Raw genomic sequence first — 131792 nt, 5'->3', positions numbered from 1 at the left:
ATAACAAGATTAAGTTAAGAGTCAGTCATGCAAATGTCTGTGTAGATTAAGAACAGTTAGTAAACTTTTAGCGGTTCACTGTTGACCAGTCATGGGAGTGGAGTTCATTATGAGGCCAGTATTACCTTTAGATTAACTCTGGTCAAACACTACATCATTGTGATATTTCACTTTTGTAAATAAAATATTACCCTCGTACATATGTTGCAGTGTTATTGATTCACCAGCAGGACTGAATATATGGAGTCTATTTGCAACATGTTTGGGATTTTGAGGCCGACAGCTTTGGCTTCTGGGAACAATCACAGTCATCACATAACAATTCATTTGAGTCACACCTGTTCGAGGAAATACTGCTGTACTTGAAAGACGTGGTTGTGCATCTTATTTCCCTCACGAAGTTGACAAACCTGCTGCTGTCGCCGCTGCCAGTGAGGCTTTATCTGTTTCCAAGAAAAGAGACGTGGATCTCGACTGGAGAAACCTACAGGGAATAAACAGAATAGAAACTACCAACAGGAACTACTTTTACATTCTCTTTCAGTTAATTAACATGAAGAAGTCACAGCAATGATGACTTCTGTTTTGAAGAAATGTGCTCCACTTTATTGGAAGGGGTGTGCATAAGACTGGCATGACACCATCATAACCATGACATGATCATGAAGTAGTCTTTATGAATGATTGTGATTATCAGTAAATGTCATTTTGTCAATTATTTAATTTTTAATGCCTTGCTGAAATTGTTTGACATGTCTCTCTTATAACAACTTGACACAAGTCAAGACAACATAACCTGTTATAAACATGCCATAGGAGGCCTAAGACTGCATAAGAAAGACATGATACCTATCATGACCATAAAGGTGTCTTGTAACAACTTCACATAAATCAAGACAATGTCTTTGTGATGACAACTTTAAACATTAATCAAGACAACATAACCTGTCATTAACATGCCATAGCAGGCCTAATTGTCAAACTAAACATTCAATTATACTGTCATGTGTGGAAGTGTGTGTATAACATGTCATGGTTATGACATGTTATACACATAAATGGTCTTATGCACACCCCTTCCAGTAAAGTGTTATTGACCAGTCATGCAAACTGGACATGGAGCCTTCACTAACTTAACCCCAGGTGTATATTTTAGTACATGGATGTCTGTGTTATGCATTCAGTTTCTGTAGTTATAGAATTCAGCCGTGGTGTGAAGCTGCGCTTATTTTTGTGGCAGAAGAAGAAAAATGACATCTGAAACAGAGGAGGTATTAAGCGTGCCCTCTAAAGCTGGAATTGGCTGGCTGTTCAGGACATTTTGTTCAGACTGAAAGTCTTCAAGGGCCAACAAATCAAGAGACTGATTCTAACCTTTATTGCATTTCATTTTTGTGTTGATTCAAGCTTTGACTCAGATAAATTCAGATTTTTTTTTTTACCTTAATCCTACAGACTCGGGTACACACACATGCTTGAGGTATATTTTCTGTCATATCTTACAGGTGCTTTATTTTGCCGTTCCAATTTTTCATGACTGCGTTGATCAGTTTGTTAATATTGACTGTTTTCTGTTTCTGTTTTGATTGTTACTTTTTAAAAATATAAATGAATTGCTGTCTGAGTGAATACTGGCTACTGACGTGCTGTCGATTGTTACAAATTCAAGAGACACAAAATAGGATTTAATTTCAGTTTGAACCAACTTAAAACATATGTTTGAGTTAAGGATATGAATAAAAAAAGGTTGACAAGCGTGTATAAGTTGTTGTCCTCACATGCAAAACCAGTTGTAATGTCTTTCCCCTTAATGACGCCTGGTCCAGTTTTTTCTTCATTTCGCCTCCAGCTCCAGCTAACACCATGACGTAACCTGTAACTTTCCTAATAGAATAATAATCTGTTTTTTTTTATTTAATTTCAGTTTACCTTAATTACATAAGCCAATAAGGTTATAAGAAAAAAAAAAATTACTACTATTTTGCTATGACGGTGGTTTCTTACAGAAGTTTATTGTTAAATGTGTATTACACATAATAAATCATAATGATTATAATGCTTGAATCATTGTTAAATATCATAGCTTCAAGACAGACTCGGGACATTAGCAATGAATGACACTAACATTAGTAGAAGTGCACTGACGGCACACTTGTATTGGTTTGATGTGAGTAATCAGAGCCGACATGTCTGAGCAGCGTTCCTCGGCCTCTGTCTGACAGCATCATCCGGCCTGATGTCAGCTGCTGCCGCCTGAACCAGATGGAGTCCGAGCTCACCGAGGCTGACTGGTGAACGAGTTGGCCTGTTGGTATTGATTTCATGTTGAAGTGGGCTGTGGGGGTCATTGTCTTCAATTAAGACCAACCACACGAGTAAATCACACAAGATTGGACCTTTGACCTCCGGCTCTTCTCTGCAGCCTTTGTGCCTTTTTTGCCTTTTAACTGTCACTTGGCAGAAAACACACGACCAGAGCTTGAGCTGCTGCTTGATAAATAATGAATGTTTAAGTTTGATCTCTCATTTTAAAGCAGGAATGAGTCACAAAAATGTATTTATTATGGAGTGTTTCACTATAAATGTTTCTTTTACCTTTTAACACACTTGAACACGTCTTTCTCTGCACTGATTTCATATAAATAAAAATCTATTTTTGTCTTGTAAACACTGTATTTCAGAGTTTGTAGGACTGTGGTTCACCAGCAGTTGGGGTCGACTAATCAAACTTAAAAATTTAAGACAACTTGAACACTGATTTAAAATTAAAACAATATTTTCACAGTGTAACATGAAGATGCAATTATTTAAAAGCTAATTCTCTCTTTTTCTTCTTACCTTGTGAATATATTGGGTTTCATGATGGATAATGAGAGTTTCATGAAGTTATTTAACCGTGTGGCAGTTCAGTATTCATTAAATAATGTTGCTATCAGATGGTTTTCATAATAGTTTAATTTTGAAATTCAAATAAACAAAATCAGCACAAACTGTTCAAAAAGGGAACACATGAATAACTTCAGGTTACTCTCTTTTTTATTTATTAGTATTACCAACAGCATCATGCAGTTTTTATGTCATTTTTAATGTTTTTACAAAGTCCCCCACATACCAGTGTAACATTAAACAAGCCCGAGATAATTTCTTACAGTAACTTACAAAAGTAAACGTCTTTTTAGCTTCATTTTTACAGCCTGTTTTGACCCGCGTGATGCTCTTCTGTTGTGTGACCACAGATGACCTCTTCTGAATGTGAACATGCTTAAATGCCCATTCATTAAACTTTGTATTCAAAACTTTTATTACAACATGCAGCTCTGCACAGAAGCGTGTGTTTGTGTCAGTCAGACGTGGTGCGGCCCGAGGCGCAGGACAGAGAAAGCTCTGCGGTGTTTGCGCAGCAGCAGTCGGATCTTGTCGTCGTCAGAGTCGGGGTCCAGAGGCTTGTTGTACTCCTCGTCCTCCACCTCGTTCTCAGAGGCCTCCCCGCCCTGCCCCGCGTGGCTGGCCTGCGTGGAGCTCGGCTCTGAGGCGCTCTTCTTCCTCCACTTGGTGCGTCTGTTCTGAAACCACACCTGGACATAACAGAGGGTGGTGTTAGTCTGCTGCAGGGATACTTCACCTGACACTTAATTATAAGAGGCCAGGGGTCAAGTAAAGGATAAATCTGTAATATATTTACTGTAATAAATCATAAAATGACCATGATATGCTATCATAGATGAAGGAAACATTTTAAGTTGAAATATTCACCCACTTTATCCTAGATCATATAGATTTCAACATATTTCATGTAAAATGTTGTTCATGTTCTTTGATAAACAAACATAGGTCGGCCTTGAGAGGTCATAAAATTGTCATTTTAAAAAAGTAATCAATACTAGTAAAATAAAACCATGGAACGTGGTATTCTTTATTTTTCTGACCTAGTTTAACTGGCGTATTTGGTGACTCACACCTGAGACACCTGAGTGTCTTATATCTAGTCATTAGTCTAGGATTAGTCTTAGTGTTGATCAGAGCTGTGATTAAAGGTTTGGGTGGGCTGCAGAAGATTTTCAGATTTAAAGATTAAAGTTTTGTTGACTTTCGAAAGAGTTTCTGCAACATTAAACAGCTGAAACCTCTTCCATCATGCAATCGCTGAAATGTTGAAATGATTCATAAACAAACCATAAACCACTCCTACTTTAGGAGAGATGGGATGGATTGCATAAACAGTAAAATTTATGACCTACATAAAATAACAAAACTATCAGCGAGAAGACTGTCCAGGATTCTTCTTGAAATTAGATTAAACAAGCCTGTGTTTGCATTTTTCCATGCAGGTTTACAGTGAGTAGAATGTAAAGTTTGTAATTAATTAAGTTCACTTCTATCACACATTTCAAAACAAGTTACAACTGACTTCAGGTGCACGCAAAACCATAAAATAAAACAAAAAAGATGTTCAGTGTTTTTTGTACAGAATATAATGCAGATTCTTTTTATTTTATTTTATAGTTTTATAGGCTGCACTTTATGTATATTTCATATAGGGCTGCAAATTGTTGGTTAATATGTTGATTATTTACTTGATTAATCGATTAGTGGTTTGGCCCAAAAAATGGTGAGAAACATTGATCAGTCTTTCCCGAAGCCCGAGCTGACGTCGTCAAATGTAGATTTTCAGTTTACTGTCATAGAGCATTAAATAAACCAGAAAATGTCCACATTTGAGAGACTAAAATAAGACAACCTGGACATTTTTTAATCAAACAATACACATGACACTCTAAAATACAGCAAGAAAAGAGCAACAGAAAACCTTTGTAGAGTAGAGCCAGACTGATACAGCAGTCGGCTGGTATGATCAATTAATCCGTTAGTTGTTTGGTCCAGAAAATGCTGAAAAATGTTTGCATAACAACACAATAAAAGGAGGTACAAGTCACATATCATTCTGTATCTTCCAGTCTTTCCCCACCTTCATCCATCTGATAATGTCTAGAAATAATGGGTTACACAGTTAGTTTATATAAGATTAATGACTGTAGAATAAAATAATACTAAAACCAAAAGACAAGCAAAATTGAAAAAAAGGAAAGACTAAAAAACAAAAATCTAACAAAAAATGACCACTGCATCTTTGAGTTAAAGAAGGAATAATTTATAATAATTCGTTAAAAAAGAAAAAAGTTGCTAGCCACCTCACATTAAAGCATCATTTTGATGTAACCGTGCCTTTTTCTTTACCTTGACTTGTGACTCAGTCATGCCGAGAGAATAAGCCAGTCTCGCCCTCTCAGGCCCGGCCAGGTACTTTGTCTGCTCGAATGTTTTCTCCAGAGCGAATATCTGATGTCCGCTGAATGTTGGTCTGGTGTGTTTCTTCCTGCCTGACATCTCGCCCAGAGGACCACTACCTGAAAATATTTAGGAGAAAAAATAATCAACAGAAAGTAAAACACTGCAGAGGTTTTAGATCAACCCACTGAAATACTTCATGCAAATAGTTTGTACCATACGAGTGTTAAAAAAAACAATACTTGATACTTTTGATACCACATCAAAAACAAAAGAGTCCTAGATATATAAAATAGGATGATTTTTCTCTTTTTGTCCAACCTGCACACAGTGCTCATATAGAAAAATCACTCTACACTGTCTGGTTTTGCTGCAAACTAAATTTCAAGCAGGAAAATAAAGACTGAAGTCAACTGAGGATTTGAATGAGCACTTTGATCGTTTTTTTTTTAATGGCTTCAGTACTTTCGATGCTATAATTAATGGAAATTGTTTTGTTTTAATTATTGAAAAAGTACTGACATATCTATCCTTGTGACATAATCTACACTTTTGACAACCTTATTTGGGACTATTTGTCAATGATCTGTCAATAATCAGAAACTGTTTGTTACTCATTTTTTTGAGTAAAGATTGAATATTGTACCTAATTTAATGAGCAGTGTCATCCACATATTATGTAACTGGAACATTTAAAATGCCACATCTACTCATCGACACCTGTAATTATAGGTTAAAAATGTGTAGTTTGATCAGCAATAAGAAAACACTTAGCCACTTTTAAAAAGAAATAAAATGGCTAATTCGATCAGATATTCCACCTGATGGAGTCAACATGTCTGTTCAATTGCTCAATTTAAAAAATAATAAATAAAAATTAGTACTCAGTCTTAGATGATATACATTGACTTACACCACAAAATAACATAAAAATCCCCCAAAAAATCCCAATCCCTGGCATGCAGTGCTGTTTATCCATCTACATTGTTTTGGTGTGAGGTGTAGAGTTTTGGACATATCGGACGTAGAGATGTCTGCCTTCTCTCAAACACAATGAAACAAAATGGCACTTAGCTTATGCCAAAAAATACATTTGAAAAACTCAACAGCAATATCCAGAAATCATGACCCGTTTCAGTTTCATGTAGGAACTATTTTCTTTCTATGGCAGAAATAAAAACACCTATATAGATGGATAAATAACATTACAGGTAAGAGGAAATATATGTACTTTTAATTCTGGGGTGAACTGTCCCTTTAAACATTTAAGATATTATACCATTTTGAGTAATATTTTGGATAATTTAAGCAGGTTTCAGCACAATAAAAACTAAGGTTTTGCCACTTGTGCTTTTAAAGTTACTGTAAATATATTTCTGTATCTTTTTTGGTTGGACTGTATTTGTCTGTTTTAGTAAAGAGAAGAGGACATTCTGGATCATTAACTATCCAGTCCTCAAAGACAGACACAAAGTCTTAAAGGGACAATTCAACCCAAAATCAAAGATGACATATTTTTCCTGCCATTTAACCATCAAGATAGTTATAGAGTGTGTTGCAAAGTTTTAGAGTAATTGGCCGTAGAAATGTCTGCCTTCTCTCTGATATAATGGAACTACATGGCACTTGGCTTGTGGTTCTCAAAATGTCAATAAGTAAATAAATAAATTAATTAATTAATAAAATCAAAATGCATTTAACACCAACGTCTTTTTCCAGAAAACATGAGCTGATTGCTCAAAATAATTGACACACCTTGTTGTGAGCTGTTTCATGTATGAACTATTTTTCTTTAGAATTAAAACACCAAGATAAATAGCACTAAAGGTAAGAGAAAAAAATCTGTATTTTTATTTTGGGGTGGCCTGCCCCTTTAAATATTTAAAATATTACTTTTTCAGAACATTACAAACTAAAGGTCTTGGTCAAATCTGTATATTTCTATATTTTTCTTGTTATAGATTTTTTTGGTAAACACAAGAGGACATTCTGGTATCAGTAACTGTCTGCTCCTCGGAGAAAGACACAGGGAAGTCCTGATCTGTCCAGTCTGCAGTGTTTCAACTCACTGTTGGTGCACTGCTGCCTCCCTCCTCTCCAGTCACAGCCGCTCTCCGCCCAGCAGCTCACGCTGCGACCCTTCATGGGGCACTCAGCGGCACCGGGCTTGGAGAAGCCGCCCAGGTTGGAGTTGTAGTCTCGGTTATAGTACACGGACGTGCTGGTGACCGAGGGTCCGAACCCGCCCATGGTGGAGTATCCGGACAGCAGGGTGGTGGTGCCCGTGGAGCCCATCCCCACCATGGAGCGGCTCAGGATGTCGCTGATGCCGTGCGGCGTCCCCGCCTGCAGCTGGCTGTTGAGGCCCGGGTTGAGCTTGTAGAAGGAGTTGGGGACTGAGTACTGGCACACCGGGGCCTTGAGGTCCGAGGGGAACTGGTTCAGGCTGTTGTTGAACAGGAAAGACCCCTGGATGTTGGGATCCATGGGGAGGACTGTAACTCCAGGTCTCAGTGACACATCCAATAAGATCCAGGCAGGAAAAGACCTGAGGGCCCACGAGGAGGTCTCACACCCACCGTCCCCAGATAGTCAGATACTTAAGATCACTAATAGCTATTTTAACAAAGTCCCTGGTGTTTGCCAAAGTTGCTACCACATCAGAAAGATAAACCTTTCACTCTCGCCCTTCACCTCTTCTCAGCCACAGTGTGTTCTGTGATAATCCCATATCTGAAGCCCCCTGGACACAGATTTTCAGTGGTCTCCTAAAGACACAAGCCTCCTGCCGGCTCTCCCCTCAGATATCATAAATAAGCGGTATCTGTATCTGGAAATGGAGTGGCACCTTGATAAAGATAGGCCACATTAGAATGCAGCCAGGGATTGGCCTGGGTCTCACAGCTTTGATGCCGCGCTATTGGCTCCTCGCTGAAAGCCAAGCCTTTTATTGGAAGGCTGCAGATTAATAGTGTTTTGAACAGGTGGAGTGGGAACAAGTTGATTTTTTGATGGCCTGCCATGTCTGACCAAGTGTGGTGGAGCGGGGGCAGCTGAGCCTGGAGCACACAGAGGAGGAGGAGGAGGAGGAGAAGAAGAAAGGTTGATCTGTCTCCTGCTTTAATGCAATTTCCATGAAAAAAAAAAAAGTTGAATTGTCAAAAAAAGAAAATCTATATTTATGCATCAGTTCATGTGATTTAAGTCAGTCATGACAGTGTGATACTGCACATATATCTTATTACTTATTTTTAAATAATGTTTTTTACTCCAATGTGTTAGAAAACTATTCAGAAAACATAAAGAAGCTGTCAAAAAGATATCTAACTATAAAGCAAGGGATCTCAGTCTTTATATTCTTTGATTTCCTCGACAATCTTTAGTCTGATTGACTTCACACTTGGCAGATCTATTCCTGAGCACCCAAGGGAGCACAGTGTTGATTTTGATTTTTGCAATTTGACTGGATGGTGGTGCTATAATAATAAATATTTTTTTTTACCTGTAACTTTTGATCCATAAGGCTCAGAAACAAAATTCTGGACTTTGTGGCTTCAGACGAGTCCATCAGTATAAGCCATGCTTATTTACATCTTGATCGATTTTCTGCCATTTTGAATTTTGTCTAATGGGTTATTATATTTGTAGTGTTTAGGAAATGTGATTTGGCTCCTCCTCTCACAACTGATGCAAAGCAATCATTGCAAATAGCAACTCTGATATCTGTTGTGGACACTTGCACACCACAGACATACTTGCACCATGCATGCATAATTAAAGCGTCAAATACAAAACAAGCGTGTGTATTTGCACAGTTAAGTGTACATGGGAGTGGTCAGCTATTCAGTAACAAGAATACATGGTAATGTCGTTACAGTTTCCCATCATCTAAAGTCTTTTCTCTCTTGTTTGTGAGTCATTTTCCCTAATAAAGATAAGCATAAGGATAAGGATGCTTTATTGTCATCCCAGAACATGTTAAACAGAACGGAATGAAACAAGGTTCTCAGGTCCCAGCAAACAAGAACAAGTTTGCTGGAAAAACAACATATCTCTAACCCATTATAATGTGTAATTAGGAACGTTGCACTCATGTATGGCGTGTGTTGCCTGGACTTTAGTTTCGTTTTACTACACAACAGCCCTGTAACAATTATTAGTCCAGTTATACGACTGGTTAAACTTGGGTGTCATAGCTCCGGGAAAAGTTGTTTCATAAGTCTGTACGCATACTTGGCCACTTACAGAAAAAAAAAATAAAGTTACTAATAGATTAACTGCATGATCTATTAATGTAGATGTTTATATTAATGTCCTGGAATAAATGCTCATCTCAGGTTACAGACACATAATACTTCTCATATAGTAGTGATTCATATACATACACAACATGCATACATATACTATACATGCATATTTTTGCCCTTACAGATATATACTATTGCATAAGTATATGATACACATATGTAACAAACAAAATAAATAACTATTCACCAGACTATGCATAATAACATTTAATTTTTGAAAAAGGGTTTGTAGCCACATTTTCTTGTTTGTATTGCTAAAGGGATGGTTCGCCCAAAAATCAAAAATACACAGGCTATTTTTTGTCTTAGCTGTAGTGCTGTTTATCCATCTAGTTTCTGAGTTTTGGAGAGATCTACCACAGAGATTTTTGCCTTCTTTCAGTGGAACTAAATAGGTCCCAGCTTGAGGCGCCAAAAGCCCCAAAAAACATTTGAAAAATTCAAAACCATTGTCTCTTTCCAAAAACCATGACCCAATTACCAGCACCAAAACACCCAAACTATCCAGATAAATAAATAGCTAGAGGAAGATGTGTTCTCTTTTCATTTTGGGGTGAACTGTCCCTTTAATAAACCTCCAGTTAGAAGCTATGACTCCTTTAGCACTCATAAATCCGGCAGACAAAAACCTGCTCCATGTGAGGAGAGAAGCTAAGATTTTATTGAACTCATTTCATTGTATTTTCTACCATATTAGCCATAATACATTTGTTTTATGATGCCTTAGAATGAGTTTTTATCATTTTCAAATATACATATTTTAACTGCAGGATGTTAATAGAATATATCTTTCTAATGAAAACAGGAGAAATGCGTGCCTGAAGTCAAACATTTGATCTACAGGATATAATTTTCCATCAAATGGATATAAAAGACAAAGGATTCTTTATATAAGGTTGTAACATATGCTCTAGGGGACTTGCAGGATATAACAAGTCGATAGGATGGAGGTATTTCTCAGGAAAAGGTGTGATTTTTAGTCATAAGGAGAGAAAGACTAGTAACTTTCCAAGAGCGGTGATGTCATCTTGGATTTCCATTCATGGCTGCATCCTGTCACATGATCAGGACTGACAACAAACAGGACTGAGGAAAATGAGAAGGCCCTTTAGAGGGCGACAGAGCTCCTGTGAATAATTAACCAACAACAAATCAGGAAATTTTGAAAGTTGGACGTTTACATGGTGTCATCGCTCAAATATGTCTGAGGTTGTCCTTGAATCCACTGAGCCGTTCAGGGAAGATATCTGGTGTGTTGGTGGTATTTTTCCATAAAGTTTTGAATCAGGTGACTTTTCTGTAGTTTTTCTAAAAGGAAGCCATACTGCAGTTACTGTAACATGACAAGTATACTGCAACATTGTAATCAGGTCTTTATAAAATGCCAATATCAGAGTAAGGACTATAAATATTAGGTTTACTTAAGGTTTGAAGAACAAAATCTTGTCCCTGTAAACACAGAGGGAAAAACAAGTTGGTAGTAAGCATCACACTTTACAGTAAACACAAGCAAGTGCAGTTAAATGCACATTAAAAGGTAACACACAGGTAGAAACTACAACTTAATATCTTCAACATAAAATTTAAGCAACATCACATGATTTACACCTGGGCTTAAGACATAAGAAAGACCAGCAAACTCTTTATTATTCTCTCAAATATACTACAATTGCTATATGGCATTTTTTGGATTCCTTTTGTGCACAGAAATTTACATAAACGCATATTTGCATCAGTGATGTGTACAAACAGTTTGAGGACCACTCCACTCATAATTTATAGAAACAAATAATTAAATAAAGTTACATACATTCAAATCAATGCTCAAAAGGCACCTCTTCAATATTGCTTTTAACGCTGTATGTTTAACCAATGTAAAGTGTCTTTGAGAACCCTGAAATGTGCTTTATAAATAAAATCATCATTATTACATGCAGTAGCACATTTTTTACTCACTAGAAAATTCACTCTAGTGCACATGTTGGACATTAAAACAAGCTTTAAACTGAGAAACGATGACTGAGCCAAACTTAAAAAATAAAATATCAATTTAGAAAAAGAAATGAGAAAAAAATGTCTTGCAAAAAGGGCATTTATGTAGTTACAGGGGCCAAAAGGGCAGGTGCTTAAGCACAACATGGGGTCAATCTGTGCACGCACCTGTTTCACATGACCTTTTTGTGTCCTGTCAACATTAAGCTCAATAACAAAATGATGATAAATAATGAAAGTGAAACCATTCACACACAAAACCACAGCTAAAATCCAGAACCTCACTTTGTGGTTTTATTCTTTCTCTACAGGTGGCTGATTTAAAAGAAGCCACACAGACAATCAGGAATTGCACTAAAAGAAGAAAAAAAAAAAAAAGGTCAGCACGCTGTGCCTGTGCCAGAGGTTTGGGTAAATTTCCTATGTTTGGTTCCTCCCTCAGTCCCTCCCCCTTCACTTTCCCATGTGATGCAGGGAATGTTTTGAAACCACACGTGCTGCTCTACTCTACGTTTTAAAGGCTGGCAAACCCCCTGTTTCATCACAACTGAACCAAGATACAGACGTGAGCACATCTTCTCTCAAGACACGAAGAAAAGAAAATAACTGTCTGCCTCTTCGACATGGTGAAGGAGAACGAGAACAGGAACTCTGGTGAGATCTTTTTTCTTGTCTTCAGTCCTGAACTTGATTTTCAATTTAATATGATGCTTTAAATGTTAACAATAATGTCCTCTGTTCATCACAGTTTGTAAGTAAATAACTATTTTTTACATTTTAGTAGACACTTGATTCTTTAGCTGTCAATGTTGACAATTAAAGATAAGATTTTAAAACAAAGATAAACTTTTGTATAAAATAGTTATTATAATTCATTTTTTTAAAAATATTCAGACATGTAAATCATGAAAACATCTAAGGATATAACATTTTGGCACATTTGGGTGTACTTGCAATCAGACTCTTCATCCTTATACTACTAATTGTAGAAAAGCATGATTTGAAGTGTCTTTAGTGTGTCTAAAGTGGAACAACTTCAGGAACAGTTATAGTATATGACTGTATGTACTAATGGACATGTTTGATTAATGAAATCAAAGTTTACTTTGTATGTGCTACTTTTTCAAAGTACACCAAAGTACAGTTTTAAGTAAAGTTATATTAATTGCACTTTTTGTAAGCATACTCAAATACACTTCTAATGAAGTGAATTAAAGTACATTTTACTAATAATGAATTACTAAGAGAATAATTAGTAGTATTTGCAATTTAGTATATATTAGTAGTACAGTAAAGTACAGTAAAGTTAACACTTAAATACCATTTTAATTATTGCAGAATTAGTCATTTTTGTACATTGGAGTTGAACTTAATGACATTCATTTTGAAGTAAACTTTAAATATACTTTAAATTAAGCATAAAAAGTACAGTTATACTTGTAATAACTTTTTAAATTCTTAAATTATATTTCCAGTACACTAATATATGCCACTTTTTTTTTTTTTTTTTTTTTTACCTGGGTAGTTATTATCATCATTGTTAAAAATCTGAGTTTTGACAAAGATGATAATGATATGATGGTGATAATGAGAACAGTGATAGTTGAGATACTGTAGGAAACAGAAGCCAGTTGTTCGAGCCCAGGCCTGTTCTTATCACCTCTAACTGCTGTAAAACAAGTGACAGTAAACGAGGAGGAAGACTTGAAATGAATAAGAGGAATTACATATTTATGATCATGCAGTAAAATAAAGGACTGATAACATACAAATTATAGTGATGCTACAGTTTACAAAAAATTAACAACTTGTCAGTGACTCAATGAATCAGACTTTCTCTAAATAACACTTTTCATACAAACAAACTGCAACACAAACATCATTTACTGCAACTCGTCTGTTGACAGCTTAACAAAAGTCATGATTAGATTATGAGTGTTAATGTTAATTATTCATCTTGCATCTTGGGCCAAACCTGCACCTGATCCTCAAAAGTGAAAACACATGTGTCTGCTGCTTTCAGTATTACTTGTTTACAGTTTTATCTGCTGTTGGACTTGTAATCTGAATGATAATGAAATTTATTGTTGTAGTAAAGTAAAAGATTAACTTCACATCCACTTAAAATAAAGACTGTGGTCATAATGTAACCTTGAGAATCAAGATAAGGAGTTCTAAGAAATTAGGTTGTTTTGTGAAGTGATGCCGCTTATTCACAATAACTTAAGCTTTTTATTACATGTCATTTAAATTTTTTTTTTCAATGCATTGTCAAACTCATCACACATGCAATTTGGTGCAACAATTAAACAAATAATTGATTATTAAAAGATTATGAAACTACTCACCAACTATTTTGATAAATGAGTAATTGTTTTGAGTAATTAAAAAAAAAAAATCCAGTCCAAATTCTCTGATTCTAGCTTCTTACATGTGAATATTGTAGAGTCTCTTCCTGGTTTCTGAGGAAAAATAGGTCCAAGCACGTGGAGGACAAACCTGAGTGGACCTTTTTTTCAACCGACAAGATTGTGACAGGATTAATTAATTGATTATTTGAGAAAATAATTAACAGATTACTCAACAATGAAAATTTGTGTTAGTTGCAGATATATTTTGGTGGTGTTATTATTCACTTCTTATCATTCAAAATTTGGCCCGATATCTGCACATATTTGCAGAACAAGTTTTTGTTTACTACACTGCACTCACGTTGAAGAGGTTGTTGTTGTTGTTGTCTGTAACGTGAGCACATTACTGTGCAGATGTAATCTGCATGTTTGTACCAGAAAAGAATTAATTTTATGCACACATGCACATCAAGAATCATAACCATGTCATTGTTTCCTTGCAGTTGTTGAGTCAGAGGTGGCACACAGGTGCGGCCTGTCCTGCCTCGGCCCTCTGACCTTCCACCGTCAGGCTGTGGGAGACAAGGTCCGCCTGAGTGAGGAGTGTCGCCTCGCAGAGAGGAAGGGGGACACGTTCAAGAATGGCCTGGTGTTCAGCAGCCGCCCGGTGAAGATCCAGGAGATGATTCGTCTGAGGGTGGAGAAAGATTTGTCCAGATGGCACGGAGCTCTGCGCCTGGGCTTCACCAACGTGTCGCCCGAAGACAGACGTCTGCCTCTGCCCATCATGGCCATCCCCAACCTCACTGACACACCTGGACACTGGGCCGCTCCTGTGCATGAATCCTACTGCCAAGCAGGTTCAGAGCTGGAATTCTGGGTTTCTAAAAAAGGCAACATTTACGTCACATGCAACAACAGGAGGCACAAGCTGCTGGAGGGAGTAGATCTGAGCCGGCCGCTGTGGGCCATGATAGACGTCTACGGACAGACGTGCTCCATTTTCCTCCTGGGTCAGTTTACTTGTAAATAATGATGTGTTGTTTACTGTACTACCTGTTTTTCCTGTTGTTATTCATCATACTTAAAATGCTGTTTATCTGTCTAGATTGTTTTGATGTTGAGGTTTGGAGACATGAGCCACAGAGATGTTTGCCTTCTCTTCAATATAATGAATGATGATTGACCTCAGCTTGTGGTTTCTTCTTTCTACGGTAGAATCTACTACTCATGCAGGAACTACTTTCTTTCCAGTGAAAAGAAAGTAGTTTCTGGATGAAAATGCCCACAACAAGGTCTGTGGATTATCTTCACCTGGTCATGATTTCTGGAAAGAGATATTGCTGCTGAGCTTTTTTTCCCAGACATTTTGAGCACCACATTTGAGTGCCGTCTAGTCCCACTATATTCAGAGAGCTCTGTGGCTGATATCTCCAAAACTTTGCAATTCACATCAAAACAGTCTAGATGAATAAACAGCACTACAGGTAATAGGGAAAATGTTTTTTTGATCATGGGATGAACCGACCTTTAACTTTTTTCCACTCTTTGCTGCAGGCTCAGAGAAAAAAGAGCTTCTTTACACCAGACGCTCCTGTCCTGCACCTGAGCGCCTCACCTCACCTGCGGTTGACAACCGCTGCAGTTTGTTTCTTGACGGATACAGTGATGACTGCATCTCCTGTCTCGACCTGGACGTCTCAGCAGGTAAGACAGAATCCAGGACAAGTCCTGGCAGCCAAATACTATCAGTGAAATCAGGTGTAGGAGTGTTTGTGACGCTCTCTGATTGGAGTTCTCTCTTTGTTTCGATCACAGATGACAACAGTGTAGTGGACTGTGTGGTGTGCATGGGAAAACAGGCCAGCGTCACTCTGTCTTGCGGCCACAGGTGTCTGTGCAGACGCTGCGCCTCCAGAGTCATCCAGCAGTTTGACAGCTGCCCGCTGTGTCGACACAAGATCACAGCTTCATCGGCGGACGGGAAGGGGCGTGTCCTCAGGGTGCACTGAGACCAAAGACACCAGGCAGGAATCACCAAATCCAACCTGCTGAGTGACTTTACCAAAGAAAAAATGATGATGATGATCAGGAAACTTGACATGTGACATGTTCAACTGTCTCCTCCTTCATATGTAAATGTTGTACATCACATGTAAAGGTAACATGTACAGAGATGTTGATGTGAAAATACTGAGCGTGTTTGAAAAATGAAGAAACTGCACTGCTATTGACTACTGAATAAGACTGGAGGCAAGCATAAATTATTTTGATGAAGACATTTATATAAATATTTATCTCAAAATGATTATAAATGAACAGTATATTTTGACTCCTTGATGTTGTAAATCTTAAATAAATGTATATTTTTGTAAAGTTATTTAGATTCCTGAAAATTATGTTTTTTATATTGTTTGAGTGTGAAAATATAGCTGTTGAAATAAATGTTATTTTATCTATCATGAATTATCTTTTCTATCATTCTTATTCTGTGTGTGTGTGTGTGTGTGTGTGTGTGTGTGTGCGACAGATTCCTAAAACATCTGCGCCTATTAGCTTGTGCAGTTACTGTGAATTCAGTTCAGTTCATGCTCTTTATAAACCCAGTTGTTCCCACCAAGAGAAAGCACTGAGGCAACAGTGGCAAGGAAAAAGTTCCTTTGAAAAGGCAGAAACCTCAGTCGATCCAGGCTCTTTATTAATGAGGTTTTGTGCATTAAATAAGAGAATTTCTCAAAGAGGTCAAGAATGATCTGTTGTGTTATTCAGGGTATTTAGAAGTGGAAACTTGGTTGCAAAGCATGATGTTTAAGTTTGAAAATAAATATAATACCAGCACATGTCAGAAATCCTGAATCTTTGCAAACAGAAGCAAAGATCCATGTGCACACTACAGATGAAACTACTTCTGCTGTTACTAATCATGGTTCATGTTGCACCAGAAACCTTAATAAGGATTAAAATCAACAAACTACTGCCTCCTGGTTTAACATAAAGACAGTAGCTATTATTATTATTTTTGAATGTATTATGTAACAGATCCTCAGAGAATTATTCAAATATGAAAGTACAGCAAGCTGCTAGTTTCATTCTTACTTGTTTACATGTATAACTGTTGTTAAAGCTGTAAAAAATGGAAAACGTTTGACCAAGCTGTTATAAACCAAAAGACAGGCAAGGTGTTGAAGTTTGACACTGAGGATCAAATGTGACTGATGGTGGCTGATCAAATTTTCACTGGTGTTTTTTTTTTTTTTTTAAATCCAAAATGTGCTCCATTATATTAATAGTTAGTTTGTTGTCAGCTGATTTGCTTCTAAAGGACAAACACATTTCCAGATGGTGAAGCCTGATTCAAAGGGGGGAAATTCTGCAGAACATCCTGCAACTTGTGATAAATTTCCTCCTTTGCATACAACAGTATATATGTGGTGTTCTAGCCTCTCGTTCCTCTGTTGACATCACAGCTTCCTCTGAAGCAGTTTGAAATGTAAAGTGTACAATAGAGGTTTTGTTTATACATATCCCATTATACATTATGCCTGATGAGAGATGGAACATTGTGAGAATCCGAATGGTAAACCAGTAAACAGTAAACCAGATTCAGATCCCAGCTTTAGCGTTTCTCCACAGGTGAGCCTGTTGTGCATTTATAGCAGCAAAACAAGTAACCCTCTCTCTCTCTTTCTCTCTCACACAAGCAGACACAAATTCTTCACTTTTCACATCTTATCAATGAATTTCACCAGAATAGTAGCCTTCGTGTTTCAGCCTGCTGTTTGGCTGCTCTGTGTAGAAAAACTATTCTAGGATTTAACCTGTTTGGACTTGCTCCTGAGCGCACCCGCACAAACCCACAGTAGTTTCTAGTAAGTTGACCCACAGCTTGTGGGTCCGTCAACCTGTGCATCTCTACACACTATCATAACACATAAATAGACCAGAATCACTGTTCCACCAGGTGGTTCAGCGCAAATGTGAAAGTACAGCAACCAGCTAGTTTCATTATTACTTTTTTACAATTATAACTGCTGTTATAAATGTAAAATGACAATCAACTTTATTATTACACCAAAGCAAATGATTAACACTAAGAGGGTGTCTAAAGTTTAATATCAGATGTGGCTGTCGCCCACACAAAATACAACAACAGGGACCTCGGACTGCTGACCAGCTGAAGTCGTATATCAATCAAGAACACAACAGAATTTCTCTTTTAAAACTTCAACAATTAGTGTCTTTGGTTCCTAAATGCTTGTTGTTAAAACAAAAGGCTCCTGCACCAACTTCTTTTGACATGTGGTGCAGGTATGAAATTCAGAATTAGTGTTTTTAAGAGTACTTTGTTTTTTTTGTTTTTTTTAAACAAAAAAGCCATTTATCAGTTAAATGTCATATTTACATTGCATTAAATATCTGGTCTTTCTATGGTATTCAGTTGAATATAGACCAACAAGTTTTGCAAATCATTGCATCTGAAAATAAACTTTGATGTTGCAGCAAAGCAGATGATTAATAAAGCTGTTATAAACCAAAAGACAGACGTGGTGTTCTAAAGTGGACAGTGGACCCTATGAGGCATGAAGTTTCACAGGGAACCCGACTCCTTCTGTTGCCGTTCAAACTTGTGGGTTCAGTGGGAGGGGCTTAGTGGCATGCGTGAGGCATATATTGTGTCGCATGTCTTTAGGCCTCTTCAAATGTGAAAGCACAGCAACCAGTCAGTTTCATTATGACTTTTTTACACTTATAATTATTGTATTATAGTTATAGCTGTAAAGTGGCCATCAAAGTGAAAGCAAATGATTAACAAAGCTGTTATAAATGACCAGGAAAGTTTAACATTGAGGATGAAATGTGGCTGATGGTGTAAGACATTAGCATCATCAGCACCAAAGTTAATCAGTCAACAAAACTACTGTCCCCTGATTTAATGTGAATATTGTGGTTATATTTCTCATATTTGCAGAATTATGAAACAAGTCTTTAGAGGGTCCTTCAAATGTGAAAGTACAGCAACAAGCTAGTTTCATTATTACTTTTTTATTTTATCTGCTGTGATATTGTGATTGTAAAATGACCATCAAAATGATATTTATTATTGCAATTATATTTATTAGTGCATTTATTATTAAGCAAATGATTAACAAAGCTGGTTATAAACCAAAAGACAGGAGATGTGTTCTGAAGTTTGACAGTGAAGATCAAATGTGGTTGATGGTGTAAGACATTATCATCAGCAGCACCAAATGTGCTGTAGCAAGTCTTTCCATAATGTTATCAGACAGAATAAGAATCTGAGCCTGTCAGTGGCAAAAGGAAGCGCCTCTGTCGGTGGTGTTTTGTGATTTGTGTCGATTTAGAGACTTACAGCCTGTCATGCTGCTGCATTGCTCTGTGGAAGGTGATGCAGCTAAAAAACAAGAGCTGAAACTTGTTGACTGACAAAGGAAAAAAAACAACAAATGCTCAAATAAAAGAATCTCAGTCAACTTTAGGGTCTCCAACTAATGATTCAAATCTTCTTCAGGGGGCAGCCCTCGTCTACTGCAGCTTTAATGACAGCAGTCATAAACACTCATAAAGACTCCTTCATAGTCATTAAAGGTGTCATGTTAGTTTTATACACATCCCTTCAAATAAAGTGTTATCACAGATGGATTTGCAGATTAAGCTCTGAAAAAATAAATGTCAAACACAGGTTTTGTCTTTTATAATGTGACCCCTGCGAGCTGCATAATGAGAATAAACCTGTATATTCCAGTAACATGTATGACACACATGACAGCAGATCAAACAGTGTTTCATGACAGACAACGGTGTACAGACACGACCTGTTTACTGGAAAAGTAAGTACTTTTTCTTCGTCTCATTTTATTGGCCTGATAGTTCACATGTAATACTGAAACCCAATAAAAGTGATAAAATGATTACAGTCGGCAGCCGTTGGCAGCATTAAATATGAAGGAGAAAATAGTTGTGTTGTGCTCAGCAGGTAATACAAACAATATTTAGTGACCTACTGTAAGTGACTGTTGTTAGATTTTTTGCAGACTGCCCTGCAGATCTAATCTACATAATTCTCTCATCATATTTTCTATTATTCATATTTTGTGTCAGTGATACCCCCGTGCCTCATAGCTCGCGAAGTTATTATCCATTCCTTCACAACATTTATTAAATGAGACTTTTTGAATTAAAATAAAATATTAAACAAAATTATCTGACAAAACCATCCACATTCAAGCTCCACTTACTGTACCTCGTTGTCTGGAGTAAGTGGACCGTGAAAAGAGATTGTAACTTTTGTTTGCGAGGTCAAGAATCAGCTATCAACTGTCAGAATTGGAGCGTGATATTCACACGACAGAAATCTTGAATCTTTGCAAAACAGAGGCAAAGATGCATGTGCACACTGCAGATGAACCTACATGTTTAGTCATTAATCATTGCTCAGGTTGCACCAGGAGGCTTAATAAAGATTAAAATACTAGTTAATCAATCAACAATACTCCTGTCCTGATTTAACATGAATACTGGGTTTAGTATCATTATTGTTATCACGGCATATCCTGTGTAATATGTCTTCAGAAGGTTCAGAGTACAAAACCAACTACTTTCATTCTTACTTGTTTACATTTATAACTGTTGTATACTGTCATTATAAAAGGAATAAACTATCATTGCAGCAAAACAAATGATTAACAAGCTGGTTATAAAATAAAAGACAGGAGAGGTGTTCAAGTTTGACACTAAGGTGTGAATGTGGCTGATGATGCAAAAAAAAAAGAAGCATCAGCAGCACATTTTCACAACTTTTTTTTTTTTATCCTAAATTGAGGGTGCTTCATATTTTAACCTCTTCAACTCCACAGCCAACAGTGTGGTCTTTCAGAGGCTGTAACTGGCTCACTTTTAAAGCATGAGTGAACCACAGTGAATTTCTTATTTTCAGCTACTCTATCTCAATATTTCTGCGTACTGGGGTCTCTAAACAGTGCTGGAATTGCATCAAATGGGTATGACTGGAAAGCTGAGACTTGTTTTCATGTGTGATCGTGTTGTAGTGAGACCGTCTTTTGAAACTTGAACTCACTGTATAAAATGACCCACAGTGACCTCTAGGACAATCACAGTTTCATGAAACTAGAGAACTGAAGCGTTCAGACAATGTAAGACTTTACCGGGTGGATTGAGAACAAGTTTCTGAGAAATTTCCAGAACAGATGTGCTCGCCACCAAAGATCCATTCCTAAGTCCCACCTCTTTTTGCTCTGTCTGCTCGAGTAACAGTGGAGAAACAAGGAAAAATATATAACGCATGCTCACGCGTATAAAGTAGGTGAATGCAAGGTGCTCTTGAAGTCAAAACTGGTCAGTTTAGAAAAAAGGAAAGCCACAGGCACACATCCAACTTGCAGCTTCTCATTTTTTTCAATAGTTGAGCAAGCTCATTTAATTTTCTCCTTTCCTGTTCACATGCTATGTGTTAGGCTCACTTATGTTAAAAAGAAAGACAAACAAAACAAATTCTGAAGATGATTAAAAGATGTTCCCGACATATTGCCACATCGGTCCTGAGCAAGCTAGATAAGGTGCATTCCATTTAAACTGGGAAGTTGAGTTTCCAGTTGTAACTGGACTTAAAACCCCCCTGGAGTCTGATTTCCAACTTGGCAAATCAGAGGAACTTTGCTAACCCTGAGGTCATATGCGGGAGGAAACGGTTTCAGGCTGGAAAATGGAAAGTTTCCCTGGACAATCATCAGGGTCAGCAAGTGTTCACACAGTGTTTTTATCTGTGGACGCCCTACTATGGTATTTGTATGAGCAAAATACAGCGTAACATGTTATCAAGAGCAAAAAAAGTTTTTTTTCCAACTTGTTTTAGTGTAACCCTGTTAGCTCAGGTGTGAGGTCATTCCCAGGTTCGACTTCTGTCCTCAAAGGTAAATGGAATGCACCATTTCATCTGACAGGTAGAAAAAAACCCAAAACAAAACAACAAGTAGGTATCCAATCTACATCGGCAGTTAGCCTGCTAGATAGTGTGTTGCTAACAATAGCTGACATATGAAAAACAAGAAAAGAATCAGTTGACTAATCTTCTGTCGGGTACCCAGCTTGCTCAAGCGCCAAATGGGTGAGACTTGGGAAGGGTAAATTCCTGCAGAAATTTCCAAAAAGTTGTATGTTTCTGACACAAAATCACAGCATGACTTTTTCTAGGGTGTTCCTCAAGGTCTTAGTGTCCTCATGTGGTATTTTGGAGGGATTTCTGATCATTTTTATCAAGCCTTCTGTTTCTATCAGTATAATAAATGATATTAACCCCCAAATTGCTGTAAGAAGTTATATGAGAACTGATGTAGGCCATCATACAATTAATCTTAAGGTTCCCAGCTATCAGATTATAAACATCACTTCTATGTGGCACATACTGTTGGCCTGCTTTCTCTCCCGAGAGATCCCCTGTCCCGCCCAAAATATGACAAGATGTTAAATAGTTTGTCAAACTGCTCCATGCAGGTTAAAGGACAAAGAGACTTGCACCTTTTGTCTGACACATGCAGATTGTTTTGCAGATTTAATCTTCCTCAAACATGCACACACATTTTGTCTTTAAACGTGACCCTCATGAATGCATAACCAGTGCAGATCGAACTTATAACAGAAGTTGAACTCAGCCACCTGGAAAGGCCCTGACAGATCTACAAAGATACGATCTGTTTACATGATGAAGTGATAATAAATTGTGTTTATTAAGTGTTAATGTATGTTATTTTACTTTTACGTTGTGTGTCATATAAAATAAAAAGGTAAGCATTATTTATAAATGGTAAATTGATAGTTAAATAAACTTTCAAACAATGAAATTCGAATTACTAATGTTTACTAATTGTTAGTCATGCCATTATTGACACTGTTTGAGATGAATTGTTATGTTTGAAACAATAAAATAGTTTTCTAATGTCAGAATATAATTGTTATTCTCTCCAGTCAGCTATGATTTTATTGTTTGTAGACAGTTAATTTAACTATTAATTAAGATTAATTAAACATCAATTCAGCATTTATTACTGATAGTTATTATAAAGTGCAATCCTCATTTGCTGTACCAGTTAAATTCTGAATAGAGGGCGGGAAGTAATATGGAAACCGTTTCTACAGTTTGATGGTGGCATGTTTGTGATTATGGCGACATCTTTCTGTGTTCGTGGTGAAATACAAACACCACACAGTTCTTCTTAGAACCACTGAGAGGCAGTGTGATACAGATCATCATGTAACTATTGACTGCAGGCTGTGAAAGTCAGCCAACTGGATTTTTTTTTTTTTGCAAAACTCATCTTTTTCACTGATTTTTGGAAACAGAAGTTTGACGTATAAACATGGCATCAACCTGAAGAATTTTCAAACGTAACAGATGCATTATCAGATAATGATGGAATAAAAATTGCTGCTATTGATTATTCAGATGTAAGAAAGCTGAAATGCACGTCATGAACTGCAGAGGTAGTAATGAGTTACATTTACTCTGTTAGTAACCTTTTGTTGAGAAATTGTGCTTGTCAGAGTACTTTTAATGCAGTATATTTTTTTACTCTTTACTCCCTTATCTCCCATACAGTAGGATACATTCAGCACACTTTATTTATTTATTTATTTATTTGTTTATGCCAAAATGTCTGTTTTAAGGTAATATAACTGAAACGACTTCACAGACGATGGTTGTGAGGAGGTGGGAGCCAAAGTCCACTCAATGTGGCTCTATTAACTATACAGCTGCACAAATTTTTTTTTTGCATGGGCATGCCCTGCAATAAAATGTGATCGTTATGAACTGTAAAGTCAGAATACCCAGTTGTTTTAGCTTAGACTAATGGCTGGTGAATTTCTGAACTTTCTAAGTGTGGAAGAAGCTGCATCATCTCTGATCGACATTGACAGGGCAGGGAGTGGATTATGGGACGTAATAAAATCATTCAGGGCTGCTTCTAGCTTTTTGGGGGCCGTATCTTTCAAAACTATAGTGGGGGGGGGGGGGGGGGGGGATTCAAACCCTCCAAAGTAGGACATATATTTAATATTTAATACATTGCATCTTATGCATTTTAAATGGAAAAGAGGCCAGATCAGTGAAAAATATTCCTTTTCTCTCAAATTCAAATCACAAATCTCAAGTTGACCCCAGCAATTTAAACCTATAGAGGATAATATTAAAATGAGAATCACTGGGGGCCCCCACATAAAGAAAATGATGAAAACCTACTGCAGTTCTGCAGAATCTGCATTATAACATCTACTGTACCAAAATGAGACAAATGCTTTTCCTCAAAAGTATTATTTTAAATCTTACAGTATGAACAAATTTTTTCAAGAAATAATATAATGTATATATATATATGTATATACATATATATACATATATATGTAGCTGCTAGCACTCTTGCAAAGCATGCTCATATGAGTGACGTAGTGACATGACGTGTGACTGATCTCTGATCTCTGGACAGTGACATTCTTCCTGAACAAAGCTGAAGTGTGTGTCATTAACTGCATGTTTCTGTCCACATCTGTTGCAGCTCGTGTCTCATCTGGGCCGTGATTCCACTGAAAGTAACTCAAAGTGTCACCGTGGAGCTGCTGGTTGTCGTTTCCTGGGTCCAACGATGACCAAGATGGACTCCAGACAAAGAGAGAGACGTGACCTTTGGCTGCTGATCCCGCAGCAAACCTGTTAAATATTTATCAGTCCCTCCCTTTTCATTTTACTGTTTGATGCACACCTTCTCTCAGGACACGAAGAAAAGAAACGTCTGCCTCTTCAAGATGTTAAACAAAAGTGAGAACGGGAACTCTGGTGAGATTTTTATTCTTGTTTTCAGTCTTGAACTGCTGTGTGTGTCAACAATAGGCTCCTCTATTCACCATAATTTGTCAGTTTGCCAAAATTTATAAAAATTGAGGATTTATGATGTGCTGTAAAGTGTAAAATAAAGGAGAGATGGTGATAAAAAAAAAGTTTTACTGAAAGTGTTAAGCTTGTCACTGATGAGTAAAAGTTTCATATACATAATAATATATGTTATGTAGTAATATATGTTACATTCAACAAAAAGTTGAATGCTGCACTTTCATTTGTGCTTCATGAGTCAAAGTAAAGATTGAAAACTTCTTCTGTGTGCAGAAAAAGGTTTATTTCTCTCAATTTTTTTTCATATTTTTGTTTAAATCTGTGGTAGTCAGCACCTCTCCTTTATCTCCCTGCACCTGACAGGTGTGGCATACAGAGATGCTGATTAGACAGCAGGATTATTGCACAGGTCACAATAAAAAGACACTCTAAACTGTGCAAGTTTTAGACACAGGACGATGCCACAGCACTGTAGGCCTAGTAGTGCTCCTACTACACACAAAACAACACTGATGGTGACACAAAAAAAAGAAGTTGCACGTAAGTTATTTCAAAAGCCAGTGTTTCTCAAACTTTTTATACTGTGTACCACCTCTGAAAATACTGAACTCCCCAAGTACTACCTAACAGTTTTGTGCCATTTGTTGGTAGCAGGTGCTGTGGACTGACGTTTCTTACGTTGTCAATAGTACTCAGTTTTCTTCTTTTCCAGTGCAGCAGCTCAAAATATTCTTCTCCTGCTCTGCACTTCTCTTTGTAATAGTTCCCATTTGGAGCCACAATTTCCTTGTTTTTGAAGCACTTATAAGTATTTTCTTCATTTTACCTCCACTTACTATCCTGCCATCACCTTGTAGCGCGTAACTAATCATTGATGATATACACGTGTGCTACCTGCATGATCAAGACTACGTAGCACGACGTCAATATTGAAAACAAAAATACAGGACAGCCAAAACTTATTTTAACTTAAATTTCTGTTCATATTTTGCACATTTTCATTTGAAATTTTGCAGCATTTTGACAGTATTACATATTTTTAAAATAATTAATTTCATTTCAAGAAAATATTTCTGATATTCCTCTGTGTGCCACTAGAAGTAACTTGTGTACCACCAGTGGTACACCGACCACAGTTTGAGAATCTTGGTCATAAGCTTCAGGGTATCACAGGGTCTTGACCTATGACATCAGGACCCAGTTAACCAGTCAGACCACTGATCATTCACTAGTTTTTCAATCAGATTAACAACAGGTTGCAGAATTCTCTGAATGCCAATCCTCTCTGTTTGACATAATGAATTTAATTTTCCCCAGAGGGAACATGTTTCCTAATTTCTTTAGCCACATATCAAATTTTGGGGGCCTCCCAGGCAACTCCTCAGAGCTCCACAAACGTCAGAACAAACTCCCAAATACGCGTTATCTGGATGAACTTGTCATATAGTGGGCATCTACATGGTTATTTTCTCACCTAACAAAGTGGTATAGAGCGAGAATTACAGAAATGTTCACCCTGGTAATGGCTCCAATCTGCTGAGACACATGATGCCCCATCGCCAAAGTCCTAGCTCTTTCAAGCCTGATTTGAGGGTCGTTTGTCATGATATGTTGAAAACACACTGAGAATTCCATCATATTCAATTCAATTCCTTTGAGAAAACATTCCTGTGTGATTTCTTTCTCCAGTTTGCTTTGACTCTCCACTTAAGTTAAGACAAATTCTGACAATTTTTTGGACAACTTTGTACTGAAAAAGAAAATTAACTTTATGCACACATGCACATCAATAATCATAACCATGTTGTTGTTTCCTTGCAGTTGTTGAGTCAGAGGTGGCACACAGGTGCGACCTGTCCTGCCTCGGCCCTCTGACCTTCCACCATCAGGCTGTGGGAGACAACGTCCGCCTGAGTGAGGAGTGTCGCCTCGCAGAGAGGAAGGGGGACACGTTCAAGAATGGCCTGGTGTTCAGCAGCCGCCCGGTGAAGATCCAGGAGAGGATTCGTCTGAGGGTGGAGAAAGATTTGTCCAGATGGCACGGAGCTCTGCGCCTGGGCTTCACCAACGTGTCGCCCGAAGACAGACGTCTGCCTCTGCCCATTATGGCCATCCCCAACCTCACTGACACACCTGGACACTGGGCCGCTCCCGTGCACGAATCCTACTGCCAAGCAGGTTCAGAGCTGGAATTCTGGGTTTCTTATGGAGGCAACATTTACTTCACATGCAACAACAGGAGGCACAAGCTGCTGGAGGGAGTAGATCTGAGCCGGCCGCTGTGGGCCATGATAGACGTCTACGGACAGACGTGCTCCATTTTCCTCCTGGGTCAGTTTACTTGTAAATAATGATGTATTGTTTACTGTACTACCTGTTTTTCCTGTTGTTATTCATCATACTTAAAATGCTGTTTATCTGTCTAGATTGTTTTGATGTTTAGTTTTGGAGACATGAGCCACAGAGATGTTTGCCTTCTCTTAAATATAACGAATGATGATTGACCTCAGCTTGTGGTTTCTTCTTTCTATGGTAGAATCTACTACTCATGCAGGAACTACTTTCTTTCCAGTGAAAAGAAAGTAGTTTCTGGATGAAACTGCCCACAACAAGGTCTGTGGATTATCTTCACCTGGTCATGATTTCTGGAAAGAGATATTGCTGCTGAGCTTTTTTTTTCCCAGACATTTTGAGCACCACATTTGAGTGCCGTCTAGTCCCACTATATTCAGAGATCTCTGTGGCTGATATCTCCAAAACTCTGCAATTCACATCAAAACAATCTAGATGAACAAACAGCACTACAGGTAATAGGGAAAATGTTTTTTTGATCATGGGATGAACTGTACCTTTAACTTTTTTCCACTCTTTGCTGCAGGCTCAGAGAAAAAAGAGCTTCTTTACACCAGACGCTCCTGTCCTGCACCTGAGCGCCTCACCTCACCTGCGGTTGACAACCGCTGCAGTTTGTTTCTTGACGGATACAGTGATGACTGCATCTCCTGTCTCAACTTGGACGTCCCAGCAGGTAAGACAGAATCCAGGACAAGTCCTGGCAGCCAAATACTATCAGTGAAATCAGGTGTAGGAGTGTTTGTGACGCTCTCTGACGTGATTTCTCTCTTTGTTTTAATCACAGGTGACAACAGTGTAGTGGACTGTGTGGTGTGCATGGGAAAACAGGCCAGAGTCACTCTGTCTTGTGGCCACCGGTGTCTGTGCAGACCCTGCGCCTCCAGAGTCATCCAGCAGCTTGGCATTTGCCCGCTGTGTCGACACAAGATCACAGCTCCATCAGCAGAGGAGAGGTGTGACACCGGGGTGGTCTAAGCTACTGAGCGACAGTAACAAATTAAACATGTCATGATGTCATGGTTGGGGGGGGGGGGTTGCTGTCTGGCCACAGTGTCTCTGACTGATGCACCTACAGGAAGCTTTGTTACATGTTATGAAACTGACTCTTCCTTGATGTTAAGATATGGAGCTGGATAATTTTCTGATCCTGTTAAAGAATGTGTGAAACTTAACTTCTTGAAAAAATGAGGAAATTGCACTTTTATTGTGACTGTTTTATGAGGATAAAGGCAGAAATTGTTTTGGTGAAGACAGCTGATGACTTAAAATACTTATTGCACTGCAAAAAACTACATTTCACTGTACAGTATATTATAAATGTCAGCTTAAATCTGAAGACTTACTGAATTAAATGAGAGATTTTCATAAAACAAAAGGCATTCAAGATCCATTTACTCACTTGTTCTGACTAAGCAGATCCCGACTGATTGGTTTGCCATCTGCTCTTTACAAGATGAAAACTGTCCATAGCTCAAAATAAGATCACTTCATTCATGTATTTTGGAAATGGAAGCTTGCAAAGAATGACTGCAGTTGCGATTGTGAAAATACTTGAACTTGGCAGAAATCTTGAGCCTTTGCAAACAAGCAAAGATCTGTGTGTAAACAGCAGATGGACCACAGATGAAAACTACATCTGCAGTTACAACATTAACAAAGAATAAGGTTAAAGGTAATTTATTCATCAATCATTACACAACACTGGGTTGCACAACAAAAAGAGAGTTGCAGTTCCTTCATTCTACACACAGAACATATATACTGATAATTAGTCAAATTCAGTGGAATAGAATAAAATATAAAACCAAATTAAATAAAATAATTACATATACACATATACATCCAGGAAATAATTCTGTAGTGCATGTTTGACATGTTGTGTGTATTAGTGATTGTCTCAGGCTCTTTAATCTCAAAGACAAGGTTCCTTTTCCAATGCTTCTGCGTGTATCTCACTCCTAAGTGACCCGTGTTTCAGCAGCAAAGCTGGAAAAACTAACCAAGAACTGACACAAGCAGTGAAGACTGAAGGAGCTACCAGCCGCAGCATCTACAAACAGTTAATCAATCAACAGACCTGTCCCCTGATTTAAAGCATCTCTACAGAGGTTCCTTAAATATGAAAGTTGAGCAGCCAGTTACTCTTATTATTACATGTTTACAATTATAACTGCTGTTACAGATACAGTTGGTCTTCATGGTGATTTTATCACCATGAAGACCAACTGTATCTTTTCCTCAAAGCAAATGATTAACAAAGCTGGTTAGAGGCCGGTAGAAGGGCGAGGTGTTGAAGTGTGACACTCAGGATCAAATGTGCCTGATGGCGCAGAAAATTAGCATCATCAGCACCCAGTGTGTTTGTCACTTATTCACACTTTCACTACTCACATATGCAGATAGGCTAACAGTTTTTAGGGGGTGTACAGAAGACTGATACCTGCCCTGCCTCTCCCCCTAAAGGTGCCCTGTCCCATCCAAAAATGATAAAAGGTTAAAAATAGTTCATTTGTCTGTTTGGTCTATGTAGGTTAAAGGAGTCTCACCTTTTGTCTGACATATACCGTCAGATTTAATCTTCCTCACACACGTTCAGTCTAAACCGTGACCCTCATGGGCTACACAACGTTAGTATACATTCCAGTAAGATAACGCATAACAAGCAACAGCAGATCAGACTTATAACAGAGGCTGCTGAACTCAGCGACCTGCAAGATCTGACAGATTTCTATACATAGACACGATCTGTTTACTAAATAAGTTTAGGTAAGATCCATTTTGTGTATATTATACAAGCTGTTTTTCTCATTTATTGACCTGATATTTAATGCATTGCCTTCCTTTTTGAATGAAGGTTATAAAGTTTATCCCAAATAATAACATTTCATAATAACCATTATTAATAAAAGGTAAGTTAAGGATAAATTAAACTTTAATTAGTTAGAAACAAACCATGAAATTATTATTAATAATGTTTAGTATTTATTAGTAATGCCATAATTGTTTCAAATGATTTTGTTATGTTTGCAACAATAAAATAGTTTGCTAATGTAACCAGAATACAGTTGTTATCTACTATCAGCTATACTATCTTTATTTTATATGACACACAAAATAAAAAATAAAATATCATAAATTATAGCAATACTAACACATTTATTATTATATTTATGATTTCAGTGTTTGTTAACAGTAAATTTAAAGTATTTATGTAGTTTAATCACTATCATTACTATAATTGACCTGACATTACTATTACCAGTACTATGTGTGCTTTGAAACTATTTCAGGAGTTTGACGGTGGCGTGTTTGGGATTCTGGCGACATCTGTGTGTGTTCATGTTGAACTGTGAACTCTGTGCAGCTCCTCTCAGAACCACTAAGGGTCAGTGTGGGACAGTTTATTATGTGACTGTGAGCATTTGAAAAATTACAATTAAAATTTAACTGTACTCACTGCTCACCAGGTACAGACCATAATGGTCTATTTGCTTTCAGAAATAACAGACCTTAGAGTGCCCATTGACCAATCAGAATCAAGTATTTAACAAACCAGTGTAATAAACTATTATAGAATATTATATTATTCTATTTTTATCAGTAATGAATATAGGTAGGAGCATTTTAATGCTGTAGATGATCAATATAGAGCCAATTTCAGATTTTTTTAAGATACTGGGTGGATTAGTAGTATAATACTCATGAGAATATCATTCTACTCCACTATATTTATTTTATGCTGATATGTACTTTTCGCATAAAAAACATAAGTAGCATTAAATACATATGAAGTAAATAAAACTGCATTAAATAGAAATACAAAGTACAAGTAGGTCAAAATTATGTACTTAGTTACTTTCCCCCACTGTTGTTCAGATGTAACAAAACTGAAATGTGTGTCATAAACCAGATGTTCACATGTCCACATGTTTCTCATCTGGACTGTGATGTCACTGAAAATAACTCAAGGTGTCACTGTGGAGCCGTGGACCGTCGTCTCCTCGAGAAGATGGACTCCAGAGGAAACAGAGAGACGTGACCTTTGGTTGCTGATCTCTCAGCCAACCTGTTAAATATTTATCTTGGATGGCAGAGCTGAGAGGACTCGGAGTGCAGGAATCCAGCAGCAGGCGTCTGCAGACTAATATGTCGGGACAAGGAAACATGGGAGTGGGAGCAGACAGATAAAGCTCTCGGGGAGCTCAACAGAAGCTTCACACTTCGCTCTGTTACAGAAATACAGCTGATCTGCTGTGCTGAGATGACACCGTGGACTCAGTAGCAGTAACACGACTGCTCTTGGCTTCGCTGTGAGGTTTTCTTCATTCTGGGTGAGTAAGTCGGGCCTGGTGCTGGAACAGAAGGTGGAAATAGTGAGACGTCCCTGTACAGCTCAACTGCTGTGGGCCTCAGTGTAGGGTGTATGCAGGGCTAATTGGGGGCCCTCTGCAAAATGTTGTTTAGGGCCTCCTACTTTGTGACACTAAGTACTAACTAACCCTGGTAGTCTGCATATAGAATATAGTACATATTAGGAAAATTACACAGAAATGATCTGTTCTGAATGTAAATATGAAGTGACTGACAACATGGAAAAGCACTGAGTTTTGTGTCTGGTCTGAATGTGACAGACAGTCTAAGACAGTGAATCCTCTATGCTATTATCATGTCACTCAGATGCCTATTTATTGAGATGCCTCTGGAAATCGCCTCCTCTTCCCCTTGGACATAAGACACTGGAGGGCGGTGCCACTGAGCCTGTATGAGAATCTCTATTATTTCCAGCTGTGGATGGAAACTATTACTGAGTGCCTTCTCCCTGATGAGCCTTAAAGTGTGTGCTCACACACACACACACACACACACATGCAAACACACGCCTACGGACAGTCAGTGAAACATTCAGACCCACGCTGAATCATTCAGCAAAGATAAAAGACGTCCTGTTGGCCTGAGAAAGAGAAAGAGAAAGAGGGAGGGAGAGGGAGAGAAGAGCAGCGGTGGTTCCCTCCTTCTTTTTCATTCACTTCCTCTGTTTCCCTCTGCACTGAGGAGACCTCACTGCTCAGCCTGCACTCCAGTCGCCTGTAAGTACTGAACAACTTGTGCTGCCACTTTGACAACAGCAGAGCTTAGTATCTCAAGGGGAGGGGATGGAGTTTTCTGTCTTGACTTTGGTGGTTTTGATCCGCATTTTTACTTGAAAGGAAAGTTCCTCTGACAGATTTGAGCATCATGTTTGTTTTCCCCCCCATCACTTACTTTATCACTGGAAACCACAGAGACAAACAAGATAAGGCTGTTTATCACTGCCTTGTCACTGCGGTGACAGTTTTTGACATTTTTTTCTCGGAGGGTTGTTGAGCAACAGTTGAGCAGTTATATGGAAAAAGGGCGGATATGAGGAAGACTTTACTACAGTAGATGCCAATCTTTTACTGTCTGTGGTTTAGAAGATGTTTATCACCAAACCTCTGTCCTGTGTCTTTGGCTATTGTTTTGGTCTGAAATATTTTAGTGTGGGAATATTTCCCTGTAAGAAATGTCCTCAATCATTTGTGTTTTTCTTTGGCAAGCCTTTCAAAATAAGCATCCTAAGAGCATGTGGATTTATGCCTATAACCCACTGTAAAAAAAAAAAAAAAAGTTGAGAAAATTCATTATTTTAAGGCACCTGTCTTCACTAAATTGTCGAGTCAAACTCTTAAGCATTGAAATAGACATAAAATGTCTGACCTCTAACTTTTTGTTGAGATAACTTACTTTTCTACTTTAACTTGATTTTTTGAGTTTTGCAACCCCCAAATATTCTGTATTTCAAAAATCTTTCACAGTGAGCTGTAAACCTGATTTGGTGCTTGAAAGTTAAATAATTGCAATTGGAAAATATTAAAGCGAAGGTTATTATTATTATTATTATCACTATTTAGGTTTTATCATTCTGTAGCTTTCCAGTTTAACTTAATTTAAGTTTCTTTATGTTCAGCTTTTTTCTAAGAAGAAAAGTAAATTATCTCGACAAAAGATTTTAGGTTAGCAAAAAACTCTTGGCTAATTATTAACCATTATTAACCTTTACTTTAATGAGTTAATTATTAATTATATTGCAAGGTCATCATGCAGGAACCTGCACCAGGTCAAGTGGGGAAAGGTTTTTAGAAGGGCTCAGGAAAACAGGATTCTGATGCCAAAACATACAGACTTTACAAACAAAATTTGAATGTTTGGATTTGAATACATAATGAACACTACTGGGAAGCTACAATACCAAATAATAATGGACCTGCCCTTTAATATTTTCCAGTTGTAACCAAATCATGTTCATAGTTCAGTGTGAACAGTTTTTGAAATACAGAATTATTTGTGTTGCTAAACCTAAAAGATTCAAGTTTACCTAAAGATTTTAGGTGGCCAAAAATTTCTAAACTTAAAAAGTATAAGTTTAAGTGTATACGTGAAGACAATTAACCTGAAATTATGACTTTGCTCATCTTTTTTTTTATTTTTTTTGCAGTGGGGTGTAGTCATGAATCCTCATGGGACACAAATATTTACCATGCACTAAAATGTTTCAGACCATAACAACAACAACCAAAGACACAACAGGAGGACAGAGATCTGGTGGTCTGGTGATAACCATCCTCTGAGCCGCTGACAGTTTGGCATAGGTCAGCAATAACTTTCTTTTTTTAGTTTTATTTTCAAACTTAAGAGTTTGAAAATAAATCAAAACTAAAAGAAAAAATATATAGTTGCACTGAAAATACAATTTCCTCTTTTTTTTAACAGTGCTGAGATTGTTTGACTTTGGGTCTTGGTACAGTCACGGCAAGGAAAAATGTTGTTTACCGCTAAAATAAACCCTGATGCTTTTGTGTTTGTTCTGAGAGAGACATTCCTCAAGTGCTCCCTCAGAGTACAACCTGTGGTATGAATGACACAAACTGCTGCATGACGTCCAGAGGTCTTTATCTGTCTTCCACTGTTGTGTTTTACCTGTCGACATGTATCTGTTCGGTTATATCTCCGTTTGATGATAGGTTTATCTTGGGATTTGTACAGACCTGCTGTCTCTTGTCTCCTCCAAGTAGAGAGAAGCTGGTGGTTCATCAAAGTTTTTTATTACATAACAGATTTATGTCGTGGATTAGGCACTGACTGGAGTCTTTTGCTGCCAGGCTTTTTAATGAGCTCCTGTAGTAACATACTGGCACATACCACTCAGTGTGAAAAGACAGTGGTTGGTGTTTACAGCATAGTAAAAGGCCTGCTGGAATCTGTCCATCTCAGTGGGACTGAGGCACAGAGGTGGCAGAAGTGCACACACCCTGCACTCAAGTGGAAGTACAGATACAGACTCTCTAACGCTGCATGCTAGGCTTGTTTCTGTTGAAAAGAAAATCACATTTGTTAAAAGATTCTGCTGTTGGACCTGTAAAAGCGACATATAGGCCTTCTGTCATATTTTGAATCATTACATATTTTAAATTAATAATTAACGATTGATGTAAATTAGTTAGCTAGTTAACGTTTGCTAAAATTAGCCATTTAGGTGGAAACTGGTCTTGATGTTGGGAAGGTGGTCAAATGCATTAAAGTTATGATACATACCATTTCCACATTAAAATATCTAAAAACGCTACACTTATGTTACATATTTTGATGAGTTGTGAACTTACATGATCGCAAATGTTTCCAACAATGTCAAAACGAAGAGAAATTTGTAATTTAATGATGCATTTCCTGCTAGCCATTGGTAACTAGCTGTTAGTTGCTATAACTTTTGGGAGAACATGGCATACATCAGATATATATCATATATATGTAAACCTTATCCATGAACCTGCCAGAGTCATGTCAGATTTTCATTTGCAATTGTGGTTGTTCGCTGATAAAAACAACAATTCCCATCATCCCATGTTTCTTCATGATGGCATCGAACTATATCTTATGTTATTCTTTCAATGTGTGAGACCCCTAGGGATATAATTTACATATTGTGTGTTAAAGAGTAAGTGGTAGAGAGTACAGATATTTGTACTAAAATATAGGGAGTGAAAGTAAAAAAAAGTTGTCAGAAAAATACCTCTGCTGAGGTAAAACATTATTCCTCTTTCCCCCTGTTCTGACAATGTTCCACTGTAACAATAATAATAAAAAAAAAAGGGAGCTGGAACTGGTGAAGCCTTGTGTTTGTTTAGTGAACAGACAAAGTGAACAAGGATCCAGTGTGGGGAGAGGTGTCAGGTCCCGGGCCAAAGCTGCAATCGCCTCTTGCGTGATTACCTCATTTAGCTGCAGAGTGACAGGGTGTCAGATGTGGTCACAGCAGGGTGAAAGTCTGCTCTGGCGGGACACAGATTATGAGAGGAGCCTCCGCTTGAAACATGCACTGCCCAGCTTGCCCCTCAGGTTCAACTGTTTGGCAAAAACAAGCCTGTTAGGAGTACAGGCTCAGTAAATGGATATCTGCCCTGAGTTTCGCTCTACCAAGCCAGACCACTGAATTATTAAAAATGAGCTGAGTCCTTCAGTTTCAAGTTGGAACTGGCAAACACACAGACTTGCACTTTCAAATGAATGGTTAGACCATTACTAAATCCTGTTAAATGTTATTCTTTGTCCTGTCTTTAGTTTATTGTTAGAACCGACAGTGCACATGCATAATAAGACAGCTGACTGCGTTTGTCAGCAGGTGACCGGATCCCTCACCTGCACTGTGGACCTTGTACTGTAACTCAGTCAACCTGCTGCAGCGTCAGTGCCAAAACAAGCCTGTCAGCACATTACAGTTCAGGTTTTGCCCTGTTTGTCTTCACTGGCAAGAACTGCAGACAAACTGGAAATCCTGGTTTTTATTTTGGCAAGTATTGAGCAACAGTAGGATTTGAAAATTGTGCTTCATTCCTCTCAAACTGTTGTTGGCTCTGCGGTTTGAACAGCCATCCTAGAGGAATTTGAATGCTGACTGACTTATCTGTGCACATACCGCATCTCCTACTTTGAATAATTTGAACATCTTTCAGTCTCAATTTTCATGTCCAACAGTATTAGTTTTTTTATGTTCTGGTATTAGTTACATTATGGGGACACCACCCTGACATTGTGGAGACTTCTGACAATATGGGGGCCAAAAACGAGGTACCCATAAGGCCAAGCATATGCCGTGTATGATTTGAGCTTGTTTCTGACCCTGTTTTTGAACCACACAACCCATTATAGAGTCTGACTGGATTTTAGCTTCATTGGTCATCTGATGGCCGGATGAATTTCTGACATGTCAGAAAATTTGCTCAGCCTTTGTCAGGCTCTCGCACAGTTGAAGCAGAGCTACTGGTCGATTCCCCGACATCAGTGCCTTTTTTCTGATTGCGTCTGCATGAGGTGGAAAACAGAACATCTGAAATTAAAAATGTGGACATTAAGATGTAGTTAGCCTACTTCCAATTTTTACTAAAAAATGCTGTATTGCTCAGTATCTAGATTTTTTTTTATATCTGTGAATGTGCAAAAGAATATTCCAGGAAATGAACATGTGATTAATGAAATACTTATTATTTGTGATTAAACAAAAAAAAATGTTATTTATTATCAAATGTTGTTAGATAGGGACTGCACAAGAAAAGAAGTTTTATGTGCTAAATTAAGGCTGACACTCCTGTGGACATCAACACTGGACGTTCAGAAGATCAGAAAAACTTGTTGGGACATATTTTGGACATGTCTTTGCTCAGTGGGTTGGTGCAGCAAACAGGATGGCACGGATGATCAAAGCAGCACATTTCTGTCTGACTAGCATTACTGCTAGCAAACAAACGTCCACCTGCCTCTGAGCTTTTAGTCAGATCAATAACTAGAATGGTCTGAAGGGCCAGAGGAGACATTTATTTTATACTTCATACGTACAGCGTAGGGATGATAATGATTAATGAATTAATCGGCCATTAGGAAGTTGATCAATAAAGTGAAATTCAATCTATTATCGAATAAAGATGAAATATAACGGACATTATTTTATGACTCTGCTCTGCATGTTATCTGATATTCAAGTATAAAATATGTAGGCTTTTACATCTTAATGTGTTTGAAAGGCTGTTGACGATTGGACCGTACAGTCTGAGCACATAAATTGTGAGCTTTGGCTTTTCATCACAGATGATTTAACCTACTCGTACAGTAGGAGCTGGCATTGAACAACACCAGTTCTTATGTCTGGTACGTCCAGCTTAAGGGAAATCCTTTCAAATGAAAGAGTCATTCTGTAGAAAGTGTTGGTGTGAGTGAGTGTGTGATCATGGGAGAAAGGTCAGCAGGAGTTGCGCTGTTTGGTGTCGAGTAATGACTCTGAAAGACTTCCAGAGCTACTGGAACAGAGAGAACCTTTGCAGGCCTTTTGCACTCTCACACACACATAAAAACACACACAGACACAAAAGCAGAGGGAGTCATGGGAGAAATAAAGTCAGGAGGGGGTGTCGTGAGTCACTGGGCAGTGTCTGGGGAGGTGGAGGTGATGGACTATTTGCATTCCCCTTTGGTTAACCCTGCGCTGTGAAATATCACCTTATCACAACAATAAGCCTGCTTCATTGAAGGAGGTGCCCTGGACTGAACTGACAAGCAAAGAGCAGGGTGCCTTTTTGAACGGGGGCCGAAGTGGGGTTGCCATGGCGATGCCTGTCAACCGGGAAGTCGTCCTCGGCGGAGGCAGGCAGAGCGAGGAGGGCTGGGAGTGAGAGTGAGAAAAAGAGGCAGAGAGATTGTGTGTCCTGGTTAGTTTCAAAGAGCAGGGTGGGTGTGCAGCAGGAGCAGGAGCAGCAGCGTGGTTTACGTGACAGCAGGCAGATAGAAGGAGGTGTGTGTTCACTTGTTGGTGCAACTTTTAAGGTGAGTGCGCTCTTTTCCCATAGGAGCACAGATTTAAATGACAGGGAGGGTTCTTAAACATTGTGAGAAACTTCTGTCTGCTTGGCTTCCCTTTGTTAAGGTGGAGCAACCTGTCTGACTGCTCAAGGCTTTGCAGGATTATTGTATCCACAACTACATTGTGTTTGCACCTGTAAACATGTTGACCCATGTAATCTGTGTACCTATGATGTTGTAACAGACCTGTGGGAGTTGTTCTTTTGGACAAGTGCAGATGAGAGCAGCTGTGAGTTACAGCTGGAGAGAGAAAGGGCACAGTGGGCAGTGTTTCCCCAACATGTCATCCTTCATTGCTCTGCCCAGCGTGGCTATGTGTGCACTGAAAACTGCCAGCTGAGCTCAGAGGAAGTCCGTCGTTCTGTCAGAGTTTACTTTCCCATCCTGCTGCAGAGTCCAAGCCCGTAATGACCTGAAATCAGGACGGTCCAGTAGTCATCACCGGTGGCTCCCCTTACTGTCAGGGTGATTTCCACAGCCGGCTCTGATTCCCTTTGTGATATTACTGAGGGTCCCAGCTGCCAGTCCTCATATCCACAGGCTGCACTCAGCTTTGAAGATGCAAAATGACAGGCATGAGGATTTGTGACATTTTTTTCTGCAGTGTGTGTTTTCTCATGCTTTTGCCTGGCACATTGTATTACAGTTTTACTTGTGCAAATCTTGAATGATATAGAGTGTTTTTGTTGTAAGAACAAAATCTGATTAAAAGGAGAAATGGCAAAAGTATTCTTTACTTTACCTGTTAAAAATGTAGTCAGTAACCTAATCCAAGTATCACAATATTAAAGTAACATAACATGATACTTTCTGTTACTTTTGGATAAAGTATGTCTCTCAATATGGTGAAATTGTTGAGTGAAATTGAATGTTGTATGTTTGTTCTAGGCTTATTGTTTGTCCAGCTTTAGCGGTAATTCTGCCTACTTAATTGTACTTTGCAGTAGAAGTAGAAGTAATATTGTCAGGTTAGGATTTACATGTAGTTAGCGGTTGGTCTGTGAAGCTAATGTTAGCGGCAGGGTGGGAAATCAGCACCAGCCACTAGACAAATGCTGGTAAAATAAGTGGCTGGTAGGTTTCTGACAGAAAATAATAATTTACTCTTGAGTGGCTGGTGAATTTGAACATTTATCTGTCAACAGCTGGAAGATATTCAAATTTCGAAAAGTTAATTTCCCTTTTGGTTAGCGGTTGTCCAGTGTAGCTAACATTAGCGGCTGGTCTGTGCAGCCGTGATAACGACTTGACTGTAAGATTAGCTGGTTTCACTGAGACCAGAGTGGTGTTGTGAATGTGTGTGCACTGTGCATGGAAGTATATTGTTCTTTATTTTTATTGCTATTTTATCTGATAACATCTTTTTTTCTGTAACTGTAATGGAATACAGTTACCTTTTTGTATCCTGATTCCATAATCCTGTTACATGTAAACGGTTTGCAAACGTCTTTTATGTAGTTTTTCATCCAGTAACGTCTGTCATGCGTTATAAACACTGATGAATATACAAAGGAGTCAACTTTTGACAGTGGGAAGGTGATGTGCAATTATCCAAATAAATATAATCAATAGTTTCTCTTATATGCATTAAAACTAAAGTAACACACTTTTTGAAAATGTAAAGGGTAGAAAGTACAAATCCTTGTGTTCAGATGTATGGAGTAAAAGTAAAAAGTTGTCATGTGAAGTACAGATACACGAAAAATTAAGCACAGTAAGAAGTATTTTTACTTCGTTACCTCCCACCTCTGGATAAAACTGCACAGCACTCCAACTCTTCTCGGAGAGATTTATTTCACTGCAGCTCCTCCTGGGATCCTCTCCATTGACAAGAAGCACACAGGCCGACTCCTCCTGTTGCTCAGACTGGAGGAGCACCATACAAGGAGGTGAAATACCTCCCTCCTGATAAATGTGCGTATCCCCCAATAACTGCATATCATAAACTTGCGGCTCCAGGACCTTGTATGGGCTGCGTGCGCACATCTGCTAAGTTGCAGAGGGGAAGCATGCTTGTGTGATCAACCTCACAGGACCTCTAACATCTCTCACATAACTGCAGAGTGACTCATTTCATGTGTTTAGAAATAAATGCCCCTTTTATTTATTCACCAAATGTGCTTGTAATTAACTTCTCACTGCTTTTTAAGGCAGGATTTCTTCAGCTTTTACAACCACGTTATGTAACATGTTGGGCAGCTGTAACATTGTGTACGTGAAACTGAGTGATAAGACTTTACCCTTCAGTCTGCCGTGTCAGCTAATACCCAGGAAATAAACACTTAATCAGAAGATATGAATTTGTTTAAACCTTTTGGAGACTGCGCAATATAACTACAAGTGTTTAAGGTCAAATGTGATACTAATGTTCACTCCTCCCTTGTGAGACTTATTAGACATATTTTACTACATAGATTACTAGACATAGCGTTTTTTTTATGTTAAATCCACAAGTTTTTTTTATCTTTTGACTAAGAATTATAAAGCCAGTATAGCCTTATTAGCTCCTAAATTGTGCAGTAGAATAAATTTGACAGTTGAATAAACTGGTTTTAAAATGTAAATAAACGCAGAATGCAATGATTTGCAAATCATTTTCAATACAGTACAAAAAACAGATATTTAATGTTCAAACTGATTCATTTTATTGGCTTTTGTAACTGATTTTGAATTTATTGCCTGTAACACATTCCATAAAAGTTGGCACATCTTTAAGGTTTTGAAAGTGAAATTCTTTCTCATTCTTGCTTGATATACGACATCAGTTGCTCAACAGTCCAGGGTTTCTGTGTTTTTATTTTGCACTTCACAATGTGCCACACATTTTCAGTGGGAAACAGGTTCAGACTGCAGGCAGGTCAGTCTAGTACCTGAAAGATGTTTTAGATGACAGCATATGCTGCTCCAAAACATGTATGTACCTTTGAGCATTAAGGTTGCCCTCACAAGTGACAGTTAGCCATGCCATCTTGAAAATTATTTGCAAATAATTTAATTCTATTCTATTCACATTTTACACAACATCCCAACTTTTTTGGAACTGGGATTGTAAATAATGTATTCAGTAAATATAAAAATAAAATCAAATTTGAATATAATGTTCATCAGTGTTACTGAACACTTGTTGGTTCAACTTAATACATAAGTTAACAAGACCATCCACAAGAAGATCGGCTATTTTTATATAGCTGTTCTTGATGCCTGCCACAGACGTCTGTGTTTACATTTTCCCACGCAAAGTCACAGTGAGTAGTACATTAGCTAGTTAAAAGGAAGAAGGAACAGATTTTCATTTAGATAATCTTGTTTTTGATGTTCTATTTTGTGTTTTAGGCGGTGCATTTGTCCACAGGGGCATCCAAAATGAACAAAATATAAAAATTTCTTGATGTAGCCTCAAGCATATTGAACATGTGAACATTTAAACTAATTATTAAACCTAAAACCAGTTAAACTGCATTTTTACATGAACCAGTTCAAAATTATTTACTGTGCACATTAAAAGTGTTGTGTAGCTCTGTTCATGATAAAGTTTTAAGGTAAATGAGTGAACTGGTGTTTACAGTGCAGGTCAGTGTTCACCCAATCAAAATGACCACCTTAAGCAAATATTGAGCTCATATTTTGTCCAGTTTCCTTCATGTATGTAAATAAGACTCAGGTCCCTTCACTGGACTGTGTGCAGCAGTTCCCATCTTATGGAGTCAATGATTAACTCGCCAGCCTGCACACGGAAGCAGAGAACAACAGTTGTGTTAATGAACGGCGATCTGTTTACAACTGACAGTTTTATTTGTTTTATTTAAGTGAAGAGACCGTCAGTCACTGCCCCCGCTCATTACAGACACATTCTCCACCGTCACCTGCTTGTATAGAAGATTTATGGGCGACGTGGTTCTCCCTCTGACCACAAATCATTAGTTTCCGGACGGTGCGCCAACAGATTGCAGAAGTTCACGGGTCAACACTGTGACAGTTATTCATAAGGGTGAATGTGGTCACCTTGACAGCCTTGTTCTTACCGAGAACAATGCAAGAAGCTCCGCATGTGGTGGAGGAGGTCATCGGAGGTCAGGGTCTTCTCAGAAAGTAGTCACATCCTTCTAAGGAAGAGGGAAATGTCATGACTAATGATGAGTGTTGAGGAATACCGACCTCCAGAGGTGGGAGTAAGTCACACATGTGCAAGTCACAAGCAAATCTTAACCTTCAAGTCTCAAGTCATGAAATTCTGATGATATGTCTCACCGTCCACACTTAAATCAGATTAAAGACAGCGCTCATGAAAAGTTAAGTTTTATTCTCCATAATTAATGTGCTCCTTATAAGTCTCAATGACATTTGACATTTTGCTGCACCAAAAACAAGCCTCCAAAATGAACAACAGTGGACATTGGGTTTGTGAGAGTTGCACACTGATGCCAGTGGTGGACTCATCCTGTCTGAGGGTTCAGGGGCAGAAAAAAATAAAAAGGGCACCAGCTGTGTGGACATTTTGTCCAATGGAAGGTCGCTCTAGAGGGCCCTTTTTTCACGTTTTGTCTGCTGGAGGGGCAACCAAGAGGACACTTCACCATGTTTTCTCCACTAAGGGCAGTCTAGAGGGCACTTAATCACATTTTTTTCTACTGGGAGGGCACTTGACCATGTTGTCTCCACGGAAAAGGCACTCTCACAGTTTACTCAACTGGAAGGACCCCCTAAAGTGCACTTTTTTCCACTGGGAGGGTACTCTACAGGGCCCTTTAACTCATTTTGTCTACTGAAAGAGCACTCTATTGGGCACTTCACCGTGTTTTCTTCACTGGAAACACATCTAAGAGGCCTCTCTTGCTATGTACTTTTGGATATAAAACAGCAGACAAAAGGATACATCGGCACGTCATGAGAAAAATAATGTCACACCCATAACCATTTAGTTTTGAGCATGCCGCTGTGTTAGCTAGTAGTGTGGCTGGATAGTTTAACTGGTTATATGGCCCTGAATCAGCCTGCCAATTGTTTTTTTTACAATAATGATAATGTCTTCTGCATAATCAATTCAAAGTCTAACATAGCTTAATTTGTCGTTAGCTTTCTAGCTAATGTTTCACTAGCAAATAAGTAAGGTAAAAATACACAAAAACCAAATATCTAGAAAAATGTAAATATTTGATTTAAAAAAGTCAAGTTCTTTCAAGTCATCTGTCTCAGGTCTAAGTCAAGTCTCAAGTCATGAACAGCAGTCACATCAGCTGACCTCATAGCAAGTTCACTTGTCATCAGTCGACCTTGGCGTGATACTGAATAAGTACCCAATGGCTTTTATCTTTTCGTTTTTAGGGTTTGTCTGTTTCTTTTCTGCAGCAGTGTTTTTTGCATTACTATGTTGCTATTCCCGGCTGTGGAAACCTCCCATTGTGATTCACAGGAATCACAGGGGTGTGGTGAAGTTCACTGACCTCCTGACTGCTGTCTGCTCTGGCTCAGAAACTTCAACTAATAGTTTGGTTCCTCATCTGCTCCTTAGGGGTAGAAAAGGAGAAGACAAAAACCTTGGGGCCAATTAAACTTCCTCTTTTTTATTCATTAGAATGCAAGTATGCATTTGCTGATGTTGATGAATCTATTAGAATTATGTTTCACGGACCAGTTTAGTGAGTTTAACATCTGGCCCAGTTCTTCAAGAGACCGGATGAGATTCCTGAAGGGACAGAGGCAGAGATTTCCATAGAAAAATCCCCTTATTTTCATTTTTCAGTTAACCTGTGATGGACTAGTTAGTTGGTTTCCTTTATTATACTTTAAGGAATTCTCTGTCAGTTAGCCTGAAATATAAAATGCTGTTTTTTGAAAGCAAGTCTAAGGCAGGACATCATCTCATCATCATCTTAAGCTGTGATACGAATGAACCTTTTACGGCTCTGTTTTCCCTCCATCTCAAAACTGATCCCGTGGTGATAATGAACCTCTCACCGAGCGGGGGGTTTACTTTGTAAATGTGGGCTATAAAGTTCATATATTTCAGACAGATAACATCACACACCACTTGTTCTTAAAACCCTGTCTCCATGTGAAAGCTTATAGCTGCCTTCTCTGCTGAGTCTCAGTAATTATATAAGAATGCACTGGGCGTTCAGAGCAAACCCAGGGAGAGCCAGACTTCTGGACAGGGATTTTCTTGCTTGATATCAGCACTGATTTTTCCTTATTAGGTAGGATTGTGTTTGGTGCTCTCGAAGGGGGAATGCAGGCAGTGCTGGAGGATTTCGCTGTTGGATTTATCTCCCCAGAGAAATGAGACACAGACACACTGTTATGACATGAGCTTACTCATCAGGATGCTGCGACGATGAAGCAGGACTTTTCAGGTTTTGGGCCTCCGGGTTGAGCGAGTTCCAACGTCAGCTTAATAACAATGTAGTGAAAACAAAAAGTCCATAAGTCTAACAATATCAACGCAAATTAGACTTTTATTAGTTTATCTTGACAGAAGAACAACACATACATCCCTCGGGGAGATAATTCTTTTGGTCAACTTTCTCTGCAGACTAGTGATGTTATGTTCAGCTCTTTAGTACAAATAAATAGAAAAAAAAAATTCACTGTCTGCCCCAAATTCAGTCCCGTTTATGTAAACAATTGAAAGGCACCTTAAATTAAATTCAAAGTAGTAAATTAATTGGCAAAGCAGAGGGATAAAACATCACTTTATGTAAAAAATTTAGAGGCGCTCACCATTGCAACCCCTGTCCTGCAAAGTCTGAACACATCAGTGCTAAGACAACATAACTTTAACTAATGGTCATTTACAGTTTGTTCATACTTGAAAAAAAAAGAGGCCTACTTACATTTGGGCCTTGGTTAAATGCAGAGAACAGTGCACTCTGTGTGCTGCTGCTGATGTTGCGCTGTCTGTCACTCAAACGTCCCTGCTTATTGTGTTTATGATAATAAATATGAATTGAATTGAGTTAAGCTGAAATGGGATCTCCTTGCTTTTATTAAAAAAATGAAAACAGTACCACCAAAATATGTATACATGTTGAATATAAATACCATGCCATGGTTTTCACGTAGTATTTACATGCACATTGCCCAAATTCCTTGTGGATGCTCAACCTTTCCGGTGCTTTTGGAGCACACATGGCAAAGAGATCAGCTCCTGTGCACTGACATTAGGTTTAATTTAATGCTTCTTTATGTAGTCCACACATGTAAAATGAAATTATATTGATGGGATGTGAATCTGACACAAATCTTACCCTACCCTTACCTTACATTTATCCTAGTGATTATAACAAAAACAAGAAAAAAATAGAAAAAAAGAGCCATATGATCCAGCTCCCTTCGAAGAAATCACAACTGCACGCATTTGTTTCAGTCAATAGCATTAATATAATACTGCAGTGTGCATCAAAGGGACATTCCACTGATTTTACACTTGAGGCTTGTTGAACTCATCTCGAGGAGAACTACTCGCTTGGCAACACAGTTGTATGACATCCTCTGTAGCTCTGGAGGAAGTTTTCCAAAGTTTGATCATGATTATATCATCAGGGTTGTTGTTGATGTTATTATCTTGAGATGCATTATAGGAAATTTAGGATCAAGTGCTTTTGGAGCTTGAACAATACTAGTCGCGCAATACCAGACAATCTGAGATTTCCCTGCCCACCAATCATCAGAGGATTTCTGAATCCAAGGTGGTACGGCTGCTAACAAACCTACGCACTTAGAATTTTTTCAGTGACACGCCTCAGTGGAAAAGATGCTCTCCTCCCATTCTCATCAGCAGTAATCACATAATGTCACTGCCCCAATATGATGAGCTGCCCCAAAGACTTGGTTTGGAACTGGTTCTGCAATGTAGGTTTTAGCTTTCTAATTTTATCCACCCCGTTTTAACAACAGAAGCTGGGAAAATGTCCTCAGTCTGTATTCACTGAAGCATTTAGAGACTGACTTGTGAGTCTAGAATCATACTAAGGAATAAAAGTCACAATATCAGCCTCTGCTGCTTTGATTTAGGCCTTTCTGTCCCCAAATGATCGGAGGTTTTTCCATGCTGCCCTGAAATAATTATATTCTGTAGACTCTTGTATGTGAATTCTCATAATTATTGTATTAAGAATATGTAATCAACTTAGATGTCTGTCTTTGTGGGGAGGAGAGGAAGGTTAGTCAGAGGGCAACCACAGACAACACAATTAGTCTGTCAATGTATGGGCAAAGATTGTGTGTAATTGATTTGTGATCTTAGCACAGGACACATCTGGACTGTGTCATCCTTGTTATTTGTGTCTAATAGCTTGTAATGTCCCTGATTCTATGATTTAGATGAATATGCTCATATTGTATAGAAAGACAGACATGCATCCACACTGGTTATGCACATGCTCATTCTAATTTAATATGCACACATGCACGCGGCCATACACACCTACGTTTCAAGATTTATGAGGGTGATGCGGGTGTGTAGGGAAAAACTGACCCATCCTGTCCAGCTCCACATGCACATGAACACACCTCTCCCCTATAAAAGCGGTTTGGTTGTCTTTGTTCTCTGCAGAACCAGTTTTACTTTGTGTACTCAGCTTCAAATAAGAATCAGCTTGTGGTGTGATAAAATCAGTATCAGTTTAAGTGTTCGCTATATTTAGAATAATTTTACAGCTTTGCTTTGCTGTCATACAGCCTTTTATGACGGGAAGCCACTGTTATATAAGCCAAATATCGCTCTCTCCAGACCAACCAATCTTCATAGGCAAAATCAGTAATTTTATCTTGCAGAGCAGGAGAGCTGCTGGTGCATTGCGGTTACTTTATTGGTATTATTGTGTGACTCAGGGGAATCTGAACTAACCCTTTCAAACACCAAACTCACACAATAACACAGTTTAACAGACCAAGGCAGTGATAGACCAGCAATCTCTGTGCTCTGATAAAATACATTCTGCTGCTTTCCTGTCCAGTTGCTTAACTTCTGAGCTAGTTCCCCTCTCTGCTTCTCCTCCTTGCCAGCTGATATCTACCACAGCTAATACACTGACTATGCATAAGTACCTCATGTAACCTCACATCAAATAATCTGAACTTTCCCTTTAAATTTGTTAATATTTTTTCCAGTAACCACAGCCGTTATAAAATGCATGGGTATGGAAAACACAGAGGCAGATATCTTGAATTGCAGCAGGCTGCTGTTGAATGGCAGCAGTGTGGAGGTGAAAAAGACACTTCTTTGTTTGCGCTTCAGGATTTCTGTCATGCAACAGTGCTCGTTGGACATGCCAAGGAATTACTCATGTAGTTATTTGTTCATCAGTGTGATGGGGCCTTTAAAGTGAATGCCAGGTTGCTGAGGGGAGATCCGGTGTAAATAAGGACCAGCATGTCAAACACATTGTAAATGGGATTACTTTAAGTCATTATTTGTAAATGTAGCTTGTTTGTAGTGTTGCCCTTTGTGAGACAGATAATCAGCTGGCTGTGATTGCTTTGGGCGATGATAGGTCATCCGTCATGCCTGAGCAGTAATGGCATTGTTGCAGACACAATCCTCCACTTCCCATATTTTTCCTGTTATGTAACACAGTTTATTGGGAGATGATGACTCAGATAGGGTGACATCGTTGTCTGGAAACTGGAACATTGATTCTATCAGTGCTGCCTGCCTGCTAACCTTGTGCACAGAGACACAGAGTGAGTATAGTTTTCTTGGTCTGGACCACAATGATTATAGACTCTAATGCTCAGCTGCAAATGCCACATGGAAAACTCATCAGTGCAGATTGAGTTGGGCAGCTCTCAGCCTGTAGTAGCCCGACCCACACTTGGTCAGTGCTTTCCTGCCAACCTACAAAACCATAGTTTGTACCAGAAATGAAGAAATAGCCTAATCTTCATTTTAACTCTATTTTTTTGCATCTGCAGTTACAATCGCTGATGTTTTCTTCCCAAGACAAGATACATTTTGACTGCAGTCCATGTGCACAAAGAAACAAAACTTTAAGAAGAAACATTAAGAAGCTTCCTTTGGTTTGTGTCCAAGTGAGAGAGCATGCAGCTGTGGTCATGCAAAGGTAGAGGCTGAATGAGGAGAGGAAGCGCTGGTGAATCAGAGAAATTAAACGCTATTTCCTGATTGTCTCACAGTGCTCAGCATATATAAGCGCTCTTGTGCTCCTCTTGTCTGAATACAGCCTTAAAGGAGCAATATGAAGCAACTGCACATGCAAAAATGACAACAGCGAGTTGGAGCCACAGACTGTATATTAAATAGGAGCACAGGACATGTAGGACACGAGTCCTATACTGATCAGCTGTTTATAGCTGTAAGTTGTCTGTCAATGTAAAGTTAAGCTCATTATCCTGAAAACAACAGTCCACTGCTCTAAAAATACACACTATGGGCTTTAAATTAAGCGACTACCTGTCTGACAGATCCCATTAATATACTGCCCATATACACATTCTGCAACATTATTAATGATTTCTTATCACTCACAAACAGACACTCAAACATTCAGCATTAAGCATTAAGCAGTTTAATCAACTTTAACTGGTATATTTTCCCTCAAGGATTATGTTGCAGCCCTTGCATCCTGGACGACTGGACTGACTTCAAAACCTTTTTGTGCCTATTAGTACAAAATAGGGTTCAGGTTTAAAAAGTAGAATTACCCTTTAACAATGTGTCTGCAGAGGCCAGGGCTGCAGGGATGCAGGGCTGTACGGCGGCTGTGGTTTCTATGCCAACACTGTTATTATGGGCCATTTAGCCACTATGGATGAGAGGTGCCTGCCTCATGCAGGATCGGAAATGGCCTCCCCCTCATTTTCCCCCGTCCCTTTGATGTTGAAACAGCAGGCCTAATCTGTTTTTCTGAGGTGCAATTGATTAGGAGCCGGTCTCCGCTTTCAGTAGCCGACCCTCTCCATCGTCCAGCTTATTACGGCATTATGTGACTGGGAAAACTGAGGCGGCCATGTGAGTCACACTCATTGTTTTTGGGTGGGTTTTTCCTTAGAAACAGGGAAAAGTGGGTGACGCTGACTTTCCCTCTTTGGAATACTAGTGGGACGGGATAATGGAACAGTTGTCAAGGCCGTCTGGATGTAAAATGTGATTTATGACAGAGAGGCTTTGTGGAACCCCACACAACAAATGGCTCAAAGGGTTAAAAAAGGGCACGCTGCAAGATTCAGAATAAAAATAAAGGAGATACAATCTTCAGATCGCCTGTTTATTTTCACAAACATTAGTATGATATCACTAAAAACAGATGTGCAACCCTTAAAGGCCCCCTTTTCCTCATCATCTTCTACTTTAAGCAACAAAGTCTTATAGAACACACAATTTTCTACCTAAACAGAACAGTTTAGGTTATTTCACATGAAGGATTTCTGTCTCTATGTCTGCACTCACTGGTTTAAAGCTCTGTTTAAGGCTCTGTTGGAAAAAGGTGATGTCATATTTCCGTGGAACAATCAGGATCTAGCAGCATTTGAGTTTAAATGTCAAGTCAAGTCGAGTCAAGTCAGTTTCATTTGTATTGCGCCAAATCATAACAGATGTTACCTCAGCGCATTTTTCATATTAGAACCGGTCTGGGCAGTACGCTTTACAGTCTTATTTACAGAGACCCAATTGATGTGATGACAGACTTGTAACTTTGATTGTTCAGTATTTAGTTATGAATATTTCATTTTACAAAACTTCATGTTTAATGCCTTTGATAACAACAGAGCACACAGAAGAGATGAAATCTGTAATATTTTTATGGTAATAAATCATGAAATTACCACGATATGTCATCAGAGATCAAGGAAACATGTTATATATAATATTTGCTTGTCTGACAACAACGCCACAGCTGCAGTGTCCCCCTTTGAAATTTCTATTCCAGGTAGTTCCGGTAGTTGTTTTTGTATTTCTACACTGGAAAATATTTCAATGAAAATTTTAAAAAGTGTAATTTAATATAAAAAATCTTTGTCTTTGCAGATATTTTTGATGCTGGACTCAAGAATTTGATCTTTGCCACACCAGGACCAAAACAGATCACATGCAGTCTCAGGTAAAGACATTTTTCATTATGCTGCCATCTGAGTTAATGTAAACACATCACATCTTTTTGTTTGGGTTACTGTTTCCAAATTTTAAATATTCTTATACTTAATATTGTGAATTTGAGCACAAAATCTGTACAACTCCATAACATTTTGTGCATATATTCTTTCATAATATTATCAGATTTTATTGTGAGTTTTCTGTTTATCATTCCCTCCAGGATTTGGTAGTTTTTTTGAGGGATTGTTGCGGCCTAAAATGCCTGATTTGACAGTAGCTTTCCTAAAAATTATCATGCATGTTGCAATGTTTTTTTTTTAATTAAATTGCATTTTTTGCAATAGAACTGCATAAACAAAAGAGAAAATTACAAAACAAAGTTGGGATTTTTATTTATTTATTTTGTATAATTCATTCAAAATCAAAGGCAACTTGTTCCAGGGAGAATCAAACCACACTCTGTTCTGAGTTTTAAAAGTAACCTCACCAAAAAGCCTCAGGATTACAACAATTCTGACAAATTATGCTTTATTTGTAAATAAAGAAGAGCACCAGGGAAATAGTCCACAAAAACCAAAAGGTCAAAACAGCAAGTATGAAACTTTAAAATACTGTATAAAAGTGCACTGACATCTGTGACAAATTTTGTTTCCCATGAATTCATGACAATAAAAAAAAGCAAATGATAAATCATTGATTTGATTCACTGAGACGTACATGTATGACTTGTGATTGGTGGAACTTATTATGGGAAGTTATGGGTGTAGGTTGAATTTGCGTTAATTGTTGTGATAGCACAACTTCCTGGAGGAAATGATTTATGCTTTTTGACTTATAAAGCTTGCTTTTAATCTTCCTTTATATTTTTCTACTTGCTATGTTTATTGTTAAGCACCAAAACACAAAGACAAATTCCTCATATCTGACAAGAAGTATGGCAATAAACCTTATTTTGATTCTAAACACTGACATTTCGAACTGTTTAACAAATGCCAAAAAACACTCATGGGTGTCACACAAGTCAATCCAGTCCTGTGTCACAACAACATGCCTTTGGTGCAGATAAGACTTCTACCATTACCACAAAGCACAGGGGCTTTCCCATGACCCCCGGCAACCACCCAGAGAGGAGCAAAGCACCTGATTCAAATACATAGTGTTCCAATAGAAGAGCTGGACCAGCCATCACGGGTGTGGGGGGTGTAAAAAGATCACTATGGCGACCACAAGACCAGTGCTAGCCCTGCTGGACTTTGAGGTTGACATCTACGGCCCCTTCCCAACCTCTGTGGCCCCGGCTCCGCCCCCTGGCTGCAGAATAGGGAGGCCTGGTGAATAGGGAGTTAATGGGCTCATAATGGTGCTCTCCTGTTTCAGTGCCCCCACTCTGCACCTTGAATGAGGCTTTTCTGCAGTCGTGGCAAGAGAGATGATGAAGTGGGTGGAACGCCACTTCCCACTAGTCCTGCTTTAAATAAATTAGGGGCCTTTTCATCACAGGCTCCCCCACAGAGGCCAGCTATTCTCTGGAGAATAGCTGGGCCACTAACAAGTTCACATGACCTCCCCGAGAGAGTGTTGTTTACCCAGAGCCAACAGGACGACATGACAGGAGCAAAGTTCACACATTGTTTTTATTCATCCATATTTTTCCTCTATGTTTAGCAGTGCGCGGAAGTGGTCGGCGATCCAAATGGCTCCCAGATTATCTTCTCCAGGGAGCCCGGAGGGTCCTCTGGTCAGCAGATCCTGACCTCTCCAGAGATGACCCATGAGGTGGTGGTCATCTCCCCTGGACTCCCAACGCCTCCTCTGAGCCCTTTTCGCTCTGCAAGGCTTCCATCTGGAGAGTTCAAGGTAAGCAGAGTAACATCCTGCAGGCTGTGTTTATAACAATGTTGAGGGGGAGTGCATGAATTCAGTAAACAAGTGCTCCTCCCTGTGGAAAAATGGTGCATCACAGGCTATACATTCAGCCGCGGTCATGGACAGTTGACAGCTGCGTTACACTGAGATGCTTGTATTACTGATATATAATTCTGCCTTTCTCAAGGTGTCAGAAATGAATGGAAGTGGACCAACGACTCTCAGCTTTGGATCCTACTATGGCCCCCAACAGTCACATGGTAAGATTGTGATTTTTCTTTTTAATCATATGGGTGCCTTGTTGTAAAGGGCAAAATAAGTTTTCAAGAAACCATTATTAATTAAATGGAGTTTAAAAAAAAAAAGAAGTGTAACGTCACAGTGTTTCAAAAAGTCAAACTGTAGGCTATGTGATAAATTGAACAGGAAGTGTCCGTTGAAGTGGACGTCCTTAAAGAAATTAATTCCAGATCAAATGCAAAACTGCAGAAGGTGTGAAGTTAAAGTGTCAGCTGATATATAAGCATTGAAAAGACTTTCTGTAAATTGTGAACGGCGTAAGTTCTTGGAGTAAGAGGAGCAGAAGGTGATCTGAAAGAAACACACACAGATTGTTAATATCACAGCCATGATAGAACTCTGTAGAAGTGAATCGTACCTCTCCATGTTTAAAGGTAACAGTCAAATTGTGACTTGTAACCACTGAAAGTAGCTGAATTATCATTTGTAGCATCAATGAAATGTCAGCTGACTTTGGTGGTACAGAGTAGCCTGAACTTCTTTAAGGTTTCATGTGATGTGGTAGAGTCTAAAAGCAGATTCATGGCTGCATACGCCACCTGAAATCAATAATAAATTGATACAAACATACTTATTGAGATCTTATTGTTGTGACTTTGACTCAGGTGGACTGTCCAATGGTGTCCAGAGCTCTGCCACTTTACCACGCAGCTGGACTCCCACCAGGGAGGAGAGGCTCATCAAGTTTTCAGGAATCGGCCCTGTGGATGAAACCGGGATGCCCATCGCCTCCAGATCAGTAAGGCAGAACGTACTGTTTGATAATCAGACACTAGCTTTTGATTTATCTGTTTATTTTTTGGGGTTACATTATCAACAAATGTGTTCTCTGCTGATTTGAGCTGACTTTTAATGATCTTCCTATATCCGGTGTGCCGTATTTCTCAAAGTCTAATTCCCCAGAGTTGTTTACCTTCTGCGCCCTGCCTTCTTTTCTTAGAGTGTGAACAAGCCCAGAGACTGGTACAAGAGCATGTTCAGACAGATCCACAAGAAGCCAGAGGGTAAGGGTGCTCCTCCTCCTCCTCCTCCTCCTCCTCCTCCTCTTCTCACACACACAAACACCAGGGAGAATTCCTCTCTGTCAGCGTCAGGTATACGAAGTTGATCCAGCAAACAGATTATTGCAGAGGCAAAATAAGACATGATGAAAGAGCCCTAAAGTCTTATGCCATTTCTGCTTATTAGCTCTGACAATAATCCAGCTTCTTATCTCAGCCCCTCCTAAATCTTGCTGTCCATTTGTCTCTATTACTTGTTGCGTAATAGAATCACATTCCCTGTTATTTGTGTGGCTCATGGCACCATCACAGCACTGAGGTGGTTTGAGTGGATTGTTCTGGATCATTTTGATATTTTCGACTCTCTGTGAGTGATTTGAAGTGCTACCGGTGTTCATTGGTGGAGCAAAGACAGGATTTCTGCATGTTTGAGTGAAATTTTCTCCCAAAATTTTTATTTGACAGCTGCATGACAGCAGAAATTAAAATGCATTTTGTATTTAACAAAGCCATGGCTGTCTGTACATTAATACGTCAATAAAAAGGATCCATTTATATGGTATAAATAATCTACAATGCTTTGCAAGGGGCCATTCTGTATAATGAGTATTTTTACTTTTGATACTTTAATGCTACTAAAGGGAGTTTTTAACTGGTTTTATAACAGCCTCAGTTTATTACTGATGCCTCTATATGACCTACATGAGCAAAGAGCAGAAAGAGAGATAAGCATCAGAGAGAAGATCAGCTATGTCTGTACAGTTATTCTTAATGTCTGCCCCCGGGTCTCCTTGAAAACAGAGGAAACAAGCATGCATTTACATTTTTGCAGGAAAAGTTTCAGTATGTAGTATGTTACCCAGTTAAAAAACAAGCTGGAGGAGAGTTTTATTTAAGAAGTTTTTTATAGAAGTTTTATTTTGTGGGAATTATAGAGGAAAGACTACCACTTCTGTCCACAGAGGGCTCCAAAAATCAACAAAATATGAAAGTTCCCTGTAACAGCTTCAAAGATATAATATGCAACATTTTCTTAAAAATGGTTTACAGTCTGTGCTAAGCTAAGCTAACTGGCTGCTGGCTTTAGCTAACACTATGCATATTTAGAGTGAAAGTATTTTAAACCACTACTTTAAACTCAGCTTTAGATTAGCACTGATGTAGCTTCAGCCAGTTAGCTCAGCTTGTGAAATATGAAAAAGAAAAATATTATATTTTGCTTGATTTAACTATATCAAGTACTACCTTTAAGTCTGAAGAAATCTCTCTGTTTTACTTGTTTATCAGAACTTGAGCTGGACGATTCAGAGCGGTGGTCAGCAGAACGTAAGTAAATCCACCAAAGTCCACATTGTTGTCTGTCCAATTACATAATCAGTTTTACTTAAGACTGATCTGCACTGACCCACTGATCCGCAGGGCTCCAGTTATCTGCCAACACAGAAGAAAGTAATGAAGCAGACAAGAATCTCTTCAGACTAACACCTTATGGAGCTTTACCAGACTGGTGAGTTTATCCTGGTTTGATGTTGCTGCTTGGCTTAGCATATCACACACAGCATGCACTGGAAAGAAGACAATTAGGCGACCTGCCAGTCCATTACATAGTTCCTACAGACAGACTGACAATCACTCACTTTCACACCTCTGGGCAATGTAATAAAGTCTTGAGTCAACCTGAGCTGCATATTTTTTCACAGTGGTAGGAAAATTAATCTGAGGGGCCCATATAGCCAGAACATACGCATGATTGATTTTTTTTTAACAGAGAGATCCATATCCACAAAATTAAAAAAAAAAAGTTTAAATGAGATTGCTGAGATACATTTAAAGTTGAGCCTTAGAATATGTCAACCCGACGTCCTGATTTTAACCAGGACCATCCTGGTTTCAAGCTGGGTGTCTCGAGTCCCGACAGATATCTGTAAACCACTAAAATGTCCTGTTTTTCACTGCAATTAAACAGGTACAAATGGCAGGCACTGCACTCTTAGTTTAGCATTTTGCAGCATCAGAAAGGTAATAGGTCTGCACACTGACTTTTGGTGCGTGTGCAGCAGCACAACATGCAAAACTGAATAGACCGTGTAGATTTTTATGCTGACTTTATTTTGACCCTCACTAATTTCAATGCATGGCAAGTCATTTAATTCTTGAAACGGGCAGAGCAGAGGTGTTCCTATAATTGTACATATATAATTTTAATTTATCCTGATGAAAACATGTTTGGTGAGCACATAATTGCACATATACACTTAAGTGTCCTGGATTAGGAGTTTGAAATTATGGTCTCCCTCCTTTAGATGTGCTGATAGGTAGTTTTTGATGCCTTCAGACAGTACCAGGCTAGCAGTTTCTCTTCTTTATGCTAAGCTAAGCTAACTGTCTTCTGGCTAGCTTCATATCTGAGAGTGGTATCAATCTTTTCTTCCGCTTCTCAGTGTGAAAGCAAATTTCCCTGAATGTTGAAATACAACTTTAATATCTTGCTTTATGTTACTACTGATAGGTAGCTAGAACCAGCAGCCAGTTAGCTTAGCATGAAGACTGAGAACAGGGGGAAACAGCTAGCGTATAAGTTGTGAGCTTTTGAGATGGTTTTTGCTAACTTTGCACAGAGCAAGGCTGTTTCCCCGTTTCCCCGTCTTTGTGCTAAGCTAAGCTACCAGTCTACCAGCATATTTCCCAAAATGTCTAAATGTCACTTTAAGCTCTTGCTTTAGGTCACTACTGTGCCCCTGTACCAATCTTGAAATGTATTTTTTGCATATACATAAGATCTGATCACTAAGATTTATAGAATGCAAATGTTCCCTTTCCATGCATCACAAAAAATATAAAGATGCAGGAAATGAAATAATTTAATGTGTAAATTCAGCTGCTGAAATACAGTATTTTAAATGTTTAGCATTATGTTTATGTATGTACTGTTTTTCTCACCAATATGAATTTAATCCTCACATCAGATAAACACTGCAGGTGACGTTTTATGTGAACACCAAACAAAGCTCAGGCCAGGAGCAGTGGAGGGAAAATGTGTGGAACAGACAAGTTTGGATTTGTTGCTACAGGCTCTCACAATGAAGCCATGATTAAGTTGCTGTCCATGTTGCGTGTGTCTGTGTGTGCGCGTGTGTTGGGGTGTTATGTTTCAGGAGCGAGGATGTAGATAAGCTGTCAGACCCGGGAAAGCAGCACCCTCAACCGAAGAGCATATTCGACTTTGAGCCTGGAAAGAGCACCGCCTCAGAGAGCCACAGCCAGGTAACATCCACACACGCAGTCACAGGTTAAAAATAGGCCGTGATATCATTCAGAATATAATGTTTCTGCACGATTCTTTAACCTCTACATTGTTGCTGGCTCTAATCACTGCAGATCTTTGTGTAGTCTTCCACTGATTTCCCAGTGTGGGGCTCAAGAACAGGTTAGAGGATGGGCTCCTTTTCTTTAAGGATTATAGTCAAAGTCCTCATATTTCATCTTCTCACGCGAGGTAACCTGTGAGTGTGGTCATTCTTCAGTGTACCTGCTGCTCACCACCACATGTGCTCACTTCTTTTACTCGGAGGATCCAAAAGGCTTCCAGCTTTTATTTATTTAGCTTTTCAGACAAGAAAAGACATGATCTAAGTATTTATGTTGGTGTTTCTATCAGGTGTTGTTCTGAAAGCCAGTGACACTTTGACTCATATTTATTTACCTCCAGAGGTGGGAAGGAACTGAGTACAAATACTTCTTCTGACAACTTTTTATTTTTGCTCCCTTCATTTGAACACACTTCCTACTTGTTTCATGTTCAAAAGAGGCTTTTACTTTAGCTGATTCCAACCTAAATGAGCTGGACAATAAAACGTGTATCTGTCAGCGCATAGCATATCAAGCATGATAGACATAACAAGACAAAAATGACATGAAAGACATAAAAGGCGCAGCAAGATAAAAAACAATGTATAAGATATAAGAAGATGACAAAGACATAACAAGTCTAAAAAACAACTTAACCAGACAAAAAAGACATAACAAAATGAAAAACAAGATGAAAGAGATGTAACAACACAAAAAAATAGACATAACAGGAAGAAAACAATGTATCATGATGAAAAAGAGCCAATAGAAATGTTGTCAGAGGGCAACTTTTTTACTTTGAGTACATTTCAGAGCCTGTACTTTCACTTTTACTTGAGTGAAGAGTGCTTCTACTTTTACCAGATGTCTATTCTTACATGAGTATCTGTACTTTTACTTGAGTACAGAATTTATGCCTTTTGCCACCTTTGAGCAGAGGTGGGAAATATTTACATGCAAATACTTCATTACTGTACTTAAATAGAGTTTTCTGTATCTGTACTTTACTTAAGTATTTATTTTTTCTAACTTTTTACTTTATTATTGTTACTTTATTATTATTGATTATTTGTATTTTGCATCATTGCACACTGACTTCCCAACATCAAGACCAAAGGGATGGGACAAGAAAAGATGATTCCTTAGTGTATTAATATGCATAATGTGTGATGAAAAATCATGTTAAAGATGAAAATGGTGTAAAAGAAGTAAAAAGATATGTAACAAATTGAAAAATTATGTAAGAAGACAAATAAAAATAATCCTAAAAGATGTGACAAAACAAAAAAAGACAAAAAAATGACATAAGACAAAAAAGACATTAAAATATTAAAATCACATAACAAGACAAAAAACATGATGTAACAAGATGAAAAAGAAAAGCTGAGGTTCAGTCAGCTTTATGCAGAAACAGCTGGTAAAAATGTCCTTCAGAGGGCGACTTGTACATTTCAGAGCCTGTACTGTACTGTACTCATTTTTACTTGAGTAAAGAAGTTGAATCAGTGCTTCTACTTTCAGCAGAGTCTTTACTTAAACAAGTATCTGTACTTCTGCTTGAGTACAGAACGTGTGTACTTTTGCCACCTCTGTTTACCTCTGGGGATGTAATTTATTATCTTGTGTAATCTGCACTGTCCAGGAGCTGTTATAATACAGTGTGCAGGCGTTTGTATGTGTCTCTGTGATTAAAAACCCCTGGTGTGTTACAGAGCGGTGTCTCTAAAGTTTTTTGTTTTGAAAGGCTCATGCAACAATGTCCCAGATCTGGTGCATTTTGTGCCTTGTGTCTGCGCCTGTGAAAAAAAGGAATCTTTGTTTCCACTCCCCCGCAGGAGCCGAGGTGTCTTGTGATCCGTATTATGGTGTTAACCTCTTGTGGGTTATAATGGCTCGCAGCGTGGAGACTTATTTAATTTCCTCTTTATGACAGCAGCCCATGTTCCATCCCCTGGACAGCATTTTAGAAAAGCAGCGCACAGACCATATCAGGTGTTGCGCTGCTTCACAGTGACATTACAGTCTGTGACTGTGGTGAGGATGACTCGCAGCTGAGGGGAGGGTCTTGGCATTCAGAGAGACACCTTCAGCCAACGTTTTACAAAAAGAAACCCCCTGAAAATGGAGCAGGGGGTCTGTGGTTCTCGCCAGCAGAGCCTTTTAAAGTAATGCTTGATAGAATCAGCTGCTCGCTTTGCGTTTGTAAAGAAAGAGGCTGAAAGTGGTATTGGCTAGCCGAATCAAGTTCTCTATGAAAGAAGAAAGTATGTGGGTGTTTCCTTTTACCTCTGCTGGCCTCTTGACATGCAGCCTGTGTCCACATGCAGCTTGACAATCTGTAATTAGTGTATTGACTTTCCTCCATTTTGGAAAGTCTGTTCCAGCACTAGAAATTAAGAATGCCCTGTTGTCTCACGGACAATAAAAATAGCACCTGAGACACAAAGATACAGTGTCTGGGACAATTCTGGGACATCAGAGAAGTTGTCATTACAACAGCGTTGCAGCAAATTTCCAGATAGCCATCATTTGGATAAAGTGACAGCATGGTGGCAATCTAATCATACTTTCTCACCTAAAAAAGTATTAGAATTTAAAAATGTTAAAATGAATATGTGTTATTCAAGGATGCTTTGTCATAATATCCGTGCTAGAAAAATTGTGTTCTCTTACATGTGCAGCATATGAAAGCGTATAAATAACTGCACCATTTAAAATGTATGTAATTTTGTGCAACCTATCATGCTTGTTTCAGAGAAAGTTTTAATGAGCAGCAGTTTCAGAATGAAAAAAAGAGTTTGTGTAAAATCTGGGACAGTGGAATTGGTTGTTCGTGTGTTACTGTCTTGAAATTGTTTGCACAAAAAGAGACGTGTCCAAACCTTCGACAAAAGGTGACATGCTGTCAGATTTGCTTATTGGTGAAATATTGGTGCTGCCTGTCAGTTGGTCCCAAATTCCTCTAAACACACAATCAAGAAATTGCTAGGGGGTCCCAGGAAAAAAAAACTTGTTGTGGGTCTTCATTCCCACTGTACATGGCAGATTCATTTAATTTCTCTAGAATAATGTTTCCTGGCCCAGGTTTTATGTGTGTAAAGTACTTTGAAGCAATTTGATAAAACACAGGTTTATTTAAGAAGATGCACCATATGTGCACAGCACAAAATAAAGTAATTAAGGTAGTAAAACTTAATTTTAATAGCTACTGGTGACAGCAGCAAATGTGGTTTAATACTACAGGTCACAGAATTCTGACGCCAGCAAAACAAACTTATGGCATTTTAATAAAATAATCAGGCAATAATTGCCCATTCTGTGAGCAACCATGGTCGAATGTTATGTATGCAGCCTGTCATCTGCAGCGCACTGTGGCTACTCCTTTTTTTTGCATTAGCAGCATCTTGGAACCCATCAGCTGTAGTCTGACGACAATTTAGCTTTCTGGATTCATATTTATCTGGTTACAGAGATTACACAAGCAGTAACTTAATACAGCATTTTTTTTTTCAGTGGCCTAAAGGCTCAGTCATCATTGTGTTACCTCATTCGATGCCAGGTTGAGTTGTAATGAAGCGAACCTGAGTATTTGTGGCCCCTGTGTGTCTATGAATAAGATCAGATCAGAGACAATGTTATGACAAAATAAACTTCTGTTCATTGTTGTTGTTTCTTTTCTTTCTTTTTCATTAAGACTCGTTTATCCCCGAAGAAACAGCCTGAGAAACCAAAGTCCCCGTCTATTGAGGTGAGCTGCTTTGAATTTCATTGTCTGCCTTTCTGTATTCACTCCATCCTCATTTCATCTTCTTAATCATTTGAAAGGGACATAAATAGCTCCAAACATTACTTTAGTAGACTGTATTAGTGTTTTAATCTTGCCCTTCCAACTCCATCACTGCTCGGGCTCAGGCCAGTCTGGTCTCTGAGCTGAGCCAATTTGAGGCTGAGCTGGACTCGGAGATCCAGGGCCTGGAGAGGAGACTTTCCCAGAAGAAGCAGCATCGAGGCCGGGGTGAGGTACTGAGCCCCCCTCCTGACTCTCTCTGTTGAAGCATCCCTCCTCCCTCCCCTACCAATCTAGCCGAATCCACACCCTCCCTCCTCCCTCACCTCAGTGAGACCCTCCCTGCTTGCTAGCTTTGACCACGAATGTTGTTTTTCCTCTGTGACTTGGATGATAGCCCTGGAATCCCCTGCCTGCCTTGCACTTGGATTGATCTGCTCTGTTTATCACCTGCCTGCAAATTCCTCCCCCTTCCACTCAAATGCAAAATTTGGCTGCCACAAAAATGAGGAACTTTTGCAATCAAATGCCTTTAAATCACTTTTTTTTTTTTTTGATAAGGTCATTTAGAAATTCCCTCTGCAATCCCACAGTGCTTGTTTAAGAGAGCGACTTGCCATAAAATGTTGTTGATTCTCACGCTGTTCCTGATTCTTGTGTGATTTAATTTGCTTCATGGGCTGTGATTGGACTGAAATCACAGACAGCTCAGACAGATCATGAGTGGTGTTGTTTTTATAGCCTGAGGAGGATAGGACCCAGGGGATTTCTTGCTCCTTTGGGAGTGGTCAGCACCTCTACTTTGTCTGAGTTGTTGTGAGATTTCCTCTGAGCTGTGAGATACAGTGAGCTGCAGGGAACAGACTGGGTTTAATGTTCACTCTGCTTTCAGGAGGCCAGAGGCAGGGATCAAGTAACTGCTCCAAAGACTGTGACTGCAAAGTACAGGTCAGTAACAACATTACTGACAGAGTATTCATGATTTTCAGTAGGTTTTAATGACATCTTCTGCCACATTTTCACCATTTTTCATCATTTTTCTATGATAGATTTCACCAAAAGACTAACTGAAAGTGTTATAGAGTAACTTATTAGGGCCCGAGCACCGAACCGGTGCGAGGACCCTATTGAAACTGTAAAAATTATTCTTCTTATTATTTTTCCTTTTATCCTAAGGTCGCATTTTTGAGGGCCTAAACGTGCTCAAAAAGTCCCAGTTTTTTGCACACTCGTCAGGTCTTGTGAAAAATTCAATATTTTATGGTCGTTACAAAGGGGCGTGGCAAAATGGCTCAACGGCGCCCCCTAACACTTTTCAAAATCGAAGCCCCCAGCTTTAACTTTGCCCTAGGCGTACGAAATTTGGTACACCTATGTATCATGTCGGGACGGACAAAAAAGCCTCTTGGAGTGACCCCCTAAACCCAACAGGAAGTCGGCCATTTTGAATTGTATTTTCAAATTAAGGTCATTTTTGGCCATTTTCACACGTCGTACTTTAACGAACTCCTCCTACACGATTAATCAGAACAGCTTCAAAATCACTGTGTACCATCTAGACTACTTTATGATTAAAAGTTATTAAAAGATCGCGCTATCGTTAAAAGGTGTGGCCGTGAGGTGGCGGCGAAATTTGACTTCTCGCCATGAAAAACAAAATTGCTATAACTTCAGCATAAAAGGTCCAATCTGCACCAAACTTCACATGTTTGATAATAGTCCTGCCCTGAACAGATGTCTATGAAAATATTCCATAATTGTCACAGCGCCCCCTGGTGGCAACAGGAAATGTCATGTTTTACAGTTTGAGGTACTGTTCCCACCACATTCACCATATCTGACTCAAATTTGGTGAGTGAGGCCTTAACAAGTTGGTAATGCTATATTGTGAAGATTATGACGTATCGTCAAACGGCGTTGCGCCGAGAGCGCGGCGAAGTCGATGTTTCGCCAAAACGCAGAAAAGTGGCCTGAACTTCAGTGTCCTTGGTCATATCTGCCTGAAACTTCACATGTGTGTTAATGGTCCAGGTCTGAACATGTGATATGAGTTTTGTTGATGGGCGTGGCCAAATGGCTTGGCCACACCCCTTAAACATCAGCCCCTGTGGCACGTTTCACCGACATGCACGAAACTTGGTACAGATATGTATCACATGCAGACGCACAAAAAAGCCTCTTGGACCCATTGGCCAAACCCAACAGGAAGTCGGCCATTTTGAATTTTGCAGCCATTTTTGGCGTTTTCCACGCATTGGAATGTGAAGAACTCCTCCTACAGGATTGATCAGAACGGGTTCAAAATCACTGTGTACCATCTAGACAACATTGTGATCAAAAGGTATTAAAGATATACGCCCTCGTTGAAGGGTGTGGCCGTCAGGTGGTGGCGAAGTTTGATGTCTCGCCATGAAACACATATTGCTATAACTTGGGCATACATGGTCCGATCCCCACCAAACTTCACAAGTGTCATAGAAGTCCCGGTCTGAACACATCCACGTGACAAGCAGGAGACATACTCACAGCGCCACCTAGCGGCGACAGGAAGCGACGTCGAATTCCTTAAGGGGACGTCAAAAGGCCCTGACAATCACAGAGCCTCTTCGCCCGGGGCGAATCCTGCCACGAGGCCGCGGCCGCCGGCCCCCCGAGTGGCGCGGGTGTGCGAGGGCCCGTAAAACGCTGCTTGCAGCTTTAATATTTATCTTGCATCACATGACAAAGTATCTTCAGGGCTTTCAGTACTGAGTGAGTGTTTCTTTTTTGCTTTTCATTTGTACAGAGTTTTCTGTTGAAAGTGGAGTTCATAGATGGAAATAGAGATCAAGCCACTTGAAATCGAAAAAAACATAACTGAATGTAAATAATGTTGTTGATAGGGGTGTTTAGCAGATCTTAAAGTGAGTTACTTTTATTTTACGGGTTGTACTCACATGCATGGCAGGTTAATGGAAAGGTCCGGGTCAATCACCAAATGACAGACCTCCTGAGCCCAACACCCAGCCTCTTAATCCACTTATGCTGGCCTCACACTACAGGAGTTTCAGGCTGATTTTCCTCAGGATCATCCCTCCTGAGAATCGGAGGAGAAATCTGGCCCGGACCCTTAGGTTGGAACCAGTGTTTGGTCCAGGTTATCCGTCAATGTCAGGGATGTACAGATCCGGTCTTAACACCCCCGATCAGCTCTTAGAATCATTGAGGCCACCCTGATAATTTCAAATGTTTGATTTTTGTGATTTAAAATGTGGATGATTGCATCGGTACAGAATTGAAGAGAAGTGCTGCTGAGCAGTGATATACTTAACCCTTGGAGGAAGTCAGTGTGTTTCCACAACCAAGGTCTGAATTAAATTCTGGGGACATTATTTTATCCCCCAAAAAGTCACTTCTCTGGGGGCTTTCAAAAGACTACAGGAACTTTGAGGGCGGGGCTTACAGAGCAGAACATTTTTGATTAGTTGAGTACTTTGTAGCCACCATTTTTAAAAGTCTGCAGCTGCAAACCAGTTTGTTTTTGTCCATGGTGCTTTGACACATCAACATGGAGTTATACGGGAAAGCATACGACAAGAACAAGTGACGAAGTCAATGCAATGACGCCATTGTACAGCACCATTGTTGTTGTAAAGTCACATGCAAAAATAATGTGTTAAACATAGCCGTTGCTTTTTTTTTTCAGGTAATTTGCCTAATCATTGTGTGTGTCTAGACTGCAGTGGAAACACAGACAACCACGGGCTGAAGGAAACTTTTAGTTTCTGTAAAAAAGTAGTTCCTGAGAAGAAAAGTTCTGGGTACTTTGGATGCAGTAGAGATGCAGTTGGGTGAAAGAAACTTTCTGATCACTTAAGACTGTACATTTTGCGCACTCTGGGGACACTACTTTACTACTACATTTACTACTGCTTTCCAAAAGTACAGGAACTCTGCATGAGCTTGCAGCGTTTGCTGCAAAGCATTTTATTTCAGCTATCATTTTTAAAAATCAGCAGCTTGTTTTTTGTCCAGGGCTTATCGAGCATTTATGCCGTATAATGATGCTTGTCTGGCTCTTTATGGTTTCATTGTGGTACAGTCGCACACAAATATGACGTGTAAAGACAACCGTCACTTTTTCTTTCAGACTAATTTGCCTTATCTTTAGACCACAGTGGAAACACAGACAAAAACGGGCTGAAGGAAGCTTTTAGTCCCTTGAAAAGTAGTTCCCAGGCCTGAAAGTTCTGGGTACTTTGGAAATTTGGCTTTGATTCGTCAAGTTCCCTCCTGCTGTTAAGAAATCAAGCACTGTGATTGGACAGCACAGACATTAAAACTCTGTGGGGTATCTGTTCTGTCAGTTGATCAGGTGACTCTGTGCTGGATTCTGTCAGGAAGCTGTTGAACTTTAACAAGTTTAAGTACAGTATTTGTTACTTCAAACAGCAGGCAGCATTCCACATTTCTCACCATGTGTGTAATGCTTTCTGGGAGGATTCTCGCTGTTGTTTGCAAGGTTGAGTTCATGAGTTTGACCTTTTCTGGCTTAGTGGGATAAGGGGGCTTTTTTTTTTTTTTTTTAAAGAGCCTGTTGCTAAGGATGTGTGAAACTAAAACATACAGCAGCAAGAAATTGTGTGTTTTTCACTGTTTCCTGTCACCTCGACGGAGATAGGAGACAGAAGTTATTTAGCTGTGTGCGTCCAGCTGCAAATACTGGAATACAAAACAACTCTGTCTGGAAACATGCAAATGAGTTCACAGGGAGCCAGGCAGGAAGCTTTGGGCTTTGGATTAATTCTTAACCCAGAAACAACCAGACTCATGGTTCTGATTGTGAATGGAGTTTCAGGGCTGTAAAGTTAATTTAAAGGGACAGTTCACCCCAAAATTAGAAGTAAAAGGTTTCGGAAATATCAGCTGTAGAGATGTCTGCCTTCTCTTGTCTACAAGACTTTTTCAGCACAAAAAATTCTTTGTTGCCAACCCGCCTCCCAGTAAGAAAGAATTAATAAGATACAAAAGGGATGCCTTTTTCTTAGTGAAAGTTTTAACATTTCCATTGCAGAACATTAATTATGTGAATTTAAAGGAACAGAGGAGGATGCTATTAATCCCGCAATGTCGTGGCCACGAGTCTCTCGTCCATGATGCACGCTTCCTCCTGCGCAGTGGTATGGTGTTCCTGCATGACAATAAGGTCTGTGGATTATCATGAGTAACTGGGTCATGATTTCTGAAAAGAGACACTGCTGTTGCCGTCTGAGAGGCAGGCATCTCTGCAGCGAATATCTCTAAAACTCTGCAACTCTCACCAAAACAATCTACGTGGATAAACAGCACCACATGTAGGAGAAAAAATATGTATTTTAGAGTGAACTGTTCCTTTACGCTCCAAACTTTATCTAAACCAGATTTTCAAATCAAGGATAACAGCATGACTCTATAAGCCCTTCTACAAGACTGATTATTTGTCTCATCCCTGTTCAGTGTATAAAGATCAGCAGCTGCAGCCAGATGTGCTGTAATGTAAATCTGCAGGAAAACGTCACACACTGTTTCCCAGTCGATCTGGGCTGTCTGTGCTACAGTGTGCGTGTTTGACTGATGTCATTAGAAACCCTCCATCCTGATTGGGAGACACATTGACTGTAATACCATAAACTAATATTTTCTTCACTTTTTCAGCAATTTATCAGCATCAAAGCAGCAGCCTGTCCATCGTCCTGTTGGCACGTCATCGACCTCTGCTCCCACATATGGTAAACATGGAGTTTCTTCCTTTTTGGCTCTGCAACACACACATGCACACTGTGACTTTCCCACATACTTTTGATAAGAACCCCAGCAGTTATTATAGTCTGCTCATAAGTGGGTTGTGCTCTTCCTCTTCCTTGAACCCACTGACCCATGAAAAGACTCTTGGTTAGCAGGCCTCTCATTCAATCAGGCAGCAGATATTTGATGAAAGCTGTTAGTAATCTAATATATTTTGAAGGTCCCATGATTCTCTTTCATTGCCACTGTTGCTGTCTGCTCTGGTATTTCGCTTTTTAAAGTCAAGGCTGGTTTGAGCACGGAGAGCTTTCACAGCTTTTTCCTATAGAATCAGAAGGTGCTGCAGATGGGCGGGGAGGAAGCCCACAAAAATAGGAAGTGGAACTCGGAAGACCTGATTAAAGATTAGCTTTATCCAATTGTTTGTCCTGGAAATGAGTCCAGCGAGAGCCAGCCTGAATAAGTTTCAAGACCCCTATGGTTGTTAAGGCTGCGACTGCTTTTTTTTTATTGCAATACCTTCGATACCAGGCTGCACGCTTTAAACTCCACTCATATTGTTGCGTCTTGGTGTTTTTTTCCACAGTAGATCGTCTTTCTCCTGCAAATGAGACCATGGCGCTGCCACCTAAGAAAGAGGAGAAGAGGGTATGTTTCTCTGACTTTCTTGTCACTTTAAATGCTGGAAAATCTTTCAGATAGCCATTTTGTTATGTGGTTTTAAAGCTACAACAACACATTTTTACCTCTATAACAGAAGTTCTTACTTTTTACTTGGCCAAGGACCCCATAAAAGATAGGATATATACAGGGGACCCACTCACTTATGTCCTGTGGAATACCAGAGAATGTATTAGAGAAATAAAGGACATGTATTAGAGATATTTGCAGTCAACATTTTGACTTCCCATCCATTTCAATGAAGCCATATTGGAAATACTCCTATGCGTTATCCATAGTCATCCTTAGTTTTGTTTTTTTGTTTTTCATAAGCAAACAAAACCATCCCTGAAAAGATTGGTTATTTCTATATAGTTGTTCTTAATGGCTGCCACCAGGTCAGATTCACACTAAATCAGCTGAAACAAGCCCGTGTTTACACTTTTATGGGCAAAGTTACAGTGAGTAGTACATTAACCATTTGAAAAAACAAAGCAGAAGGAGACTTTTATTTAGATCATTTTATTTTTGTCATTACCTTTTGTGGTTGTTGTGGTGGAAACAGTTGGGCTGTCATGGCATGGATTTTTTATGACTAATTCTGTTCTATTGGTCTTAATTGTAGCATGCTGTCATAAGAGTAGTGTAGCTCCTGTGTAGCAAGAAAGGCTAACGTTAAGCCAATGCTAACACAGGCGTTGTACCATTATCTGTACATCAGCTCCTGTGTGTTTGTATAACCTTTCAGAAGTTTTGTAGTCCAGCCTTGAACTGCAGTGTCTTTTTAAAATTAACCCATCATGGTAAATTTTAATGCAAGTTGTTAAATTCAAACACCAAACGTCATCTGTAATTATTTATCCGTTTTTCAGTTGTCGTTGTTGCTATCATGTTGTTTGCAGGCTGTGGCAGGCACCACATGGCCACAGCTGCAGGAAACACCACTTTTGTCCACAGGGGCCTCCAAAAGAAGCAAAATATGAAAGTTCCTTGTAGAAGCTTTAAGTTGTGGCGTTGTTTTTGTTTTTTGTTATCCGAGCACATTCTGAATTGTTCTCATAATAACTGTGTCTGTTCAGATTTTCCCAAAACACTGAATGATTTGTTTGTTTTTCCAGATGAAAGCGGCGCGAGCCAAGTTCAATTTCCAGGCTCAGTCACCCAAGTGAGTCACAGTGTGAGCTGATATAATAAACAGGCCATTTCCTTCCTTACATAGTCATTTACATTTCTGAAAGAAAAACATTTCAAAAATGTCAAATCAAAAATGCCAAATGCTCTTAATGATTTAAATTCATCAATTTCCATCATTTGATCTATAATCTAATGTATTTTCCTTAAATGTGTCTCATAATCGTTTCTTTCTTCAGGGAGCTCACGCTGCAGAAAGGCGACATTGTTTACATCCACAGGCAAGTTGATGCCAACTGGTTTGAAGGAGAACATCATGGAAGAGCCGGCATTTTCCCCACAACTTATGTGGAGGTAAATGTCCTCATGTGTCTCATTTGATGTAATTTTTCTGCCCTGTTTTTTTTTAGCTGGTAACTTGAAGGCCCTGTGATACTGACTCAAATCTCTTTCTTCTGTCCTTCATAGATTCTGCCTCCGACAGAGAAGCCGACTCCTATAAAGCCACCCACCTTACAGGTGTTGGACTACGGGGAAGCTGTGGCTCTGTTTAACTTCAACGCTGACCTACCTGTTGAACTTTCCTTTCGTAAGGTGAGTATTACAGAGGAGCTGCAACAGAGAGGAAGATGCTGCACCTTCACGTTGAGCTCCTGTAGATGTATCATGTGGTGTGCCATAGTACATTATCTGTTTCCCAGATAATGTACTATGGCACATAATGGGTTACGTTAGGGTTAGGGTAAAGCGTTAGCATAGAACAGGGGTCTTCAACGTTTTTCAGGCCATGGACACGGACCTGGGGGCCAGATGCGGCCCACTGAAAGGTTTCATGTGACTTGTGAGAGCATCATGGAAATTTTAATGACATTAAAAGTCTAGCAAAGACAGTCAATAGCATTTTGCTTACCATTAAACCATTACCAGACTATTATTTTGAAAGGGTTCAGTGCTGTGTCCATTGGTCATGATAATGAACTGAATCTTTTTTCTAAGGCAGCAGCAGTTGTAGCATGGCTAATGTTAGCTGTGTTAGCCTCACCTGCTGCACTTTAATTTTTGTGTCAGTCTCTTGCTGGCGAAGTTACAAAATGATCCATTGTTGATCAGTGTCTGGCTGATCGGCCAATATGTTTCAATAATACAGAGCTAAATTGACAGCTGTTATGGATAAGTACCACACACTGATTTAGCAGGTTAGCTAGCTCACATGATTGCATGAGGATTTATGGGTAGCCTTTTGTCAGTGATGTGTAAATTAAATTTAGGCAGATTTATCTTTGCTATTATTATGTTGGATTCATGCTATTATATTATATTTTCGTCTGTGTAATCTACCTTTTCAAAATTCTGTAATTTTTTTTTTTGTGGGAAATTTTTCTCTTCAGGGTGAGGTGATTGATATAATCCGGCGAGTGGATGATAAGTGGTTAGAGGGGAGGATCTCAGGGACCAGCAGGAGCGGCATCTTCCCGGCCAGTTATGTCCAGGTCAACAAGATGCCCCGCACCAAATACTCCACGGACGACTTCTCACCTGGCCCCATGTCTCCCGTCTCACCTGGACCTCAGAGTCCAGGACGTCCACTCCACTCGCCCTGTCCGCGGTCACCATTGTCCCCTTTCATGCCCACGTCCCTCAGCCCCAAACCTGATCACTCCCCCCTGAAGCCGTCCTCACCTGTACCATACGGCAGCCCAGCATCTCAGTCACGCTCACCCACACAGTCACCCATATCCAAAGAAATGGCCAATCGGTGGCCCCACAGCAGCGCTTCCAAAACTGCTTCACCCACCAGCCAGAACAGCCACTGGGCTGGGACTCAGTCAGTCAATCAGAGCTCTGTGGCTCGAGCTGTTTCACCATCCGCTCAGTCGTCAGCACACAGAGCAGGAGCCACCACAGCGAACACTCCCAGATACACTGACCCCTCACAGGTCTGAGCTCACCGCTGCACTGAGACAGTCACTGCATGTCCGCATGTCCACACACCCGTGGCGTTAGGCTGCTTCACATGGTGAAACTTTAATGCAACTTTAGTTAATTGAAACGGGGGAAACTAAGATGCAGTCGCATTGTGAAATATGTTTGAAACTCAGCCGCAGCAGTTGCAAAACTCTAAACTTTGTGAAACTGTTGTCATGCATCACCCAATTAAACGGCAAAATTGTGTCATATGATGACAGCAGACCTTCCACATTCCACACATTTCAACTGAGGCCTGCACAACAAAGCAAGATTAATTAAGCCAGAGTCTAAAGCCTGAGTTTCAATGTCACAAATTTTTTTGCCATGTACTTCAGGACATATTAACATTTAAAATGTTCCACAGCAGATCATCCACACAATGATGAAACAGCTACTGATGTTTTTATGCTTCACCCTGATTTGCTGTCAAGTCTGTTTTTGCAGAACAAAATTTAGACAACTGATAAGTCTATCTTATTTATCACAGATATATATTTGGTTACTTTGATTTGGCCAAAAAATTAAGTGATTTCCGGGTATACTTTGTCATGAGACAAACTGACAAACTGACAGAACCATGTTTAAATATGGTATTCTGCCAGCATTCTTCTCTTGCCTTACTTGAAGTTGCTATGTTTTAATATAAACTTTGATGACAGTCAGAGATGTTATCTAAAATACAATCATATATCAAGCCACACTTTCATACTAATGTCAGAAGGTGGCAACAAAGACCATTTTTTAAAATGTATTTTTCTTGAATCAAAGCGAGGATGCACTCACTGGAGGCTCATGGGATCAAGCTCTTTGAATGGAGAGTGAGACGATACTGAGTAGCCAGTAGGGGGCGTTTTTTCCTCCAGCAGATCCATAAGCATTAATCCACCAATAGCTTTCCATCTGTTCTCAGGGCAGTCATTATAAGAGACAGTAGCGAGCCAGTGGCAGAAGAAAAAACAATACATCTATACCAATGTTCTCCAGCAAGAAAATTATACAAAATAAGATTAAAAAAGATGCTGCCCATCCCATTTGATATAATAAAGCAAAAAAACAAAACAAAAAAACAGTTATTATTAAAAACAAAACTACCAGTCAAGCCAGCTAATTTTAGTGAAATTAAATTGTGTCACATGAGACAGCCATTATATTTCATTCACATTGCAGCCTGCAACTAATTGCATTAAAGTCTCACTCTGTAAAGCCAGCCTTACTTTTTATGTTGTAAATCATTCTTCAGTTCATAATGCCGCCTGACGTGAGGTTTTTATTTCTTCCAGGCTGCTCCGTCTAATCTGCACATGAACTCCCTGCCACACACACAAGTGCAGAACAACCCTGGTTCAACACTGGCACAACGTCAACCGTGCGTCTGCAGATTTTTGTTTGTTCACATAGTCGCAGTACAGACCGAGTGTTGCCGCTTTGGTGAATTTGTGGCTTAGACCATTTGTTTGTCTGTTTTTTTCCTGTTTTAGATACAAAGCTGTTTACAACTACAAACCACAGAATTCAGATGAGTTGGAGCTCAGAGAAGGAGACATTGTGCAAGTGATGGAGAAATGTGATGACGGCTGGTTTGTAGGTAAGGAATAAAAGAGATTTATTTCAAAGGCTAAATCCATTTATTGCATAATGTTAAAAAATGCTAAAAAGTAGGCAGGGGGCTGTAATTGGGATGGGGAGGTGATAGGAGTGGGATGTTTAAGACAGGAGTTGTCCACATCTCCAAAACTCTGTAAGTCACACCAAAAGAAATCTAGATGGACACATAGCACTACAGGCTAGAGGAAAATATATATATTTCTATTTTAGGGTGAACTTCCCCTTTAAAAGTCACCAGACTGTAAGAAATAAAGTTTTTTAAACTCTTCTTTTTCTGATGGAGGACAGTGAGAACCCTGCTTTTGCTTTGCAGTCATTTATTTTTGAGGGCTCTAGTTTGGAAAGTATGGTGTCAGCTCGCCCTCTAGTGGACATCATGAAATATTGCAGATGTAATTGGCACAACTGAACATTATTTTCTGTTAGAATATAGTCATACACTTCTTTGTTTCTCTGCTCTGTAGGTACGTCAGAACGGACTCGTGCTTTTGGGACTTTTCCTGGGAATTACGTGGCACCGGTTTGACCTCCCCACTTCCCGCTTGCCCACATCCACCCGGACTCATAAGAGCCCGACCAGTCACCTCCACTCCCTCCAACAGATCCTGCTTTCTTTGACACCCCGGCGTGTTTCTTCATCCCATTTACCCACCACACTCCTACATCTGGTTGAGTCAGACCTGCATGTTCCCTCTGTTTCCCAGAACAGAGGTGAAGGCAGGGACATCGAGTGGTTTCTCACCTCACCCCCCTGCATGCGTGCATGTATGTGTGTGTGTGTGTGTGTGTGTGTGTGTGTGTGTGTGTGTGTGTGTGTGTGTGTGTGTGTGTGTGTTTTCCACTGAGACTTGCAGAGTGTTTTCACACACACCACTTGAGAGGAAAGAATGAATGCTGATGATACTGTTTCAGATGCAAAGAATGGAGTTTTTTGTTCCACTAAGTATTTGCAGCTGCAGGAAATTTGCATTCCTTCCCACTGGACAGCTGAACAGTTCCTTCTGAGGTCCTGAGACAGTGTGATGCTGCATTCAGCTCTTTGTCACCACAGTGCCATCACAGACCACCGCAGAGAATATTGAATTAGGGTGGCACATTTTTCCCTGACATTTCAACGGATTAATGTTTCCTTCAAATATCTTCCTCAGATTTTCTTTCAGATCTCTGAAATCACCCGGGACAAGTCTGAAGAAACAACTCTGAACATCTGTAGATATGAGCTTAAAGTAAAGAGCAGTGAGGGCTCCAACATGGCGGGAAGAGTAAAAATGATTAATGCATGCGATGGTCTTACAAGCAAGTTTTTCATCAGAGGATATTTGGCTTTTATATGAATGACGTTTGTTCCTCTTAAAGGGATAGTTCAGTTTTTTTGAAGAGTGATTGACTGAAGTACAATACTTACCCATAGTCAGTGTAATATATACAGTAATAATAATACTAAAAATAATAATATTCATCTTCATAGAGCACTTTTCAAAATGAACGTTATGAAGTGCCTCACAAGGGCAGCAAAAGACAAGCAACTCCTGTTGTTCTGCAAGATTAAAATATCTGTTTTTGCCAAAAGTTAAAGGTTGTTTTGGAGTGAGCAATATTTGGCTTATGTAACGTCAGTATGTAAGAAAATATTTTAAACATAGCATACACTTAAAGTAGCTTTCTTCACCGGTACTCCTGCTGCTTCTCCAAACTAGGACCATGTCAACTGCTACTACTGTTACTAATACACTGACTATGGATAAGTACATCATACAACCCCGCTTCAAAAAATCCAAACTATCCCTTTAAGTCATGGAGTGGGATGCCAAAGGTGACAGTAAAGAGGTAGATCATGTTCTGTTCTGAAATGTCATAGAAGTTGCTTTGCTCTGAAATTAAATTTCAAACCTCTGTAAGTTTGTACAAGATCAGCTCTAAGTTAAATCTCGACAGATCCTCCACAGCAAATGGTTGAATGATCTTCTGAAGTATTTTAAGTAACGCTGTACTTGCCAAATCTAACCTTTCATGACATTTCTCTTTTAAATTTTCCACTGAACAAACTTAATGCCTGGTTTTATAATGTTTTCTGTGCTTACGGGGTTAATTAACACGCTCACTGACAGTATTTCCACAACCACTTAGCCTACTGTATGTTTGTATCAGTGCAACCTTCGACAAATGTGGCCTTTCTAGGCCTTGTTAGAAAATCCTTATCATGAAGTCATTTCGCAATTTTATATGATATATTCATGATTTATTTCACTGTAAAAATGAATCATATTCTGTAACCACAGGAGATGATTGTACAGATTGTAACCTTTTATCAAATTGAAAGTATAATATATATTTGCTTATAAAACAATGTATTTCATGTCTATGGTACGCAATTTTTTAAAAAGCAATTAAACATTACAGAGTGATACTGAGAGAAGCTTTTGTTTATGTGTTTATTCTGTTAAATGCTTTTATGTCAACTCAACAAACTCTTTAGGTAAGTACTGACTGCAGCTGACGAGCAGGGAAGAGTTGCAGCCAGAGACATATTATACAGAGACAGACGAAACACTGACCACTTTAGCTTGTTGCTGAGAAGAAAACATTTATTTCCCAACCAATCTCATTAAGTGGTATTACATTTAAGGGTTTATGATCTGTGTGGAGTAAATTAGAAAAAAAAAGACAAAGTTTTTTTCTTTACCACATAGATCTTTTTTTTTTTTTTTTTTAACATATTCACTTAGTGACTCACTTATTATGTAGGCCTACACCTGCCATAACATCTGTACTGACCACATAATGTCAGTTTTTGGTGACACTGTCAGAAATTTGTAATTTAAAAAATATGTTTATCATTGCGATAAAATTTAAAGCTAAAGTAAAACTAAATTATTCTGAAATATGTCTTAATTTCTTTCCTTTTCATTTAAATACATGAGTGGAACAGAATATTAAAAATAGAGCACAACTAACAGAACATTTTTAATTAAGAAAAATGGTAAAGCATACATAAAATGCTGCCTATAAGTTTCACCATTTAATCATCGACCTATCCCCACCTGTGACGCCAGGTGGAAGCGATTAACCTTAATGAATGTAGCTTGGAGGACAGAGAGGTGAACTACATCTCAGGTGTGGCTCCGGTAGGAGCGCGTGCTGCTGTGCCGCGCGCCGTCAGCAGGTGGCGCGCGGACACAGGACGCAGCCGCAGTGAGTTTTGGGATAAATGGCTCAATTATCACCGCGGCACCCTCCTGTCCTGTCCTGCCTCCTCTGTGATGGGACACGCCCCGGGCCGTCTGTCCGACTGACTGCTGTGTCAAAGCTTTTATTTTGGTAATAGCACATGGCACCGCGAGGTCGGACAAACCAGTGATACCACTGCGCGCGCAGCCACAGGTGGTGTTCGTGCGTGACACCTTCGCATCTGAGACAACAGAAGCCAGACAGACAGAGAGAGAGGGACAAGAAGGAAGGAGGGACACATAAAGCTGCTTTCTGCCTGTTTGTTCGCATTTTGGACGCCGTTGTTGCTGAACTGGGACCTGCTGCCTGCTGCTGGGTGTGTGTTCAGAGAATTAACAGGTGGAGACTGCGCCTTAATTCACGCTGAGCTCACCTTGGTAAGTGAACACGTTAGACTCATTATCAAAAGTGTCTCAACTTGCTTAAACTCTGTTGGACAATTCAAGAAGCTGGATTTAGTCTGATGTCCTTGGTGCAGCTCAAATAATCAAAACTCCGGTGAGTTAAATGCTTATTTGTTGGGGATGCTGAAGGAGAGCACAGTCTTTTTTTCACTTTTTTAATCCTACAGCCTAGTGGTTTTCAGACTGGCGTTTGGGAACCAGCAAGGGTCCTTGAGAGAGTTGTAGAGAGTCCACTGCAACAGGAGGACTAGAATATAGTCCTGCAACTAAAGATTATTTAGTTGTTTGGTCAAAAAATGGTGAAAAATGTCAATTATTGTGTCACAAAGCCTAAAATGACATCCCCAAATGTCTTTCTGGCCAACAGCCCAAATATATTAAGTTAACTATCACAAAGCAGTAAAGAAATAAGAAATATTAACATTTAAGAAGCTGGAATAAGAATTCTTACTTATTTTTTAAATTATCACTCAAATTGATTAATCGGTTTTAAAATAGTTGGCAACAACAATATTCAGTGTGTCACTCTGAAATGGAGTGGGGTTGAAGTATGAAGGAGAATAAAATGCAAAATACTCCAGGAAAGCACCTCAGAATTATACTAGTTAGTACATTACTTGTGTAAATGTACTTAGTTACTTTCCACCACTAATTATTTGTCATTATGATATGAGTGGCAGCTTTGTATGACTATAAAATCCACAAGCTCTTACTGATAAATGTTTAATAACTTACAAGTGTTGTCTAAAGTTAGTGGGGCTTTAAATAATATTCAAACCGATTAATCGATTGTCAAAATATTTTTGGAAGTTGGAACAACAAGGGAAGAAATTAGGCTGGCTGTTTTTTATTTGTAATTTCTATATTTTTAATGGTTGTATTTATTTATCCTGGGTTGATAATTGATTTACTATGATCACTTATATGGAATTTCTTAAGACAAACAAATCTCAAACTGGGGGTCCATGTTAAGACTGGGCTATATATTGATATTGTATCGATAATGTGATATTAGACAAGACCAGACGGTTGTACCTGTTATTTACCTTTACCTACTTAGTGATTATATTACTGATGATTATGTATCAAACAATCTCATTGTGTCAATATTTTGTGAAAGCATCAATAGTCATGCCTACAATATTGTCACAATATTGATAAATATTGCAGTTTTTGGTCAAAAACAGGATGCAAAATTATTGTTTTTTCCTCTGGCCACATGGCTTGTGCATGTTCACATTTTAGCAGCCTTTTGTTCTGTTGGCTGGTGAGTGAAAAAAATCTACCTGCCAACTGCATATTTTACCAGGATGTGGCTGGTGTTCGTTTTGTGCCCAAGTCAAAAATGCTGCAATATTTCGATTGCGTCTGTATTGCCTAGCTATACTGTTGCATAGTTTATTCTACAGCAGTGCCTCATATCTGTGGTCTAATGTGGATCTATTGTGGTTGTCTTTGACTTGAGAAAGGTTGAGAATCCCTGGTAAAGCTTATTTCTGCATGAAACTATGTTTTGTGTTGTTATTTCTATGGAACATGGTGTGGTTTATCGCAGGTTAATTGTAGTTATTCAACCTGATAGACTTGTATCTGTCCATAAAAAGTGTGGGAACCTCGGGGAATGCAGTGAAGCCTTGCTAAATGATGACTGATGCCAAGTACAGTATGTGCGCAATTAAAGTGCGCAGCACCCACAAAAGAGCTGCTTTGGCTAATGATGCATGATAGAAGTGGAAATTGCAAGTCAGTCCAAATGACTAGAAAAAGTTCAGCCCACACAGAGTGCATACTTCTAGCACCCTGTCACTTCATCTGAGCAGGGAAGGTTGTCTGTACACATGAGGCAGTCAGGAGTGTGATTTGTGGAGGGGCTGGACCAGGTGCAACCTCTGGACACTTTAAGTTAGTATTTATGTCACATTAGTTGAATTGGTGAAGCTGTTATCTTCTCTGCTCCTCTGAATGAGCAGGTCTGCTGTGGTTCAAGTTCAAGCCAGCTCTGCAGGACTGTAAATCACTTGTTCTCTTCCCTTAACCCTCTGTGGTACAGTGCTGCCTCTGGGCAACGCCCATTTTTAGCCCATTCACACAGTGCATCCTCATTCATGGTGCAATACTTGTAAAAAAGAGTCAGGGCCCAAAGGAAACTGCTAGTAGTGTTTTAATCTGTCACATGACTATCTTGAGGTCATGTTGGATCCTTTTTGTGGCCTTCCTCTATCATATCTCATCACAAAAATGTTCGTTTTCAGTCATTTTGCATTTCAGGAAACATTTGATTCACATCATTAGATGAATAAAGTTTAATTTTTAATTGTTGAATGTACTTTATTTGATAATTAAGAAATTGAAAACTGTTTAAATTGTGGTTTGGATTAAATAACTACTTTAGGTATGTCCCTGGCATGACATCACTCAAGTGACACACATAGTTTACATCATAAAATGGTCACAGTTTGGTCAGGTTTAGGCAGAAGGCACATCCATAAAGAGATTTGAAATTAACTCAAAACTTAAATGACTCTTATGTTGAACATTTGGTTCCACACAGGACTGAAACTCCAGTCTCCTGGGAGAAACTTGTTTCTGAGAAGTTTGTTTGAGCCTTCCCTCGACACTGTCCAAATGTGGACTTTCTCACCTCTAATAGTTCTCCTATCATGTTTATTATGTCCACTTGGGAACACCACGTAAAAATAAATGGACATAAACAATAACTGTCTTTTTTAAGTTCCTGACCATTATGGTACAGTGTTGCTTTAATTTGATGCACCCTAAAGTGTGTACGCTAAAAAAATATTTCCTGAAAATATCTTCCGATTATGTATACTTGGTCTGTTTTATGACAAAAACATGACAAAATATTTTACCAAATGGAGGGTTAAAGTTGTCTAGACATGGCTGTTCCTCCAGATCACTTAATCAAACTGTTCAGAGATAAATAGATCTGGCTTGTGCAGAGCTCAGCAGGTGGGAAAATACTTTATCTCAGAGTTCATGTATAATCCAGAACAGTCCTAGTGAAACCTCATATTCCCGAACCCCCGCCGCCTGCTGTTTGTGTACCTTCCCCATTGTGATGGTGCCTTTCATGTGTGTGCTGTACCTTTCCCTCCTCTCACTTTATATTGTGTTTGTTTCCTGATGGCTTTTGCTTTTTTTGTCAGAGAGAACACTCTGCTGCTCTTACTCAGATTGGATAGGAAGGCTAAAGCCATCAAGGAACCAAAAACAGACCACTGTAATTTTGGATAGAGCGAGGCAGTGGTGGTGGCTTTTCAAGAAAACAGGGAAAAGGCCAACTTGTTACCTTCTAATTCAGGGAAAGAATTTTTTGTTTGTTTTACAATTGCATTGAGGTTTTAACTGAAGCAGAGGAACATTTTAGTCTTCTAGTTTTGTTAAGTACTACTGTGTTGGTATGTTTTTTATTTAGTTTAGGGCCTTTTCTCTGAAACATGTGTTTTGGTTATGCAGGAAGTTGGTTGTCTGTCAGGTCTGATTGAGGAAAGTGGTTTTTTGGCGGTGTTTTTCAGTTTTAGCTGACAGAGGAAGGATGGTTCTGACTGTTCTTTCTTTCACATTGCATCAGATTTGGTAGAAACAGCAGGAGGACGTCTCCACCTTTACCAAAAGAGGTGCTTCTTACAAGCATCAAACATGCTTTTGAACGAGGTGGGGTGCACCGTTGCAGCAGTATGTTTCAAGAGTGCGCTTGTAATGAACAAAGTGCTGGTTGGTGTGTCTTTTGAGAGCAGGGCCTAATGGTGCGTGCAGAGGATGTGGTGAGCTCAACTGATTGCTGAGCAGCACAGTGTGCAGTCAGTGTGAACAGCAGTAACATGATCTCCAGATGATGATGATGGTGATGATGATGATGATGCAGAGGGAGATAAGTGGAACCAGGACCACAGTGTCCTTGTCTTGTTACTTCCCTGTGGACACACTCCAATCCACTGTTATGTAGCAAAGTTCAGTAGTAAAGGGATGATGGGTAATCTTAGACATTGTCTTTTTGTACAGTGGAGTTCTTACAATAGCAGCTAATCCCTTTTTGCATATATTAAACTGACAAAGACAAGATATTTAATGTTTCACCTCATTAACTTCACTGATTTTTGTAAATAAATGCTTGTTCTGAATTTGATACCTGCAACACATTTCAAAACAGTTGGGACTGGAGCAACAAAAGACTGATATGAACCAGTTATTAAGTTTCACCATCTAATCATCGACCTATCCCCACCTGTGACGCCACGTGGAAGCGATTAACCTTAATTAATGTAGCTTGGAGGACAGAGAAGTGAACTACATCACAGGTGTCTGAAGAAAGTTGTGAAATGCTCAAAAAAACCTGTTTGGAACAGCAGCAGGTAAACAGGTTAATTTGTTAAGAGGTGACAGTATCATTGAAGCGGCATCAGTCACAGGAGTGTCACAATTTAAACATTAAATCAAAATGAGCATTCAGTTTCAATAATCAAATCAAAATCAGGCAGAATCTGCAAGTCTCTGTTTTTTTTTTTCTTCCTTCCCTTGAAAAACTGTTGGCAGTCACCGCATCTACAAATCCAAGTTAAGACTCTACCAAGCAAAGAGAAAGACAGAGATCAACAACCTCCTGCCCCAACTTTTTTGGAATGTGCTGCATGCATGAAATTCAAAACAAAAAACAATAAAGCTGAGTAGTACAAAGATGGCAATAGAATTACATTCTGTTTTTGTTTACATTTTACACAGCGTCCCAACTTTTTTGGAATCGGAGTTGTGAGATTATGTAATATTTTAAGGCTTCATTACAGCCTGAAACTCTACAGGAGCGTACAGCCTTAGAAGTTTTCACACTGAAAAGGGAGTAACCCGCAAAAATTACAGGTATGGCTTCATCTATAATTGTTTTGATGACACATGTGTGATTAGCAATATGTGTAAGGGAAAAAAAAGTCCTCAACCAACACCCTTCTTGACATCATTTGTTATTGTTTGATGTTATTTTCTCATCTCCCTAGTGACTGCAGCTATATCTGACCAAATGGGTGTGATTTGGAGAATGTCTAGAATGTTATTTCGCCCTGCTGAGTCCAGGGAGGGGCTTGCTATTGCATTCTTCTCCTTATTATTCAGTGGGTGTGTGTGTCCAGGTAGGTGCCGGCCTGTCAGGGTACTGCCCGCGTGACACACACAGGGTAGAGTCAACAGCAGACCGCATCACTGACGAGGGCTGTGGAAAGTTCACATTGGTGTATGGCCACCAGCGAGAGCTTTGACAAGTGTGATTCATGCCAGGAATATTCCCCTGCAGCCACTGTGGTTCATTTGAGAGAGAGCGAGAGAGAGAGAGTGTGCCTTTGCATCGAAGCTCAGCCAGAGCTTTCAGTTGAATGTATTGCGTCTGCTATGTTCATCAGCCATTCTTTCAGTATTAGCTTGCTGGAGAGCCAGTGCTTGTTCATTTCAATCCAGTGGATTTTGGCCCCGAGTTCAAGCAGAAGAAAAACAAGCTCTGTTAAGAACTCTGGTGATTCAGCGATGAGGTGAAGAGTTGTTGTAGGTGGCCAGGTTTGGCTGCCAGACGTTTTATTATGCAGAGATATAGTTTGAGTCAGCTATCTGCCGTGTTATTCCATTTTCATGAATATTTGATTTCCGTTACAGTACATGTGGTAATGACTCGTTTTTCCAAATGTTTCATTCCCTGAAAGAAATGAGGTGTTAATTCTAAGAATTTGCTTTGTTAAACTTGATGATGGCTTCCTGCAATGCATATATTTATTGGCCGTCCATTTCATTCTGCATGTCTAGCAGCCATGTATTCTTTCCAACGAATGCATTTTTTCAAGTATTCTCCGCCAAATCAAAAATACGTTCTGTAGTGCTATGACTGATTGATTGATTGATTGATTGATTGATTGATAATGATTTTGGTCTGATCTGCTGAGCCTCGTGTCCAGTGAGTAGCTTCCTTCCAGGCAGTGATGTGGTCAGTGGGTGTTCTTTGGTGGAAATAAAATATTTTCTACTAGGGCTGTGATGGCATGGATGTTTTTTTATCCCGTGGTGACATGCTGTCATGAGCATAGAGATAAGATAAAATGGTCACACAACGGGGAAATCTGCAGTGTTACAGCAGCGAAGTTTATAGCAAAATTGAAAGGACTGGACAATAAATAAACAAGCATTATAAACAATAGGAAATATTACATCTCTACAGCCGATATCACCAAAACTCCAAAACAATCTAGATTAATAAATTGCACTACTGGTAGAGGAAAAACATATATTTTGGGGTGTGAACTGTTCCTTTAAAATACTTATATAACTGTGAACATGACTGCTGATTGCCATACTGCAGCTGTGTTGTGGTGACATGCTGATCGAAGTTAATGACTCATCACTGAGTCATCATATTTTTTGCCACACTCCAGCCAATTACACACACGGCTTCAGACTTGTTTTTGCAGGTTTCACTCATGCAGCCCAAACTACCCATAACTTCATGTTGGGTAATCACGCTTAATTGTAGATTGCACATCAGTTAGGTGGTGTTGCATGTCCATGAGCGTCAGCCTAAATGACAATTATGCTCACTGCCCCTGACCACCAAGGAGTTATACTGAGGCTTGCAGCAAATGGCTTTTCTCATTACCAGTCAGTGATAAAAAATACCACAGAACAGAAGTTGTTATATCCTAAGTTAAGAATAGTTCACAAACTGTTTCAACTTAATTCAGCGTCAAAGAGCAGCATTAAATATCAGCAATAATACATCAGTCATATATCTTTTAGCTTCAACAAAATTTTGAGAATCAGTTCTTTGATGTTGACACAATTGATCCTTTAATTTTCACTATGAGGACAAAATATGTTACTGAAAACCTTTTCCAAATGAAACCCTTTAGGCTCTCTGCGTGTTGGAGCAACATGTCTTGAATCCAGCATCGGGAGATGGCCGGTTCTTCCCGTTCATGCCTCCACTATCTCTTTTGCCTGTAGGTGCAATTTCTCATGGTTGTGACAAGCGCCGAAAGTCCTTTAACATACAGATTATGTATTGAGGGGCTTAAACTTCCCCCAGAGAGCGCAAAATGTCCCTATGGAAACATAAATATACTCTGATCCAAGTGATGTCAGACCGCATTATGGTTTTGTTTATCTTTTGAACATCTCATCAATCCTGCCACCCCAAAGCATACTTCACTTACAGAGTAATAGCACTGATGTTATTTTATTTATATATTATATTTGAGGTAGTGTGTCCCCTCAGATTTGGGTTAGGGTTGTTGCCTAAGTTCTGTTTTTGACATGTGGGAGAGAAAATAAAAAGAAATTGTTGCTGCTGTTCATTGCACTGTCTCCAGGTAAGGTAAAGTACATGTGGTGTTGAGAAAAAGACCCTTTTAGACCCCACAATGATATCATCGTCCATCGCAGTGTTTCACTGTGGACATCACACTTCAATTGCACAGCATTCTTGAGTCTCCAAAATTTACAATAAAGTTAAATCAACACGCTTAAAACAGGTTAAACCAAAGCTAAGTACAGGATGTAGGATTTACTGCACTGCTGTTTTATAATAAAGTCATTATTGAGTGTGTGAGCCGATGGATAATCCTGTCTAGGAAATTTGTATTCTGCCTCTTGTTGTCTGTCAGACTTGACACCTTTCTGTTTGTTGGTATGTAGGAATGCAGGTAAGCCATAAACTTCTCCATTGTGTCTCTCGGAAGTGAGAGTGTTTCGCTGCACCTACAGCGTCAGTTTCCATTCTCTTCGTGCTGCCGTCCTGCTGTGCGGCCGATGCTGAACTGCGAGCCATAGAAATGACTTCATGACTAGAATCCTTCTCATTGTGCAGGGCGCGTTGAATTGTAATGCCAGACTGTCACGGCAGTGAAAGCATCGAGATGTCACCAGAACAGAATTCACCTTTTATGTGAATTGGCAGCTTCCCAGCAGCACTTTTGTGTGATGGTGAGGCTTCATCAATCCGTGTTCAGCGCTTTGCTTTATGCGAACAGCAGCACAGTCTTAAAACCTCATCAGTGGCCAATTAAGCAGAGCCCGACCATGAGTGTGCCACTTATCCTCTCCACCACTATGTGTTGTTTTTCTTCTCGGCTGTTTGTCCGCTCCGCCGCATTCCTTCGCCATCCTTTCACTTTGACATTATCCGCCACTAGCGTTTTTATGATGCTAAGAGTGAACGTTTACGCAGAGAATTAGCAGGGTGCTCACTCGATAATGGGCACTCTATAGGAGACACTGCAGAAGCTCATGGAACTAATTGACACCCCCCAAGGCTGGGAAACTTTGGAGCGGCTGCTCACTGTCATTATCACGACTGCACTTATTTCTGGAGGCCACAGCAATTAAGAGACCCTAATGATGGTGAGCCCAGTAACCCTGCTAATTGGCCCAGACTGTTAATAAGTAACTGGGTCTGCGCTGCGTGTCCCAAACACTTGTGGAATGTGCGGCCGATGAAATGGGCCAGTGTTTGGAGGGATTTAGGGGAGCAGCGTGGCTGATGTCCTAGATCCACTGTACTGTGGCTTCCAGACGTTTTCTTACTCACTCCTCATGCTTGAAGAAACTTTGATCTGTATTATGCAATGTTTGCAGTCATAATTGGCTGGTTTTTATTACTTTATGGCGTAACTATTGAGTAAGATTATAATTTGCATTCCACCACAGTGTGCATTTCTGTCAACACTGCAGCACTTGGAATCAACATGAACTGAACTCAACCTGATTGTAAACTTAGTATTGAGGTCATCACATAGTAAAGCTTGTGTAGGTCGCATGCTACCTACCTGCCTACTAAGTTTGGGAATTTGCAGGTATTTAGGTAGACAGGTAGGCAGGTCATGGGCAGCTAAGTCCCCTCAGTTTCAGCTGGGGAATGTGTGCAAGCCACATCCAATTAATGACCACAAAATGTCAAGAAAAGAAATATTCTTACACCCATTTTCCTAATTAAACAGAAAAATGTACTTGTACACCTTCAAGTTCCTCTCTGTTAACGAACTAAGACACACTAATTAGCCATATTAATTAAAACACACTTCATTCAAACTCACAGGAAACAAAACCATCTTGGTTAGTCTTACCTCTGAAATAAATCCTTAATTCTCCACAATAGATGTGAAAATAGTGAGAGTGCATCACTGAGAAGCGGCTCTCACTAGATGGACCAAAAACCCTAACCGGTGTTGAACTCAGGCGATCGCAGATAACCGATATATTCATCCAGTTTCCCAGCCTGATGGTCGACACGCATACACTCTCTGAGCACTCATTATGCCTGAGCAGAGTCTTCCACAAGGCTTGGCAGATATATTGCTAAAGTTATAAGCGCACAACATGCACAAGAATGACGGATAAAGTGTAGCAGCTGTGGGTACTCACAATACCCATTTTCATTGTTTATGTGATGAATTTAGGTGTTTTGTTTCATGTGAATGAGACATGAGGTAGTTGGATACACTTAGTGACTCATCGTACAGCAGTAGTCAGCCAGTGTGTTCATGTGTTTTCGGGGAGTAGCTTTATAGAGAGGCCTGAACAGAGAGGGTGGGATTTTTTTCAGTTGGGTACAAAATCTAGCTTACCCTTGCTGGTTTCTCCAGTGTTCCCAACTCCATCTTAAACCTGTGATTAAATGAAACAACAGTATGTATTCAGAGGTGCAAAACATGGACAGGCTGTAATTACTTGAAAGACACTATCTGATTTGCTAAATGTTTGTATACTTCCCTGGGACTTTGCTTTTATTTGAACTAAAGTGTGCATGTAGACTTAAATAATAGCAATAATTGTGGTGAAAATAAGAAATCTTACAGCAAAAAGTCAAAAGTAAAATACATGATCTGGAAACCAACTCCAGTATGATTGTGTGTCTCTGTAGAAAGAAACAGTCAGATACTAAATGTAAGTTCTGCATTTGGGCTCAAAGGTTGATGCAAGAGTTAAGCAACATATGGTGTGAAATGGTTTGGATGTAGACATTTCATTTTTCTAGAGAAGCAGCCTATACTTAAAGTAGCTTATGTCATTGTCTAAGTGCACACCTATATATTACCTGTTACACTAATGTCTTCAGTGTAAATAATGAACATCTTCTCAGTGAGTTTCAGTGACAGATACAGCAGCTGTGTGTGTCTGTGTGTTTGCGTTGTGCAGGTGTTGATGTGTTTATGAACCTGTAAGTGCTCATCCCTTCATCCCTTTACGCCTCAGAGCTCTGTGTCTGCACATGCAGTCAGACAGCAGACAAGCTTCACCTGCAACTGTTAGCAGAGCCTAAGTAAACTGGCAGCTGAATCACAGGGTATCTTTAAGACAAGAAGAATACAAGCATAAATATTTAAGTGCTTTAAAGCAGAGGTGTCAAACTCACTTCAGCATCAGCCCTATTTGATCTGAAGTGGGCCAGTCCAGTAAAACTATAGTCTAATAACCCATAAACAACATTGTCTTCTCTTTTTAATATAAAGACCAACAAGCACTCTGCCGATTTACGTACCGATGATAAATAGCCTGAGATACTGAAAGAAAAATAATTTCAACAGTCACACATTCAGTTAGTGTAGTCATTACATGTGCAGTACATAGGTCACAGTATATAGGTCACAGTGGATCTACATTTATGTAATTTGGAACTGAACTATAATACAGTATTTTACATCTTTATGACTTTATCAGACAACTTACAGACATTCTCACTGCGTAGCAATGCTGGTATCACTCAACTTAATCTTCCTTATTGGCTTCCACTTTGTCTGCTGTTATCTCCTACCTTACACATCAGAAGTTTTAGCAGTGCCTTAGCAACATGGGTAAATCAATATTGTTTTAAGATAAAAGTCTGATAAAGGTTATTTTGTACTGAAGGTGCAGATTGATAATGTTTTGGAGAACTTCCAATCTTTGAATATAACCACAACAGATATTAATAGTTTTTTTTCCAGAGTACTGTATTCTGGTCTGGGGTTAATGACTGTTTTACACATTTGTAAACTTTATAAAGTCATTCAGTGGGCTTGATTCGCCCCTTTGCATTTGACACCCCTGCTTTAAAGTTTTGGCCCACTAATATTTCAGCAGACAGAGTAAACATTAACTGAGTTTAGTTGATTATCTGGGTCTGGATGTTCAATGACATGAGACCCCTCCCCCTTCCAAAACAGTTAAAGGTCAATTGAGGATGTATTTAAAAGACTCACTTAGTGCTGACATCAGTGTTATGTTTTGTAACCCATCTGATTACCTTTTAATACCTTGATGATAGGGACATTATCATCCTTGTCATGCTGTTTGTGTCAGCAGTGTTCACACTGATAACTCTAGGAGTTTCTCATAAAGCCATTAGAATTAAGTAACTTGAAGCTGGTTAGCAAATAATCATTGCCACATCAACAATCCTCATCAGTGTGTGAAATAGATGGCAGTCAGGTGCTGAAGTCCTGCACAGTCTCAATACAAAACACACAAGATTTGAGTCCATATTTTTAAGTGCAACCACGCACAAAATAATGCACAAAACTTTATAAAAAATGGCTTGCATGTTATTCATACATTTTATCATTATTTTGAGATGGGGACAGTAGGAGTAAGATTTGTGTTCATACCTCACGGACTACTTGAAATCATCTTTCGATATGACAAACATGTATGTGCGCTAATTAATAATCTAATTAATATATTTTGACCAATAAGGGCAAGACTGTAATATAACACTTAATGCAAGAAATCAGAGTGTTACCGTTACTCCCTAAGCAGCAGCCCCAGAAAGTCTTGAATATCTGTTTTGTATTTGGGTGACTAAAGTTTATAGTTTATCCACCTTATTCATAATAGCATGAGACAACTGCTCTTTTTCTGGTCTCAAGTACCAGTCTCAAGACTCAGACTTCAAAAGACCCCCCTTATTTTGCACCATGAGCCTCATTTTTTTTATGTTTACACAGATGAGCTCATGCAGAAGCTTTCGCAGACTGTTGGAGAAAACCGACATGCCACAGACATCAGCACACACCACACTTGTCATCACCAATTATAATTCTGCACCGTGTACAGTAATATTTTGAAAGCTCAATCGTCACCATAATTAAAGTCCAAGGCAGCATCTGTGGGATCTTACTTGTCTGTCCTGTCATGTAGCTGTGTAATTCTGCGATGGATGAAAATACTTAACAAAAGCTTAACAGAATTTTGAGCCTTAATATACAACATGATATTCAGTGCTGACTGTCAACCCAAAATATTGTTCAGATGAAGTGATTTGTTCCATATGGTAAAGAAGCAAAACGCCATGTGGATGATGTTTCAATATGATTTGTTCCTCTTAATATTGAGTTAATGTCATTCCTGAAAAAAATCTATCAAGAAGAGAATAGAATGATTAGAACTCCTCACATGTTTTCACTCTACAATGGCGTCCCCATCTAATTGATTTTTAAACTCTAGATTTACAGTTTTACTTTCACAAATTTGTAGCAGACCTTGTGCGAAGCAGAATCTATACATTTTCGTGCAAACTCTAACCACACAAATATAGAATATCCACTAATGAACTACAGATTTACATAACAGCTCAACTGTTTCGCACATTTATTTACAGTATACAGCCCATTCTTATAAACATGTCTTAAAGGGCTGCCATACTGCATGTCATATATCATACTAAAACACTGTATACTGTACGCATATACATTAAACACAACGGAAACGTCGAGCTCCTTGCACGACTTTCTGTTTGCGTTTGTTTTGTCCGTCTTGAAAGAGCATTTGGATTTAATGAAAGTCTTTGGCTTTGCAGGCACTTAAGCAATGTCGGTCATGTGTCTTTGGTTTCAGATTCTTCCCATTCCTACTTGATGTGGTTACACAATCCATGTCAAGGGGACTTAGACCAGTGGAAGTGAGGTGTTGCCGGAGATGAAAGGAGGCTTATGCAAATGTTCGGTCTTCACCTGTTCATCTAATATTAAAGGGATAGTTCGGGTTAGTTGAGGTGGGGTTGTGTGAGATTCTTATCGATAGTCAATAGATGGTGGTTGACATGCCCCTGGTTTGGAGAAGCAGAGAAGGAGCATCAGCATGGAGGCTAAGCAATGAACTCCTGTGGACAGGGTCAGCAACCAAAGGTATTTTGCCCACTTAAAAAACACAACAGCTCAAGTGAATGCTATATTTAGAATATTTTCACCTCTTTACCTCGCCTTCAGAAAGGCTTTTCTGACAGGAAACTGCTGTTGTGTAATTCAGATATCACTCTCCCTTCAAACACAGTATGTCCTGCAACGTCATGGTTGTGATGTAATATTTGTGTCGTTGTACAGTTTTACTGCAGCATTACAGTTACTTTACCATTAGTTTTGTTGCTTTTGCGCTGTTGAAACGTTACAACACAGCAGGTATACAGAGGTAAAGTCCCTTCTGGTGGACCGCCAAGGGATTTAACTTCTGAAAAAATATGAACCGTTGTCAACGGTGAGAGACAAATAATTTGTGCCATAAATTACATGTATGTTTGTCAATTTTCTACTCCTGTAGTCCTCCTGCTTTTCCAGCATGTTTGGTTTAGAACTCAGAATTGCTGTTGAGCTCTCCTTGTGGGATTTCCGACTCTCCTCGTACTCACTTGGATGCTTTTGCTGATGTGGGTGAAATATGTTTGTTGTATTGCTTCTGTGTGCTGTTACAGTTTTCTTTTTTTGTTGTACATCTTATCTTTTGTAAAGAAACCACTTCCACACTACTGAACTAAACTGCCTTTTGGAACTAACTCATTCACGGTGGAGCCGGTAGCATCACTTTCACTTTCAACCAAGCTTGTTATCACTGTGTGTAACGGTGTGATGTCATTATGTCAACAAGTCGAAGTATTTCCATTTCATGAATTGAGATATGAATTTTTCTTTATCATGAAAAACATAACAATACATCATGAATGATATGATATGGCTCTCCCTGAGAGTCTATGGATAGGTACCTCATACAACCCCACTTTTCAAAAAATCGGAACTGTCCCTTTAGGGGTGGCCAGCAGAAACACATCTCTGATAAAAACGCATGTTAATGTCCCACATGTTACTCACACTCAGCCTCATGTTCACTGTGTCTCTCTTTTTTTCAGGGTTTTTGACAAAAGTGTGTGCTGACCTGATCACTAAATGGCGCTGACAGTGAACCTTATCGGCCCGTCGCCATGGGGCTTCAGAATATACGGAGGAAGGGACTTCAAGAAGGCCATAACCGTATCAAAGGTACCCATCAACAGCCACCATGTTGCTGAACCCCGTCACACCTTATCAAACCATATCCTCTGTTTTTGTGAGAACACAGCCTGTAATGGCATGTCATGCAAAGTCAACTTCCTCCTCACTACGACTCTTTTCTTGTCTTTGTTTGTGTTCGCGGGCTGCTTCGTACCTATTTCCTTGACTACTGAAGGTTTTAGAATAGAATGGAAATAGATTACATTAGAAGGAAACCACTGATTACAGTTACAGTGGAAGTTGAGGTGGGAGGTGAGGGGTTCCTGATTCCACAGTGCAGGGTGTGAGTGTAGGTTTATGTCTCTTTGTGTGCATTACCACGTGCGTAAATAAATTTGTCTTTTAGCACGTGCATGATGTTTTTACTGATATTTTTCCACTGTCACTGTTAAAAAAAAAAAGGGAAGATGGAATAGCAGAAGCGGAAACAGTTACCACTGTAAGCAGACAGCACACAGTAAACACCACAAGGAAACTCAGACTCAGACTAACCTCCGCATGCCAGAGACACCCAGTTCTGCCCACAGCACATCCTTGGATTTTTCCAGTGTGGCTTCCTAGAGCTGGGTTATATATCGATTATATTCAAATATGAATTAATGTAGGATATAGCAGAGGACCATATATTGAAAATTTACAGTATTTTATTTTTACAGAAAACATGTATATTGAGATATATATCGCAGAACAGCCTGAAAATATCGAGATGTTCTTTTTAAGCCACATTGCCCAGCCATAAGGCTTCCCCAGTAGTTCCTCAGACCCATAAAGGATAAATTATGACAAAACCATGGCGGGGCACCAGTGCTTCACACAGGCTTTGACTTCAAAAGCTTTTATTGTTTGCTCCCTCTTGACAACTTATGTTAGAGAAACGCGTCCTCTTGTGAATAATGGGCTTTTGGTCCGATTTTGTTACTGCTGTCCAATAAACAACAGCATGTTTGCTTGTCTCAAATATCAAACGGGCTCTCTGGAGTGACGGGGATTCCTGCTGAGGGAGAAACTACATCACTGAAAATGGCCTGCGAAGCCCAGTTAGAGAAATGGCTTGTCTCACCCCCACCCACCAGCAGTTAAGCAACCATAGGGTTGGACCATCTGAAGTGGTCGGCACTTGGCACAGACACAACATAGATGCCCTCTTTTATTCTTCTTGGCCTGAAAGATAGCTTACTCGAGCACAGACCCTGGAAAAAGAACCCCCGACTGCTCTTAGTTTATGTGAAACCAGGCGTGTCCTGATCAGAAAAGGCACGCACTATTGTGGGTCACCACAGCAACGCTTAATTGCCTCTCGAGTGGGCCCACAGACATGGCACCTCTGCCCTTGTGCTTGGCTAAACTGACAAACAGCCTGTTGACTGGCATCCATTTTTCCTCTATAGATGTAAGAGTGAGACTTTCATCTTCCCTGATTGGCTCGTTATTTATTTTGGTTTACATTCCTTTTTTTGTTTCCTGGCTCTGTTTTTAACTGTGAAGGGAGCACTGTTTGTAGCATATGTCACACAACTCCAAAATCCAAAAAAGTTGGGATGTTGTATGAAACATAAATAAAGACTGAATGCAATGATTTGCAAAAACTTTTCCACCTGTTTTCAATTAAATACAGTACAAAGACAAATATATTTAATATTTAAACTGATGACTTATTGTTTTTCGTACATGAGAAGTATCAAGTTTGCGTGTTAAAGGGGCATCCTTGAAAGACTGGGCCTTTCACAAGCATGGATGGGGTGAGATTCACTGCTTTGTGAAAAACTGTGTGGGTAAACAGTCCAACAATTTGAGAACAATTCTCAACACAAAACTGCCAGAATTTAGGGATTGCATCATCTACAGTCCATAATATCATTAAAAAATTCAGAGAATCCAGAGAAATCTCTGCATATAATTGGCAAGGCTGAAAAGACCCCTCAGGCAGCATTGCATTAAAAACCCACGTAATCATATAAAAGATACTACATGGGCTTGGGAATACTTTGGAAAACTGTTGTCAGTAAACACAGTTTATCACTGCATCTACAAATCCAAGTTAAGACTGTACCATGCAAAGAGAAAGCCGTGTACCAACAACATTCAGAAATGCTGCAGGCTTCTCTGAGGCCCAGCTCATCTGAGATTGACTGATGCCAAGTGGAAAAGTGAGCTGTGGTCTGACGAGTCCACATTTCGGATTTCTTTCAGAAATCAAGGATGTCGTGACCTGTGGGCTAAAGAGGAAAAGGACCATCCAGATTGTTACAGCTCTAATTTTAAATGGTGGTATGGGTGTGTGTGTGTGTGTAACTGTCACATCTGTTAAGGCCCCATTAATGGTTAAAGGTACATACAGATTTTGGAGCAACATATGCTGCCATCCCTGTTTGTTTCAGCAAGACAGTGGTGCATTATGAAGTGTAAAATAGAACAACAGAGGCCCCAGACTGTTAAGCACCTGAAGTTGTATATCGAGCAAAAATGAGAAAGAATTTCAAAAGTTCAACAATTAGTGTCCTCAGTTCACAAACTTACTGTTATTAAAAGACGAGGTGTTGTATCACAGTGGTAAACATGCTGCTGTCGCAACTTTGGTGGAACATGGAGCAGGCATCAAATTCGGAATGGGTGTATATTTACAAAAAACAATAAAGTTAATCAGTGAGGTCAACGTTTTTGCAGATCATTGCGTTCTGTTCTTAGTTACATTTTCCACAACTTTTTTGGAACTGGGGTTCATTCTCTCTGATTGGTTTTTCATTTATTTTGGTTGGCATTCTTTGTTTTATGGCCTCGTTCTGTTTTTAATAGTGAGGCGAGCGCTGTTTGTGGCATATGTCATGCCATATGCCATGTTTAAGCATTTGCAGCATCGGCCTCCGCATTTTGCCTTTTGTTTAAGCATGTACGTTCGGCTGCGTATGCCTGGGACACAGGACTAAGCTGAAAGTGGTGGCCAAGCTGTTATGTTTCGGCTCATTAGTGTGGAATTCCCTCTGATGTGGCGGTATAGCATTGGCTTTGACATGTGGTGAGGCCAGTTGCAAAGGTCAAGCCCAGTCAAACCATCAAGTAGTGTCATACTAATGACTTCTCCCCAAGGGTGTCATGAATCTGTCCGCTGTTGACCGGCACTTCAGCCTCATTCCATGTGTGTGAAACGCTGTGGCGTCTGTCGGTATTTACTCTCAGTGTTATGGGTTGTTGAAAGAGGCATTTGGATTAAGAGTGTAGGAGAAGTGTGAAGCAGCTTGTCAACAGCTTTTCTCATTTACTCATTTGTTAATGCTGAATGTCAGCCAGTGAAACAGAGAGCTGCCTATGCTTGCCAGATTGATATCATCCATAAAGTGTTATGTTCAGAGCAGGACCTGGGGCCACTAGGAACTAACTGGAGCTCATTCTTCTGTTCAACAGGTCAACGGGGGCAGCAAGGCAGAGCAGGCAGACCTGCAACCCGGAGACATCATCATGGAGATCAATGGGGAGAACACGGCCGACATGCTGAACGTGGAGGCTCAGAACAAGATCAAGAACTCAAAGACCCAGCTGCAGCTGGTGGTGGACAGGTACGCTGGCATGCAGATCTGCTATGGTAACAAATATTCCTGCTACCATTACTAAGGTTGCTCCGGTCACGAGTTTTGGGGAGTTTACAAGATGCACTTGAATGCACCATGTCCACATCCCTGCCAGTGCCCTCACACTTTCATTTAGAGAGCAGTGTAGGTTTCCAAGTTTGTAAAGTGCACCTGAATGCATCTAGAAGTCTCTGTCCCCCTGTGTGTATGTTTGAGTGTATGTCATCTTCTGTACCTACTGGAGGAAAAACAAGTATTATCACATTTTCAGAATTTTAGCATTGAATTGGTACTTAAAGCATTGGTTCTCATGACATCCCTAATGCAGATCTGCTATAGAAACATATGTTCCTGCTACCATGACATGTAAGTCTGTGTTCTGCAATTATATATGTTTGATTTATAAACATAAAATAGAAACAATGCAGTGCAGTGCAACCCTCTGCAGTATTTGTTCCCATACAAATATCTTAAACATCTGTTTCTGTGCCAAGAGCACAGTCAGCTTCCATCTTCCCTTACACTGTTTTTAACTTCATCATGCAAGCACTGTACAAACAAAACAAGTGATTGTAATCAGGGGAAATGCCAGCATGTATGAGAGCCACACTGTTCCCTTCCCTGGTCCCTCTTAATAAACCCTGTTTTGAGATTTGCCAAGACCTTGTTTGGATGACAGGGAGTTGGCCACTTAAAAGGTTTTCCTTTGAGCCAGGACCGCTTTGGCTGGCATTTTGATTAAAGGTCCAACCTAAATTCTCATTTCTTGTCACTGTTGCCCCTCGTCACTCCCTTTCTTCTCCCTTATTGCACCCAGACACACACACTCACACTCTCATGCACGTGCGCTTTCACACACTTCCTCCTTGGATGTCCTATGTCCATGTGAGTGAATTTTTCCCTGCTGACCTCATGTCTCGCACCAAGCCAGAAACAACACCACTGCTCCTTGCTTGCCCAGGACAATGCCACTGTGTAGTTCTGCCATGTCTTTAATCCGGCTCTGTGAACCGTCAGTGGATTTCAGCACCAAGATTCTCATGTATCTCACAGGCTTCTGTCTTAATCCCATTCATCAAGCATATTATCTATTGGAATTACACTCAGACAAGCTCTCAAAAGACTTTGTAATAGAGTAACACAAGTGTGTAATGTTTAATTTGCTCTTTACTTAGCTCAGAGCACTCCCATTTTCCAGCTCAACATCTGGTTGGCAGTTTATTCTCATCAAACCAGCAGTGATGTGGGTACTGGCCGTCATCTCTCCGATGGTGTTGCCCTCTGGGAAAAGCTGGCATCAGCCGATCCAAACAGAGGAATGTTTTCTTTTAGGCGTGTCTGCTGCTGTATACAGAGGCAGTGGTTTATTGTTGCTGCATCCAACGACATGCTCATCCCAGTACTGCTTTACTAACTGGGGTTATTTTTACATGACAAAGCAACCACACCATCACTGTCTTGTCATTGACCCTTAAAGCTTTTCATTCAGGCTTTGTTCGGAGCTTCTTGTTTGGACTTCATTGTTCATTGATGCCTCGTGGATGATGTCACATAGACTAAAGCACTTGTCATTCTGTGATCCTTTTGCTCTCTAATCAGAACAACTCAAGAGTATAGCTTTACCACACAGCTATACTCCTATAGAAGAATAGAGTTTCCTCTTTGACACAGAGATGCTGTGTTGTGCATGCAGCAGCAAGTCATTATCTCATTTTTGATCACTAAGAATTCAGGACACTTAGTCTGAAAGTGCTGTTGCCACAGTGACAAACATCATGTGATCCTGGCTGCATTTGTGTGACATACGACTGATCAGTAAAGCAGCAGGGCTTGATATCAAACTTCAGTGGAAAAGTAAGGTAAAATCAGTTTTATTTACATTGCCATCACAAAAAAACATGCAGCATAAAAATAAATGATCAAAACATGTTGTAGCATAGAGCAGTGGTTCCCAAATGGTGTCTCGAGGCGCACATTTTTTTTTTTTTTATTATTTACTTACTTTGCATACAGCAATACAAACATAAAACAGTGCTTGATTTTGATTAAGACCTTACCTTTTCACCCACCCACACTCCATGAACTCTGCCTCTGATTGGCTGGTACTTGATGTTGGTTGGGTTGGCTATTTTGCATGAATACTGGTGTGCCTGGAGATTTTGGCTTGCCCTTTGGTGTGCTTTTGGCAGAAAAAGTTTCGAAACCATTAGAGCACCGAAAGTTTTTGGTCTGGACTGGGACTGTGTGTGTGACTTAATTTACGTAAATTATAGATGGTCACATTCATACAAGTTGCCCAATCTGGGAGGATTCATCAGCGTGCCATTGGCCATTGATTAATACCATGCTGTGCCAAAAAAGAAAAACCCCAGAAAAAAATGTGCAATACATAAAATACAAAAAAACAAAAACAACAACTTTCTGATCAAAGTTTAAGTCAATGTGTGTGCGCCTGCTTGTTATTGGACAGCAGTGAACATTTGAGTACTTTGGCTTATTCTGTCAAATAGGAAACAAGAATTTGTAGAAAAATATGATTGTCTCTAAAAGCAAAGTACTGGAAGAAGTATTGCTTTAACAGCATTATTAAATACTGGTCACAGCTTGACACAAAGTATGTACCTTTTGTTATGGATTTGAATCCTCTTGAGCCCACAATGTTATGGTTTTTTAATATTTTAGTTCTCAGAATGGAGAGATATTCTTACAATGCTCACATCTGAAGAATCTGCCTCGGGCAGGTTAACTCCGGGTCTCCTTGATGACAGCTGTGAGCAGCAAGTATCAGCAAAAGGTGTCAAGTGCTGATTTATGCCAGTTTCATATCCCTGTGGTATATTGTAACAGTTAGCATTTTCACCAGGAGCAAATTCTTCCTCTGTGAAGGAGAACTGTAACCAAAGGTTACAGGCTAGACTAGACACTGATCTGACTGACCTAATTTATATCTCACTGTCTTAAAGACTTCCTCTGGTGTTCTCATGTCCATGGTAGAGAGTTTAAAGCAGAAGGTGAGCATGTGCCGAAGTTTTTCAGGCCTGTCACACTAATATCTCTCCTACGGGAAGAAATGTCTTAAGGCTGCTGTATCAGTTTTTGTCTTCTTGCCATCTCTTTCTTGTAAACAGTATGTGGAGCCCAGGCCACGAGAGGTGTGTTTCTGGGTGATTTACCACAGGCATCCAGGCCTTCCTGTGTGCCTCATTACCCCGGGCTCAACCAAGAGCCAGTCAGCCTCTGGCCCTGCAGCCAGGGGGGCACTGAGTGTTTGCATTGGCGCTTATACTGCCCATATTTTCCTCTCCAAATTCAGTGATGGAATTGCTTACAGAACGTGTTTTCTATTTAAGTAAAGTAAAACAAAAGTGACTAGTTGGAAAGACGAGATCCATGGGGAGAATATTTTCAGAAAAGGGGGACAGAGTTTGCAGTACTTGTCTTGTGCAGTAATCTCTAGGATTTATGGGAACATATCGGTGGATGTTCGCCAGGACATTAGCAAAAGGGATGTCCAAAAACAATTCTCTCGGACTTATGGGCCTCAGAAAATGGATTATGTTTTCCTCACTGTGCATTTTCCTTGCAAGTTCTTGCAGGTTCAAATTACAACTACAGTTCCAAAAAAGTTGGGACTTTGTGTAAAATATAAATAAAAACAGAATGTAATTATTTACAAATTATTTTTGACTTAGACTCTATTGAATACAGTACTAAGACGAGCTTAAGACGAAGAGGACCATCCAGATTGTTACCAGCACTAAATGCCAGCATCTGTTAGTGCCCATGGCGGCATGGGTTACTGTCATATCTGTGAAGGCCTCATTAATTCTGAAAGGCACATACTGGTTTTGGAGCAACATATGCTGCCACCCCTGCTTATTTCAGCAAGACAGTGGTGCATTATGAAGTGCAAAATACGACAACAGAGGCTGCGGACTGTCGTATATCGAGCAAAAATGAGAAAGAATTTCATTTTCACAGCTTCAACAATTAGTGTCCTCAGTTCCCAAATGCTTACTGAGTATTGTTAAAAGAAAATGTGATGCATCACAGTGGTAAAAAGTGTATTATTACAAACAAAACAATGAAGTGAGTCAGTTTGAACATAAATAGATTGTCTTTGTACTGTATTTAATTGAACATAAGTCAAAGGTTTTTGCAGATCATTGCATTCTGTTTTTATTCAACATCCCAACTTTTTTGGAATTGGTGTTCCACATATATAGCACCTTCCTTATTTCTATAACTTGAACTTCCTTACTGCCTTAGTTGTTTTTAAATTCAGCAGTAATGTGATTGGATTTAAAAAGTGACACTTTGGGTATTCAGACATTTTCAATGTTGACAGTGATTTGATCTCTGTGGTTTTCTGTCTTTCAAGACCTGTACCTTCCAACCCCGGACAGACCAACGGCATCAGCACCCCTGAGCAGCTCACCGGACGCTTCCAGGTTAGTGCTGCAGCTCCACAGGAGCTTCAATCTGTCTGCAGTTTGTCTCGATTAGTGGGCTTACCAGAACCGTGTTCCCCATATCTTTTTGATCCACTACATTGCTTGTAAGTGCCTGTTATATTTGGATAAAGTGTTGTTTTGACTGCACAGGGCATGCTGCTTCATTTCTACCAATACATGTATCACACATCTGTTTATTACATATCTGCTATCCTCAAGATGGAAGCAATACAAGTCACTCTGGTGATTTAGAGCTTGTTCCTGTGTTTTATTGAGATCACGGGTCCCAAAGCACCACCTACACTACATGCTAATACTGAAACAAAATCTTCAGTCCTGCTTGAGGATACAACATGTACTTCTGTGTGCTGACATTCTCACAGGTGTCCATTATGCTTCTCAATTAAGCCTTTCACGACTTGTATGGCAAAAATGCAAGCATAAAGATTGAGTTACACTCAACAGATACTAACGCAGTAACATGTTTTGCAGGAGGCAGTAATAGTGAGTCGAGATGAGAATCAGAACTACAGAGAGTACACCATCTCCAGCCCTGCGTCGCTCTCCCCTGGACCTTATTCACCAGATCCTCCTGCCAGCCCTGACGGGAAGAGGGAGAGGCTGACACCAACCAACAAGAGGTAGCTCACATGACCTTACAGTGTTCAAGCATGAGATGAAATATGGTTTTATTGCATATCAGATAGAAATCAGTCACACTAAATAGCTGCAATGCATATTTGAGGGTTATTGAGGCAGATGCCACCTTCCTCTTTTTAAGTCAGCAAAAAGTCTGTCTCGCCAGATATAGACTGCAGGTGATGTTCCCTTCCCCTTCTGATATCTGCTTCTTACTGTTTGCAAAATCCCCGATGCTACAGGAAATAGACGTTATCAGTCAGCTCCTGGACAAACGATGCTGCTATCAGTATTTATGTAACATTACATAAACAGCTGTCAGGACAAAATGTTCAAAAGTGTGGGCTCATTTAATTAAATTAAACTAACTAAATGAACAAAATGCAAATCGCACTGACTGCTAAAATGTTGTAATTAAATCTTTCCATGTAATGTGTAGCAAGTAGTGTCAGTGAGATTATCAGTACTCTTGTCTCATACCAGCCCTGTTTTACTCTACGTTGACTATAGTTAAGTCCACAAAATATTTCAGTTTTTGCCCTTATTCTGAAAAACACAATATTGTGACTAAGCTGTGTACATGGCCAGTGACAATGAATATTCCTCTAATATTGACATTTACATGCAGCTGTGCATGCTCTGTTTATGGACAAGTTTTCCACCAGTGGTGGAGTTTTTGATTATGAGAACACAGTCTCCCTCTTTTCTTCATTTAACCGCCTTCTTGAAGTGGTTGGCATTGTGAAGTGACATTTGCACATAAAAAAATGGTGATATCTAATTCACAATATTTACGTGTTTCCCTTTCTGAGTAGGCATGTGGACTTTTCTTTTGTGCACACAGCTCTACCTCAGCCTTACAATCTGTTTGCTATTTGGTTTGCTTACAAAATGTCAAGAGAACATGTGTCCCAAACTGCTGTGAAAACCCCAGCTGAAACGCACATTGTGAATGTGCAGTTGAATCTGTTGGACAGATACTGAATCTTCACCCACTCCCGCATTGTTAACGTGCTTACCAGTGTTTGTAACAAAAGCAAAGGATTATACTGTCTGAAGTCACACACGTGCGATCTGGTTACTTGGAAATTACAGTTTGGACAATCAGCCTGAAAGATTAGGTTAAAAAGAAATTCTTTGACCATGAACAGAGTCTAAGATAAAGTCTCAGGACACTTTAGAACCCGACATTTTGGATGGACAGCTGAGTCTTTTCAGAAACCCGTCCATTCACCGCTTAAATAGGCTTACATCTGGACAAAAGGTTGCAACAAGTGCTCTCTTGACTCCACAACAGGCCCAGAGTCAATAGGTATGGGAATAACAGACAGAAAGTGGAGCCATGGGATTGTACTGTAGTAACAAAGGATATGCACAGGATATCACATTCCACCGTTTGCATTCACTTTAACAAAAGGCAGAATGTGGAACATTCACCACCATCTCTCTGAGCAGTTTGTTGACTCTCTCGACAACTTTAAATAGGTCACAGTTAAAACACAAATTTTCTCCCTCGTCTGGACTGATGAAGCTTCGTTTTCTGCACAAACCTGATTTCCAACTTGGCATTAATATAATTGTAATTCCTAGTATTATTATGTTGTTCTTTAATCTTAATCATTATAAATCTGTATAAGGCTGCAACTGATGATTATTTTCATTACTGATTGATCTGTTGATCATTTCTCAATTAATCAATCAGTTGCTTGGTCCATAAAATGTCAGATAAATGTAGATCACTTCCAGATCCCGAGGTGGCACCATCAAATGTCTTGTTTTGCCCACAATCCAAAGATATTTACTTTGCTGCCTTATATGACAGAAGCTGAAGTCATAAAAAAAGACTTAATCAATTATCAAAATGGTTGCCAACAACATCCCTATAGAAATAAACCTTTTTGTTAGGTAATAAGTTCCTTTTTGATTAACTAGAAACGGCAGTTACATCACTGTCCTCAAAGCCACAAGACTCCATTGACAAATACAGTCATTTTACCTCGCAAATTATTATAAACCGCCCTTCATTTATATTTGACAGAAACAAAATAAAACTCACAGCTTGGTCGAAATAAATCCTTAATTCACGGTGTTAGATGTTAAAATATCTGGAGAGGAGCAAGAATCAGGTTGGACATCAGGGAAGCAATGAGGAGAAGCGGCGTGTAGAGCCAGAATACTTTGCCATGTACCACAGTGAATTAAAGGTTTATTTTGACCAAAGCAGAGTTGAATATTGTTGACGCAGTGGAAAGACTTACAGATATGACTTTACTGAGTTTTAGTTTGTATCTGTCAAGTTTGAATGAAGTGTAGGGATAACTACTGTGCTACTGTTTGTCTATTTTGTATCTTATATCATCCTATTTCCTACCTAAAATCATGCATATGCATCGTTGACTCTCTGTTGTCCTTTTGTTACAGTGTCCAGCTTCGCTCATGGTCTCCAGAGGAGAAGAGTCACAGGCTGTCCAGACCACTGTCACAGGTTGGTTTCTGTTGTTTCTTTATACCAGCCAAATCCTCCATTTATTCCATTTTAAGTTTTCGCTCTGCTAAAGAAAAGCAGCTGTATTCCAGCTATAAAATGTCTTTAATTAGATAGGGACAATTGGATCTCAGTGAGCATAAAATTACGGTCTCCTCCAACCATAAACAAGAAAGATGAGTTTGTTGTGTTTCTGTCTTTGCACTGTCGCTGCTGTTAAAAAAAAATAAGTGTGTGACTTCTCTTTTGATGATTTCCTGGGTATCGTGCCACATAAATAGGTTTGGAACTGAGGAGTTTTACAATATACTGCACAAATACTTGCAGATGCTTATATAAATAGGATAGAATAAGTCTTTATTCTCTATCTATCTTTATAAGTCTTTATATTGTCCACCAGGGCAGAAATCTTGGCCCGGCTGACCAAACACAAGAAACAACAGAGCATTTTGTAAAACCAAAAAGCAAATAAATCAGTAAGGTCAAATGACATATTAAATATTAACCATTAAAGACTAAAAGTAGGTCATGTCTGTGGTTTAAATCTCATCAGCCATTTTTGCAGAGTTAGGAATACTGATTGCATTTGGGATGAAGGACTTCTTAAATACATTTCTAGTTGCCAGAGGGACTCTGCAACAGTTCCCAGAGCTTAAAGGCTCAAACCAGCTGAAGAGAGGATGGGAGCTATTAGTCAGTTTGCTCCTCGTCTTCTTTGTTCTTTCTATAAAAGGTTGGGTCAAGGGCTTTTGAGATGTGAGTATTATTTTACTTGCCCTCGACACAGTTCTAGAAAGTTTATTTGTAGGTCTTCAATTCAGGAGAACATACCAAGCTGGAAGATGCTACACTTTCCACAATAATTTTGAAGACAAGCTCTAAAATCCGCTGACTGACGCCGAGGCCACAGAGTTTCAGCCGCTGTGAGCATCTCTCAGAAATATACTCTGTGTTTTCAGAGAAGATCACCTGGTAGTCTAGAACTGTGCCAAGGTATTTAAAGTTTCTACCGTTTGAACATGTTGGCTGTCAGGTGAGACTGGTGCTATTTTCAGATCTTGTTTTGTGCAAATAATTAGTTCTTTGTCCATCTGTCATTCAGCTGTAAGCTGCAGTTTTCGGCTGCAGCTCACACGGTCAGTACAACTGGAGGTCTTTGTCCTCTCGTCTGTGTGATTATATTTATTTTGACTGCACTTTCCCCGTCTGAAAGAATAACAGATTTGGATTTTAACCTTTCCTCTTGAATTGTTAGTCCCTAATGCCTCAGAGGATGCCCTGCAAAACGTTTGTGGACTCCTGTCCATTGTACTGTGTGCGAGCTTCACAGTAAAGGCAGGATGCAGAGGGAGTTTGACATTTTTATAGCAGGGAGTGTATAAACTTCAAAGGTCAGACTTTGAAAATATCTGACATTAAGCTGAGCAATGGTCTGGAGCAGTTTCATTCAGAGGCTACTCCTCTGAAAAAAATATTTCTTATCGTCAAAACAATGGCCTTAACCTTTTGTTGTCTGACTGGAGACTCATTAGTCTCCATAAGAGGTGAAATATGGGAAGTGAGTAAGATACAGACAGGGTTATCATGAGACTGCAGCTAAACTATGCTTTGCTTATTTACCATTCCAGCAACAAAACCAAGTAGGGGGACTCGGGCGTCTGGAAAGACTTCAGTGAGTTAAAGAGAGAAAATGTTGTGGGAAAGTTCATCATGAGCTATTTCAGCTATGCCTACATGCTCAGTCTCAAGCATGGGTCCCACTGAAGACAGAACATGTGCAATGACAGAACAGGAAAAAACATACAAGACCTTTTGTAATGGCACAAGGAATTCCAGCCATTTTTATAACTCTGGACATAAAGTTAGATAAATACGCAGAGGTTTGAACTTGAAAACATTGGAGCGTTCCTTCCAAGAGGCAGCTGGCTGAGAAGGTCCTTTTTTTAAAGTTTCTCTTCGAGTTTGGCATTCTTTGTGTTGTTTATGTGTTAAATGGGATTCAGATGTACTGTCACTCACAGCGGCGTCCAGTCTCTGATTCTGGTGGCTTATGTCAGAGGGAGAAAGATGAACCAGTCTAACCATGATGCAACTGGGGTCCAAGAGGCTCTTTTGAGGATGCTGTCATTACTTTTTCTGAACATTTTTGACCACTCTTTATCGAAATAATGAAATGCTTCAGTTATAACCACCATAAAATCTGGTCCCAGCAAAATATAGTGTTTAGGAATGCAAGACCAGAGTCCCTCCTAATAATAACTAATTTGATGTGACTGCAAAACCACATGGCATGTTGTCTCCTTCCAAGTTGTTTTAGGGCTGGGAGGGTGTGTAGGGTGTCTGTGTGTGCAGACATGAATCAGCTCTCTGACTGGCTTGCTGTTTAAGCAGATTGAACTGACATGAGTGTGATATGTGGTGTTCATTTGGACGACGGACGCCTCTGGCAGACAGCAGACTGGACTGGAGATGATAAAGTCGTCTGGTGTCAGGTCCATCACGCTTGGAAATGAATTAGCTTTTCTCTGCTGCGGATCCCCTCACCTATAAAGTAATCATAAATTAACCATTTCAAATTCCAGGTGTTGGAGCTTTGAGAGGACTTTACTTGTCATGAAGGGTACTACTTACCTGCGGAAACAGTTGGATATTTTTTGTCTGTTTTCATCACTTATGATGAATTGGGGCTTTGCAGGGTTCAGCAGTAACAGTTACTAGGTTCCTGAGAAATTGGTAACCAATTTTTGGCCCTTGTTTGCAATTAGGCGATTAAATGATTACTGGTTTCAGAGTGAAAATTCCCAATGATTAGCATTACCATTTCAAATTTTAATTATCGTTAAAACCATGTTTGGTTACTGTGCTTTGAGAAACTCGCCGTAAATAATGCCAACAAATGTTAGCAACAGTAGACGCATTGCAAAGGACATGCTTTAATTTCAAATCATTGAGCGATTTTCAATATAAAACTTTTAACAATAATACTGATAATATGAAATGTTCATACTGTTTCATCTCTAGTTGCTGTCACTGGCAACCACTTTTTAATTCCTGAAAAGTAAGGACAGCAAATAGTAAAATGTGCAACCCACAATATATATAATTTAAATATTTGTTGCATTAGTGATATTTAGATATTGCAGTTATAGCTGGAAACAGAACCAGACAATGCTGCACATGCATGGGTGTGTTTATTTGCATGTGCACAGGCATCTGTTTTAGAGACAGTGGTGAAGTAAATTAAGTTGTTTCACTGTGGGGGTGAAAAATTCAACATCACAGACAACTGCAAATTAATTTAACTGACAGAGAACCAGATGAACCTGACCGAACAAAAAGAGGATATTTGTGAAGTCCTGAAGAGTATCCTGGCATGTTTTTAACTTTCTTTTATGTGACATTTTTATTATTAAGTTGGTGTATAACTGCATACGATATTAATTACTCAAAATATAAGCTGTCTAAAAATGGGAGCTGTATTTTCAGTTTTGGCAACCAAAATCTGATGCCTAGTTGCCGTAACCACTTTTAATGCACCAGGTGGGGCTAAAGCAAACCTGACATAGCTCCAAGCGGGCTGCGGTGACGTCTCTTAACAAGTGTGTGTTGTAAGACTCAACCCATGTCTGTGCTTGAGATTTGAGATTCAAAGTGTTTGAACAACAAAATAACAGGACATTTGTTGGGAAGAATTTCAGGAAACAGCATATTTATCCACCACTTTGCAGCTAAGCTCATTTTTATTTGACAGACACACCTTTAAGCAAGTAGCCCTGTTATAGAAATTAAAGAATCCCTGACATGCTGGGCTGACGGGCCAAGTCAAACAAAAATGCAATATATCTCAGCCTCTGATGCTTCAGTTGACCTTTTTTAAAAAAAAAACAAAAAACAAAATCTGTTTCTTGCAAATCCACCAACTTAAAGAAAGTGCATTGCTAAACTACTGGTGTGCTACTTAAATGTAATTTAAATAGGTAAAAAAAAACCAGATAGCTCAGTGGTTAGGACACATACCACTTGATTAAGTCTCTGGTTCGATTCCCGGCTGTTCGGACCGTTTGCTGCATGTTATTCCTCTACTCTCTTCCCAGCATTTCCTGTTTCTTTCCACTGTCACTATCAAATAAAGACATAAAATACCCCAAATATAAAGTTAAACTGCAGTGGGTTTGTCATTTTCAGTCCTTTGGCTAAATGGTCTGAAAAGTTCAAGTTCTCACTCAGTTAAGTTACTGATATCCCATTTTATCGTTGCATTATTTCTCACCGAAGGCAATGTAAGCCTGTGTTAAATACAGATGCTGATGTTTTCAGCATCAATCCCAAACCACATTCAACAACCCACTGTGGAGTTATAGTGAGGCTGCGGCCAGTAAACCATGGCGGAGCAAACTTCCGTGTCGGCCTACCAAAAAACACATTAGGAGCTCTGTTGTGGCTCAAGAGCTCCATCAGCAAGCCTTCAGGAATGAACGTGCTCCTGTCATAGCTGTCCATCTGGGACGGCCTTGCATGTTTGTGGTATTTATGGAGTCGCCCGTTCTCCCATTCTCTGTACCATTTTTAAATTCACCCTTTTCCCTCATTTTTCTCATGTTGGAATCTGCATCGTCTTGTATCCTCTGGGAGACATTGCATTCCTTCTATCCCCCTCAATTCCAATATCAACTTTGCCTGTTTTATCGTCCATTTAGTGTCTTTGCATTAATATCAAGCTATATGTTTTGAGAAGACTGTAATTTGAGATATTTTAAGAGGATCTATTATGCTCACTTCATTCTGGGACTCCACTAGATCAGCTTTGCATGTTTCACAGTTTAAAAACATCCTGATTATTCTCTGTTATTTTATGCCGGCCTTTTATGCAGCCCATTAATTCACCCTCTCTCTGAAACAAACCATTTTAGCTCCTTTGTCTTTAAGGCCTTCCTACCTAAAAGTCCACTTTCCTCTTATTGTGTTGACTGTTGGACTTCACTGATTACTGTACAAAACACAACTTTAGTCACCGATTTTTGTGAAACTGGATTATATTTCATGAAAGTAAACATTTCTTCTCTGTAATGCCCTCTGGCTGCTCTGCCTTAACTTTTATGCAACAGAGTTGTCTGATTGTTGGACAGGTTTTACATGTTGTGAGGGTCTTTTTCAGCTGCTTGCTGGCTAGTTAGCTCAGAGATCGGTCTGGCTATGGCAGACTAGCACCCTGAGTGCTTCTGACCATGAAATGATGAGACACAGAATATCATTAATTAACATTTATCAGACCAAAAATGAGACAAGATTTAGATTAGAAAAATTACAGGTGCAGCCAGAGCAGAGTGCAGCAGGACATGAGAGGGAAAAAAAAAGACAAATATGAAACTGACAACTGAAAAAGACATACTGAACACAAAGACACCACAAATACCACAAGACAGTGGGTGGGCATCAGCCAGTCATGTCAAGTTGTTGAAAGTAGATGAAACATGTAAAAGTTGCATTTAGGGCCGCCTCAAACCTGAGTGTTTTGCTCAGGGATTACCTCTGCATAAGTTTACCTCATTATTTGACCCTGTGGCCATTTTTAATATGAACACCCAACACTGTAACATGATATAGGCCTGTAAGTCAGAGAGCAGTGAAAAGCATAATAGGTCCCCTTTAATCACTGCTTTCAGTCCACCTTTTATACTTTTTCTGGTCTTAAAGCTGATTTGAATTGCTTTCTCTGCCTTCTATGCCTGACAGTCTCAGTGTTTACCATCACCCAGCCTATTGGATGAGAGTTTTGGGTTTTGGCTGACCCCTGCCTCAGAGGGATGTCTACCCTGGTTTTAAAGTGGTGACGAGCCTCCCGCCGCAGCGCTGTGATTAGTGAGTGGAGTTCTTTCAGAGCGCTCGGTGGGGAAATGGCTGGGAAGAGGCCTGCCATGGGCACAGTGTGCATTATGCAGCTCGGGCTGGCAGGAACACAGCAGCCCAGTGAGCACTAAGATGTGGGGCCTCCATGACAAGGGCCTCTGTCCTGCCTGAGAGGTGCAGAGTGCTGCTGTATCAGGTGATCTGCCTCTCTGAAAAGCTCCTAAAAGGCTTTTCCACCCCTGTTTTGGCTCCCTGAGTGAAGAGAGTGGGATGCGCAACAGGATCCCCCATTTTCCAGGGTGTTGAGTATCCTGAGAAAAAGCCTGTGTACAATAGCGGCTGTGATGGCAGAGGCTGTGGAAGGCTGGTGCTGCTTTTTCCCTCGCGTCACAAGGCCTGCCGTTGTGTGATGGGAGCTGGAAGAGACGGGGGTCGGGGTGGAGCGGAGTGGACACCAGGGAGCCTGCTGACATTCCTGAACTGTACTTAAGGCATCACACCACTCTGCTGAGCCCAGATGCTGCTCAAACACAGAAATGTCCTTGGCTGCAGCAAAACGCACAACACATTAGGGCTGGACAATATGGTAGAAGAACCATAGTGCAATTATGTTGACAGATATTGTGATTGCAATATGCATTAGTGGCAGTTATAGATTTTGCATCACGGTTTTCATTTTCACTGGAAAAAAAAATTAAAATTGTGATTATTTGATGTTTGTTGAGCTCTGCACCACAAAAACGTGTTTTCTTACATCTGAAAAACAAGATTTGTGGATCTGGGCTTCAATGCAGCACTACAGTATTTCATTATAATGCTGTTTTGTCACACGTTTTTGATTAATCGTGCAGTCCAATGGACAAAGTACTTCATAGCTTTCATTTACAGAAGCCCTTGACTTGAATGCACTTCATCCTCTTAGAAGAATTTTGGCCTTCTGTGCACATTTTTTCATTGTTGTGCATGTATAATGCCTATGGGATTAATTCTGATATTTGTTTGTTTAGTACATCCAGAGTTTGTGCATGTTGTTATCTTTAAACTTCTGGGCAAGATCAACATGTGTTTATTTATAAGATTGAACATTGCACTGTTCTCTGCTCTAGCCACGGGATAAAAACCTGTTTAGGTCATAAAAGAGACTCCAGATTCCCTGCAGGACAGGCCCTGATGACATGAAAAGAGCGAAGTGACAGTTGACAAAGTTTGGCAGCCTGACATCTATTCGTTTCATGTTTGTAGTGTCATTCCCTATTTGTTTGTTAGTTATTGTTTGTAATAAATGTCATAAAATATAGTCATTGTTTTCTATGGCTTGCAATCAGTCAAGTCTTGTATGAAATATTCTGTTGTGCTGTACTTGAAGTTAATTGCCAAGTCAAATTGTGTTCTGATCAATAAGAGAGACAGCCATTGTTATTATGTTATTCTGAGATTACTTAGCTGGATGAGCGATAAAATCATGCTTATTGGTGGACAATGCAGACATATTTCAATATAATTAAACCTGGGTAGTTATTCCTTCAGCTGTATCCCTTGGGACAAGACTGTCTGCATTGACCTTTACATTCCCATACCATAAACCCCTGGCCATGTGAATGAATGTTTTTCAGGAAATCCATCCAGAACATCTTGATCAAGAGCTCTAAAGGGTACAGTGTTGAATAAGGCGAGTGACCTTTAATCAGAAAGTGTGGGTTCAAGTCCTTGTTGCAGGAAGCGTTCGCTCTGCTGAGGTATCCGGAAGTCCCAACCTAACGGCTTAGCCTGACCCCTGACCTCCTTATAAGGAAAGATAAATGCAAAGAGAACTGTTCAGATTTCAAATGCATTGCTATAGAGTTCTGCAGGGATGACATATTTTTGTAGACCAGCCAGGAAGTTGGCTTCACGAGTGATGTGTTTATTGGCGTATCTTAAATGGCCAAACAAAACATGAAAATCTCTAAAGCCCATTTTGTTCTAACCAAACCCTCCTAACCAAAAACCCATTGACTAATAGGTGAGCAAATCTATTTTAATTTAAATGAGAATCTGTAATATATATACTGTAATAAATCATAAAATGTCCATGATATGTCATCAGAGATTAAGGTAACATGTTGAGTTGAAATATTTGCTTCTCTGGCAATGTTACAGCTGTGGTGTCCTATTAAATTTCAATTCCAAACCAGAATATCTGTTATTGTTTGCCCGTTTCACATTACTTAGAGTTCAAATTAATGCTGAATGTTGCTGAATGAGTCAGTGTCTGTTTGTGAGTCGTAAGAAATCATTAATAATCTTGTAAAAGGCATACATGTTTAGTATTTAGTAGTTTAGAGTGCGTCTCAGAGCAGTAGGCTTTTGCTTTCAGGATAACAGGCTTAACTTTACATTGACAGACAACTGAGGTATAAACAGCTGATCAGCTTACAGTGGAGGACTCGTAGTTGCTTGCTATTGTCAATTTAATAGACTGTCCATGGCTCCAACTCATCATTTACCAGCACGTTTGCACGTACATTTGCACATATTGCTTCTTTAAACTTCTAAAGTCGCATTGATGCACTTTATTAGGAGAAAATTGTACCCTGTATTTTTTTTGTCCATGATGTGACTGGTTGTGTTCATGGATTTTAATATCTACAAGCTCACCACCGTGAGAATGAAGGCATCCTGGATTCCTGGAAGCCAGGCATTAGATTGTATCTGAACTGCCTGGCCATCGTCATGATTCAGAGCATCTGTTTATATCATCAAGAAATGACCACAACAGGATCTCTGTTGAGATGCACGGGGCCAAAACCAAACTGCTTTGACCCGTCACTGGGCCATTAGAACCAGGCTCCATGTCTGGATTTGTAGTTGCTGCACTTTGAGGTTCCTGAGGGTTGCCGTAGCAGGCTGCATGATCCTGTGCTGGGATAGGGTGGTTGCTTTTTTAAATATATCCCTCCTAGCGTAGGATGGCCAGCTCCTGCAGCGTGACACTCAGTGTGCAGACCAAACTTTTCCTCTTTGTGCTAAATTGAGTGGAGTGGCCTTGGCTCTATGACATGTGTCACTAAGCTCTTTATCCAGAGAGGGCAGGGTAAGTATCAATCCATACATCCTGTAGCCCATACATTTCTCTGTCCACCATCCTCCGCACAGCAGCCCGGCCTGCTCGCCAGCGGCTGGCTTCGTCCTGCTCTATTCTGGAGGTTGTGGTGGACTGGAGTGCAAAGCTGCGGTCATCGCTTTGGACCAGAAATGGTGACTTGGCATGCAGGAATAGAACTTAGTATTTTTTTTTTTTTAAATGGAGGCAAAATGTAAAACTTTATATTGCACGCAGCATCGGTGAAGGTTGAAGTGAGTAGAAATCTTTAAGACTGGAGAGTTTTGGAGGTAAATGCACCTCACCTGTAGCGGTTTCTCCTCCAGCACTAAATGCAGACATGCATATCTTTTCCTTGACTATGATGGCTTGGAATGATGTACTATTTCAGGTCTTACATGAGTGGGGCTGTTGTTTGGTTTGGCAGGTCGCTGCTGTGCTCGGGGGAGCGGTGCTGGCTGTGGCCACGGCAGAGGGATGTTTTCTTCTTCTTCTCTGCACAGTGAGCTCTGTGACTGCCCGACCAGTGTGAGGTCTTTTCACGTGGACTCGTAGCCGTTAAGCTCGGGGTCCATTGTGGCCCCTGCGCAGGCAGCATGCCTCTCCTCATCTCCACTGATTGATCAGCGCGCCTGTTTTTCTTTCCCCTGGTGTGGAAAAGCAAACTGGGGCACTTTTGATTCCCCATGCTTTCCAGGCCCCCGGGCGTACTCATGGGGACACTCAGCCCTGCGAGTTTTATGGAGAAAAGTTGGCCGGGAGAGATGGGCCTTTTTACTAGTTGGTGCTGTTTACGAAGGTGGTTGAGCGGTATGTCAACATTCCAAAAGTTGTTGTCAGGGGAACGACGTGTGTAACTGCCCCTCATGGTATTCATGCCAGCAAAAACAGACGTGTCAGCATATATTCCCCCAGTTTTACACAGGACAACACCTAACATTTTAGGTTAATGGTTACTATGGCCGCATTTGTTGGTCATAAATCATAACTGTTACAGCCCCACTCCAGCCAGTGTTAACTGACATTTTTAGGTTAACGTTCTTTCTCAAACAGAAAAGAGGGTGTGAATAATAGTCGGGATGCAGGGCTGGGCAATATATCAATATTATGTCAATTTTGCGATATTGAGATTGAGTGATATGGCATAAGTGTTGTCTTTTCCTAGTTTTAAAGGCTGCATTACAGGAAAATTATGTAATTTTCTGAACTTCCCAGGCTGTTCCAACTGTTCTTCTATTTGTCTTTACCCAGTTATTCATTATATCCACATTACTGATGATTGTTTATTAATCAATTTATATTAATATTTTGTGAAAGCATCCTTAGATATGCCCACAGTATTATCGCAATATTGTGGTATTTGTGATATCTGAGTTTGTCCATATTACCTAGCCCCCACTTTCAAGAAAATTTACAGTACAATATATCAGCGTATATATCATCCTGTGGCATACCCTAAAACTATCGAAGATTTCTCTCTGCTGCCTTGACCTGAAAACGAGGACCCAAACAAAACAGTCTGCTGACGGTGAGGGGTACCCCACCTGGAGGTTGGCTGTCTGTCTTCCCCTAGCAGGTGAGGTGAATGAGCCTCCTGGCTTGCTGAGCGCCTGCTACTCCCAACCTTCCTCTACACACCTTTGGCTAATCAGCTGTTTATCTGCAGCTAGTTAAGACAGCGCTGCCCTCCGTGGCTTGCAGAGGTTGGCGCTCTCTCTGTGTCTAGCTGGCGAGGTGAATGAGGGGAAAGCACCCGGTTTTCTCCATATGTCTCTGGAGAAAGAGAGCCACTCCTTTCCAACAAAAAAGCGAGGGAGGGTAGCGGGACACAAACAGTTTATTAGCCATTAACTGCTGAGCTGGATGCTAAACATTAAAGTGCTTTTCATCCAGTAAAAGCACAGCTCTGACATTTACATGTATTTGTTCACAGGTCAGTCTTGACCTAACAAACTGCAGTGACATTGATGTACGATCCAAAGGCCAATGTTGTGTCTATGGAGCGCCTGAGCAAGCTTTGAAGATAATGTATGACTTGCAGCTTCTACTATAGTCATACGTCATAGTTCCATTTTAGCCACAACTTAATTTATTTAAGATTGAGCACAAAATTAGGTTTTGTCAAAAAAAATATTTGGCGATCAGTGTGGTTAATCAACATTGTCAGAGCGTGACTCAGATATGAAATTTTATGAAATCTAATAAAAATGTCCAAATACAGCGGAGTGGGGCTTTAAGTTGGTAAAACGGCATCTGCAGTTAACTCTGAAGAATAATTCTGCTACACTGAGTGTAGCACCATAAATGCACGTCTCGCTGACATTTCAGATTTATGTTTTAGCCATTCACGGAAATTCCTATAGAAACATGAGTATGTGGCTGTGCTCCATCATGTTGTATTGCATTATAATTCATATGTTACACAGCAGAGTTCCTGTACCACCATGTGAAACCAGAGAGTGAGACATACCAGACAGTTTTTGTCTAAATACTGCAGTTGTTGTGATGCCATGAGACTCATTAAGCATAAGAGCTCTGTCACCTTTATGGAGGTATTTTTACGGATGAGCTGTTAAAGTGGTTCCACATCGAGACCTCCCAGCTCATTTTGACCGTTTTGATCAGCACACTTAAGCTTATTGTGCTTTTTTTGGTGCATATGAAAAGAGGCATCCAGGCGACCATAAATTAAAAGTATCATGAAGTCCAGCGATTTTGGTCCCGCCATAATGAACTCCAGATGTCTAATGGGCTTGATATGCTGCTCCAGTCGGAGCCTTGTGGGGAATTTAATAAGGGATGAAAAATGTGTTGCTTGTAGCGCCCTTCGTGGATAAATAAACGCTCAGACTCGTATTCATTCCTCATTGTGTCTCTTACTTTTGGTGGCAGCATGGGTGAGTGCCTCCCTCAGACCACCTACACAATGATCACATGAGACGGCTTTGGCTTGTCTCAGGGGTCTCAAAGTATTCACTGTGCCTTTACAGTTCACACACAATCGGGTTCATTGGATCCATATTTTGCGTGTGCTGAGCTGCAGAAATCACAAACATACATAGAAATGTTCCTCTAGCATCCACTTTTGAACTCTTTAATGCATCATTAATGTGTCTTTTTGTGGAGACAGGACTGATCAAATTCAATATTAGCTTCAGGGCAATGAGACAGTAAGACATTCTGTCATTGCCCCGACATCAACACTGAAAAAAGTGTAATGCTGCACGGGATAATCATGCAAATGAGGACTGTCTCTTAGCATATCAGCTGTACATGTGACAAGCTGGAATCCTACAGCATCCCACAATGTTTTAAGGATGCCATTACAGAAGTTACATCACACAGACTAGACAAGCTTTCTGGACAGAGGTTCAGTTTTAGTCTCACATAATCTTACTGCTAATGCTGCTACTTCTACTACTACATAATGCATAATCATCAATGAAAAAAGAGCGCTGGCAATCAGTATAGTATTGACCGACATCCAAATTCAAATATCTGAATGGGATTGAAACTGAAAAAAAGTGTAATGTATCATGGGATAATTATATAAATAAGGGCCATCTCGCAGCCTATCAGCTGCACATGTGACAAGCCAGAGTCCTTCTGTGCCCCACAATTTGTTGAAGGATGCCATTACAGAAGTTACATTACACAAACTACATAAGCTTTTCAGCCTGAAGTTCACGTTCAGCCTCATGTAATCTTACTGCTACTATTGCAATTATTGCTACTATTACAGCTAGTACAAGTACAACTACTACAACATACATAATTATAAACATCAAGAAAAAAAGAGCCCTGGCATCGGTATAGTATCAGTATTGGTAGAAATCCAAATCCAGATATCAGAATTGGATGGGAACTGATAGAAAGTGGATCAGCACATCTCAGTCTTTTTTGCACCGATTTTAGCCAAGAATCAGCTAAAGTTGGAATTTTAGTCTTTCTGGCAGAAAGTCAAAGAACTAAATGCAGCTTTGTTCTGGCTGACAGTGGCGACAGAGTTTTACAGTGCTCCCTGTCATCCTGTTGTCTTCATCCCTCTGCTGCTCATTTGGCCTTTAATCTTGTACATATGGTTTATATCTGGAGCAGTCTGATGGTGTGTGGCCGCCGTGAACGACTGGAGACGGGGAGAGGTACAGTATTAGAACAGACATCACAAAGGCCTGTCACTGTACTCCGTGTTATTGAACGCTGCACAGTGTAAGCCCGGGCCAAGGATTTTTATGTAGAAGGCATTATAGAGGATTGAGAAGATGACTTTTAAAGCTCCCTCCATGTACTGCAGTATGGACTGGGTACTGTATATATACTGAGATTTACATCCCTACTTTGAAAAAAAAATGAACTGAGCATGCCTTAAGGAAAGAAAACTAGGTCCTCTATACAGCTTGTGTATATTAAATGTCAGACTGGAGAATATATATATAGAAAAGAGCAGCCTCTATAAGAGCACCAGCAGTGATGTTGCTAGGTGCATCCTGTAACACTGATCCCTTCAAATTCGAAAGGATGCTGTAAACTAATCATCAATGCATCAGGCACTTTATTTTTTTCCCTGATAATGTCACATTGTAAACAACAAATCTGTGTTCGAATCATGTAAATAAATAAAAGAAACATTGACGAAATTGTCAACAGTGGATTGTTTGTTTTTGACAGCACAGTCAGCTGGTCAGTAGTCCAGATGTGCTGCCATTTTGGAGATACTGGGATGTGAACAACAGACTGGATTAAATGCTGAACATTCAGTTCAAGCCGACAGGATCTCTAAACAATAGAGAAGTTCAGGAAAACATGTGGAAGCCGCTAAAAGTTAGAGAAGGATTTGGGCAGCAGGAAAGGGTTCAACATTTTGAGAAACTAAGGTGAACAGGTGGTGAAGCTCTGTATGAGCTGGCTCCTTCTCCTCAATCCTACCTTCTATATCTAATCACGACATTGTGAACTACCTCTTCTTTTGCCAAGCCCACATGCAGCTGAGAACCTCAAATGCACAAAGATTTATTGGTGCATGGATGGTAAGAGAGGCACAGTATTGGCTCATTAATGACATGTCTTATGAAAGCCAAGGTAGGTGATTAACTGATCTTTACTTCACTTCTTCAATTTGGACATTTAACTAAAAATGTAAGACTTTCAGGATTTACAATTCAGGATTTATGACTAAAACATCCCCGTTTTATGAAACAAGTCGGTTGACTTCAATTTTGGTTGACCAAAATTGATCATTTTCTGCAACAATGCTGCCTTCAGATATTACAATATGCATTTCAATATATTTCCTGAACTTGGAGCTTTCAGATAATTCCCACTTACAAGGTTATGAATACCACAGGAGAGGGGCGTTGATATGATCTCGGTACGGTAAACACCATCCCATTTGGAGGCAGCAATTAATCAGCAACAGTGGCGAGATGTTCAGATGCGTTGTCTATAGTCAGTACTGCCAACATGGCTGACCTCCTGATTAATGATGCGCGGTGAAAACGCTCTAATTTTTACATTCATCAGTGTTTTCAAGATATATGACTATAATTATAACCGTGTAACATCAAACACAAGTTTAACACTGCAGTTTGTCAACAAACACAAATTTTATAGGGGACCCATCAGCAACATCACTGCTGTAGTGAATCTCACGGAGGTTGAGTCAGATCATTATTCTAATCAGCATCAGACCTTCCATAAAGCAGTTTCAGGGGGATATGAGGCAATAAAAAAGGTCAAGAATGTTAATGACATGAATTTTGTTATAAAACAATATCCCGTTTTCAGCCGTACATTGTGTTTCATTTGTTGGAGAACGTGGACTCAGTAACGCACCATTGCTCAGACATAATTACAAGGCAGGGTCCATCAGTGACAGTGGATAACGAGTAGGTTACCATCAGCCTCAGGTCTTTGCTCAGGACCTCCACCAATGCACACTGCTGGATAGGAAACGCTGTACACACAGCTTTGATTATTACCCTGCCCAGGATGTCTGCTGTCCCCCACCTCATTGTAGTACAGCCGTCATGTCTGTGGTGGAGACAGTGAATGAGCAGTTATAGCACTTTCTTACAGCAGCACCAAGACTCCCAAAATAAAAGCTCCCCGAGGCATCGCTGCTGTGTGCTGCTGGCCCATGCCCTGTAATTGAAGCTGCAGGGTGGTAATGATGATGATGCAGAGCGGCTTGCTTGGAGCCAGACTGAAGGCTCCTCCACTGGCACTGTCCCCAACGTCTCTCCCATGGGCCTTGATCTGAAACAGCTGCCCTCACTTCACTGCACCATTTCCTGTTTGTTTGTGTCTTGAAGTGGCCAATCGTAGACCAGAGGCTTGTTTTCGTTACAGAGAGATTCTCGTGCATTTTTGACAGTTAATCTGACATATTTTTTTTCCCCTTCCAGCACTGAGCCTTTTCTTGAACATAAGCCAGTCACACTTAGTTATTCATGCACTTCAATCACTTCCTGACATTTAAGTTCAGTCATCCAAAAAAGCTCTTTAGAGCATAAAAAGAACCTTTTTAAAAATGTATAATTACAGATTTTAAAAGTTGGTATCCAAAATAGTTTTAAATCAGTAAATCACTGTTTTTGTCGAGTGATTTAAAGGTAGAATCAGTAGGATTTGTCCAAACTGTTAAACACACCAGAAAGATGCCAGGATATCAAATACCAAAGTTTTAGGTCTGTAAAGTGCTCCAAGCACAACACAAAAATGAGAAAAATAAGGAAGTACGGGCAGAGGGCAGAGTCTCTGCAGATAAACATGCACAACACATCTCTAGTCAGTCATAAGTGCTGACTGAAAGTAGGGCGGCACAGTTAATCACAATATTATCGAAATCGCAATATGGCCAAAAGCAATATCCAAATCACAGAACCCTGCAATTTGGTGCTGCAGAGATGTCTTTACCTACATATCTTGTTTTCCAGATGTAAGAAAACATATTTGATTTTAGTAGGTTTTTTCCCAGTGAAAATGAAAGTTGTGATGCAAAAATGATCGTTTTTTTGGGGGGTTTTTTTAAGGAAAAAGTTGAATGTTATACTTTTTAAATGCACAAATTGGCACAGTTACTTTGGCTGATTATGCTATGAGAAATGTGACTTACTATGACTTGTCAGGTCACAAAGTACATTCAGAAAAGGGCCAGCATCCATTTCATGTTTGGATTTTTACATGCTGAAATCAAGCTGAATCCCATTTAATGTCACATTCTGCTGACACGCAGGGATGTACCCTGACTCTCTCCCAAAGTATGCTGAGATGGGCTCCGGCCCCCATCCTCCTGCCAGGGATAATGCGGGCAGAGAAAATGGATGGGTGGATGGATGATTCAAATAAACACCAAACTTCATCCAAACCTTCCACATCTAGTCTGCCATCTTTGCTGCAGATGTCTTGCTGCTGCTGAGGGACACATCCTGCAGAAAATTAGAGATTTCAACATTAAACAGTTTCCGTGCAAAGTCTCTGAAGGTTTGGACAGTGCTTCATTTTAACAGTCAGTATACTTTAATCTGAATATTCTCCCTGACAATGTCCTGATTTTCAACATAATCTCTTGTTTCATCAACACAATCACTCATGTAAATCAAAATCTTTTAAATTTGAAATTAAATGAATCACAACTTATGCAATTGCGTACAAGCATGTGTTTATTCCGGTACTTCAACAAATTGCACTACACCTGTTAATACTAAATATACATCACTAAATAAGCGTTAGTTGAAAAGTTGAAGTTCAGAAAAAAAGTATCTGTACTTACTATTCATTATGAGCTAACACTCAAAAACTTTATCAGGAGTACGTGGGCTTGATTTGATGTTGCTCTGCTTTGATTGGTGCACAGAAGTGGGTGACATCACCTTCCTCCACCCAAACCTGGCCCACTTCAAACAGTGAAAACTGCCCAAGCAAAAAACCAAATCCAGGAGTCTCTCATGTCAAAGAGTCAAAACTACTCTAACTTTTGCCAACTAACTCAAGCATGAACGCACACATTTTCACAAGAGGAACACCCTCAGGTTAGATATGTTATTGTATATGCAGCTCATGACCAACACAGCATATGAGTGACCTGCCCCGAATGATCCCGGGTATGTTGACTGTGAACTCCTGATTACAGTTCAGAGCAGCTTTAATCAGAGCTTCCTCCTCTTACTGGCCACAGGAACCAGCAAGAACTGGCTGATTTTTCTCTCCAGTGGTCTCTCCCATCTCTGAACCCTGTTGCTCCCATCCAAGACAAAATAATAGGCTTCCCTCAGCTGGCCTGTGCCCCTCCCTGAGTTTGCTGGTGCATGAGACATGGGGGCATTGTTGGCACTGCCATGGTGAGGTTCTCCAAATGCATTGTAGCTCCGAGGTCAGTTGTATGTAATGGTGTGATGGCTCACAATGCAGCAGTGATGATTTTAGAACAAAGGTGTTTTAGGGAGCCCAGTGTGGTGTTGGAATAATCAGGAAAATGAGTTGCCAACTCCAGAACAGAGCGATAAAAGAGTACCAAAATTCATCTGTCAATTCTAAACTGTCTCGTTTTATGCATAAAATATAGGCCCTGCAGACTTTTATTATAAATACCATCTGTGTTATTGGTGGGTGATGGTATCAGTCCTAAAGTCAAAGAGGATTTCTTTAGTTTTTTGGTGTTCAAATGAAAAAAAACTGGACCTACACCAGCCAGCAAACTGATCTACCCAAGCATGAATCAAGCCCACGATTGCCGTGTCATCTGCAAATTTAATAGTAACATGATCAGATGTGTTGCTTCAACATTCATTTGTGAGGAGAGTAAATAAGACTGGGGGAACAGTCTTCCCTTGTTGGGCTCCAGTGTTGAGTAATAATAGGAGAAAACACTGCACCGTTTATTCTGACACACTGTACTCTGTCAGAAGAACTCAGCCCAGTCAATCTGATAGTGTCACTATTGGTTCCTAACTCCACCATAATATGGGGTCTGACTGTGTTAAATGCTGCTGAAAAATCTGCAAAAAGAACATCTTAGAACATTATCTATTAGCATTAACCCTGATAACAAGTCAGATATTTTTGTGGTTTACTGGAAATGTACAGGTGCAGCATCTATGTTGTTTGCACATTATGACTTAAAAGCTCGTGAACACACCAAAGTCAAAAGAACAGCAAGTCAAGTCAGGAAATGGGACCATCCAAGGAGCACATGAATGTAATGTAAGGCTACTGCCAGCCGTGCCATGGTTACTGCTATAAAAGGCTGGCATTGGAGACAGCAGAATGGATGATTGTGATGGGAGAGTTGCTCTGGTGGTGCAGGCAAAGTTTTTTTGAACTTTCTAAGGTCAAGCTCAATCACAGCTGCATACTCGCCGTCACAGCGGAGCGCTTGTTTTTTTCCTCTTTCTCCCTCTTCCTTTTGTTTTTCTTTACTTCATTGCATTCCTCTTGAGGCTCGTAGATCAGAGCCGCGATTTTATCCATAATTCTTTTGCTGTTGGAGAGCATTCGGTAGCCAGACACTTATATAACATAGGATTGGTTTGCATTAGTGTGGACTCATATGCACATACTGTGTGGCTTCAAGAGGTTTTCCTGAAAGAATCCCTAAAGCGTACGTCTAACAGGTATATGCCCTTGAGATTGGTTCACAGCAGGAGAGGACATGCATGTCTCTATTCTTCTGCTCTGATGATATGGAATATGTGATCTTATGAGCCTGCAGTTATTATACCAGGTTTATCCTGGGAGGAATCGTCCCAATGATCGTTTCTGGTAAAGGCTTCCTGGCACGCACTGCTAATCTGCCCACTCACTAAGGAAAAAGAAGAGGAAAATTGGACTCAATTGAGAACAGAGACATTGTTCAAAGAGTTGCTGAATTGGAAGCGGGTGCTGGCATCGGACACACAAATCTTTGACTCCATCAGTGCCACTGTGTCAGCATCGACCTCCGGCATCAGCTCCAACTCGAGCCTCAGACGTGCACTGGTTCAAAGAGCCGGGTGGAGACGTTTCTCCCTGGGATGGTGCCTGTGTATCACTGATGCCAGCTGGTGACGGAGAGCTGAGGGAGAAAAACTCAGAGTTTTCTTGTGAAAGCTGAGCTCTCAAGTTGTCTGTGGGCTGCTTGATTCTCTCTCTAAGTTTTCCTGGACGGTGCACAGACCTAAAATAAAGTAATAGCTTTGTTTCCCCGGCAAACTGGAAGTTGTGAAACTGTTTAGAAACTTGCTCTTAAAAAAAGAAAAGCCTTTAATCTACATTTATCTATTTATCCTTTATTTAACCAGGAAGGTCCCATTGAAATATAATCTCTCTTCTGCCAGGGAGTTCTGGTCAAAATGGTCAGCAAAAAATAAAATTAACCTGTTTACCTGTTGAATGTTCCAAACAGTTTTTTAAGCATTCCACAAATTTCAGTCTTTTGTTGTTCCTTCCCAACTTTTTTTTTTGAAAACATGTTGCAGGCATCAAATATTTACAAAAAGCAATACAATTTATTAGTTTGAATATTAAATAGCTTGTCAATCTCCTGTATTCAATTGAATACAAGTTGGAAAGTATTTGAAAATCATTGCATTGTCTTTTTATTTACGTTTTACACAGCATCCCAACTTTTATGGAATTGGGGTTGAAGTAGCTTTAAGTAAAATGCACAAAATCTGCAACCCTGATTTGAATATTGCTGCAGAATATGCTTTTTATGTTGAGTCTGCTTTCTGTTATCAGTAAGTGAAGTGGTCAGTATCACAGGTGGATCGGTGGTTAGATGCCAGACAGTATTGTGGTTAAAAACAATTAGTTTGTTGGGATTCCTGACAGTAAAAGTGTCTGGCTTGAGTTATGTGCTGTGCAGACTTGATCCAGGTGTGCGGAGTGTTTAGTGTGAACATGTGCCTGAGGTCCGTTTTACTAGTTGATCACTCCTGTTCTCATGACATAATTAAACATAAATAAATCAACCTATTCCTGTCATGATGTGCTGCTGCCTTTGCTTTCATCTGCAATAAAAAACGGAATTGGTACATCAGCTGAGACCTTTAGTTCATGAGTTTCTTGTGTATTGTAGGTGTGTGGCGCCCTCTTCTGTCAGAAGTCAAATATTCACTTAACTGCTTACAGTTTCCTTCCTGAATGACACTATTGTTTGTACAGTAAGTGCTCGATTTTGCTGAATGAGATTCTTGCCGTGTGGAATGTCTTCTCCAATTCCATGACGAAGGACACTGTTTATAACTACCATGAGTAATTGTGAGATTTGTCCTGCATCTGGAAGCCATTGAAGTACATGCTGGCTCTGTCTTTCCCATCAGACCAGCACTGGAGTCGGTGCCAAACATCTGTTGCCACACAATCTATCATTTATCAGCTGAGGGGCTGAAGTACAGCTCTGTGATATAAATGGTAATCAAGATAAAAAATGTTGATGTGGGTCGCTGTGATTGTTGGGACTGATCGGCCCGCTGCAGAGGAATGTTGGGCGTGACTCATGCAATAGAAACTTGACTTGAGAGCGAGCACAGGGCACCAAATACAATAAAACAATGACAAAGTGTATATTGTTTATTCTGTACTCGAAACTAAAATACTACAGGTCTCAGTCAAATGTGATGATGATGAAGCAGAAAGAATGACCTTCAGGGTTAGGGTTAGCATTTCCAAACCCTTAATGTAGATCAGAATTATCCAGATTTTGTAATCCTTTTTTGCTATCCCAGATAAAACTTGCCTTGTAGGTTTTGTTTTGTTTTTTCAAAGAATTTTCAGATAGAATCCCTCTGATCCAGATACCACAAGATCAAGATTACATAATCTAGATTTGCTGTCTTTGGATAGGCCTCCATCTGTTGGTCAAAACAACATTTCTTCAACACAGTCATGTGACAGTATTGGGAAATGCAAATCTGTTAAAATATTCATAGTTACTCATCTGCGTTAGCACAAAATACAAAGGCAGGAATTGCAGAACGTCCCTATGGGTTATCTGTAGTATCTATCACACTTATTTTACCTACCATTTAATAATATTAATGATGGTAATAATGTGATCTTGACTGGATATGTCCTACATGATGGTGTGTCAGACTACAGTCCTTAGTTTTAGAGTTTCTTGAAAAGAGAAAGCATCATTTGTTCAGTGCCAGTACAGAAATACTGCTGCTGAATTCCTGTCTGTGCTGCACTAAACACAGCTCTTTCTGTGACTCTTTCACAGTAACATTGCATCATGGTCTGAGCACTTGCACGCTGTCTCTTTCAATAGATCCGTCAACTCTGAACTGTAAAGTTGGTTTCAGTCGCTTCAGGAAGTTTGACTTTCATGTTTACTCATTCACTCACTCTCGCTTTTGCTGTTTCTTTACTCTTTGTCATGCAGGAGTTCTCCCCATCAGACTACAGAAATAACTCTGTGCCCAGCAGAACCCCGACCCCACCAGGACGCTACTCACCCCATAGCCCCATCGATCGGGACGCACCCATGTCCCCTCGTCGCAGGTAAAGACTACTCTTACATCATAAATGCCAATAAATCATCTTAAAGGGTAAATTGGGTGTTTCCACATGGAGCCTTGTTTTCTGTTAAGTTTGAATGAAGTTGTACTTGTAAAAGTACTTATGAGTGTTTTTTCAAACCTTTAATTTTACTTTTAAATAAGTATGCATTACACTATGTAATCTCGTTGATTTTAAAATCAACTCACTACTGAGTAGGCCCAAAATTTGAATCAATATCCTTTCATCTGCATTTTTACAGCAAATAGGGTTTCCCTATCACAATGAAAACCATGACTTAGACTGAAGATTTTTAAAAACTGTAGCAGGATGGTTTCCTATCTAATGCAACTGTGTTACTGTTCAAGCAGTCATTCAGCGCCATCTATAGGACAGTAAAGCTTACACCCACAGATTCAAGCCAAAGACATCATTACTTTGTCCTGAAAAGCTTAGTTTTTTAATACGTGCAGGAGAAAAACAAGACTATCTGTCAGTGCAGTCTAGTTCTAACAGTAATAACTACCTTTGTGTAAAAATGTTATATGAAGTTGTGACAAAGAGGTGCTGATTCAACTTTATGTTCATGTTTAAGGCTGTAGTTTTATCACACTGAATGGTTTTATGGAAGTGCAGTCTTCCATAAGATCAACTCTGACACTGTTTCAACAACTGGAAAAGGTGTCTTCACTTCAGAGATATTGTGTTGGTATACAAAAGGTTGTATCAGTTGTTATGACGTTGCAGTTTTAAGCCTGTCCATTACACTACTCTACAATATTCTTAAGAATCAAAAGTTCATTTCTATTCGAAAAGGTGCATTTGCAACATTATGCTATTATATTATCATTATATCAGTGAAAAAATGTTGCTAAAATGGCAATTTTTTGCAGTTATTTTTGGGACAATATACAGAATCTTCTGACAAAAGTAGTTATCATGACAGAACAAGCAGTACTGCCATTTTTTTTTCCATTTTTTGGATTTATCTGGGCAGCCAGTATCTGCTAAAAACATTCCTTTGTATATTTGTAATTATGGTTTCCTCTTTGTGGAAAGGGAATTGAAAGTGCAAATGGACTGAAAAGTTTGTCAAACCAGTGCATTCATGCAGTGTTAGTCAGCGTGTGAATTCACGGCTGTGTTGCAGCTGAGAGCTGCTTGCAGCTGCACTCTGAGTCGACAGCTACAAATGAATTGTCAGCCTTTGGGAAACACTATATTGTGTCCACCACCTGCACTGCTGTTTGCTTTTTCCTGCTTCGCCCCCTCTGATGAGGTGATGTAGCTGTAACTTGACTCAGGTCATAGCGTGCAGGTGCTGCCCTCTGAACATTTTTTGGATTCACTCAGACTCACCGATGTTTTTTTGTCCCGGCAGCAGCAGTGAAAATCTTCTCTGAGTCTCTCACATGATCCTTTGTGTCCATTCTCTCAGCTGGAGAGCCTGGTGTGTGTGTGTGTGCGTGCGTGTGTTTTCACAGTGCTGGACGGTTGACTTTGGCCCCAGTTCCCTCCTGGGTAACCACGGCGAGTGATATGACGTGTCAGCAACTGCAGTCGTATCCAAACACCCCATATTCCCCAAAAAAGTATGATTTGACTTCCACCCCCTTGATTGGCCCCCAGTCTGGAGCCCCCAGCCTGCACACCAAGCCTTTCCCTGCTCCTCCCCGGCCAATCGCAGCCCCAGTGACACCCATTTACCCTCCCCTTCATGTCGCATGGCCAATGAGTTTGAGCCCAGAGGCACACCTTTCAGTCAGGCTCTTGTTTTTCTGTCTCGTCTGGTTTAGATAGAGGTGTGCGTTCGGCATCTGCGTGCGTGTGTGTTTAATATTGTTTTTTTTTTCTCTCATATGTTCTGAGTTGCTGCAGAAGTGTTTGAGACACAGGGACAGTTACTGGACAGAATAGCTGAGCTCCTTTTCTTTGTTCTTTCTCTCTGAGGTGAGTCTTGTCATTTTTTAATTTGGATTTCTGTTGGTTTAGGTGCTGTGCCTCAAGTGAGCCAGTTTAAGCAATGTGATTGGAATTTAGCCTTGTGATCTTGTATGTTTTGGCTACAGGCATGTGCTATGACTAGATCCTTATCATTGTTCCTGTGTGCCATGTCTGGGTATGGAAACCAGCAACACATACATCATTGTATAGATGTGAGATCATGCAAAATCAAAATTCCCAGATGAAAAACTACTCTGATACTTTGTAAAATGTGCTGCCACTGCAGATCCGTGCTCTCAGCTGCTTGTTCAGATGCACGCTGTTCCCTCTCACCCTCACTTCTGTTATTAGTTTTCCTCCTATTTGACCTCGACTTTCCATTTGTTTTGAGATTGCAATTTCAGAAGGGATGGTGAGCAAAGCGAAAAACGGGGAAACGGACTGAGGGTGGAGCTGAGCATGTCTAGAGAACTTGGAGGGTGTTCTGTTAGTGGTCTGTTTTCAATTTGAACCATGTTCGGTGATGCAGAGGAAAGGGTCTTAGCGTTTGCTTTGGTCGCATATTTGTTGTCTTGTCTGCTTGTTATCTCCTGTTTTAGCCATGTTCATCTAGTGGGAAGCCTAAAGCTGAAATCCAGGAACAACATACATGTAAAAACACACACACACACACACAGCCATGTTTGAAAAACCCCTATGAACTTATAAGATGTAGCTTCATATGCAATACAATGAAGAAATGTTACAGAGAGGTCCATACTGTAACACCGTTTTTAAGGTTTTGTCTTTGTTCTTTTGTATATTGGAATTAAAATAAAACCATGACTATGATGTTCAAGAAGAAATCTGTAATATATCTGCTGCAATTTATCATAAAATAACCACAGTATGCTATCAGCGAAGATAAATTGAAATATTCACTTCTCTGACAACACGTACAGCTGTGGTGTTCCTGTTTGAGATTTTTATTCTGGGACAGAATAACTATTTCTGTTGCCTGTTTCACATTAATTAGAGTTAAAATTAATGCCAAATGTTCACTGAATGAGTAAGCGTCTGTTTACAAGTTGTGAGAAATCAGAAATAATCTTGTAACAGGCGTAGATGTTTATAACAGTTAATTGGCAAAATGTTAATGGAGTCTGGCAGGTAGTTTAGGGGAGCCCCTAAACTCAAAGCGTCCAGAGAGTGTATTTGCAGAGCAGTGGGCTTTTGTTTTCTGGATAACAGGCTCAACTTTGCATCGACAGGCAATTGACACTTAAACCAGCTGATCAGTTTACAGTGTAGCACTCGTCTTGTGCTCCTGCAGCCTGACTGACCTACTACATGTTTTTGGGGAGGAGGTGATGGTGTGAAACAACTCACTTCAACCATAAATTGTAGATGAAATTGGATTTTAAGCTATTTAATATACAGTCTATGGCTTCAGCTCACTATTTGGACTGCAGTATTCATTCATGCATGCACAATTGCTACATATTGCGCCTTTATAGTTCCACTTTCAGCTTTAAGGGTCTTTGAAACTCAAAAGCTCTTTTTCGGACAGTGCAGCAGGACAATGATCTGGAAAATCATCCTCTGAGTTTTTTTTTCTGGCCAAACAGATAAATGTTCTTGCCTGGCCAAGTCCGTCACCTGACCTCAATCCAACTGAGCATGTGTTTCACAGACTGAAGGCAAAAGCCTGAAACAAGCACAAAGTGAAAATTGCTGCAGTGCAGACTTGGCAGAACATCACCAGGGAAGATACCAAGTATTTGCTGATGTCTGTGGTTAATAAAGACCATTGACTACAAAGGGTTTAACACCAAATCCACCAAATATGCAGCACAGCTTGACATGAGTTTATGTCAATTTGTCACATTACTTATCTTCCCAGTAAATTGGGGAATCATCTAAAGAAAGCTCAGCAATACCTGGACTGTTTACCCCAAACTATAGCTTACAATTTTAAAGGTATGGAGTGTGATTGTATGAGATATTTATCCACTGTCAGTGTTTTACCTACATTAGAGTGCAGTTGCCACACACCCAGCTTGGATAAGCAGCATAAAGCAGCAAAAATCAATATCAGTCTAAGTGCACGCTATGCTTAGAATATCTTCACTGCAGACTCCATTGACAGAAACTCTAAACTGGGAGCATGCCCACTTTAAACCATCTGAGATGTCCCTTTAATCTCAAAATGATTGTTTTATTTCAGCTCCAGTGTGCAGGAGTACAGGCAAACACTGTCATTGGAAATCTGTCAATGTCCTACTGCTCGTGCATTGTAATTTTGTCCTTATACAACAATATAACTAAATACATGCCTCATTGCCTCAGTGACGGTAAAAGGTTTACATGTATATGTTAAAACACAGTAACAACCAGTTTACATGATTGAAGTTTAGGTCTCTGAGCAGATTCTTCACAACACTGGTGTCAGTTGAAGCAAATATTTTTGTGTATTTCTTGTGTGTGACAACAGGTGGGACAGTCAGTCAGGTTAACTGAACGAACAAAGGCTGACAAGTTGGCAGGTGGTACTCATCAAACCACACCTGGCCTGACTGGTGTACCCGACCAGCCGGTTCCTGCTGACAGCAAACACTCAGCAGCTCCCTGCAGACAAATACACTGACACGAGAACTCACTGTGTGGCTTTTGTGTTTCTTTTTACTCACCAACACTTCATCCAGCTTTTAAAGGCATAGTTTGGATTTTTAAAGTGGGGTTGTATGTAGTCTCATATAGCCAGACCTCTTTCCATGCATACACTTTATTCTGTAGAGGAAAAATGCCCTGCCATGTTTGTATTTCTCTAAACCAATCACACTCATCTTTGGTGAAGCTAAGCTAAGTTTCGCTGCATAATGGCGCCTGGGGTGAGACTTGTTTTGGTGGAATACTTTAGCTCTGGCATTAAAATATCTAAATCCTGGCAAAAGAAAGGGAAACAGCAGCTGGCTTGTTTTGCCATTTTCAGTGTGTAGGTTGCAGCTCAGAGGTTGTCACTGTTGTTGTTTACCCGGGCTTTGCAAATATAGATAGCGGATGCTGCAAGCAAATGATGGCAGCCTTATAGCTGCAGTTAGCATCCAGTGAGTCAGAGTTGATTGTATAAGGTACCTTTGTGCAGCACTCCCATGTCCTGCGAGGTAAAATTACTGTTTTCTGCCAATGGAGGCTGGTCAGTTTGGAGAGAGGGGTATTTGGCGTCTCTGAGTCTATGAAGGCCGTCTGACGGTATGGTAAAGTGGTGAAAAAATTCTAAATATAGCATACACTGAAAGTGATAATGTTTTTTTTAGGTGGGCCTTTTTTAAGATGCTAAAACACATCTTTTTTGCTGACCCTGTCCACAGCAGTACATTGCTTAGCTTCATGCACAAATGCTCCTGCTGCTTCTCCAAACTCCAAACTCGTCAATACACTGAATATTGATAGGTACCTCAAACAGCCCCATTTAAAAGTCTGAACTGTCCCTTTAATGCATGAGCTTCTTCAGTAGGGGTAGGGAGGGAGGGTTTGGTATTCAACCACACACATTAAGTATGGAAGAAGCAGTAAAAAGTAACCGCTTTTCCACCACACCAGGGGTAAAGAATTTGCTTGTAAAGTGAGCCACTGTTCTTTCTTCTAATTTCTTAATGATTTGACAGCGTGTACTTACAGAAGGTGAAACCTACCACCACCCCCCACCCCCACCCCCACCCCTCCACCCACCCTCTCCTGTGCTCTGATTGTCTGGAAACGCCCACAGGATGCAACATTAGAAGAAGTGTTTTCTTCTTGTTTGTTGAAGGTTTAATAGACTATCAGTCCAAAGTACAAAGGTCGTTATTTTTATCATGCCTTCTGTCAAGGATAGGACTTTCTAATCAGGGTTCTTATTTGTGTTTCTAGACCTCTGGGCCTCTATTCTATTCAGAAAATCTAAAGAAGTGAAGGAATTATCTTTATCTAGTCTGAGATTTCTGGAAAAAGTGTAGTAACCCTGTCTAATAGAAACAGTGCTTCTGGTAAGGAGATATGATGGGGTCCTGTTGAGCATATGTGATTGGACGCCGCCTGGCCTCTTGCCTGTGGTGCTGTGCAATCTAGACTTTATGTTAGAAGGTCAAAGTCTCCAAGCCAGCTATTGCTCCTTCCTTCATTTCCTCTGGATTTAGTTAAACCAGACTCAAGTTTTTCATAAACCTACTTTCTACTGAACACTACCGCTCAGCGTATGATTTTAATGAATGTGATAACCTGTGACCTGTGACGCATTTTTATTTTTTTCCTTCTACAGCAGTTCGAGCTCTGACTTTAACATGCAGAGGTTCGACAGGGACTCAGAGGTGTACAAGATGATCCAGGAGAATAAGGAGTCTCGCACGGCGCCGCGTCAGTCCAACACCTTTAAAATGCTGCAAGAGGTCCTGGAGGCTGACGAGAAAGGTCAGAAGCACTCTGCACTAAAAAACAAATGTACACGGTTAAAAGGAGAAACAAGTGTTCATCAATGCATGAAAATTCGCACACATTCTTCTAATGTGAATTAAAATCATAATTTTTATGTAAAAAGCAATAAATGATGTTGTGTTCAGTAGGGATGCCCAGAAAGCTTTTGGCTTTCAGTGGAGAAAAAACCTGTAATTTCTTATCAAGGCTTTTATTGTGAAATGCAATAAAACCTGCAACACCGAGTGCTAAAACCCCACTTCAAAAAATCCGACCTATCCCTTTAAGTCTCAGACAGAGGAGAGAAAACAATTTATATCAGACTTAGAAAATGGATCACTGGAATTCTTGTCCGTATCCTGCAGAACAAGCATTACTGTGTGTTACTGAATCATAACTTGGACTTCCATATGGTGCTCACCTGTGGAGGATATGGAGAGAAACTCTCCTGTGAGCAGTTTACATTGTGATCGGTAGATCATGGAATGCATCTGTCCTCCTCTTTTCCTCCCCTCAGCTTTGACAGATGGCGGTTCAAATAAATCCAGGTAGTAATAGCATTCTTTCATGACATGATAATGACCAATGTGTGCAAACCCAGTTCATGAAGCGTGTCCTGTGGGTGCTGAGGTAGTGATGACGAGTGGGGAAACACAAACAAGCTACGCTGACAGAGGCCAGTGAAGACAAACAGAGTGTTGATTTGATGAACGGACGGACTCGCGCCTGTCAGAACATCCCTGTGAGCAGCTGTGTTCACATGTGTGTTTGTGTTTGACTCCAGAGGCGGCCCGGCAGTTCCCGGGGAAACTCTCGCCCAACGTGCCCAAACCAACCACATCAGTAGCAGGAGTCCAAAAATACCACACCTGTGAGAAGTGTGGCACCAGCATTGTGTAAGTCTACTGTCATCTGCAGTTACACGTTCACTGGAATAACATACAGTAGATGTGTGTGAATATTTAGACATAATTCGCCCCGCAGTAAAAGATGGTCCACATGTAGAGGGTGATATTAAGTGAGTTTGTGGCTGTATTATTATTTTTTTGGAATGTGTCCAAAGTAAAAACCAGTTATTAGGTTGACTGTTAAATCAAATTACTGAATTTACATAGAAATCTGTAATAAATTTACTGTAATAAATCATAAAATTACCATAATGTGTCATCAGATCAAGGAAAGTTGGAGTACTCACTTCTCTGACAACAAACCTGCAGCCATGATTTAAAATGAATGCCAATTTTTTATGCTGAATGAGTAAGTGTCTGTTTATGAGTCATAAGAAATCATTAAAACAGGATTTCAACCTGTTTAATGCACAGTCCATGGCTCCAACTTGCTATTTGAATTGCTGTACTGATTTTTGCACACAGACCAGCTGCATATTGCTCCTTTAAATCCAAAGTACAGGAATTCTTGCTTAATATTAAGTGATGCAAATAACGATGAAGAAAAAATAACAAGGCACTCTGTCCATGAAATAATTCTAGAAGTTTTATTAGTCAAATTTAACCATTGCCTCATTAAAAATTAATTAACCAGAAGACATGACATCTATATTATTTTCTCCCATGGTTGTCTGTGTCATTTAATATTAAGCAAAACTTTCTGGATTTTGTGCTTTAGTACTTTCATCAATCCCACAAAAGAGCACCTGTCGGATCAGTCTTTGGAATTTAAATAGAAATTAGTTCATAATGTATAAATCAGTAAATTTGTTTTAGTAAATACATAGCCTCTTACAAATAATGGCAGATAAAAGTTCTAATCAGTATGAAATGAACATGGTGATATTTTTGCTGCAGTGTCTCTTTTTCTTTTGGACGCAAATGAAGCTATGATGTTTATCTGTGCTGGCCTTTGCAGCTCTTGTGTTGATTTGCATTGTAAATGAGGAAAATCACTTCACCCCGTTGTTGTCAGGTGGTTTGTCTGAAGTCTGACTGGTTTCGTCTCTCCACAGCACAGTGGCTGTGCGCATCACGGACGACCACTACCGCCACGCGGAGTGCTACACCTGCGCAGACTGCGGCCTTAGCCTCAAGATGAGAGGTCACTTTTGGTTTAGAGATGTGATGTACTGTGAGAAGCATGCCAAAGAGAGGCACCAAGGCCTAGTTAATTCCCAGCGAGCCACCGTGTCCCCTCGCCAGTGAGTTCACCACTCTGGACTTGGAGTGCTGCTTGCCTGCCTGGAGCTCCACCTCATCTAACTCAGTTATAGACTTTGGGATGGGGCGTGGAGGTGGACACCAGTCAACGATAGGGCACAGGAAATTCTTTTCTGCTCACATTTAACCATACTTTGCAATATTATGATTCACTTTTTTGCCTTTCTTATAATTGTATGAGAATTGGGGCTTTGTTTCTCCTATGGCCCGGCCTCCACAGTCTCTTTAGGTTATTCTTAGCTCTAATGATGCACAGCTGCCGTGGACTCGAGCCACATCACGTTGTACTAAGGCCAGATTTACATAACACCAACGCTTTAGACAAACTCACCAGGACTGACTCTCTGACTCTCTGAGGATCTGGACCATCATCTGAATCTCCTGCTGACAAAAAAAAGGGACCAAAATCTCACCTACACTGCATGCCATTCTGTACACAGACAGTGCTGTGTGTATGAGGGGTGTGTGTATGGGTGCATGCTTTCACATGTAGAAGTGTGATGGCTGCTGCATGCCTTCCTTGCATCTGAGCGTGTGTGTGTGTGACTGTGTGTGTGCATGAGAGAGAGAGAGAGAGAGAAGAAGGAGGGTCCAAGTTGTTACAGATGGAAAGGAGTATGTGAATAGCGTGATTTTACGCTAGAGTCAGGCCAAAAGCCCTGGAGTTTTTCTATATTTCTTTTGTAAGCAGAATTTATGAGTAGAAATAATGACAAAAATACATATATGCTGACTTGTTTTGCTGTTTTGTTGCTTATGAGGGACTATAGATTCATACAATATACAAATATTTTTGATGTTTTTTTGTGATTGAACTGTATTCTTTAACATAGATCATTTAAAAAGCATAATGTATGCACAGGACATTTAGTGTGAAAAGAATTGGTGATGATACTACACTTGTCCAGTTACAACAGTACTCAGAGATACACTATAATGTTCATTTCATGTGGCACTTAATAAAATCGCACAACCTGAAGCATCTGCAGTGATGACTGTGTTGGAATAATGAGTGCAAATGTCTTCCCACATCATGACTGTTTCATTACTTTTTATTGCTTTCTGTCCTGTATTTAAAGGGACAGTACACCCCAAAATCAAAAACATGTTTTCCCTTTTACCTGTAGTGCTATTTATCCATCAGTGATAGAGGTGTCTGCAAAAAAGTG

General features: G+C 39.8%; 5 protein-coding genes across 10 annotated transcripts; 4 read left to right on the top strand and 1 right to left on the bottom strand.

The window, feature by feature from the left end:
- Positions 1–2937: 2937 nt before the first annotated feature.
- On the bottom strand, positions 2938–8728 carry nkx6-3 (NK6 homeobox 3). Its single transcript, XM_084729444.1, has 3 exons — positions 7356–8728; positions 5236–5405; positions 2938–3575 (listed from the first exon to the last, which is right to left on the bottom strand). Exons 1-3 carry the CDS (start codon positions 7771–7773, stop codon positions 3345–3347), a joined length of 819 nt encoding a protein of 272 aa, XP_084585570.1. The 5' UTR covers positions 7774–8728; the 3' UTR covers positions 2938–3344.
- A 3355-nt stretch (positions 8729–12083) lies between these two features.
- LOC146319944 (E3 ubiquitin-protein ligase NEURL3-like) lies at positions 12084–15948 on the top strand. Its single transcript, XM_084728982.1, has 4 exons — positions 12084–12239; positions 14440–14949; positions 15494–15643; positions 15755–15948. Exons 1-4 carry the CDS (start codon positions 12209–12211, stop codon positions 15946–15948), a joined length of 885 nt encoding a protein of 294 aa, XP_084585108.1. The 5' UTR covers positions 12084–12208.
- Positions 15949–24590: 8642 nt separating this feature from the next.
- On the top strand, positions 24591–28435 carry LOC146319943 (E3 ubiquitin-protein ligase NEURL3-like). The gene is made up of 4 exons (XM_084729443.1): positions 24591–24800; positions 26676–27185; positions 27733–27882; positions 27994–28435. The coding sequence occupies exons 1-4, from the start codon at positions 24719–24721 to the stop codon at positions 28182–28184; spliced, it is 933 nt and encodes a 310-aa protein (XP_084585569.1). The 5' UTR covers positions 24591–24718; the 3' UTR covers positions 28185–28435.
- Positions 28436–51822: 23387 nt separating this feature from the next.
- sorbs3 (sorbin and SH3 domain containing 3) lies at positions 51823–73108 on the top strand. Of its 5 annotated transcripts, none has more exons than XM_084728056.1 (19): positions 51823–52041; positions 52238–52310; positions 52956–53089; positions 53291–53354; positions 54639–54677; positions 54771–54858; positions 56507–56615; positions 60394–60447; positions 60612–60719; positions 61379–61434; positions 66160–66233; positions 66836–66897; positions 68028–68074; positions 68280–68394; positions 68509–68634; positions 69429–69530; positions 71289–71374; positions 71487–71593; positions 72078–73108. In XM_084728056.1, exons 1-19 carry the CDS (start codon positions 51949–51951, stop codon positions 72137–72139), a joined length of 1599 nt encoding a protein of 532 aa, XP_084584182.1. In that variant the 5' UTR covers positions 51823–51948; the 3' UTR covers positions 72140–73108. The 5 variants fall into 5 exon arrangements, with proteins under 5 accessions (XP_084584182.1, XP_084584178.1, XP_084584180.1 ...); XM_084728052.1 differs by having other exon boundaries at positions 51824–52041; positions 66839–66897; positions 69429–69977; XM_084728054.1 differs by having other exon boundaries at positions 51824–52041; positions 69429–69977; positions 72762–73108.
- A 1779-nt stretch (positions 73109–74887) lies between these two features.
- Positions 74888–131051, top strand: pdlim2 (PDZ and LIM domain 2 (mystique)). Of its 2 annotated transcripts, none has more exons than XM_084728049.1 (10): positions 74888–75218; positions 89386–89515; positions 92927–93078; positions 97472–97541; positions 98037–98185; positions 100605–100668; positions 121962–122080; positions 128301–128449; positions 129237–129348; positions 130416–131051. In XM_084728049.1, exons 2-10 carry the CDS (start codon positions 89423–89425, stop codon positions 130606–130608), a joined length of 1101 nt encoding a protein of 366 aa, XP_084584175.1. In that variant the 5' UTR covers positions 74888–75218; positions 89386–89422; the 3' UTR covers positions 130609–131051. The 2 variants fall into 2 exon arrangements, with proteins under 2 accessions (XP_084584175.1, XP_084584176.1); XM_084728050.1 differs by lacking the exon at positions 74888–75218 and adding an exon at positions 88243–88393.
- The last annotated feature ends 741 nt before the right edge of the window (positions 131052–131792 follow it).

This window comes from Lutjanus erythropterus, chromosome 10 (genome assembly GCF_056507025.1).
Source record: "Lutjanus erythropterus isolate fLutEry1 chromosome 10, fLutEry1.hap2, whole genome shotgun sequence".
Classification (NCBI taxonomy): Eukaryota; Metazoa; Chordata; class Actinopteri; order Lutjaniformes; family Lutjanidae; genus Lutjanus; species Lutjanus erythropterus.
This window is presented reverse-complemented; position numbering and strand designations above follow the sequence as displayed.

Bases quoted from the DNA above. Each gene is read 5' to 3' on its own strand.
- nkx6-3 (XM_084729444.1), bottom strand. From the start codon at position 7,773: ATGGATCCCAACATCCAGGGGTCTTTCCTGTTCAACAACAGCCTGAAC. The intron at 5,406-7,355 runs GTGAGTTGAAAC...AAATATTTTCAG, and splicing joins GAGGCAGCAGTGCACCAACA to GTAGTGGTCCTCTGGGCGAG. The intron at 3,576-5,235 runs GTAAAGAAAAAG...TGTTATGTCCAG, and splicing joins TGACTGAGTCACAAGTCAAG to GTGTGGTTTCAGAACAGACG.
- LOC146319944 (XM_084728982.1), top strand. From the start codon at position 12,209: ATGGTGAAGGAGAACGAGAACAGGAACTCTG. The intron at 12,240-14,439 runs GTGAGATCTTTT...GTTTCCTTGCAG, and splicing joins GAACGAGAACAGGAACTCTG to TTGTTGAGTCAGAGGTGGCA. The intron at 14,950-15,493 runs GTCAGTTTACTT...TCTTTGCTGCAG, and splicing joins GTGCTCCATTTTCCTCCTGG to GCTCAGAGAAAAAAGAGCTT.
- LOC146319943 (XM_084729443.1), top strand. From the start codon at position 24,719: ATGCACACCTTCTCTCAGGACACGAAGAAAAGAAACGTCTGCCTCTTC. The intron at 24,801-26,675 runs GTGAGATTTTTA...GTTTCCTTGCAG, and splicing joins AAGTGAGAACGGGAACTCTG to TTGTTGAGTCAGAGGTGGCA. The intron at 27,186-27,732 runs GTCAGTTTACTT...TCTTTGCTGCAG, and splicing joins GTGCTCCATTTTCCTCCTGG to GCTCAGAGAAAAAAGAGCTT.
- sorbs3 (XM_084728051.1), top strand. From the start codon at position 51,949: ATGACCCATGAGGTGGTGGTCATCTCCCCTGGACTCCCAACGCCTCCT. The intron at 52,042-52,237 runs GTAAGCAGAGTA...GCCTTTCTCAAG, and splicing joins TTCCATCTGGAGAGTTCAAG to GTGTCAGAAATGAATGGAAG. The intron at 54,859-56,506 runs GTGAGTTTATCC...GTTATGTTTCAG, and splicing joins TATGGAGCTTTACCAGACTG to GAGCGAGGATGTAGATAAGC.
- pdlim2 (XM_084728049.1), top strand. From the start codon at position 89,423: ATGGCGCTGACAGTGAACCTTATCGGCCCGTCGCCATGGGGCTTCAGA. The intron at 128,450-129,236 runs GTCAGAAGCACT...GTTTGACTCCAG, and splicing joins CCTGGAGGCTGACGAGAAAG to AGGCGGCCCGGCAGTTCCCG. The intron at 129,349-130,415 runs GTAAGTCTACTG...GTCTCTCCACAG, and splicing joins AAGTGTGGCACCAGCATTGT to CACAGTGGCTGTGCGCATCA.